The sequence below is a fragment of the Sceloporus occidentalis genome, unplaced genomic scaffold (genome assembly GCF_023333645.1).
Source record: "Sceloporus occidentalis isolate IW3139 unplaced genomic scaffold, rSceOcc1.0.p SCAF_90, whole genome shotgun sequence".
In the NCBI taxonomy this organism is placed as follows: Eukaryota; Metazoa; Chordata; class Lepidosauria; order Squamata; family Phrynosomatidae; genus Sceloporus; species Sceloporus occidentalis.
The window spans coordinates 2,267,690-2,375,866 of record NW_028317070.1 but is presented as its reverse complement, the minus strand read 5'-3'; the positions used below and the strand labels follow the sequence as shown (position 1 = coordinate 2,375,866).

Here is a 108,177-nt window from a genome sequence, read left to right as displayed (position 1 = left end):
AATGTAGACACAAACACACAGAGAGACAGCTAAATTGTAGACACAGGCACGCAGAGTGACCGCTACAATGTAGAAAGAAACACACAGAGACAGCTACAATTTAGACACAGGCACGCAGAGTGACCGCTAAAATGCAGACACAACCACACAGAGAGACAGCTACAGTGTAGACAAAATCACACAGAGTGACAGCCACAATTTAAGACACAATCACACAGTGACAGCTACAATGGGGGTCAGAGTCAGTTGGGTGTTCTGATTGCCGAAAATGAACTTTCTTAGAACTTTCATTCAAAATGAGAACTCCTGCACCCAGTGACAGGCACACAAATCCAGAGTGTATTAGATTATATACCAATGTGATCGCTTATTGGAGGTGTGACGTCATATGGTAGCACAATGAGATGCAGTGCTTTCTACATGATGAGCACTGGGTTTGTGATGCTTCTCTGAAGCAATCCCTTCCTGAATTCACATTGAGATGAGAGCAGGGCAGGTTTAGGAGTCCATGCTGTCTCCTCCACCTCCTCCTATCCCCAGCTCTGTGCCTGACAGCTGGATAGAGAGGTGGGAGTGATGGGGATACGTGCCTGGCATATCAAGTGCTCCTGGTCACACACTGCCACTGGTGAGCATGATGAAGCAGTGTCAGTGTTACTGCTTATGTTAGAGGCAGGGGGATGGGGCAGATAATAAACCTGTATGTGTCAGCGCAGACCCAACTACAGTCAGTGAGAACTATAGCCATTCATTTAATTTCCACTATTCCAGTGGTGTATTTAAATTAAAATTAGATTAATGGAGGTATATTTAATTTCACAAAAGAAATCTATTATATTTACCAGGTGGGTGATCAAATGGTCCAATATGCCTGATACCAGTGTAATTAGTCATTTTTCATTGACTAATTCAATGAAAAGAGCTGAAAATATTTTGGGAAAAATATAATTAAACATTACATTTTATTTGACATTTTTGCGTTTTATTTGACATTTTAGGGAACTTTCATTTTTAATGTCTGGAACAATATAAATAACAATTATCTGTCAAATCAATGAAACTGGTGATTTATTTGGTAAGTTATTGTACCTCCTTTCAAAGGTCATATGAATCATTCACAATCTTTCAACAGATTTCACAATTTGTTAGATTAGATTTGTTTAAATGATTAATTTTATATATTTACTATCGCTTATTTTATTATTTTTAATTTTCGTTATTTATTATTTTTGAAGTTTTTCTTTTAAGTGATAGGCTTCATGGAAATTATTAAAAAGTGAGAAGAATATAATTGTATCACAAGCATACCATGAGTTCCATCGTGTAAATATACCTTTCTGCACAGTCTGGATGAAATTGTATTCGGTGGCCACTGATTTCACAAGCCAGGTTTCTGTTATTAACTATAAAACTTGGCACATAACAAACAACTGCCTGGTCCATTCCCTAAATAAGGAACAATTAATCTCAGACAATCCTTACAAAAGCTTGTACTCTAACATTTCAGTTTTTACCTGGGATAACTTTCAGGTACAACCTGAAATCAAGTTTGGTTATTCATTAACTCATTTACTTTCGCAAACCCGAGGCCCGGCTGTGATCAAGTCATCATACACTGACAGCTCCCCTAAGCAGTTCAACTTGGGTTGCCCTAAAAATAATGTCCAAAGAGATTAACTCTTTCTCTGATATTACTAAAAAAATGCAATTCAATGACATAAAATGATGGCAGCCCAGGTGCCCTTTTGGGCAGTAGGACCAACCACCCATCAGTAAAGTAAATCTTCTTTACAGTACATCTAAGCCTCTGACCCTCTATTTCTGGATCATGACTTCTTGTTCTAGGATATCCCTTCTGTACTTTGTTAAATGGTGTTATGTATTTAAATGTTTCTATCACATATCCCCTCTTTCTTCTTTCCTTCAAGCCATACATATTGTAGTACCATAGTCTTACCTGCTATTTTTTTTATCCTGCAAACCATTTGAGCTTAAAGAACAAATATTGAAATATATGCCAATTGATTAAATGAGAAACATGCCATACTCCGTAATGCAATTTGCTGCTCAGAGCTATGATACATAAAGGGCTAAGTACATGATCCCAATAATATATCGGTGTTGCAAGCGCCTTCGCAATCACCAGTTTTTAATAGCAGTTAAAAAAGAAATTAGTAAAATACAGATAAAGTTGCTATTAAATGGCTTTTTACATGATGTGTGGCTCTAGTGACTGCAGCTTCATGCACGGATTGATCAATAAAGCAATATTTTCATTATTCTCTATTAGTGTTTGGTAAACTTATGCTGCCTGATGACATATTAGTCATCTATGAAATTCACAACTGTGGATTTTGCCCCAATTAAGCCAATTTCTATTCTTGAACTGACTAATTTCTGCTCATTGATGTGAAAACAGGAACAGAGCCAACACACATAAAATATCTTTTCTCTCTTAACCAATCCATTAGCCTAAAATATAAGTGCTGAACGCGCCTACAATTTACCTTCTTCAACTAAACAACCAAAATATTATGGTAAATTAAACACTTTCAACAACAAAAATAATCAATAACCAAATAAATAGACCATATAATCTGCTCCATACTCTGCTCCAAAAAAAAAATCAGAATTAACCCCTTAAGGACTAAGGGTTGAATTGTGAGCCCGTGCATGTACGGGCTTTTTCATGAAGGGGTTAAAATTGATTATTATAGAGTAGATGAAACACCTTGCTTCATCTATCACCCCTCAAACATTATCTGGCTCAGTCATACTGAGATTTGATTGAATCATTCTTTGTGTCAATCTTTACATTTACTTTGTTAGTGTTTTCATGGATTTTATCTCGCAGGTGGTTATTGTTAGGGTTGTGGTCATTTATTCTTCATAAAAAAATTGGATTGCATAGCCACTGAGACACAAATACTACATAAAAATAATATAGAAAAATGTATGTCATTTATCTAATCTCTTTGGTTTTATATATATATATATATATATATATATATATATCTGTCCAACAAAGTGTTTCGCCTATTATTATTATTATTATTATCCTTTATTTATATAGCGCCAACAGTTTACGCAGCGCTTAATACAAAACATAAATTCAAGGGATATGACAAGACAAGAATTGACAGACTAAGACAAACCGATACATTTGGTGGAGAGAGCCCTGCAACCATCTTCCTCGGGATTAACTTCCTGGCCAAGTGACCTTGGCCTTCTAAAGCACTAGTGGACTTCTGTAGTCCTTCCTTAAGTTAGCTATTAATCAATTTATATATACATTGAATATATTAGTAGATGTATATGTATATGTATATTACTTTTTATCAGTAAATGGCATGTAGATAGTAGTTTGTTCTTAATGATACAAGTTACATTTTACTAGGGGTCACCACATGTTGGGATGGGGATAATTACAAATGTTCCCGAATATGTAATGTTTTGGTCTTAGATCCCGGCAAGGTTGTTACATCTGTAATTGCTTAGTTCCCACTATTTCAGAAGTGTAAATGGGTTGGTGAACTATTGTTTTTAGCACTATGTTTTATTACACTTTTTTCAGATACCAAATTAAAAACGGAACAGTAACCGTTAAGAAACCCTTAAAAGGATTTTTCAGTATTGAGAGCAATAGCTGGCTATTGCGTCATGTCATAATTAAGTATTCCCGGAAAGAATATTAATTAGCAAATTTTAGTGTGATTGACAATTATTTCTGGGAAGGTTTGGGGCAGCCAACAGTGCATGGATTGATCTGTCTAATGGAGCATTTAGTTTGAAAAGCGTTAAATTCAGCAGAGTAGGGGAACACATCTAAGTGAGAAAGGACAGGAGCAAAGGAAAGGGAAAGGTAGCAGAGGAGCTAATGAATAATCTTTCTAATGTGATCGGGAACAAAAGAAAAACCAGAAAGCAGCCAATGCATTTTAAGGCCACAGATCTATTGATCCTTTGCATAAAGCTGGCTCTCAGCCAGGTGAATCCCAAATGTACTGTCCCAGATCAATTCTACCACAATTTTACAAGTTTACAACAGCATTTCTGCACTCGACCAAGCTACCCAAATAACCCGACTAATTTAAATGATGCTGAGACGAAAGAGGAAATCTAAAGGTTACTAACCTACGCTAGACTAAACTTGTGACTTAATTTGCTAGTCTTGACTATGCTAGCCAGGTATTGACTAAACACTATTTATTTTAGACCGTATACTCATGTTTAAGCATAAATTCTGTTTGTTGGATTTGGATTCTGACCTTTGGTTGGTCTATGGTTGAGCCTCAGCGGTCTGTTAAACCATTATTAGACCATTTCTGGCACATCTTGAGCTTCAGCAAACATCCTGATGGACGGTCTGCACTTTCCTAGCGTTGTGCTTATCTATGACCTGTCCATGGTACTGACAGGGCATTTGGGACACACAATAGAGACACCCTTTGTCCCTAACTTTGGGACTGTAATTGTTTAAGTGAATATGGTGCTTTTGTGTTTGTATAATTAATTAGTAGTGGTGTTCCATATATTCAATTTCTATAGTATTGTTGTTATCAAATGTTGATTAGTTCACTTGCCTACAGCTTCAATCTTGATTTAGGTGTAAAATTAATCACACCTTGAGGCTGACAATTAATGGGCTAGGAGAGCGATTTGTTTTTTTGGCCTCAGGGCAGTGCTTCAGGCATTTCATGCTCATCAGTTTTCCATGGTATTGTCTCAAAATATTTTTTTCTTAGGTTCTAAGAGTTCAAATCTATGAATGCAATGTGATGAATTTTGGACCGGGAAACTATTTTTAATAAGAAGCAGGCATTAAGCATAGAACATTGTTCTGATCAGCAAAATCCTATTTTAGTTCAGTAAAAAGAAATGTTTGATACCAACGAAAGAAAGAGTTTCAAGTTAGCAAATGTCAGCATGTAACTAAGCCAGCATATAACTCCTGGAGTTATAATGGAAGTAGAATGTGATAAATCTGATCCCATAATACCAACTACGTGTTGTCTTTTTTAATTTAGCAATTTAAATCTTCTCAACCTTTTTAAATATCCAAAGAGGGACACTATTGTTTTGTGAGTGGGGTTAGAGACATGGTTTTTATTCAGGAAGGCATTAGAGTAGGTGAGATGAAATATGAAGAGGCAACCCTGGTGAAGTTCTCCTGGGAGAAGAATAAAGTTGTTACTGTCACATTAACCCCCTGAGGCTGAGGACACATGGGGGTAGGTTTGAGTCTGGAAGGAGGGTCATGATTCATGGGGAGACTCCTTGACTGCCGGGCGAGTCCCCTCTTATGTATAAGTCACCCTGTGCTCAGTGGGGGGCACAGGCTGACCGGAAAACCCAGTCTGGGACAAACATAGAGACTCGGAACTTTGTCACTAACCGCTGGAACTTTAACTGGTTGGAGCACGTACCCCCTGCGATGGATCACAGCACGTTTTTGGAAGTTAACAGAGGGGGTCCCAAGCTTTCTGGTGACACCTGGCTTGTGGAGGAACCCCAAGAATTGTACCTTTTTTCACTTGGTGGAAAATGAAGCACAGTGTGGTGGGAGTACCCAGCCAGGGTACAGGTTGCCTCGTCACAGTACTAAATAGCATAGTAAAATCTCTAAGATTTCTTGAACGAGTTATCTATGCATTATGCAAAGTGAAGTCAACCCTTATTGCACTGGAAGTTCATTGTTGTTGGCTTTTTAAAATGCAAAGCTATGTCTATGTGCCAAAATGTTTCACCTAACTTTAACTGACCTGCAACTCATTTATGAACTTTTTTGCTCTTATGCAAAGGACTTTGTGTTTATAGTGCTATACATTGGCTTTGTTGGACTTATTTTTTAATAGACTGGCCACTGGTGTAATTGCTGACATGAAATTTGCATCAGGCTTTATGATATAGGTAGTTACTCTAGGGCAAATTAGGGACTCTCATGACGGTATTCTAGCCTGATGAAGAGGTCAGGGAACACGTTCTTTATTCTTATTCATTTGGCTGTTTCCATGTTTAAATCCCATCACAGATTTCCACCAATGAGTCTGCTGACTGGTTTTATGGAAATTTGTTGATTTGTTGGCATGCTGGTCTGTAATAAGAATTTCAAAGTGTATTTTCACTGGATTACATTTTATATTGCAGCACTTATTGCACAGTTGCATCGTGTTTGTGTTTTTACTTTCCAAAGAGTACTTGCACATTTTGATTTTAGAGAAGTTGATCAATGCGAGTGGCGGTGATTCTGCTTGACATCAAAATTTTACTATACACATGTACTATGTTTTTATCCTTTTATAGTGTGCTTCTTGTGCGAGATCCCATTGTTTTCATGGTTTAGTGAATAGACCCCATAGAGGTAATAATAAGAGCATAATTATTCATTTGGCAGTTTTCCACATAGCAGATTATTAAACTTGTGTTGCGAAAAACTGCTGATAATTTTTTACACTTTAGCCTACCAGCTATAACTAAGCGTTAGAAGCAGCACATATTCTGTCAAAAGTGTTTTCTGGCACCGCGAGCCATATTTATAAAGAACAATGCTGAAGTAAATGTGGAGCAGTCACCACAGAAACCAATTGTGTGCTCCAGCTGATATGGTTCTCTGACTGATGTCATATTTATAGAATCAAGGGTTTCTGGGTCCAATGGGTTTTGAGGCATTATGAAGCTTAACTATGAAATGTGTGATGCCGACATTTAGAATCCGCATCATGAATTGAATGAGCAAAATCCCAGTGAGAACATTCCACAAAACATTTTGCTTTACTGTTTTTAGTTGAAGTGAGTGTATGAAATGGTCAATGAGCTTAATGACCTACGCAGACCTATCACAAGTGAGCTATGCAACGAACCACCACAACACACTCAGAGGTCGTTTTACCTTGGGCACTCCTTGGCACAAAGGTGAAAATTACTACTGAGATTACATTATCATTTTATAGAGGAACAATGAATGTAATAGATCAGAAGATTACCTCAAGCCGTTCCATATGAGAGGGCATCAGCACACTCCAAGAACCAGATTGCCATGTCAACTAGGAATTGCTTCCTGGCCCTAAGATTTTACCTGTTGGACACACTAACCAGCTCTTTACAGAACGGGATTGTGTGATCAGCAGCGAGGGCCCACTATACTGAGTAGGGTGATGCGATGCACTGTGAGTAACACCTCCTGGCTTTTGCATTTCGTGGCTGCCTCTTACAGGTGCAGGGAATTTTGTTGACTCAATTGACAGTATTTTTATCCTTTCTTTTGTCTCATTTTCCAATATGATTGTTTATAGATATATATATTGATTTAGACGATACAATTCCACAGTGCTGTACGATGGGCAAACGGGATATAACAAGTAGTACATCAGATAACTATAAGGATATATAGTAAGAAAAGTTTCCTGTCATAATTGTTGGCTGAACTGTATTTACCTTGACTGCATCATCTATATTTAAATTTCCAACCCAAGCAAGAATTTTCAAGCAGATTTCGGAGATTACTTTGTATAATAGGCTAATGAAAGCTTGCTTTCATGTGGGAAACAGCCATGTAAATTTGCACATTAAATAATCATTTTTTTCTGTTTTCACTTTCACTCTAATAGCCTATTTTATGTTTATTATTGCCAATTGAATGTCAAAACAAATGTCAAATTTTCTAATAAACGCAGACCAAAACAATTAATAACAATGGAATAAATAGAGAAAAAAGAAGGATTAACCCACTCAAGTACATGTTCTGCACTTCATAAAAAGGTGTAATCAATGACTGTATCAAGCTACAAGTACTGGTCCATGAAAGGAATTGACAGCTGTATGAATGGTAAAGACCTTTGCATGCTCATGACATGGCTAATGTACATCCAACCCCCCCCAGAAATTTACCATTTATGGGGTGTGAAGAGAAAGAATTTTTTTTTCAAGATATCGATGGCTGCCAAATGTTTTCTATGTAGATCTTGTAGTGTCACCAAGGATTTGTACAAACTGTTGCTAATTAGTTGAGGAACGTATCTTGAAACATTCATCGTTCTACACATCATGCATTACCTCTTATTTGTTGGAACAAAAAACATATAAACAGGAAAAAGCTTTAGATGAATATTCTAGCCAGATTTTGTGTTAAACAGAAATTAATTTCCAGAAAATAATAATGTATTAATAATTCATGCTTTGCTTTCAGCATATATTGGTCATTACCTTTGATATGATCTTCAACTAAGTAACAACAATAGACAAATACAGTCTGCTTTAACTAATAACACATTCACTGTGCAGGGTGGAGAAAGTGTGGACCCCTAGGCTAATGACTTTTCAAAGCTAATTGGAGTCAGAAGTCAGCAGGAGTCCAATCAATGAGACTGGAAGTGTTGGTCAGAGGTACCCTGCCCTATAGGTTGCTATCCACACAAGAAACATTAACTGATGTGAACCATGCCTCAACCAAAAAGGCCCTCTGAGTCCAAGAAAAGGAAAACCGTTGATAAATCTAGACAGTTCCACAGTTGTGGCTACTTTCCCTTGGAGTGGGCATATGGCAAAGACGGCTGCAAGAACACAAAGCACAATGCCAAAAAAGGTTAAGAAGAATCCAATAGTATCACGTAAATCACTGGAACATTCTAACATGTCTGTTAATGAGTCGACCATACTTAAAAAACCTAATAAATGGTGTTCATGGGAGGACACAAGAGAAAAATATTCTTAAAATGATGCCATTTATTTATAAGAGTTTAATTTCAAGTTTTCAAGACCAAGTGGGAGAACACCACCGAGGAAGCCACTGCTGCCCAACAAAACTATTGCTGCTCATCAGAAGTTTCCAAAAGGGCACCTGGATTTTCAACAGTGCTACATGGACAGATGAAACCAAACTTGGAAGGAAATTGAAAGTAACACACAATGCTATGTGTGGAGAACAGCACACATCTACACCTCATCCCAACTGTGGCTCCAACAGCTTTACATTTGTATGGTGGTGGGAGGGGGAAATGCCCATGGGTGGTGAGTGAGCATGTCTAAATACTGCTCCAGCTGCCTGAAGATTTTGGGCTGTGGTGCGGGGACCCGGAGAAGTAGCACTTCTCCCGGAGTCTCTGGGAGAAATCCAGAGAGTTTCCATGTATGGGAATAGAAGACCTCATCTATGACTTTTCAGCTTGGGCTTGCGCATAAATATTGTTTCACGATGACCAACTAGAGAGTTTGTAGGGCTTAGTGTTCTTTTCGCTGTTATAACATTGCAGTCACCTCCACCCCGTGTGCAGAGCATACGGGGTGGAGGTGACTGCAATGTTATAACAGCGAAAAGAATCAATAATGACTGGCCGGCCAACTCTTCGTGTTTTAAAAAATCTTCGTATTCCACGAATATTCGCCTGTTCCTGTACATTCTTCGTGTTGATTCTCCACTGCCATCAATCAATAAAGTGCACCTGCTTTTCATTGGTTGATGGCAGACAAGCCCCCTGCTGGCGACCAATAGTGTCTCACGTACAGACTTTTAAAATCCTAGTGCCGAAACTTGGCCAGGGGGGACCACCACTCCAGGAGTTAAAGGTCCGTATGAGCGATCAATAGAGTCGCTCTTACGGACCTTTAACTCCTGAAGCCAAAACTAGGCCTGGGGAGACCATTGGTCTCCCCGTTCCAGGAGTTAAAGGTCCTTTAACTCTTGGAGCGGGGAGTCCAATGGTCTCCCCAGGCGGAGTTTCACAGTCAGGAGTTAAAGGTCCATAAGAGCGACTCTATTGGTCGCCGGCAGGGGCCTCCTCTAGCATTGGTTGATGCTAGAACCTACGGATTTCCGATCCGTTAACCTCTGCGATGCTGCGTAGATAAGGTAGGCAGGATGGGGAAGGGACCAGGGAGATTAGTAGATTAACGAAGAAAAAGATTCTTTGTGTTGTGTGTCTTCATCTTCGAGTACGTTTTGCCACCGCCATGTTTATTTCTTCAGTATTTGGGCTGAACAACAAAAACGCACCCTTCGTGTTCGTTTTCATGTTCGCCAGAATACGAATGCACAAGTGTATTAATGACTTGTCTATTATCAGTAGGGGTCTAGCATGCTTTTATCATTTCATTTAGTAGCTGATGTATTATACGGAGATCCTTGCAAATGTCACTCAGTAAACTGTGCACCATTGAGATAACACCTTTATTGCTCAAATGATAGCAATTGCCTTTTGATAGGGGAAAAAACGGTTCATGACAGCAGACAGGAGAGCCATCTGATCTTTTAACGTAAGAATCTTCAGTACTGCGGATTAAGGATGCTTTGATAAAACATTTACAGCTTTCTTTCCAAATCCTTTTATATTCATGCTTGGCTTTTGCTCTTGGAGGCAATTCTGGAACAGAACATGCTTCACATTTACACTGGATTATTTAAACAGAATGTCACCATAAATATATGCACGATGTATGGTAATAGATCTTATATTTAATCGATATTAAGCAGGATTTCTGGTATTTTTCTGCAAGATATTTTCTCGAAAATATAATTTATTTAAAAAAATGTATTATTGCATAGCCAATGGGAAATGTATCCAGCAAATCATATCCAAGCTTTCTTCCAATCCATCCCCCATTCCCTAGACTCTCTTATTTTCTCAGTCCCCAGCTATACATTGTTTTACTTGAAATATCCCATATGGCTGTAAGGTATACATCAAATCTGTTACACACAAGTCTTGAAAACACATAACAATTACGCTCTTCGATATGGAGGAAGAATTGATGAAATATATAGATTTGTATTGAGATTTTTACTAATCAAAATCGGGACACTCTTATTTGTTTATTGTTATCTAAGTGGACACCCTCTGGCAAATCCAGAATCACAAGGTGAATAACTTTTGCATTTTACTCCTCCAGGGACACTTGTTTAAGGAAGTGACTCGAATGTCAGCTTTACTCTGGAAATCACCAGCTGGTATTCTGCGTTTTGCCACTGGCCGTTTTTGTGTAAGGTCAATAGAAAAGGATTGTTATTTTTTGAATACTCTTTTACAAAAGCCTTTGAGGTGCCACCTTTGTTTAGAATAAGGTCTCCACGATTGCACACTGATGATGCAGGCAATCTAAATCACATGTTCTAAGGCATCAGACTCGGAAACGAGACATTATCAGAACCCTGAGTTTTGACCCGCTTATGCAAATATATATGAACCGCAATTTGTGGCTGGGGAAAACATGACTGTCGGTATGAATATGTTTTTTTTTTTCATTCTCTTTTATCATGCCAATCTTAACTGTTGAAGTTGCTATCTCAAACTCAGAGGCCAGTGACCTTCTTGCAGAACCGCTCTCCCAACACTATATCTCGTTATGCATGTACCTCGCTACTACTGAACGAGGTAAATTAACAGGAGACGGGCTATATCTTCAGGTATATTGAATATTCAGAAATATATCATTTCCTTTCCTGTTCTAATCATGCTTCACATAATCTTTGGGGTACAGCAACTTTCCAAGTTCAATGGCTTGTCTTTCGATTGTAAGCTCTAGAGAAGGGTCTCCCAACCACAGTGCTGTGATGGCTTTGTATAAATAAAACATAATACTACTATTTGTTAATTTTTGAGAACAAAATTATGCCCCACACTCTCTCTCCAGTAAATCAATGCGCGGACAGAAAAGTCACAGTTAAACTGCAAATGAGCAGGTGAGAATCTCAGACGTTCATTAGCCGGTGTATTTGTAAACACGCTGCCGCACACGATGTCGCTTTTAATTATACCTGTTTGCACCGCATACATTTGTCATTAGCGGAAGGAAATGCATGTAATTTACAAACAATTGGTGTTGATTACAGCTAATTGTGTGATATTTTCTTTTGTTGAACGTTATTAAAGAACGAGCGCAGATGTGGTTACAGTACAATTATATTGTTACGTAGCCCTTAACCTTGACAAGAGGCTGACTTGCGTCACTTTGGCAAAGTGTGACATTGATGATGTCACTGGGTTGACATCTCATGTCGGCTTGCAATTACATTAGTTTGTGTTTTACTTACATTATGTGAGAGCGTGGCGATATCACTGCATGCCTGGGTCCCAATTGATTGGTATTGAGCAAGGGCATCCATCAGGCTGCCAGACTTCTGTGATATTGGTTGAGACCGCTGGCCAGTGGGACAGAAGATATTACATTGTCCCAACAGTTGTCAAATATGACTGAAACTTTTGTTTTATACTTTGCTTTGTAGTTCTAGAAACAGTTTGATACCATTTATTGGACCAGCACAGAAAAAGAAAGCATGTTTGATAAAGATGATACCTGATATAATGCAAGCTTTGGAGAGTTTCTAGGTCTCTTCTTCAGGCATATTATTCAGGCATATGATAAAAGCTTGCAAACCATTATACATCAGTTAGCCAATAAAGGCAAATTTGCTTTCCCTTTCCCTATGGCTAACACGGTACAACTCTATGCCTTCACAGACAAACATGTAAAATGATATAAGCTTTCTGGACCCTGGAGAGATGTTGGACCTTGGGACCACTAAAGTCCCCAAAACGTATGTAACTTTACATCTCTTTTCTACATTTGATCAATAAAAGGTATCACAATTTACTAAAGCCTCTACTTTCTCGTGGGCTAATAAGGCTAATAAAAGAATTCTGGCTGGCAGTAGACTTTATAAACTAGTAAATTTATGGATAAGGGCACCAGGATATAGAAGATACCCGGGATGTAGTCTTTATATTATCTCATGATCTCCTGATGAACTTCTTGACCCTTGGACTCCCAGCTGCACCTGCCATGCCAACTGCTCTTCATGCTCATGATCTTATATCTCCTGACTGCTCATGTTCATCCAGTGAACTTGTGATTCCAAAAGAAGACCAGTTGTAGTACCATGACAGTCCCGTCCAACGCAGGGGCCCTCAGCAACTCAAGAGAACGTGAGTTTCTTCCATTCCTTTCTTACCTTGTATGGCATTGGGACAATGGTAGGAATTTACGTAAAAACATTACCTAGAACCCAAAAAGACTTTCATGATCTTCTTTAAAAGTCCTTGGAAAAGATTGACCTTTTCTGCCTAATTTTACATTTTGAGCCATTCATAAATGTATTACCCAGCTATGATTTGCACGTGGACAGAATTGCCTCATCTTTTCATACCATAAAGATATTTCCATGGCATTCATTTTCCTTTACCGTGAGGGTGGTAGATAAGTGGAGCAGCTTCCCAGCAGAAGCATCATTCACATGTGCACGTGAAAGGCATCAAGTGATCATGAATCTAGGACAAGATCAAGGAGTCCTAAACTGAGTCTTTACATCTGGAAAAACAGGCAGACTAGATGTGCCCAATGGTTCTTATCTGTCGTCAAATTCCACAGTTCTATGATACATCTCAAGAAGAGACCTCTTAATGCGACTGTGCCCTACTCTATGAAAGTTGGTCCATCACTAACTTCTTTGTACCACCTTGTGTGGGACCAAAGGCCAATATATGCATTTTTGTCAAAAACCCCACAAACCCCATTGCCTGCTATTTATGAAAAATATATAAAGTCGCATTTCACATGCGCAGGAAGCGTTTAATATATAATATGTAGGTGATTCCTAGTTGTGATAATCATTCACCAGCAGGAATATTGTGAAGGAAGTGCTCTTATTATCAGTCTCATACATTTATCTCGCTTGTACCATTCATCACCGAGTACATCTGTCCTCCGGGTACCTGTTACTCTGTCTCCCACAGGAGGCGCTCCTCCCCCTCCGCCTCTCCGCTCGCTTCGTCACGAGTGGGAGTATTTTGACATCCTTGGGCTTCCGTACAGAACAGTGTGTCACATGCGTGATCGCGAAGAACAGCGGCAGAACCCGGAATTGCCTGAGTGTGCCGGGTGAACCAACGTGTTTGTCCCCGGGATGGACGTGTGACATGCATTGAAGCACTGGAGTCACCGGAAGGAGTGATGAGCACTGACATTACACGTTTATGTGAGTATTCCTTCCATGGAGTACGGTATATATTCTGTACATACACAAGTGTGCACGTGCGTCCAATACAGTATATCAACACTGCCTGTTATTATGAAAATAATGCTTATGATCATTGTAATTCACGTGTGTGCCATACGTTTCGATGTACAATTAGATGCACATGTACCTGCTATATTTATATATATAAAAGATACTACTAATAATAATGATCAGTGTTGTGTGTTAGGCTGTGACCTTGTTTTGCAGCGCATGACACAATGAACACAATCGTTGCTTAGTTACGAATTGCCTTATGTCATGCTAAGGGAATAAGTTAAGCTTGTTGTGCTTTATTACATTGTCTGTTATTGAACCATTGTGACCTTTATTAAGGCCATCCTTGCATTTGAACTCATTGTAGAAAACCAAATGTATTCGTAAGGGCTTGAGAAGTTATTTCAGGAGAGAAATGTATGTTTACCGTAGTAAAAAGTAAAGTCCCGTGACCGTGTTCTCATAGGATGAACATACCCTGTTGTTCTCATACAAACATACAATCTGACGGTAAATAACCATTCGGCCCATCTAGTCTGCCCATATTTCCTGATCTACAGACCCAGACCTTAATCAGTCCTTGATCTTGTCTTAGATTCAGGATAGATCTATGTCTCCCCCATACAGGGTTAATTTAGATTAACCTCTACCACTTCTGCTGTTCCTTTTATCTACCTTTTCTATGTTTTACATATCTTTAGTACTGATCAGCATCTGAACGATTGCAGATTTATCATGAACCGGTAGTATAATAATACCGTCAACAAAATGTATTGTAATATATTCTGTCAGTACTTTAAGGAAACCATTCATTAATGTGTGTCTTGTGTATGCAATTATTTTAAAAGGCATGTCTTATAAATTGAGAAACAGAAAAGACGGTGCTTATAAAAAGAATATATATGCAAAAATATACCTTCAGTGTATTTTTAGTGCTCTTTGTGAAGACATTAGAGAACTACTAAAATATTGTATTTTATTCCCCCCCCCCCAAACAAAAACTTTTTCCAAGGTCAAACATAAAACTAAAATCTGCATAACAGCATGGGAACGCACAATCTTTATATGAGCGTTAGAACTGGGGAGGGAATTTGATACAGTCTGGAGTATGTGCGGTGACAATCGATCCTAGAGATATAAACAACTTAAAATCCAAATTCATGGAGATTAGTTACACCGCATTTATTTGACTATTCTTTTTTCCAATTGTACAAAAATAGAAATTAGCCTCGACCATCTTGCATATCTTCCTTTATAATTGTATTACCGTATTTGCTCGATTATAAGACAAGGTTTTTTCCAGAGCAAATGTCTGACTATGAGACTAAGATCCAGATCCCCGCAGGGGACCTAGATCCTCCCGTCACCCCCCCACACATACACACTTACCCCGTGATCTCTGTCAGCCGGGGAAGGTCTGCGCAATGGACGCAGACAACCCCCGCCACTAGCCGCACCTCCTCCCGGCCACAGCGGAAGTTGTCTACGTAGAGCTCTAAACGCTGGCCGGACTATGCACCGGGACTCAGAAGCTCCGGTAAGTTTGGAGGCGGGAGGGGGAGGGAGTGTTAAATGGGGGGCATAAGGCATTTCTGGAGGCAGAGTGCTCTGTGAAATGCCTTTTAACCCCCTTAATGCCACTCTGTCTCCTGAAATGCCTTTTAACCCTCTATACACCACTCTGCCTCCTGAAATGCCTTATACCTCCCTATATGCCACTCTGCCCCATAATATGCCTTTTAACCCCCTAAATGCCAGAGTGGCATATAGGGGTATAAGGCAATTCTGGAGGCAGAGTGGCACATAGGGGGTCAAAAGGCATATCATGGGGCACAGTGGCATATATAGGGTTAAAAGGCGTATCATGGGGCACAGTGGCATTTAGGGGGTATAAGGCATTTCTGGGGCAGAGTGGCAAGCCTGGGGGCAGATGTGCATAACTGGGGGGGCAGGTTGTAAAAAAAAAAAGGAAATAAAAACAAAATATTTTTCTCAATCATAGCTTTTATTAAAAAAATAGTTTACATGAATTCAAATTTACTGGTAAAACTTTTTTCCTATAGGGTCGTCTTATATTCAGGCTTTTTCTTTTTTTTTTCCTAAATTAATATTCAGATTTTGGGGGGTCGTCTTATAATCAGGATCGTCTTATAATCGAGCACATACGGTATTTGCCTCCAAGTTCTATGTTTCTGACGGGGAAAAAAAGCCGCTTATCACTGGATATACTGGAATAAATCAGTAATGATGGCTGCCTGGCCAAATGGGGTTTATTTATAAAAAAGTAAGCTTGACTTGGCTGATCCTTCCTTTGGACCCAACGGTCCCTGCAAGTCCTACTTGAAATCAAGGGGATTTTTATTTGCTGGCTATTTAAAGGGTAAATGTATGGGAATGAAATGAATGCATGATATATATGGAAATACATTATCAATTGAACCTAGTTTCAGCATTAGTGCCTGAGTGATGGTTTAGTTTCCTGTTGAATATGGTCAGAATTGAATGATTACAAGATAAATGTCCTTTTAAATACCGTATTGGCTCGGATATAGGCCGCCCCCGTATATAGGCCGCACCCTAAAAGTTTGGTGCTTTTTTAAAGAAAACGTTTTTTTCTTTAAAAAAGCACCAAAAAAACATGCTGCCACTCTGTCTGTCCCCCCCCCCCCCCCCCCCCGAGATATGCTGCCACTCCCGGGTGTCTTGCGGGGCCGAAGGGGGACATCTATGCAAATCGCATATACAACTCCCGGTGCCGGTACTCAGCGGAATGACACTCGGGAGTCTGCTCTGGTAAGTCCGGGGGGGGGGACGTTCACCGGCGATGCGCTTAGACAACCTCTCGTGCCGGTACTTCCCTCGTGGAAAGTGCCGGCAGGGGAGGCTGTCTGAGCGTATCAGAGAGTAGGATACGGGTCCCCTGCACCGCTGCGGGGGATCTGTATCCTAACCCCGCTGCCTGCCCGGCGCCCGGGACTGCATGTCCCGGACGTCGGGCGCTAGACCCTGAATATAGGCCGCACCCCCACTTTAAAGACTGAAAGTGGGGGGAAAAGTGCGGCCTATATTCGAGCCAATACGGTACGTGGTGTACTCTGTCCATTAAAGTTGCACACCAGCCATCGTATGCGCTTTAATGCATATGTTAGGTGGGTGTCATGTCCTACCTTTTTTGCATGCAGATGCATGGAGTGATTTATCAGACTCTGTTCTATGCATTTGTACTGTTTCCCCACTCACATTTCCTTGGACTGCTGGAGATACATGGCTTCTTACTTCAATATGGCTTCATCATTGATTTAGCTGGAGAGCATTCAGATAAATCCGAGAAGAGAAGTTCTAGACCAAAACTGAAATGGTGGTTCTAACAGTCTTTGAATGAGCTATATTTACCCAGCCCTGTTATCCATGAATTGTAACATGTTGTTTTTTGGTTTTCTTTTAGGTTGAACGCTTGTAGCCACCATGACTGCGATCCAACATTGTTTACGCCCTATTGGGATGCTTCGACACAGAGCAAGTAGCTACTATGCCAACAGAAAAATCAGCCTTTTCTCGGGCTCCCCCTCTGCCTCTCAATGGAGCAAAGTTGTTTCAGATGCAGAGAAGATTGTAGGTTATCCAACTTCATTCATGAGCCTACGCTGCTTACTGAGCGATGAGCTGAGCAACATAGCCATGCAAGTCAGGAAGTTGGTGGGAACAAAGCATCCTTTACTAAATACAGCCAGGTACGGTGACATCCCACTATACATGTTGATATGACAGCATGTCTTAAACCCTTTCGGTACAGTAACCCTTTGAATGAAATATGCAAAGTAAACAAAGCTTTGGTGAAGAATCCAAACTTTCTGTTATTATTGGGAGAGGTCATATCTCGGATAAATGGAAAAAAAAGAAATGTGTTGGTTAGTTATATGGGTGATGCATTTAAAACCGATAAGAATAGATTCAACTCGCCTAATATTTGCCCCTTCCTAATTATTTCTATTTTTGCATATTTGTCATAGACACAGCTAACCCGAGTAAACACAAAATGCAGCTTTTTAATGATTGTTTTATTTTATTTAAGGTAAAGAAGAGTTAATCAAAGCCTATATCACCCAAAAAAAGGCAATTACTTTTGGGTGATATAGGTTTTGATTAACTCTTTTTTTTACCTTAAATAAAAAGAAATAATTTAAAAGCTGCATTGTGTGTTTACTCATGCAGTTTGGCAGGATCTCTTTAAGTAAAATAATGACAATCTGTCAGTGGCCAGCATTACTTCTTTGCCGTAGGGAACGTTAACATCCAAGTGTAAATGTGACGCATCTGTCTGGAATGGAGATCCCTCCTGTATACTTAAACACGCAGGACTTCTGCTGGGGAAGGCCATCGATCAGCTTAGCAGCTCTTCTAGTCTTCAGAAACATTTTGAGTGCAGCAGTAAAACATGTTTATGCCAATATGGACATGTCTAGTATGTATCGGTATGTGTGTGTGTGTGTGTGTGTGTGTGTATATATATATATATATATTATACACATGTATGTAATCTTTTCCCTCTCATTTGTAGCGATCACTATGCACATGCATACTAGGTTCAGTTTGCCAACTATATACATAGCTGCCACCCTGGGGGTTAAAGGACAACTGTATGAAATGCTCCCATCTGATTGGGTGGCTGAAGTGCTCCCCATATTGTGACAAGATGAGCCGCTGCATGCACCAGTAGCGTATTTTTGCCCTAGGCAGCCCCTCTGCCGCATAACAGGGAACCAATCACCCTATTGGGGAATCGGGCTGGTCTCCCCAACAGGCCCACTAACACACTAGATGGCTGTGCTGGAATATGACATCATATCCCGATACCTAGTAATCGGGGCATAGGCGCAGAGGGAACAGATTGTGGCGCTGCCCTGTTTTAAGCCTGGGGCAGCTCTGATGAAATGTAAAGCTACATGTTCAAAATCTTTTCAAAAGATTATTGTTTAATACTTTTTGTGTATATTGTATTCTTTTATAGAAAGTAAAATAAAATGTATGGAACACATGTATATATTCTACCTGTTTACAGTTAATTTTATACATCCAGCAACTCACTTTAAGTGCTCAATAAAAGGCACAGCTAGTACAAAGGTAATATTGACTGCACAGCACCGGTCTTGCCTTGTTAATGCCAAAGTGATTCAATGAAATCATTAATAAAAGCGAAGCAGAGTTTCTTGGTGCTACAAATCATTGCTGGGTTTGGAGAACGTGTTTACATTTAATGTAGGCAGCCATGCTGGGCTAGTAATGCACAATGTGGTGACCCGTTGCTTTAGCTCTTCTGTTGTGTTAATGATTTGACTTGACGCGAGACGACAGGTTGTCATGGTGACGGGAATGTGGAATAGCTTTTCTTTTTTTTTCTGTAAATCGGCGCACATTTGGTTCCCGTGCTACTTACACTGTGCGATTTTATGGCTTTCCAGCCAATTAAGCCCTACAGAGACTATGTGCGTGTGCTTCAGGGAGCTCAGATCCCAGGGTCTTTAACGGATGACTCGATACAACCGAATAATATTCCTCAAATCCACACGTTGGCGGAGGTTGTGAGTTCAAACACGGCAATGCAAATTATCGATCTCTCAGTTTGTATCCTACCTACATTGATCCGTAGAGCATATGAAGCCTTTACATGCTGTACTTAGTTGCTTGAATGGGCAATCCGATGTCCCATGCAGCTATGCAAATGAAAAATGCAAGTTAATTTAATATGTGTTCTTCAACCTGTAGAACCTAAAATAAATGGCTCGTCCATAAATAAAAAACAAATGCTCCATCCGTGTTCCCATTTCTTGCACCACTGTTGGCTGCTTGAAGCAAATCAATGGGAAAGAATCTCACCCAGTGGAGTCATTGGTCCTGCTGGTGAGTATAGCATGCAGGAGACTCAACTTCGGCCAAACGCATCTCCAAGCATGCTTGGGCAACAGACAGGAAAGTGGAAAAATAAATGCAGAGGACATCCCAATGTCACGCGGACTTTGTTGGTGTACGGATTACATGCTTTAGCATAAGAATTGTTTATAATGAACCTATTTTGTAAGCCATATATGCTTTTTTATGTATAGCTTGATTTTGCCTACCTGCTGTGCATCGCAAACAACTGCTGTCTACAAAATATTCAGCGGTTGTACTTCTGGTCTCTGAAGGCTAAACAAATCGTGTTGCTGCTCTGATTACGTTATGAAGCGAAGGAAATCACTGAACACTATCCCTTTGTTGTTTTGGATATTTTGGATTATGCATTTATTAAGCAATACACCTAAATTTGATAGCACTATCTATCTTGGTGTTGCCATTGATATGATGGTTCTTAGCTGTGATCATTTGTTTCTGCTACGTGTAAAGTGGTTAAGCGGTGGATAAAAATACAGAAGGATGCATTGGCTGTTAGTGTTTACTGCAATAAGAAGTAATTTTTGGGTTGGCTGTCAAAATGCAGTTACATGCACGTCTGAAATTTTGAGTTCACATCACTAGGTATGTCCGTTTGGTTCTATATACAGCCAATTACTTTGCCTGAGGGCTTTATAACATGCCAGGATTAATTTTGGAAATTAATTTTCTTGTGTCTGAAAGGTCACCGTATCACCATAGCAGCCACCTAAATGGTCCAATTAGCAGGACCAATCCCAGGGGATGGCTGGCAACTTTTTTTTGGGGGGGGGGGGGGGACACAAACGCAAAGCCAAGTGACACACTTGCAAAAAACGTTCATGCTCATGCACACTTCCACTCATGCTAACATTATATATATATATATATATATATATATATATATAAATAGCTATAGCTATTGTGAGAACGACCACATTTATTATAATTATTGATTTATATAGCGCCATCATATTCTGCAGCGCAGAACTTTGTTTCAAAAATCATATCCATCGTAGTTTTTTGCCTGGCCTTACTATCATTTATTACCATTTACACATTGTGTAATCGCTGCACTTTTTCTAATTGTGTTATTTGGTGTTGAATTTGCAACAAAGTTTTTAAAAAGTGATCTTGTCGCAACTGATGGAATGTGTCTGCTGAGTGCACCATTTCTTTGTTGTCAAGACCCCTTTCCAAAGTTTGTAATAATGTTTTAGAAATAACCCCAACGGGGTAATAGCAGGGTTAAATATATCCCCGATATGCCTTTGTAGTAACAACGATGGCATGTATCATTAATATTTACAGATATTTACAGATGCAGGACAGCAGCTCTTGTCCTGTGTACATTGCGTGATGCCAATCATTCCCTTTATAGTAGGACACCAAAGGAACAAAATGTATTTAAAAGTATATACATTTCAATGATTTGATGCTGTCTCGTTAGGCACGTATTGTCCATCGCTAATTAACTTTATGAATTTTGCCTGTAGTGGAAGCTCAGTTGCTGTGTCAGGTTTTTCTGTTTCTCGTACTGAGAGATTTGTATAGTTTTGATATTGTTTTTAAGGTAACCTGGTCTGTATTACCCATCAGATGTGTACATTGTATTAAGTGTCTGCGGCCTTTGCTGCTTCTCGGTTCCATTCATTATTACAGTGAATGTAATAATTTATCGGGATTTGTAAACTGCAGGTGGCTCCCGTTATGGGAGAAGCTTGGACATATTTTTACATTCAGGCTAAGTGCATGTACATGATGTACATGAAGCAGTTCAGTTAGTAATAGTCTTGCAGTGAAATAAATAACGTGAGTATACAACAGAATATTCGTGATAGTCAGAGGAACGCAATACTGGCGCTGCCTACAGATTATGATGATAACAAATGGATAATAAGGTGACCGGTTGTTTGCAGGAAATCTTTCATTGGTTTCCATTCCTGGAAGTATCACCTGGATTCCTTTTAAGCCTGTGAAATTACAGGCTTAAAGTACAGTGCCGATCTGTAGAACTTTCTCTTACCTGCATCTGAAATCTTGTATAGTTTGAATGGATATGCGAAACTCCTGATATACACAGACTGCGTGTACATTGAACCATTGATGTAAAAGAGACATTTCGTGGGTTAAATTTGTGATCTTAGAATAATGTGATAGTACCATTAATGTTTAAAGACCTGCGTGATCAGCTTCAGGTGGGGCATCATAAACCTTCCAGAGCCTCCCTTTTTGGCAGCACGAATACCATAGAAGGGTTCAGGGACTTAAATTATTTATTAATATGTTTCAGTGCCGTTACATTTATTTGATCGGCGATGGTAGACAAAAGCACATCGGTGCGTAAAATAACATCCTATCCTCTTTCTTTATATGGTCATTTTGTACGTTTTTAATCTTAGACCCTGGTTTTAAGGAGCTAAATCACTTAAACAACTGAAGTCTTTGTAAATAAGTCATAGCGTGTGTTTTAATGTTTACATGCAAGGGAGTATGAACCATTTTGTGAAGACAAACTAGCTTTCGTTGGGTCCCTCTTATCTGTATAATCTGTCAGACGGTAAAACCGCAAGTGAAGGTATGCTTTCATAGATCCAAAGCTCACATTCGAGTGAAATCATACTAGCGTTTCCAGTGTAATTCTGTGGTGTAAAAATAGGAGTCAGACATGCCTACTTTGAAGCAGTAGTTATTTGGGATTGAATGTATCCAGTGTGCTTTATCTTGGTTCGCTGAACACATCTATTTATGGATCAAGAGAGTGCGATTTAAGTCACAGGGAATGTGATATTAGCGCCTACTGTCCACAGATTACTATTTGCTCTTCCTCCTCTTGGTGAGACCATCAGGGAGCTCGCATCCTGCTAAGAGTTCCAGTTTTGGGCCAAATATTTCTGCAGCATCCAAGATTTGCATCAGACAGTCTTGGAGTTGGCTCACTTTCTGGAGGAAAGACAGTCATGTTTTAGAACTCAATGTGTTTAGCAAGGCTTAGGACTGATTAAATGTGGTCAGGGCGTTTGATTTTCACATATTAGACTAGGCTCGTCAAGGTAAAAACTATGCTGAGCTTTGCCTTTTAGAAGAGCCTGGATAGTTTATCAACATGCTGATATAAATGACAAATAAAAATGTATACTGCATGCATGATCATATGGGAATAGATATGGAGTGATCATTAGTATGATACTGCATTGGGCATTTTTTTTGTATTCTGTAAGGTGGAATTGGGGCACTCAGAGGGAGAGTGTCAGCCCATGCACAGTATACGTTGTTACCGTGTCCCAGACAACAGGGAACGAATCCTGCTGGGATAGAATGGCAAAATCAGAAATGTTGGGTGTCATGATCTATGGATATATATATGTGTATGTGTATATGTGTTTGTGTAGTTTTAGTTTCTTTTGTATACAACTGCTACCTTCCTTGCCTGGGGAGCTTCTGTAACGTTAATCACGAGTGTCCAGGAAGAGGAAGTCATTTTGCTGGTTCCACTTCCTGGCTTGCCGGCCATGTGAACATGTGCTGGTGTGACCAACATGTTACATAGAATTTGACGACAGAGAAGAACAATTGATGCCTGATGCCTATCCCATGCATGTTTAAATTCCCCTACTCTATACTCGCCGACTTTTGCTCCAGGTGTCCCAGGACACAAAGGGGGTGGAGTCTAAAGTAGACCGTCACATGGCACTGTGTGACTCCGCCTACTTGAGGCCCCACCCCCTTCTGCTTTAAGGGAGTGCTGCCTGTGCAAAGTGTAATGCTTTGTGCATAGGCAGTATTTTCAAATTTGATAAAACACTGTTCTGCCTACAGAATGCCCCATCACCATATTTTCACTATGTGCTGTGTGCAGATTGGGCCTTGAACATACGGAGTTGTTGATGCTTCTGAAAATCACAATTTTGGGAGATCAGCCAGCCATGACATAAAGTTTATCAGAACTCTCCTGACAAATGTGGTATTGTTGGCACCTATCATCACATGTGCTTAAGGCACCGGACCTTACAAAAAGTGTTTTTATTCAATAAAAATAACCTGAAATGGTGTATCTCTACAAAGAACTGCACACCTATGAAAACCCCCAGCAACGGTTGCCTAATAACCATGAATGCAACAGACTTTTTGAAAAAAGCACTTTCATGCTACCGACTTTCCAAAACTGTGCCATTTTAACACTACAAGTAGACTTCTTCACACCTCCTTTACATTTCTGTCCAGTTGGCATGGGTTGTATTCCCCACATGCCGGTCTGCTTCCAGGCAAAACATCTAGTGGAGAAAAGCTGTGGCCAGAGAAAAATAACCGATGGATATTTCTGGCTTGGTAGGAAAGTCACTTTTATTTTTACCAAATGAATACATTTATTTTTACCCTGGCACGTCATACATGGGAGAGAATGGGGTTAATTCACTTAACCATGAGTTGTCATTTACAATGAATAGGCACCGTTTAGCTCCTTGAATTTACTACGTACTATAGTTGGCCTACCTCGTTGACTTTCTCTCGCAAGAAGGGCTTATGCGCTTATACAATGCTTAGTTAATTTTCCGAGTTCTCAAATATACCCTTACTGGTTTATTGGTGCGTTATGCTGGCACCTTGTAGGGTGCATAGTAATTTTGTTTTCAAGAGTTTTAGCTTATTGTAACTTCATACGGCAGACCATTGGTAGCCCTTGGTAGCTTAAAAATAAATCTCACATGTCCACTTCCAAAGTACCAGGGACTGTTCTGTATAATTCTATATTATAATTATTAGCCCTCGATTGCTGTCAAAATATTATCTGCACAGAAGACATTTTTACATGAATACAATCTTCTGGATGCACCAGAAACACAGAGCCTTGTCATCTATGTGGTCGTAAAGGGAGCCAAACTTTGTGTTCTGTTCTACAAGGAAACGCATTTTTCCATTATACGGATATAAACAACAAATTACACTGCAATCTGAGTTTGTGGTCTTTTTTTGTAATGAAATACCCATGAACACAACTGTGACCCTTGCAGGAAAGTTTATTAGTAGTATTGTAACTGACTGGTTTAATATGTGCCGACAGGTGTTTGGAGCCATTGTTTCTCATGATGCATGAGGTAAGATGGTTGGCACAGACGTTAACCCCATCCAAATTGATGAAGCAAAATTTGCTGGTGGAAGAATGCTAAATAGCGATTACTCTCTTTCTGAAGATAGTGAAGCAAGACTGAAGCAAGTTGGTATTTGTATGCGCAACAGCATGACAGAAACACTCTTTTACCAATCATTCATGTGAATGCAAAACAGGTTCAGTGATTTATTTTGACAAATTGCCTGCATTTGGAAATCTAAATCTCATTGGTTGCAGCCATTTTACGGTGAACCATCAAGAAAAGTTTGTGGATGCGGTGACAGGATTAGTTTGAACGGTCAACGGTTGGATGCCAAAATATGCATTTTGAAGAAATGAGCCATTGAGCCGTTTTAATCACACCTTGATCACATTTGCTGGAAAGTGCTAAGAAAGGATGCAGAAGATTTGTTTCTGGCGTTTCTGAAGGACGTAGGGCAAGGCTAACGTAGCGCCTTGTGATCTTCATATCCAAAGGTGGCTCTAATTATTTAGGGGGCCCTTAACAAGACATTCACATCAGGCACCTCTAGTAGTACAGGCTTACCCAAGAACTTGTTCTTCGTCCTCACCAGCTGCCTATCTCAGCTGTATCAGAAGTACAGCGGACACTTTTGCAGTAGCTGTGAGCTCTGTGGAGGAACACCACATATTGTATATGGTGACAAGCTTGATATTTTGGTGACCAAGGAAGACCCTTAAAATTACATATGTATTACAGCATAGGGTTTCCTTCCAAGGCTGTCAGACCAGGAGCCATGTTTCCAGTGTACTTCTGTTTTCATTCAGGAGTCGCTCTGTTGCTAAACTCAAGTCTATATTTTTTCCTCTCTCTCTCTATGTAAACCTCTGTATGGTTGTTTATGCAAACCTGGTAATACAATTCATGATAAATGACACCCTTTTTGTTAGTTTTATTTAATTTCACCACATCAAGAAAAAACTTTGAATAAGTGTTTACAGCAGATCTTAATAATTCTGTGAGAGCATTGGCAGGGGCTTGTTAATCATGTGATGGGCAGCTTAACCAAACTTATTTATTAAAAATTTAATTTCTTGGTGCTTCTTAAACGGTAATGACGTATTCCTGAATTACCCAGCAAAGCAAACTTGGTTCCAATCTCCTGTTAGATTGGATGAATATTCAGATACCTAGCCAGTGCACCAAGTGACATCATGTTATTCTATCTCTTTATTGTTAGGATAATTTACATTTAGCATGGAGTATGTATTAAAAATTAATTTTTTTAAAATAATCCATTGGTTTGTACAAGTGATTCATTTAGATTGCCAAAAGCGCTTGGCTTTCACTGGGTGCTTTTACTTTTGGCTGCTTTCACTCTCATTATGTTCTACCTTCTATTCCTTTTTATGTGCATTGGCTCTGTAGATGACAAGGAGATTGCAAACACTTGTGATTATTTCCTATCCGAAACATTAATACCAAAGTGTAGCATTTCTTTCTGTCTATCCTGATCATTGCCAATCCAGAATAGTATTGCTTTATAGTCATGGAGAGTTGATCCTCTATTATTATAGTGATCACCTCTAAAGCACATAGAACCCCCTATGTGTGTGAATCGAGAAGGGGTTAATACTCTGATTTTAAATCTAGATTACCCTGTGGTTATATACAATTACATATTACTATTATTTTGAACAGTGCATTTTATCAGCTGGTGGAAAGAAACAAACAGACCCTCTTCTTAATAAATGTATTGTTTGTTTTTTTTAAATTTGATTTGTTTCAACGCGTATATTAAAATAGCTGTGCTGTTTGGTTACATAGGCAAAAATATTTTTTGAATGGTTGCTGGCATCAGAGACTGGGAACGGATCAGACCGAAGGGTAGGAAGGAGTTTATTTAATTTGCAGACCATTTGCGAGATGGGAACTCGGGACTAGGGCTGCAACTAACTATTATTTTAATAATCGATTAGTTGGCCAATTATTTTTTGGATTAATCGGATAAAAAAAAAATTCTATTTTTTTCCAATTTAAAATAATGTAATAAAAAACGTACAATTTACACTTTAATCTCTTTATTGCAATGGCCTCTCTCTCTATTCACCTTCTTATTTTACTGACATAATAAAAGCTACAAGAACCCAAACACAGGTTTTAATGCAAAGTTATTAGTAAATATTAATTCATATGTTAACTATTTTTCATATTTAATAAAAACTATGAGAAGAAAGCCTTGTTTAAATTTTTTTTTATTTACCAAACTGCCCCCGGTTATGCACATCTGGCCCCCAGCTTGCCACTCTGCCCCCATATATGCCTTATACCTCTTATATGCCAGATTCCACTGTGCCCCTGATATGCCTTATACTCCTTATATGCCAGTGATATGCAACTGAGCCCCCTGATATACCTTTTACCCCAGATATGTTTTATGTCCCCCCTAATATGCCTAATATCGATATGCCTTATACCCCCTATATGCCCTGAAATTCATAATACCCCCCATACACCACTATAACTCACCCATACACCACTCTGCCTCCTCCCCCCCTCCCATACTCCACTCTGCCTCCTCCCCCCTCCCATAATCCACTCTGCCTCCTTCACCCTCCCATACACCACTCTGGCTCCTCCCACTCCCATACACCACTTTAGCTCCTCCCCCTCCAATACACCACTTTGGCTCCTCCCCCCTCACATACTCCACTCTGGCTCCTCCCCCCTCCCATACTCCACTCTGCCTCCTGTCAGCAACGGAGGTTCACAAGACACCAGGGAGCTGGGTAGAGAGACAGAGTGGCGTATGGGAGGGGGAGGAGCCAGAGTGGTGTGTGGGAGGGTGGTTCCCATACACCCCTCTGACTCCTCCCCCTCCCATACACCGCTCTGCCTCTCTACCTGGCTCCGTTACTGACAGGCACTTTCACTGCAGCTTCGTAGAAGCCTCAGCGTAAGTGAAGGTGAGTAACGGAGGCTGTCTGTGCGATGCAGACCCCCACCGGCTGACAGGATGATTCTCTGTCAGCCGGTGGGGGACTGCACGATGCGCACAGCCAGCCTCCGTTACTGCCCTTCACTTACGCTGAGGCTGCAAAGTGCCTGTCAGTAACGAGTCGGGAGAGAGGCAGAGTGATGTAAGGGAGGGGGGAGAGAGATGGAAGTGAGAGACCGGCCGACAGTGAGGGGAATCCAGGTCCCCTGCAGCGTTGCGGGGGATCTGGATTCTAGTGTTATAATCCGATCTCTGTTTGAGGTCGGATTATATAAGGAGAGGAGTTTTTCAGAGCATTTGCTCTGAAAAAAACCTCTCTTTATAATCGATAAAAATCGATTCGATTAATTGATAATGAAAATCGTTGACAACGATTTTCATTATCGATTATTATCGATTTTATCGATTCATTGTTTCAGCCCTACTCGGGACCGAATCAGACCGAAGAGTGGGAGGGAGGATATTTTATGTGCAGACTGGAGGGTATTAGGGGGGGGAGTTGATGGAAAAAAGATAGACCGGGGACCGGATCAAACCGAAGGGTGGGAGTTAATACATACCCTACAGCAGTCTGACACATCTTCTCCACTCAGCTCCAAAGTAGCATCTGTCTGTTTAACTTTAAAACAATAGTGAGCGCTGTACCCAGACAAACTAATCGAACGGCAAACTATTCGATAATGAAAATCGTTGGCAACTATTTTTATTATATGTTATCGATTTAGCCGATTAGTTGTTTTAGCCCTACACACAATGCAATGTTACCTGGGCTAGCCCTGCCCCTCACACAGTAAGCCATGCAGTCTTATATGGCTAGCCACACCCCTCCAAATCCACTCTCTTTGAAGAGGGAGCGCTCCAGGTAGCCGGCCCTGGGAAATTCCCAGGTATGCTGGTACTGAGGTGCTGATGCCCGTCTCAATTATAAGGAGCAGGAGAGAGAGCTCTAGCATTGGGCAGGGCAGCCTGGGAAGTTCCCAGGTGTGGGCATTAGGGATTAGGAAAACACACTCTGATTAATAAACATACAAACCCCAAAAAATGCAGTGTCCCTATAAAATTATCAGTTCACTGAAATTTGGGTAGATCATTATATAGTAAATAAATCAAATGAACCTGTATCAATATGATTTAATCACAGTTGGTATATTTGGGCTTTCCTAAGCCAAGTGCTTAGGTTATTTCTGCATATTTCTTGTCACCTTACCAGGCATATTCATATTTGTGGTGACGTGCTCTGCATGACAAGCACTATGAAAACATTTGTAGGGAGCCTGGCCAAGTTTGTGGACTCTGTAGACAGCATAGAATTAACTATTCAATCTCTCATTCTAGTACTTGCAAAAGGTATAATAATCTATCTTTACATTTGTCTGATAGTAGGTCTTGTTGCTAGTATACTTAAGTTATTTAATAAACACACAGAACTACTGCCGCTTTATTGATATGCTGGCAGGCCAAACTAACATGACCACTTTTTACCATCTGTTTATGATGCTATATAAAGAATGCCTTGCTGGTTACCATGGGAACTAGCATTTCCCAAACCATGAGTGTTTGCTTAAATTCTGAAACCTTTTCGTGCCTGATATCACTCCTGTTCTCTCTAATTTTTGATACTCTCCCCTCTTTTGGATGAATAGAAAAGTGCATCTGTCAACCTGTACATCTGTAAAGCTCATTTTAATTTTTTTATGCTTTAAAATTACTGTAATTTAAGTTCTATTGTAAATTTATATTTAATGTCCATTGGCTGTGTGCAAATTATATTGTTTCCATGCTTACATTTTTATGTTTAGAATTTTTTTTTATTTATTTTTAAATAGATGAGTTTTCTTGTATATATACTCACTGGCCACTTTAGCTACACTTGTTCAATTACTTGTTAACACAAATAGTTAATCAGCCAATCACATGTCAGCAACTCAATGCATTTAGGCATGTAGATGTGGTCAAGACAACTTGCTGAAGGTCAAACCGAGCATCCGAATGAGTAAGAAAAGGGGATTTAAGTGACTTTGAACATGGTTGTTCGTGCTAGACAGGCTGGTCTGAGTATTTCAGAAACTGCTGACCTACTGGGATTTTCATGCACAACCATCTCTAGGGTTTACAGAGAATGGTACCAAAAAGAGAAAATATCCAGTGAGCAGCGGTTGTGTGGGCGAAAATGCCTTGTTAGAGGTCAGAGGAGAATGGGCAGACTGGTTCGAGGTGGCAGAAAGGGAACAGTAACTCAAATAACCACTCTTTACAACCAAGGTATACTCTGAACGCACAACACGTCAAACCTTGAAGCAGATTGGCTACAGCAGCAGAAGACCACACCAGGTGCCACTCCTGTCAGCTAAGAACAGGAAACCGAGGCTACAATTCGCTCAGACTGGAAGAATGTTGCCTGGTCTAATGAGTCTCGATTCCAGCTGCCGCATTCAGATGGCAGGGTCATGAAACATGAAAGCATGGATCCATCCTGCCTTGTATCAACGGTTCAATCTGGTGGTGTGATGGTGTGGGGGACACTTTCTTGGCACACTTTGGGCCCCTAGTTTAAACGTGACAGTCTACATGAGTATTGCTGCTGACCATGTCCATCCCTTTATGACCACGCTGTACCCATCTTCTGATGGCTACTTCCAGCAGGATAATGCACCATGTCACAAAGCTCACATCATCTCAAACTGCTTTTTTGGACATGACAATGAGTTCACTGTACTTCAATGGCCTCCACAGTCACCAGATCTCAATCCAGCAGAGCACTGATAAATCTGCACCAACTGCGTGATGCCATCATGTTCCTTTTAGACCAAGATCTCTGAGGAATGTTTCCAGCACCTTGTAGAAAATATGCCACGAAGAATGAAGGCAGTTATGAAAGGCGGTCCAACCCGGTACTGGCAAGGTATACCTAATAAAGTGGCCAGTGATTGTACGTAATATAAGATTAGTTTTTTTTGTGTTTTATTTTTTTTTTTTAAGAGCAAATAGAGGTCTGACTACTAAACTAAGATCCAGATCCCCTGCAGATGACCCCCAAAATGTGATATGCTTAAATCCAATAAGCATTCAAGTTTATACAGCTTGGAGTTGGAAAATGTGCGTAAAAATGATGATATGGTCCTGTTGGGACACCTAATTGTTTTTGGAAAAAAATCAGATCACTTTCAGTGTGTGAAGGTACGCACCAAAATGATTTCTCCAGTTCAAAGCAACACAGTGCAATTTAAAGTATGATAGGTAATTGTAAATTATTATAAAAAATGTATAATATATCTCTAAGTAGAAAAAAGTTTTCCTTTTCTTATTAAGACAGCCGGTATTTATTTGCATTTTCTCTTTAATTACAAGGATACTTTGTTATGCTTTTACTGATTTGCTCTAATTATAGCTGTTTAATTGAAGAAATACAATAAATTATACATACATCCTGTAAGATCAGTAACTTGGCAGTATTAGTGTTTTGCTAATTCAGTGCAGCTGGTAACTTTTTAAAGTCATAATAAAATATTTTGAAATAAAATATGCAAATGAGCATTTTAAGCAAACATTGTAAAAACAAAAACCAAAAAAACTACCACTTTATTTATATTGAGCGTCTAGTAGAAGGTGTAAACGGTCGTGTGAAAAAGTACACACACTTTGAATTCTATGGTTTACTTCACAGGACATAACAATCATCTGTTCCTTAGCAGATCTAAAAATTAAGTAAATAGAACATAAGATGAACAACTACACATGACATATTACACAGTGTAATGATTTATTCAACCAAAATAAAGCCAAAATGGAGAAGCTATGCGTGAAAAACTAAGTACACCTTTTCTGCTTCCATAGGAACTAAGATGCAAAGTGGCAGACAGGAGCTGCTGATCAAATGCCTTGATAAACTGATCATCAGCAAGTGTGCAGTTTGCTGGTCTAGAGCATTCAGGTGTGTGTTAACACAATGCTAAGGAGGAAAGACATCAGTAGTGATCTTAAAGAAGCAATTGTTGCTGCCCATGAATCTGGAAAGAGTTATAAGGCCATTTCCAAACAAGTCCATTATTCTACAGCGAGAAAGATTACTGAAAGAAAAATACTGAACAAGTATGGTTTGTTTAGAAGGGTTGCCAGGAGAAAGCATCTTCTCTCTCTCAAAGAAAACAAACAACACGGTTTAGGTTTGCAAAGCTGCATCTGAACACAGCAGCCGCAGGACCTGGGAACCTTGCAGTCACCGAGTCGGCCTAAAGCTAATCCAAAATCGGGTCATGTAACAGAACAATGATCACAAGCAACTCTACAACATAATGGCTGAAAAAGAAAAGAATTAAGGTTGCAATGGTTCAGTCAAAGTCCAGACCCAATTGAAAGGCTGTAGTAGGACCTTGAAAAACCTGTCCTTAAACAAAAGCCCACAAACCTCAACTAACTGAAGCAACATTTTAATCCCTTAAGGACAATAGGGGTTCTTACTCGTAGTATATTTTGGGACAATGGCTCTTAACATTTTTCAGTGTTGCTATCAACCTGCTAAGAAACAGATGATTGTTTATAATGTTCTGATATGTAAACTATATAAAGTATACTGTGTAAACTTTAGAAAATTTAATTGAAACAACGTGCTCGGAGGCTATAATATATATATATATATATATATATATATAATATATATATATAATGTGTGTTTTATATAGCGCTATCAAATTCCATAGCGCTGTATAATGGGTCTGTATGAAGACTATGAAGTATTTTCTACCAATAAAAAAGGACATTGTTTAAGGCTCATAGTTACACAGTGGAGGTGGACATTTACTGTGTTGTGACTGATGTTTATATTTTAACAGGATATGGATTTAATTTACTAAAAAAAAGTGGCTAGCTGATGGTTGTGGAAGCGTTATATCAGAAACACTATGCCCAAATACTATATTGGGGGGAAAAAACAAAGAATGCAGATGGCAGCAAATTATATTATTGAGACAATCTATGTCACAGGATTTCGGAAGGGAATAACATATCAACTGTTATATTGTGTGTCCTTACCAATAGAATGGTTAAAAGCTCCAGATTTGCAGGATGCGCATCAAGACTTCTAGTAGTAAGGTAGCATGCAGCCATCACGATCTTATGAGCTAAAGCAAATGATTTGATGCCTAGGGAAAGATCAGTGGCCGCGTCCCACTTATGTTATATCTGCTTCTGGAAGGGAGAGGAAAGCACAAGGAAGAGCAGGGCATAGCCAGCAAGCCACTCAAGCGCTCCCCTCACTTTGGAGCACTGGGGACAGCTCCTCTTTGTTATTTTAATCCTGGCCCTGACGATTGGCCTTCCAGAAATCTCACTTTTTTCCCAATAGAGTCCAGGCAAAATGCATTTTTCAACATTATGGAACACATGACTGTAGAAGCATAATACGTCTGCCAGGTGGCTCCTACTTCTGATGTATTTCCGTTCTTACTTATCCCTTGGTATGTAAATTAACGCACATATAAAATCAGCTTCAGTACGGTAATAGCAGTCCATTCAGGTGCTTCTGTCATGTTGAATGTACAGTTCAGTTGTAAGATAGTGCTCTACTTCTCCCCAGGCTTCAATAAGGGTAACAACTCCCTTACGCGCACACATTTAAAAAAAAAAAAAAAAAAAAAAAGTTATTCTGTATGCATGTTGTTGTCAGTGCTAACTTCTCTGGTGATTTTAAGTATAGTATCCAACAGCAGTGATAAGTACATTTACCTCTTTTTTTTATATGGCATGGCCTTTATCGTCTCTGGCAGAATGGTCTCAAATGGTCTCTGGCAGAACACTTGGCCATCTGCTGTCCAGGGTGCTCGGTTCAAATACCGTGATGCACTTTTGGTAAAAATAATCCTTTTTTTCCCCTCTCTCTCCTCATTCTCTGTCTTTTGTTCCAGTTTTTGCTTATGTTGCTCTCTTTTCACTTCTCTCTGGGCATCTGACTGCTGCCACACACTCATCAAATATAATTGCTGCGTCTGGAATTTTTTTCTTTAATGTAATAGTTGATGTGGATCCCTTGGAGGTCTCACATATATTCATTTGACTCCTAAAGCAATGTCCGGAAACCAATGAAGTCCTTTAAAAAAAAAAAAAAAAGTGTCTTGACTCTTACCTGGTTCATTTACGCGTTATATCTATTTAAACTGGTTATTCTGTATTTTGAACAAGCTTTATTATAAACAAAACACTGCTGTACCCTACCGTTACAGGATCATCTAGACATTTAGATGTGAGGTATTAATCTCTGGAGCAGAGGGCTAGATACTGTCAGATAATGCCTTTAGGTTAAGACTTGAACACCTCAAGTGAAGCCGTAGGTGCGAAAGTCATTGGGGGCTGTCTGACAGGCTATGATGGCTCAGTGACTTTTTACTATAAATAACTATGGAAATTTGCATTTCACTTTTTCCAGCCGTTTTTATTTATTTATTTAAGTGGTTTCCATAGCAGCTAACCAGTGGGTAAAGGTGCTGTGCCACTCTCTAGTGTGCTCAGCAAATTACCGTATTTGCCCGATTATAAGACAAGGTTTTTTCCAATACCCCTCGTCTTATAATCGGGGTCGTCTTATAATCAGACCTCAAATAGGTCTGACTATGAGACTAAGATCCAGATCCCCCGCAGCGATGCAGTGTGTTATGCCCCCACCCCCCAACTTACCGGTGCTTCTTAGTCCCGGGTGCTTAGTCCGGGCAGCGCGTAGACCTCTACATGCTGCCTGGACTAAGCACCGGGGACTCAGAAGCACCGGTAAATTTGGAGGAGGGAGAGGGAGGGAGTGTTAAATGGGGGGGCATAAGGCATTTCTGGAGGCAGAGTGCTCTGTGAAAGGCCTTTTAACCCCCTTAATGCCACTCTGCCTCCAGAAATGCCTTTTAACCCTCTAAGCGCCACTCTGCCTCCTGAAATGCCTTATACCTCCCTATATGCCACTCTGCCCCATAATATGCCTTTTAACCCCCTAAATGCCAGAGTGGCATATAGGGTATAAGGCAATTCTGGAGGCAGAGTGGCACATAGGGGGGTCAAAAGGCATATCATGGGGCACAGTGGCATTTAGAGGGTATAAGGCATTTCTGGGGCAGAGTGGCAAGCCTGGGGGCAGATGTGCATAACTGGGGGGGCAGGTTGAAAAAAAGGAAATAAAAACAAAAACAACATATTCTCAATCATAGCTTTTATTAACAAACAATTGTTCACATAGTTTACATGAATTAACATTTACTGATAAAACTTTTTTCCCTATAGGGTCGTCTTATATTCAGGCTTTTTCTTTTTTTTCATGAATTAATATTCAGATTTTGGGGGATCGTCTTATAATCGAGCAAATACGGTAATCTTTTATTCTTTCCCCTGAAGGTTTAATCACATAAAATCAACATACTTTTTAGAAAGCTTTTTTTGTTCTGGTTTTTATGGCAACATTGGCTGCTTTGTGTCACTTAAAGGGACAGTCTGCCCCATGCAGCCTCGCCAAAAAAGCATACATATCAAAATACTTTGTGAGCGCTTTGCAAGTAGGCGGCGGCTACACAGAAATGTAAAGTGGCCACTCGGCTATCATATACATTATGATGGCTGTGATGACCATACCTGGGAACTTCCTGGTTTAGACTAACTGGAGCTCTCTCGTTTCAGGGTTGGGTTGCTTAGTGGGGCAAAGCTACTGGCATAGGTTGGCAGGGTCAGCAGCATGAAAGGTGGGGCTAGTTCCAGAATGCTTAAAACTGTATAGAAGTGGGAGGGAAATAGGGCAGACCCATAGACACACCACAGTGACCTGGGGAATCGAGAGAAGGAACACTCTACCCTTACCTTTAACCCCTTAACAACCAATGATGTGCCTCCATGGCATTAAATAACCTTAGAAAGCGATCTAAGAGATATACTGTATGTATGTATATATATATATATATATATATATATATATTTGTTTGGAGATCTCTGTCCAGTGTCCACCCCACTGCTTTTTAAAAAGTTTGCCTGAGCCAAATAACAATCTTTAATGATCGGAAAGCGATAACACAAAGGATGAATAATCATGTAGCCCTTGAGAACCCAAAGTCAAGATGGCTGCTCACATGAGGGATTTCTACTATGTATATATTGCTTAATTTTATCTGTAAATTCAGTTATTTAGACTTATTGTACAGAACTGTAAAATGTGTTGATCCATGTTCATACCTGGGAAGTTTCTGCAATCCGGCTTCCCGGAGCCTCCCTTGTGGGTATGAGGTCCTGGTGACGCCCATGGGGAAGTGTGCGGGGAGTGGGACGTGCTGTGACGCCCCTCCCATGACTTGGGGTTCCCCCACAGAGACCCCATGAGTGCCTAGGTATGCCTACGTTCTACTATACACTGCAACATTCAGGTGGCAGCCACAAACCTAGATTGTACATTGAAAGTTTAGGACCTTGGATACCTCAGCTGGGCAAAGGCATACACCTCTCCTAATGCTTTCTTCTTGTTCTTCCGCTGCTGTCGAACAGCACTGCAATGTGACAATGTATACTGGTCCTCAATCCAAGGAGGAGGAGTTGGTTGAGAAGTCAGATGTATCCACCTCCACACAGGTACAATTGGGCTGTAGGGGGAAAGCACTGGACCTCATATTTAAAGACTTCCTAAATGCATCTATAGGGTCACTTTTACTGGTTTCTATGTTGTGTTGCTTGTATGAGAAGTTTAGTCTTTCATGGGCTTTTCGTGATTGAAATAGCATTTCTTATTGTACAAAACAAATTAACGAAAAAAGAAAAATCTCATGTAGGTGTCCATTGAATTCTTTGGCAGTAAAATCTCATTATTGGCTGCCTGAGGTTATGGAAGTACATTCCAAATACTATCGCACTCACTTATGTGACTGTCACAATGTGCCTCACTATGAAAGATGATAGGTGATACTTAATTCTTTAACTATGTTATTTTGGCTGAACCTTGCATTGCCATAATGTGACATTTAAGAACAGTGTGGATGAACACATCTGATGTTTGTCACCTATTTAATTGTTTTCCTTCAATATGATTTCCCTTGCTGTTCAGCTGCGTGCTTGTACAAATTTATAGTCTGAAGTGACTTGACGTTTAGCTAACAATAAGATAATGCAACTGTATTGTAATTTGTAAAGGTGTGTATGTTCGTATGCATTAAGAGCTTTAAAAAGTTATGAGTAGTACTCAAGGCCTGAAATTGCTGTCATTGATTATTTTTTGATATATCTCTATAATAAGATAGACTAGGGTAACTTAGAGAGTAATGCAGTATATCATCTCATTGGTTTTGAACAGAAGAAGGGGGATAAATGATCATCCTGTCCACTGTGTCTGCCGTACCACAGGCTTTCTTATCTAGTAACATATACTGTATGGTGCAGCTGCTTGGCAGAACTGCAGATATTTGAGGATCATACCAGTCCATATCATTTTGGAACAGAAATGCACATCATATGTATTACAGTTCATTTACATATGCGGCCAATGTGTCACATTTGTCAAATGATCTATACGCATTCATCCTTTTGTTTTCTGTTTTCTATTCTTTACACCTGGGAATAGGTTTATCAGTTTGTGTTTTTTAAAAAAATCTTAAAACGGTATTATGTTTCCTAACTTATAGCCGAAGGTAAAAAAAAAAAAGTATAAAAAATGAACTTTCGATTTATTTTAATTTGATCTTTTTTTCTTTCTAATTCCAGCAATTCTTATGATATATGCTCTCTCCTTTCAACCCAAATACCATCTTAATCCCCTATTCTTGAAACCACTTACCTCTTTGTTTAGTACATTTTTGTTTGTTTAGTAGATTTCATATAACTGTATTATATAATGTATTCTAATTAATAGGTGAAGAACAGTGTTTATAATCATGTAGAAATACAAAAGATATATTTATGGCATTTAATAAGCCTCTCTTTTATGACAGAACTACAGTAAGTAGTCAGAATAAGCAAACTTGATACCTGCATTTGTTGATTAGTTTTGACATGAAAATAATCAATTTGTTTTGGATGGAAATAATGGGTTTTAATTATGTAAATTTTGTCATTAAAACACACAGAATATTTCAGTGGATTGTAATTGAATTAACTGTGTACACATGTACAATAATATTTTTTACACAAGCTTATCTGATTTAAAGCATTACTTTCTTCCATGGCAGGGCCTTTGTCTATGACAGTCGTAACAATCTACAGATGCGAGGTCTGGTGGTGCTTCTCATCTCTAAAGCAGCAGGACCTAGTAAGGCAGCCGACCACTCCTTCCAGCATGACATGGTTAGCGGAATTTATTCCAGGTGAGTTACAAGAGCATGTGTTGTCCACGTCTTCACAACTATTATAGTTTGATAAGTATGTGTATACATGTAAGCTCAACAAATAACTCCTCAGCCATCAGGAACAGGAAGAACTCTAGCATGCCGCTCGTGGAAATATGTTGATTGGGCCGACATATTTTCATGCCAGCTCATCAGATCTCAGACATACCTCCTGCGAGTGCCACTGTGCATTCTCTCTCATATTCTTTCTCAACGTCTCCTTATCTTCTCCACTTTGTGTCCCTGTTCTTCTCTTGTCTCTCTTTGTTCTCCTGTCTTCTTTCTTCATCTGCTTCTCCCCGGTATTTGCTCTGTTGAACAGAGTTTGCGGAGTACTTCCTCTTTTTCAGCAAATCCAGATGCCTCCAACTCCAGGGTGTGCACAGAGGCTCTGTCCCACAAAAGCACTATGGAAGGCATGGAGGGAAAGATCTGTTTCTGCCTCCTTGCTGGGAGAGTTGTCTTATTTCAGCTTTTAGCCAAGGTTAAAATACATGATGACAGAGATGTGTATCTGTTGACAGAAACACATATTCCATAGCTCTAGTCATTTAGAACATAGGTCTTTTAAATCCATCCTGTGAAGAACAGAGTTGGGGAAACTGGTTTGCAGACATTTTAGTCCCTTCTTGCCACAAGCAGAATATATAATGCAGTTTCAGGATACAGTGTTGAAAAGCCACTGATTTAGTTGTAGATAATGACTTTACAGATGGCGGTAGAAACCTCACATAGAATGTTGTGTATGCTACTGGGGACCCCATCTATTAAATGATAAACATCAAGTTTGCAGAAAAGATGACAGAAAGGGATATGAAACATATGTCTGTGTATATATGTATATTTGTGTAAGTACAGAAGGGAAGCACATTCAAATTGTGTATTTTTAAAAGAGAAATACTGAGATAAGAGATCATAGTCTAAAAGAAACCCCATTTTAAACTTGCACGTTTGTGCCATAATTCCATCCAGAAGCCAAGGCCAACAATCAAATAACATTTGAGTTCATACAGTATAAAAATAGGTAGACCAGGTGGGCTGGTGGTTCTTCACTATACATATATCTAGATTAAGCTAGATATAATATTAGCACTGTTCACAGTATCAACAGATTATACAGTGCTAAATGCGTAGAGAAATACCAGGCAAATATCAATAGATGTAAGAAATTACAGCCGACAAGCTGACACTCTAAAGGGAATGGAGGATAATTTTATATATACACACCATATAGTACGTTATTATATTGAACGATTAAAAAATACTTAGAGAAAAATTGATCTATGATCTCCACATCAAGTTGCTGACCTGTTACAATTACTTGCTATGAAAGTCTGAGAAAAAGGAACCCAGTAGGAATACATACAATAATGATATTGTGAGATCATTAGCAGTTATTGTTTTTAATTTTTTTTTTTTATTTGACTTCCTCTGTGACAATGTATATGTAAAAATTTGAAAGAAATTCTATTAACATTTTGTAGATGATGGCACATATATAACTGTGTTGTATTCATAATTATCTATAACATGCTGGTGAGTTTTAAGGAGCGATATCTGCGCATTAACATTTTGCATGTTTTAAACTAATACAATACGTGCTTCTGTTTTTCATTTTTGAAACACCTACAGTTGGTCTCTCATTAAAATTCAATGGTTGAACATTAACTCTGCATCCTTATTTATCTGAAACCTGTAAAAAAAAAAAAAAAAAAAGTGGTTATCCCTCACAATGAACATTGAACAGGTTATACTGTTAATGGCAGTGTTCATGCACAGATGAATTTTTAGATATATTGAAAAGCAGGATGGGAAATATTAATAGTGAATCAAGTGATTGATGACACACTCTTTACACCGAGGGTTATTTAAAAAAATAAATAAAAAGGAACTGTGCAAAAGTTTGAAAAGTGTGATCACCATAGTCTTTTTAGTGCAGTGACTGCAACTTTTTTTTTGATGATTGTAAAAAGCTTAGTTTTAAAATCTGGCCCATGATGAGTGGGTTTGATTGCCAGATCATTAACATCTTATTAAACAAAGCCACATGCTGAGAGTGGCTGCGTTTTACTAAGAACTGTGAGGAGGGTGTTATGGGTTAGCGCCAATATATAGTAAATACTTTAAAGGACTTGTATAATTAGTGATTTTGTGCTTTGCAAGTAGACTAACGATTATGAGAGCCAGGATATACTGACTCACTGCATGTAGATGGAGTTTGGCTTAGCGGCATGCTTGGAGCATGCTGCGTTTTAGTCTGTCGAGAGAGCTGTCTTCATGGTGAGTATTTTACTTAACTGGTGTATATATACAAGGCCGGTATGGTGGCCAGCACTCGGGATTATAATAGTGTGTTTATGTATGTATGTATGTGTGTTGAGTTATTTTAAGGGGACAGCAAATTTACACTGTTATACAGGCTGTACACCATAACACTGGCAAGAGTATAGGACTGCCTTAATGCCCCTGACACCCATGCTATAGAAGAATTAACATTTAAGTAGTCTGCGAGTAATATGTATCTTGCCATGACCTCATACTAGTGCTTAAGTCATAGTCATGCACGTGAATGTTACTGGCCCAGGCTTATACTGGTGCAGGCATGTTCCTACCTACAAATGTAAACAAACTTTTCCATCTTACCATTTAAATCTTTGGAAACATTTGTGAATTGAGATGACGTCCTCGCCCTTATGTTTCAATCGTTGGAGAGGACATCACCGAAAGTGCCGCAACATTGCCCAGAGTTCAAGAATGTGGGACCACAATTTGCATGTTTTTGCTTCTATTCCTCTGATTTGTGTTGTGTGTGTGTGTGTGGGGGGGGTGTCTGTAAATTTGCCATTCGTACGAATCCGAATGCACAAGTCTATAATATAGACATGGTTTCATTTATACACATTTTCTGTTAATATACAAAATATTTTGAGTATTACTGCTGTAGAACACTATGACAAACTCATGTGCAGTTTGCCCATGTCAAGTTTTTGAGCTTCCAAAAGAGGAAACTAACTCAAGGGTTTGGGTCCAAATGAGGCATACAATGAAGGTATTTCATGCAAATTTGATCTTATTTCCTGCGATCCCTCAGTTGTTTTGAAATCTTACGATCAGGCAAAATAGAAAGTTCTCACAGGCTTCCTGTGCGCTTTATAGTTGTTTACCCAACTGTCATAGAGTAGAGCATCAACATGAAATGAGATGCTTCAGGTCTTTTGTACAACACAGCCAGGGATGTATTTCATGTAGCCTCCTTAGTTTGTAATAAAACAAATTCTTTATTTTCTTTTGGGAAAAAAAACTTGTAGTTTATATGAAGGAATTGAAGGTGTTAGCAATTTGCCTGATAGCATAATGATTTTTACCCTAGGCTGGTAATGGAATTGATTGAGCGCATGTTATTTTGAGCTGGTGACTCTTTTTAATTCAGCATTTCCTGGAATACAGGAAACCAATTAATCACCTGTAGATTTGTGCTGAACCCTGACAGACACAATTCCAATTCACTTTTTTTTTTTCTTGTCTTGATTGCTTCATGAAAATGGCCTTTACTACTGTATTTACTTATTTTTCTCCGAAGCAGAACATGCAGCCAGCTGTTAACATTTGATACATGGGTGTGTAATATAAACCCAGACATTCCAAGAGGAAATGGAAAAGACTTTGGGATTAAGTAGCAGAGACAAATTTTCCTTTTGTGGATTGGACAGGAGATACATTTACACGTGAGCATTCTGCAGCCCTGAGGCAAATCATCCAATAAAACTCTGGCTTTCTTTACCTCCCACTGTAGTTTATACAGTGCTTGGCTTAGCCATGTACAGTGTTATGACCCCATGGTAACTGAATGTTGTAGCAGTCTATAAAACTGTTCAACAGAGGCCGAAATATGCTGTGGAATGGCATTCATTTATTAGTCCTATGGATATCTTGCATTAATCCAAATTGTTAAACCCCCACAAAAATGGAAATTTTTTACTCACCGTAAATTCCTTTTTCCTTAATACAGTGGCAGTACGAACAGGTAAAGCCTCTTCCTGGACAAGAAGACGCTACGGCACAACAAAGGGTTAACAGAGAGGAACCCTACCCATAAAGCCAGACTCACCATGCAAAAAAATAATTTATTTAGGGACGGAAATAAATACGGAGGGAAATCCGTACTGCCACTGTATTAAGGAAAAAGGAATTTACGGTGAGTAAAAAATTTCCATTTTTCCTGCCATACAGTGGCAGTACGAACGGGATGTACCAAGATCCCTAAAGAATGGGAGGGAACCAACTCCTAGGTAACAACCGCCTGGAGCACCTTACGCCCGAAATCCGCTGCAGAGGATGAGAAGACGTCTAGCCGGTAGTGACGAACAAAGGTATTGAATGATGACCACTTAGCCGCTTTGCAAATATCTTCTGGTGAAGCAGAAGCCTTCTCAGCCCATGAAGCAGACACAGCCCTGGTGGAGTGGGCCGTGACAGGAGACAAAAGAGGAACGTCAGAGACTTGATAGCCCATACGAATAGTTCCCGTGATCCATCTTGCTAGGGAAGCTTTTGAGGCAGCTTTCCCTGCCGAACGACCAGACCAAGAAATGAACAATTGGTCAGTGGAACGGATGGAGGCAGTCCTAGAAATATACAACTCAAGGGCTCTCTTGACATTATGACATGTGCCATTTGACTTATTCCGGAGAGGAGGGAGATGGAAAAAATGATGGAAGAACCAGAGGTTGATTTATAGCAGATTTGGATAAGACCTTCGGCAGAAAGGAAGGCTGAAGGTGGAGAACAACTTTATCCTGATGGAAGATGGTAAACTTCTCTGAGGAAAAAAGGGCTTGGATTTCTACCACATGTTTGGCAGAAGTAATGGCCACCATAAACACCGTCTTAAACGATAAGATCTTCAACGGAACTTCCTCCAAGGGTTCAAATGGAGGCGAGCAGAGAGCGTGAAGAACCACCGTAAGATCCCAAGCTGGAAAGTGAGCCCTCCTTGGCGGACGCTGAATGGTGATGTCCTTAAAAAATCGTCTGACCAGCAAATGAGAAGCTAGGTCTTCCAGAAAAAAATGACTAAGGGCCGAAACCTGACCTTTAAGGGTAGAGACACTGAGGCCCGCGGAAAATCCATCCTTCAAAAACAGCAAAATGGAGTTGACTGTAGGAGGAAAAACCGAAAGGTCCCTAGAGGCATACCAGAGAAGGAACTTCTTCCAGATCTGAAAATAAATCTTTGAAGTAGAGCCTCTAACTGATTTTAACAGCAAGTTAGATAGATCATCCTCAACACCTTGACCCCGCAGAATCATCCTTGCAGTAGCCAGGCCATCAACTTGAACATCTGGAGCTGATCCAGATGCAGAGCCCCATCGTCCAGCAAGTGATCTGAAGGAGGCAGTTCCCAACACGTTAGACTTAGTTGTTTTAGGAGGGAGAACCAGCTGCGGTTTGGCCAATATGGGATGACGGCTAAGACCCGCGCTCTGTCTGAACGGATCTTCTGGAGGACGCGGGGAATCAATGCGACAGGAGGAAAAACATAAGCCAGATGGAAATCCCACTTCATGGACAGACCATCCAGGAAATCTGGAGAATCTTGCCTGTTGAGAGAGGCAAAAATTGGAACTTTCCTGTTGCTTCTGGACGCCATCAGATCTATCTCCGGGAGGCCAAATCTTGACACCAGGGAGGCGAAGGTCCCCTTGGTTAAAGACCACTCTGCTTGTGACCATCTTAGCCTGCTGAGATCGTCCGCAATGGTATTGTCGCATCCTCTTATGTGTGTAGCTGATATGTCTTCCAGATGCTGCTGGGCCAAACTCATCAGAACAGAGCAAAGGACCTGAAGGCTCCTTACCTGAGTACCCCCTTGCCTGTTTATGTATGCAACCGTCGTGGCGTTGTCCGACTGTATCCTCACTGCACGACCCTCCAACAGGGTTCTGAAGGCTACCAGGGCAAGAAGAACCGCTTTTAATTCCTGAAAATTGGATGAACGACGCAAATCTGCTGGAGACCATACGCCTTGTCGGAAGAGACAATTTAAATGGGCGCCCCATCCGATGCCGGAAGCATCCGTGGTAAGTATTACCCATTCGGGGGAACGAAAAGAAAGGCCTCTGGAAAGATTCGAAGGCGTCCTCCACCAGGTAAGGTGGGATAAGACTTGACTTGCGATCGTAACATCTAGATCCAGGTCTTCCTCTCGTCTTGACCAATTCCGTAGAATATCCCATTGAAGGGGCCGCAGTTGAGCTCTTGCCCACTTGACCGCCGGGATGGATGCCGTAAGGAGACCAAAAAATTGTTGAGATATTGAATCCACTCCTAAGCCAAAGAACTGGATCCTGGTGGAAGGGATGAGGTTGGACTTCTTGCGGTTGATAATCCAGCCGTGATTTTCCAGAAACTGCATCGTGGTGGCCAGGTCTGCCCGGAGTTACCTTGGAGACTCGGCCTTGATGAGCCAGTAGTCGAGGTTGCCATGACGTCTCCTTGCTGAAGCAACTGGGCGACCGAAGATAAATTCTCCATCCGGAAGTGGCGATACGGTATGCAGCTGTTCACTTTCTAGATCCAAAACGGGGCGAAAGGATCCGTCCGGTTTTGGGACTAGGAAGAGTCTGGAATACACTCCTTGGAAGTGTAGTGAAGCCTGAACCCTCTCTATGACTCATTTTGAAAGAAGAGACAGGCAAGCCGAATGAAGTGCCACATTTTTTAATTGGGATGGGTATGAGGAAATCAGGAACTGACTTCTGGGAAGTGACGAAAAACTGATCTTGTATCCCTCTGAAATGAGATTCCGAATCCACTTGCTGCGCGTAGTCTGTTCCCAAACATGAGTGAACTGCTGCAGCCTTCCCCCTACTTTGTCAGAATTTTCTTGTTTCTTGGGACGATCCTGGAACTTTCGGTCTCCAAAGGAACTGCGAAAATTCTGCAATCTGGAAGATGACTGGAAGGGCCTGGAGGTTTTAAATGGATACCTTCTATTCCATCTGGAAGTTTATCCTGAGGAAGAGCCCTCTTAGTGTCAGACATTTGTTTAATCAAGTCGTCCAACGGAGCTCCGAACAATTTATTCCTTTCAAAGGGTAAATCACAGAGTGATGCCTTAGAGGCCGTATCCGCCGACCAGGATCGTAACCATAAAGCTCTGCGGGCCACCGAGGATAAGCCCATATTGCGAGCTGAAATCTTCACCATTTCCTGAGATGAATCCGTAAGAAGACTATTGGACAATCTCAAATTCTTTAGTAGTTGAGAAATTTCGGAGTCTTGATCGTCCGGTAAGCACTCTTCCAAGGCCTGTAACCAATAGCTTTGAGCCCTGGAGACCGCTGCACTGACTACAGCAGCTTTGCATTGGGCACCTGATGCTTGGAATATACGTCTGCAGGAAGTTTCAATCCTCCTATCCATTGAGTCTTTAAGGCCGGAGACTCCTCCAATGGGAATGGTTGTTTTTTTTGACAATTGAACTATTTGGACGTCAACCTTGGGGGGCTCATCCCAACGCTCATCACTCTGGAGCCTGAAAAGGTGTTTAAAATGCCTGGATAGAAAAACCCTCTTCCCCGGGTATTTCCATTCTCTTTCCATAAGTTGCTTCAGCTTGGGAAGAACAGGAAAGCCCTTAATTTTATTAACCTCTTCGTCCGATACAATACGAGTCACCTCTTTGGTGAATTGCCGAAGTGCTTGGCCTCCTCCTCTGAACTGAACGAAGTTGTAGAGCTTGAGGACTGAGAGATTTCACCAGATGATAGCTCTGATCTGGAAGATGACCGAGATCTTTTGCGTTTGTGGGAGGACCTACTCGAAACCTTTGACTGGGCTTGAGCTGCAGAAACCTGAAAAGCCTCAAAGGTCTGCGCTAGGTTTTCCTGGAACCATCCCAGGAAGGATTGCAAGTCTTTCTGCTTTTCTTAGAAAGTTGCTCTGCCGCGCAGGCATTACACATCTTTTTCCTGCATCTGTCAGGAAGAGGGGTAGCACACTCGGAGCAAGCTGCATGCTTTGACTTAAAAGTGGCCTTCCTCGGAGTGGGAGCAGGTTTCTTGTCTTTATCCCCCGAAGAAACCAGACTAGACATCTGGTAAAAGACAACAAATAGTGAGTGTAGAAACAAACCCACATTTTTATTTTTATATATATATATATAAATATATATATATAATATAATGTAAAAGGGTGAAGACTCTGCAATACTCTATTTTTTGACATCGTGTATATGTATATATATATATATATATATATATATATATATGTGTATGTATATATATATATATATACATACATATATAAACCAAAATCTTCTGGAGGCAGAGAAAAAATGAAGGAAAAGATAAATAATCTTACCTCCAAATCCTCTGAACCGTGTGGGGGGGCTGGTGACATGGTATTCTGTGCAGAACAATGCCCATGCAGACAGACAGGATGATTTCAAACCTTTTAAAGGTTTGAATTTGGCGCCCTCCAGAAGATCCGATACGCGCATGCGCAGTAGCGTGATCGGATCTTCAGTGGAACGCAATGCCACCCGGGCGTGCGTTCCACTCACTGCGCACAGCCGGAAGAATAAAGCTGATCCGTCCGAACCCCTCCGTAACTCAAACGCTATGGAGGGGACCTTGCTCTGCTCACCACCCGGGGAGCAATCGGAGGATGAAGACCCCCAGGCAGCAACCCGTGCGCCTCACCAGACTGAAGATCTTCGGGGAATCATCCCCAGCCGTAGGAACCGTCCGTCCCTGTAACGGGACAAGAAGAAACTGATTCGTTCAGGGTGAGCCTGGCTTTATGGGTAGGGTTCCTCTCTGTTAACCCTTTGTTGTGCCGTAGCGTCTTCTTGTCCAGGAAGAGGCTTTACCCGTTCGTACTGCCACTGTATGGCAGGAAAAATTACTTTAGTAGTCAAGATCTGCCACAGTGGCAAAACCAGGATGCCTTCAATACAAATTCCCAACATATCTGCCTACACAGTGAAATTAATCTATAGATAATCCCCAAAATCTATAGCTCTACCTCTAACACCCATAACTTTTGTTTGTGTAGCACCTGGGGGGCATTTGCACATTAGAGACATTGGTAGAACATTGTCTGCTTCTTGTCGCTTCCAGCCCACTTTATTATATGGCATGTGATTAGGTTAGTGATGCAGAAAGAGTCTAATTAGAACATTAGACCCCAAGAACTCTTGCAGAAGCCAGCATTGGATCTTGCTTGGTGTGAATAGAGAATCAATGCGCAATAGCGAGAAGTAGATGCATTCTGTTGACCAAGCCTCCTACCTGCTTAGGGGGCATAGAGGAAAATTCATATGTAGGATTCTGCAGAATCCCACCATGCGTTTACAAAGGGGAGGGGCAAATGCATTAAAGTGCATATGATGGCTGCAGTATCCCTTAAGATTACATGATTATACACAGATCAGCCATAACATTATTACCAGGAAAGCAGGAAAACGGGCAAGTGTAAGGATCTGAACAACTTTGACAAGGGACAAATTGTGATGGCTAGACAACTGGGCCAGAGCATCTCCAAACCTGCAGTGGGTTGTTCCCGGTCTGCAGTGGTCAGTGCCATTCCAAAGTGGTCCAAGGAAGGAAGCAAGCGGTCAACCAGCCACATGGTCATGGGCAGCAAGGTTAATTGATGCACATGGGGGTGAAGGCTGGCCTGTGTGGTCAAATCCAAAAGAAAAGCTACTTTAGCTCAAATTGCTGAAAAAGTTAAGGCTGGTCCTGATAGAAAAGAGTCAGAACACACAGTGCATCTCAGTTTGTTGCTTATGGGGCTGCATTGCTGCAGACCGGTCTGGGTGCCCATGCTGACCCCTGTCCACTGCTGAAAGTGCCTACAATGGGCATATGAGCATAAGAACTGGACCACAGAGCAATGAAAGAAGGTGGCTTGGTCTGATAAATCAGGTTTTCTTTTATATCACGTGGGTGGCCGAGTGCGTGTGCATCGCTTACCTGGAGGACACGGCACCAGGATGCATCCATGGAGGCCCCACCTCTCAAATTACAGGATCTGCTCCTAACGTCTTGGTGCCAGATACGAGTCAGGGCTGTTTTGGCAGCAGAAGGGGGACCTACACATTAGGCAGGTGGTCATAATGTAATGTCTGATTGTTGTAGGTCTGTAGTTATCTGGGGAAGCTGGAGCTTCATTGACATGACTGTGCAAACATTTCCATGAGGGCATAAACCTGACAGAGTTTAGTACCGTATTTGCTCGATTATAAGACGAGGTTTTTTCCAGAGCAAATGCTCTGAAAAATACCCCTTGTCTTATAATCGGGGTCGTCTTATAATCAGACCTCAAATAGGTCTGACTATGAGACTAAGATCCAGATCCCCCGCAGCGATGCAGGGGACCTGGATCCTCCTGTGTTATGCCCCCCCCCAACTTACCAGTGCTGCTTAGTCCGAGCAGCGTGTAGAGCTCTACACGATTCGCCTAGACAACTTCCGTTTAAGCGCGTAGAGCTCTACACGCTGCCCGGACTAAGCACCGGGGACCCAGAAGCACCGGTAAGTTTGGAGGAGGAGGGAGTGTTAAATGGGGGGCATAAGGCATTTCTGGAGGCAGAGTGCTCTATGAAATGCCTTTTAACCCCTTTAATGCCACTCTGCCTCCAGAAATGCCTTTTAACACTCTATACGCCACTCTGCCTCCTGAAATGCCTTATACCTCCCTATATGCCACTCTGCCCCATAATATGCCTGAGTGGCATATAGGGATATAAGACAATTCTGGAGGCAGGGTGGCACATAGGGGGTTAAAAGGCGTATCATGGGGCACAGTGGCATATAGGGGGTATAAGGCATTTCTGGGGCAGAGTGGCAAGCCTGGGGGGGCAGGTTGAAAAAAAAAAAAGGAAATAAAAACTAAATATTTTTCTCAATCATAGCTTTTATTAACAAACAATAGTTCACATAGTTTACATGAATTAACATTTACTGGTAAAACTTTTTTCCTATAGGGTCGTCTTATATTCAGGCTTTCTTTTTTTTCATAAATTAATATTCAGATTTTGGGGGGTCGTCTTATAATCAGGGTCGTCTTATAATTGAGCAAATACGGTATTTTATGTAATTACAGTAGCCGATTGTGCATCACTGTGTTTTATGTTGTGCTGGCAGACCTTGAGAGCTGTATTTATTCTATGCTACCGGTCTTACCCTACTTAAATATTCATTACTTCTTAACAATAATTACTAATCTTATTATTTATGCTTTTACTTGGTGTCGTGCTAATGTTAAGAAGACCCAAGTCGTCAGTACAGTACAGATCTATAAGTTCATTTATTATAATGTCTGTTTTGTTTTCCATTGCAGCAGTAATTAAATGAAAGTAGAAAATCTGCTTATTCTACAAATCTTGTCCTGTACCCCATGGGGAACAAACATAAAATTAATATTTAGTTTAGCTCTCACAATGCAAGCAATTAAAGGGAAATTATACATGCTATCTTAAAATGCAGCTATTGCTCAGAAGTCCCCCCCCCCCTCTTAATCACTGCCACATAGAATGCATCCTTAAGCAGGAAAACAGACCTTTTGTGGCCCAAGTCATTTGCTTAATTTATCTCAGTCACAGTTCAGAGCAGGGAATGTGAATCCTGGATAAAGGGTTTGAGGTAGCACACACACAGTACCATACTTTTTCTTTTTAGATCTAGATATATTAGATATAATACTGCCAGGTACAATGGTAACAAAAATGTTAGGTTTTTAATGTTGTGAATCTGGGTTACTAGTTTATATGACCTTTGGGTCTCCCCAAGTTACTGCGGACCCCTGCTTTTTTCCCCCCCACTGTTCTTCTAGAGATAAAGGTCCTATGGGCAGATCCAGATGGGGACAGTCTGTAAGCATGTTTTGGTTGGGGTACTGAACTTTCAATAGGCAGACCTGTCCTTCAATTTCATGTGGATGCCCAAAGTGTGATCCTTGTCTGATTCATTACTCCTTTTTAGAGCATTCATGATAAGTGAACCCTAAATAGTCAGCATCTCAGGAGCTGGTAAAACTAAAAACTCTATTTCCGTCCAGGGCCTTACTGGGAATGAAAGCCAGGCCTGAAAATATTTGGACACCAGCCACATGTATTGTATCGCGTGGTTGTGCTCTTGTGCCCTCACTTCACACCCCTTACATGTGCCTGTCTGAGCCACACTATTTACATCCACATAGCTATAAATCTTTTCAAAATTACCATATTTGCTCGATTTACAAGACAAGTTTTTTTCCGAGCAAATGCTCTGAAAAATACCCTTCGTCTTATGTTCAAGGTTGTCTTATAGTCGGACCTCAAATACAGGTTTGACTATAAGACATAAGATCCAGATTCCCCACAGCGCTGCAGGTGACCTGGATTCTCCTCTCTGGCAGCCGTGGGCATGCATACAACCTCCGCTGCTACCCGACACTTCCACCAGGGGCTTCTATGACGGAGGACCGTCTTGACGTGACCTTCCGGTGCTTAGTCATAGAAGTCCCAGGTAGCAACAGAGGTTGTCTGCGTGCATTGCGCAGATGTCCACCGGCGGCCCACCACTTGACACCACGGAGTCTGAAGCACGGGGGACAATCTAGGGGGATACATTGGGGGGGAGCATATAGGGAGGAATAAGGCATATATGGGGGGTAGAGTGGGAAATATAAGGCAAATCAGGAAGGCAGAATGGCATATAGGGAGTATAAGGCATATCTGGGGGGCTGTCGGGATCCCCATCTTAACCTTCCACGGAGTAACTCACCTGAGTACCCGTGGGTACCAGATCCAGCGCTGCTTCCCCCGCTTCTTCTTCGTTCGCGTCCCGCATGGCTGCCCCACTCCACTTTATCCGTCCCCGAATGGAGACCGTGGAGAACACGCATCAATGACATCACTCACAGAGGCGGTTGACCTCTAGTGGCAAGTTTAAAAACTGGCATGGGTATCACTCAGTGCTTAGTTATTGTGCTGTATTTAGCTCTTGTTATCGTGATTTATTCCTGTTGCTGACCTCTGATTTACTTGAAGACTGGATTTGCTGTCTTCTCCTACCCTGACCCCGGCTAACGTATACTGGACAATGCTGTTTTCTGTGACCCTGACCCCGGCTAAGCGTATACTAAACTACGCTGATTTCTGTGACCCTGACCACGGCTATTGTTTTCTGGACTACGCTGTATTTCGTGAGCCTGACCCTGCCTATTACTTCCTTGTCTGGGGTTTATCCTGCGTACCGGACTCCTCCATTCCCCACACCTCACAGGGGCAGAGTGGCATATAGGTGGTATAAGACATATCATGGGAGCAGAGTGGCAAATAGGGGGTATAAGGCACAACTGGGGGGGGCAGAGAAGCAAGCCAGGGGCAGATGTGCATAACTAGGGGGCAGGTTGGCAAATAAAAGTAAATAAAAACAAAAAAATGCATTTTTCTCAATCATAGTTTTCATTAAATATGAAAACATAGTTTACATGTGAATTAATGTTTACTAGTAAAACCTTTCCTATAGGGTAGTTTTATATTCAGGCCTTTTCTTTTTTCTAAATTATTGGTCAAATTTTGGGGAGTCGTATTATAATCGAGCAACTACGGTATATTAACCCCTTCAATCCCAGGGTTTTTTTGTACCTCAAGTCCTGAAGCAATTTTGCCATTTTTGCGCTATGTCGGTTCAGCGATTATTCTCCTTTCCCTGTGAATAGTGTACCCATGTAAACTATATATTGTTTTATCAAGGAGAGATAGAGCTTTCTTTTGACACCATAATCATTACTTTTTTCCTGACTTTCCTGCCTTCCCTGACTTTCCTGCCTGCTCTGTGCTCTGCTCCATGGGACTGACTGCCACACGAGGAACTCCAGTGACTGTGTGATCCTGCCCCCTCCAGCATCATGCCACGTCTTCAAGGGGGCGGGATGAAGGGCCTCACGGAAGCATTAGGCGGCATGGCACGCACAAGCTGCCCATTTAAACAATTTCTCACAGTCCAGCCCTATTAAATGAGGGAGGTTCCCTGATAGGGATGTCTGTGTGTGTATATATATAATATATATATATATATATATATATATATATATATATTAGGGCTGCAACTAACGATTATTTTCATAATCGATTAGTTGGCCGATAATTTTTTCGATTAATCGGATAAAAAAAATGAATGTACATTTTTCATTTATTTAAAATAATTTAATAAACAAATGATTTTAAATACAAACAGCAGAATAAAAAAATATTTCTTGTCTTTATTTCCCAACCAGCCCCCCCCCAATTTATGCACATTTGAGCCCAGGCTTGCCACGCTGCCTCCCACATATGCCACGCTGCCTCCCACATATGCCACGCTGCCTCCCACATATGCCACGCTGCCTCCCACATATGCCACGCTGCCTCCCACATATGCCACGCTGCCTCCCACATATGCCACTCCACGCTGCCTCCCACATATACCACTCCACGCTGCCTCCCACATATACCACTCCACGCTGCCTCCCACATATGCCACGCTGCCTCCCACATATGTCACTCCACTCTACCCCCACATATGCCACTGTGCCTGATACGCCTTATACCCCCTGATACACCACTCCATCCTCCCCAGACATGCCACGCTGCCTCCCAGACATGCCACGCTGCCCTCCCCACATATGCCTTATATACCGTATATGCCTTATACCCCCAGATATGTCACTCCATCCTCCCCAGATATGCCTTATACCCCCCAGATATCTCATAGTCCCCTCATAGAGTCACAGACCCGTTCACAGCACACTGACACCATACTTTTATAAATAAGTGCTGGGTTAATCTTCACTGCCCCCAGGATTTAGATTCCCCTTAGTCTCCCCCCCCCTTTACCTCTAACTGCACCTTAAGTTAACTTTATTAAATTAATTAAATAAACCCTCAGTCCTCATCATTAAATTAACCCTAAACACCCCATTAACCATAACTACCCCTAAATTAACCCTAAAGACCCCATCAACCACAACAGCCCTTAAATTAACCCTAAACACCCCAGTAACCACAACTGCCTCAAATTAACCCCAAACACCCCATTAACCACATCCGCTCCTATATTAACCCTAAACACCCCATTAACCATAACAGCCCCTAAATTAACCCCCACCTCCCCTAACTTTCAGCTGCCCAAATATTAATTTTATACTTACAGTTAGATGAGTGTCACAGCCATGTGGTTCTGGCCTTCTGGGAGAAGGAAGGGGGCGGGGCCAGTTGTCACAGTGATTACAGCGAGGGACTGGTAAGTAGGAGCTGCTGCTGTGAGTCAGACTATTATTATTATTATTATTATCTTTTATTTATATAGCGCCAACAGTTTACGCAGCGCTTAATACAATACATAAATTCAAGGGATATGACAAGACAAGAATTGACAGACTAAGACAAACCGATACATTTGGTGGAGAGAGCCCTGCTCGCAAGCTTACAATCTAGAGGACTAAACGGATTATATAACGAGGGGTGTTTTTCAGAGCGTTTGCTCTGAAAAAACCCTCATTTTATAATCGATAAAAATCGATTCAACTAATCGATAATGAAATTCGTTGGCAGCGATTTTTCATTATCGATTATTAGTTGTTGCAGCCCTAATATATATATATATATATATATATATATATATAATATATATAAATATATGTATAAAAATCAAATAACAGATGGAATAAGTATCTTGTGATGATACCTTTTTTATTGGACTAACAGAATTTTGGAATGACAAGCTTTCGGGAGCTCTTCTCCCTTTCTCAAGTCAAAAACATTTCTGAGCAAAACGACACATAGAATTCAATGTTGTGTGGCAGGGGAGGGGGGCTTACTACCCAGATCTGTGTCGTTTTGCTCAGAAATGAGCAAAGCTTGTCATTCCAAAATTCTGTTAGTCCAATAAAAAAGGTATTATCACAAGATACTTATTCCATCTGTTATTTGATATTGACACCACTGGACTAATACGGCTACAACCTCTACTCTACTATATATATATATATATATATATATATATATATATATATATATATATATATATATGAATATGAAACTTTTTGTGATCGTTGTCTGATCATTCTGTGAAAGTGCAGAGAGTATCATGAGGTTGCCCAAACATATTATTTGTAGTGCTCTACAAAGTGATGCTTTTGAACGACAGGAGCATAGAGCTCGGTAGAGGTGAAAATGTTTTTCTCTTACAAAGAAACAAAAGGCATGGACCACCGCTCAGCACTCTGCTTACCTAACTTTAACTTACTGATATTGTGCTTGAATTCTGGCAAGAGGACACACATAGGTTTTTAATGGAAAACATAATTGTCTAATTGATGTGTTTGTGTGTATACATATTTATATATTCTGATATTTCTGAGCAACTGCGTTATTCATCCAATATGTTTAGTAGCGGCTTCTATATTTCTTCAGCCCGTTAATCTATTTCACATATCCTGTAAGCATATTTATTGTATACATATTGTTATTGAACATTTAAGTGTTAAAACACCAGTATCTCTACTCTTGTTACATCCACTCATTAGGTAATATGTTTCAGGGAAACACTTGGCTGAGTGGGCATCCGTACAGAGATTTGCTGGTGTCTGGAGGTAACCGACACCGCTGGGTAATTGAAATCTGTGTTACTCTTTTGCAACGTGTTTGAAAATATTCATTGCAAATCAAATTTTACATTGATGGCTGTGCTAGACCATGAAGCCGAGCAAATAGAATAAAAGCGTTGGCAGCCCACTGCTCTTAGGTCCCATGGGATATACACTATATGGGCAAAAGTATTGGGACACTTGACCATTACACCAACAGTAATGACCTCACATTCTAAATACATAGACATTAATATGTAGTTGGTCCTCCTTAGCAGCTTTAACAGCTTCCACTCTTCTGGGAAGGCTTTCCACAAGATTTTGGAGTATTTCTGTTGGAATTTTTTCCTTGTTCATTAGCACATCTGTGATAATAGGCACTGATGCTGGATAAGATGGCCTTGCTCACAATCTCCATTCCAGTTCATCGCAAACTGTTCAGTGGAGTTAAGGTCAAGGCTTTTTGTCGGCCAGTCAAGTTCTTCCACACCAAACACATCCAACCTTGTCTTTATGGACCTAGCTGGAACAAAAAAGGGCCTTCCCACAAAGTTGGAAGCATTGTCCAAAAGGTCATGGTATGTCCCCTTTAACATACCAAAACATTTTGGACCGTAAACTGACTGAATGGGCACAGAATAGCACAAACACATTGCAAAATCTCATGGGAAGCCTTCTGAGAGCAGTGGAGTCTGTTATAGTCGCAAGTAAGGGGCAACTCCAGATTAATGCTCATGTTTTTGGAATGGAATGTCTAACAAGCTCATATAGGTATGATGGTCAGGTGTCCACATACTTTTAATTGTATAGTGGGCCAGTGACGTGTTCTGGACTAGGCTTTGTTGCAAACACTGTTTAATGGACTGTTAAAATGGAAAATCACTGATCTCCCCAATCAGCACATTAGCACTATGAATGGCTTTCCTGAGTTTGCACAATCCTTCATAATTTCCTTCCAGGTCACGCTTCTTTTAAAAATTGGAGCTCTGCAATAAGACGGCATGTCCTGATGTACAACTTTTAGCTGTCAAATTGTTCGATAACAAAATTTACCATTACGGTGTCAAGATGGCAGGGATTCCTTATCTTTCAGTGTCTTTCATATATATGGATATGAGATGTACAATCAAACTAGGGAAGTCAAGGATAAAGCATAGGCTTCTTTAAAATATGTTTCACATATGTTCAAACACTTCACCTAATCAACAGGTATTATAGGTGAACAAAGACATGAAGATCTGTATTTCTTGTGTTTCTTACATAATTGTATTCACTTCTGCTATGATTAATAAAAGAAGGCTCCCGACTGAAAGTCTTCATACTGCACATGCTATTACACAACAAAACTAATGAAAATACTTGTATAATAAGGTTTAGTTTATGGGTATGCTACAGTTAGAAATGTAATAGAAATCCAACAAAATAATAAAATTAGCTGGCAAGTTGTCAAGGCATTGTTTTGTTCTTTGTAGGAGATAATTATGATGGAGAAATTCATTTGTTGGAGATTGATTTCTCTAAAATGTTCCTTTATAAGTAACCATGTTTTTATGGTTTCAGAGTCAATGTAAAATAAAAATAAATAGTGAAAATGTTTAGCTTAGTATATGAAAATAAGACACCAATCTCATGTCAGGGGGAGAATGGCCAAAGGCAAATCAGAGATACATTTTACACACACACACACACACACACACACGGACCCCTTTAAGCTAATGATTTTGCAAATCAAGGATTTGAATACCACCTAGCTCAAAATAATTTTTAAGTGTCTGATGGAGGGCAATCACCATAGGAACGGTTTTCTTTCTAACCATTTGAGTCCTATGGCTTGTACATTATTCAGTAGTGATTTACGCAGAATTCTGGGAGACAGTTGGTTAATATTGACTTATAATACTAGCTAAACTGAATGCCTGGACATCAATTAATATTAATTGTCACAGGGTCCCCTTTGCAGATTCTCATTTTTTTCTTTTTTTGTAGCAACTTTTGCTTTTAATCAGCCAGACAAAAACACTTTTTTTATTTTTATTTCTGCAGTTGCAATAACTTTAACCTTGCGTGCTGGCCTGATGGAGCTTGTGAAGTGAAAGCCTTAAATGAAACCGAATGAAGGAAAAACTGCTAATGCTGCCTTTGTATATCTAATGAGTACTGTGTAATAAACCATAACCTCTTCTGCATTTCGGAGGAAAATGGCATGATTATTTTGGATGGCTGGCCCTTTGTGTATGGCTCATTACCATCTGGCATAATGTGTATTGATATAACCAGTAATTGTCAACTTCTATTTGACATGCTGCTTCTAATAAATGCGATGTGCTTGACTACAGCCTTCTAACAGTTATTTGGCAAAGTATAATTAAAAATATAGATTGTTTTGTATATGAATAGACATGTTACTGTGACTTGCAGAGATTCAGCGTGTGTGAGCACAATTAAGGCTTCATCATTCTCCAAAAATTGGCACAATATAGCAGCCTGTGTAGGTGGTGTGTGTGTGTGTATACACTACTGTTCAAAAGTTTGGGGTCACTTAGTTCCTTGTTTTTGAAAGAAAATCAAATTTTGTCCATTAAAATAAAATCAAGTGAATCAGAAATACAATGTAGACGTTGTTAATGTGACTATTGTAGCTGGAAATGGCTAATTTTAATGAAATATCTTTATAGGTGTACAGAGGCGCTTTATCAGTAACCATCCCTCCTGTGTTCCAATGGCACGGTGTGTTTGCTAATCCAAGAAGTTTAAAAGACTTATTGCTCATTAGAAAACTCTTTGGAATTATGTTAGCACAGCTAGAAATTCTCTTGTCTTCAGTGAAACCAGCTAAGTGACCCAAGTTTTTGAACAGTAGTGTCTACATAGAGAGAGGGAATGTGTGTGTGTGTGTGTGTGTGAGAGAGAGATTTTACAGATTTGCAAGAATTATCATAGTTGTTTTTGTAATCGCTGAAAAAATGCAGTACTTGGCATATTAGAAAGGATGAAAAAAGATTTCATCTGGTACTTTACCACCTGGTTTCGAAGCTGCTGGCAAACCCCCAGAGACAGAGCAGCATATTATGCCAGCAGCACGCATATTCAGTATCTGGAATGTTCAAGTGGTCCATGGTACAGTTTGTTGTGCTTGTAAGTGAAATGTGTTTTCTAATTTAGGGCACTTGGCCAGCGTGTATTATAAATGTCCCGTCATGGTTTGGCCCTGAGTGTCTTTTTATTGGGGTGAATGGTCAAATTCTCAGGGTCTCGCAGCCTGGAGTTGGCTCCTTCATATTATACTGATTTAATGATAACTGACCCATTGGGTGCATTTCTTGCTGTTATATCAATGTTAAAAAAAAACCCTGTTGAACACTTCAGACTCAATTATATTATATCAATTAAATATATATTAGAATATATTTAGTTTCAGAGAGGCTTTTGTTTTAGTGATGACTGGCAGTAGAACCATTTGGTAGCCACCATTGGCTCATCACTGCAAAATAATATTGTGATGGGTTATTGGAAAGGTCACAGGCTCTGCTTGTTTAGCTACGTATCTGGATTGATTATAAACAAATACAGAAGACAAAACTCAAAATTATCACACAAACATGGATGTAGCTTGTGAACAAGTTAGCTTAGTATAATGAGAATATTACAGTAGGGCTGCAACTAACGATTATTTTAATAATCGATTAGTTGGCTGATTATTTTTTCGATTTAAAATAATGTAATAAAAAACGTACAGTTTACACTTTCATCTCTTTATTGCAATGGCCTCTCTCTATTCACCTTCTTATTTTACTGACATAATAATAAAAGCTACAAGAACCCAAACACTGTTTCTCAAACTAGGTTTTAATACAAAGCTATTAGTAAATATTAATTCATGTTAACTATTTTTCATATTTAATAAAAACTATGAGAAAAAAGCCTTGTTTAAATTTTTTTTATTTACCAAACTGCCCCCGGTTATGCACATCTGACCCCCAGCTTGCCCCCATATATGCCTTATACCTCTTATATGCCAGATTCCACTGTGCCACTGTGAGCCTGATATGCCTTATACTCCTTATATGCCAGTGATATGCAACTGAGCCCCCTGATATACCTTTTACCCCCAGATATGTTTTATGCCCCCCTGATATGTTTTATGCCCCCCTGATATGCCTAATATCTATATGCCTTATATCCCCTATATACCCTGAAATTCATAATACCCCCCATACACCACTATAACTCACCCATACACCACTCTGGCTCCTCCCCCTCCCATACACCACTCTGGCTCCTCCCCCTCCCATACTCCACTCTGGATCCTCCCCCTCCCATACTCCACTCTGGCTCCTCCCCCCTCCCATACACCACTTTGGCTCCTCCCCCTCCCATACTCCACTCTGCCTCCTCCCCCCTCCCATACACCACTCTGCCTCCTCCCCTCCCATACACCACTTTGGCTCCTCCCCCTCCCATACACCACTTTGGCTCCTCCCCCTCCCATACATCACTTTGCCTCCTCCCCCTCCCATACTCCACTCTGCCTCCTCCCCCCTCCCATACTCCACTCTGCTTCCTGTCAGCAACGGAGGTTCACAAGACACCAGGGAGCCGGGTAGAGAGGCAGAGTGGCGTATGGGAGGGGGAGGAGCCAGAGTGGTGTATGGGAGGGTGGCTCCCATGCACCCCTCTGACTCCTCCCCCTCCCATACACCGCTCTGCCTCTCTACCCGGCTCCGTTACTGACAGGCACTTTCACTCCAGCTTCATAGAAGCCTCTCATAGAAGCCTCAGCGTAAGTGAAGGTGAAAGTGCCTGTCAGTAACGGAGTCGGGAGGCAGAGTTATGTATGGGAGGGGGAGGAGTCAGAGGGGTGTATGGGAGGGGGGAGAGAGACGGAAGTGAGAGACCGGCCGACAGTGAGGGGAATTCAGGTCCCCTGCAGCGTTGCGGGGGATCTGGATTCTAGTGTTATTATCCGATCTGTGTTTGAGGTCGGATTATATAAAGAGAGGAGTTTTTCAGAGCATTTGCTCTGAAAAAAACCTCTTTTTATAATCTACAAAATCGATTAATCGAATCGATTTTTATCGATTAGTTGTTTCAGCCCTATATTACAGTAAAGATGTAACACTTAGTAAAAGAATAAAAGTATTTAAAAAAAACAACAAAAAAACCCACATTGGAGATACTTCTGATTGTGTAGTCCAGTGACTGTCACTGTCCCTTTATGGGTAATCAAAGTTTCTGATGGGACCTGCAACTTATCTGGTTGTCTTCTTAACTTATTATCCTGTAGCAACCACTGGTAAGTTATAGCGTGTGACTTCTCAGTATTAGGGAAAAGACTTGGTCAAATTGTACAGCGCTACAGAACTTGATGGCGCTATATAAAACAATAAATAATAATTATAATAAAAATCATCTTTCCTAGTCATTAGAACCCAGGCATGCAGGGTACTATGATGCATGAGTCTCCAAAGGTACACACCTTGCCTGGTAGAAATATCTATTTTAACAAACTCTAGGAAAGAAACACAATTAAAACAATCTGCTTAAAATGTGACTATAAATATCCTGCCACCTTTAAATGTATTTTTCTAGTAGCTTTTGAGATGTATAGGTCATTACTTTCACTACACCATTACCATACTCTAAAGTCTTTTTAAGATGTCTCCTCCTTTTGTTTGTGTGTTATCCTTTACAAGCCCAATTTGTTTTTGAGATACGCAATGATACACTGATTCGCCTAAACTGACCTATTATTAATCACTGACTAAGGGGCTAACCATTTTTAAAAGGCCTTTTCTAATAATTGAAATTAGTGTTTTGTGAAATATCACATTCTGGCCAGATTTTACATACTAAGTAAGAACTATGAAAGAAAATAAAATCAAAACAGCAATAGGATATGACTCAATTTCACGGACTATTGAAGCCTCATTAAAGTTTTTGTACTTTCCCATTAAAAAGGAGGCCAGATATATCTAATGGCTTTACTGGCGCACACACTGGGCATGGATAATATGGCTACAAATTAGAATTCACTTGCAATATTAAAGGGATAGTAAGACCCATTTTCCTCCCAGTGGTAAAGAACCCCTTTTTGCATGGAAATGTTTGGCTACTGATGCATTTATATGGGGTGGTCCCCAACCTAGGGATGAAATTATGAGCCCCTGCTTGTATATGTGATAGATGCAGTTCTACTAAAGGTGTAGAGCTTTTGGCCGTATTATCAAATTATTAATCTTTTCTGTAAATAAGGGATAGCTCACAGAGATAAATTCTCAATTGAAATTTAAAGAGAAAATTTTAACATAAAGGTTTGCATAAATCTAAATTTGGACTTATCAATATTTGCTGATAAGTCTTCATTTATTATGCATTATCTGTTTTGCACAATGTAATATGTGTGTGCTAGCAGAACTAAGTAAATAGGAATTAAGTAAATACTTAATTCCTATTTCTGACATTACCTTGTGGCTCCATATGCAAATGAATTGCTTTGGCAGAAGGTAGTTATTTGCATAATGGGTTTGTTGTGAAGTCACTTGCTGTTCATGTTCTAGCAAAGCATCTACATTTATTATCATCATGCTGGTCCCAAACATGGTCAAACAATTTTAGTAAAGATTACTCTATTCCCACATTGTGTACAATGTATCGGGCCCAGGCTGGCCATCTTGCAAACCGAGCAAATGCAGCTCGATATGCAGCCTCTGGCCCTAAAGAGCCATGGCCGCCTCATCAGCACCAGTCCAGGCCTGGAGGGGGCACCGGCAGCCCTGAAGTTGCCTAAAGTTATCGGAGTTCTTGTGTACTTCACATGGATTTATTTTGGAACTAGCTATATTTTTATGCCTATACAGAACTAATGTGTTTCATTAGACAGTTTTCCAAGCACTGTTCCTTTTTATTTGGTGCTATTCTTTGGTATGAAGATGTGTAAGTGTTTTAGATCCCCATTCAAGGATTCCAATAATGTTTCGTTACTGAACATCACTATTACTATAACAGCTCCCATTGTCTACTTACTTTGAGAGCCAAAAGATTCCTGTGCAAATGTTAGCGTAAAGATCTCAAAATACATTTATCTTTTTGCCTTTTTCTGCGGCGATGCAGTGTCAATGATGGAATTTTCTTCGCGTTCGTTAAAAGCTTATTAAGGCAAGTAACGGTATAGTCACAGTTCTGCCTGAATAGTCGGGTCACGAAGGTGGAGCTGATCTTCTGTGGATATTGATGCTTCCTTCAAACGGGGAAATGAGCCGTTGCTTGAATTAGCTCCTCTTTTCAAAGCTTAGCACCAGGGATTCCCATTTGTACTGGTATCTGCGCCACAAAGAGATGAACGCTGGGCCTAATGCTAACACGTAGAGTGCTCTCATTTGTATTCATGTCTGGTAGCCTGGCTTTGCCCACAGCAAGTCTTTTTAATGTCTGTCATCTGTGCATCCGATGCGCCAGATTGATACAGACATTCTTTCTGCGTACCGACATGCCTTATCATGATGGTATTTTTATTCTCCCTGGGCACTTGAAATTTGTTTTTGGACAAAGGGCTCGTAAACCACTGAAGGGTAAACAGCCTTAAAATGAGCAATTACTTTTATCATTTACAAGTAATTTTTTTGCTTCCTTGCTTTGTATAATTCTATTCAGCTATCTCTTGACTTTTAGGGTACCTTTTTGAAAAACAAAACGTTGCCACACTTTAGAATTTTGTTGGTTTAGAAAGTAAAGAAACCGCCCAGTCAATAATGTAATAACCAGGATGAATCGTGGGTAGTTGGGGGTCTCGGAGCATTGTTACTTTTTCCACCTCTGCAGATCTATTTTTTCCTTAGTTTGCTGGGATATTCTCTTTAGTGATCCAGAAAATTCTGACAGGCTGGTATAGGGCCCTCCTGGTGCAGGACCTGGGGCAACTGCCCTAAAATGAGGGCAGCTAGTAAGTACAAAGTTACAACCTTAAGTTACGAAGATGTGTGCTCACAGGCAAGAAGCACTGGCCATGTCATTTTATCTATGCCAAGAGGGAGTGCAGAAAAATATGAACTATGATCATAATCATTTGGGAGTACATATAAAGATTGCAATTACTGAAGTGGCAGTTTGCATTACAAGACGTTGACTTTGAAGTCGCTGGCTTAACTCTGCATTTTGATTGCCATGCATTGTGCTTAGCATAATAGATGAAGTCACTTCTAAGCAACCTCCCAGATGTAACTATGCGTTATAAAGGGCTAGCTCAACCCATTTTGCAGAAGCAGCTCACACGGTTTGGCCCCTCATAATGCTTAGAAAACTCACCTGTCCGTGCCCACTTGAGTAAATAAACTCATGTGAATCATAGATATCTTCAGTTCTTCAGAAAATAATTTTTTCAGGGTTTCTTCATTGCATTGGTGGACCTTTCAGTATCCCAGAAGACTCTTAAATACCAAGGGGCTAAGCATGGCATTTGTTCTCATGGGCTGCAAAAGCCGCACTATTGGGAGCATTTGATGACCACCATTCCAAAAATCAGCTTAAGCCATCATCAGCTCTGGGTTCCTAATTCTGAACTCTAAAATGTATTTTGATGACCTTGCTGCAGTCTTTCTGACTTTGTAGCTGATGTCAGTATTGAGCAAATAGTTGGTAGTGAGTAATTAAAACTAATTAAGTAATCCTGCAAATGCAGTACTTTACTGATTAATTGCTCTATTAAACGATAGGCATGTATATTAAGAATTCACGACCACCTATAACTCATCACTTACAAATTAGGTGCCCCTTGTTATTCATAAGACAACTGCTTGGTATTTTTCTTGTGTTAAATGTGCTTTCTCTGCTGATGTGTAACTTGTTAAGTTGCTAGATTTAGTTTGCTATATTCACAGTGGAATCTATTCAGCAGAAATTCTTTACTAGACCAGCTTTTAGAATCATGCCGTTAACTCTTCTCGGCCCTCATGATTCAAACCAAAATACTGTACAGTGTTCTCTTTAGTGCTTAAGCTGTTTAGCAAAATACGACTTGCCCTGTATAAGCAGCTGATAATTTGTGTACCTAGGGACATTATAAATGAGCTGAGACTATGAGATGACGAACGTAAACCCTTTAACATCCCATAAAAAACATTTTGAATGGCAACCTGGCATTTACTGTGGGCACAAGGCATTGTGGGAGCTCCTGTAGGGGATGTTTGCAGGACCTGGGAAATGATGGAAACCTCAAATGACCATAGCATGTATAGAACAAGTACCCATCACGTTGCTAAATTGGTTTCTGCTTTTCAGTTGACTGGTACAGTATTCATATTAGACACGCAGAGTTGTTTTTAATTGATCTAGCCATGAAGGTAATTATGTCTAGCAGAATGTGTTTTTATGTCTGGTTTTGAACCACGTTGGTCCCATATATCTGCCCTTCTGCCTGTGTTACCCGGCTCACTTCAGATCTTAGTTCAGGCTTTCAATTATGCCCTTCTGATCAGCGAGAGCACGTTCCGTGAATGTGTTGGCTGAGCTAGCACTGGAGCTCACTGGCGGTAAGTATATCAGGTGTCTGTTCAGATGAAAGCATCTCTTAAACAGCAAGTAGCTGCAGAATCCCCCCCCCATGTATCTGGGAGGACACCACGTAACTTTAAAGGGATTTCTTAACTATCAAATGCAGCTTAATGCACTGGATGACTGGAGTGTCCATTCAATAGAACATATTCATAAATATATATAAATAAAAGTCCTTTCATAATTTCTAATATTTGGAAATACAAATTTCCAAACTTGGTGTGTTTTTCTAAACATAGTAATCTGGCTGTAAATTTTTTTCCTACGGAAAATCATATTTCAGCTTGCCATGGACGCAAACACAAGAAATGTGACTTACCTCCTTCATGATATGTTAATCATTTTGTATACATGATTAGCTAAACACAAATATCTAATTGTTAAGCTCAAACATTTACAGCTAGTTGAGGTATGAGCAAACCCTTTTAAGCACTAACCACCATAGAACATAAACACAATCCTTGAAGATTTCCAAAAAAACAGTTAACATGTAGTTGCACATAACATTATGGTGCCGGTAGTATTTGCAAAGATTGTGGTTTTTAAATTTGTATGCATAATTCAAGATTTTTATCTTAGCATCTAATAGAGACAAAAGCCTTCTTATGTATGGCTGTCCTATAACTTTTTGTAAATTAATGTAATCTCACAGGTCCCTATATGAGTGCAACTATTGTCTATTCAGGATCATCTTATTGGAAGGGTTTTTTTTTTGTTTTTTTTAGAAATTGTCAGGAGAAACGGTGTGTAATTGCTACACATAGGAAAAAAAACACATTAATGCGTAGATACATTAGTCAAGTATTTAAGTGGTGGAATGAATGGAATATGGGCTTCAGGGATGCACTAAGCATGGAGTGTGTGAGCCATAATTTCTGGTCATCACGCTTAATGACTTGCTAAAAACTACAGGGGAGATACCCGAGAACTTTCTGATTGAGTTGACCCCAGGATCCAAAAGTTGCTTGTTTCTAAGCATTTTTTTCATTAGCGATACACCATGAAGAGAAACACTAACATCAGAGTGTAGTAAAATCAAAGGGAGCTCCAGAATGTGTCCCCCCAGAAAATCTGCCCATTTTCCTTGAGATTGGTATAAAAGCCTTGAGACTTGTAATCGAACTTCGACAGCTCACTGTTTTGGTTGTGAGGAAGATGTAGGTGCTCAAGCACTGGTGGAGCAGACAACGGAAATATTGGTAGGGCTCTAGAAATGGAAAAACTTAAAGCTGTAAGTTCAAGACATGTAAATAGATGTAAATACAATTTGGGGGAGACTGAGAGAGCTAAGTAGTGCGTGCAACTTTTAACTAACTCCTGTGTTCTGCAAGTTATAGTTTATCTCTGGCAGAGGGAGCAGGCAGATCTATTCCTCTGATGACATAGATCTTGCTCATTATTTTATGTTGTGTAGAGGCTTATGGCACTAGGTTTATGCCATCCTGTTTTACTATCCGAGGCGCATTGATTGGAAACACTAGAGGGTGGTGGCAGCAGTCAAGACAGCGTATCTGCACAAAAGCGGCCTGATGCCAAGGTAGGGAAACTTCAAAATATAATGATTATCAAGAATGCAAAACAACAAGGTTGCCCAGAGCTAGTTCTGAAACATCACACAGCTTAACAAGTCCCCAGAAGGATGCATAACACATAGGTGGCTGAGGTTTGACATCCATTTTCAAATCTGCTAGACAAAGTCCAAGGAGGATACCTCTAACTTCCATTAAGTCTATGCAAATCCAAAGGGTGGGTTCTTTATATTTAATTCAAATATAAAGAAATGAACTTTTAGCTATGCCAGCAGTTAGCTGTGAGTTCGTTGAGCATAGCGAGAACTTGCCACTTGTGTACATAACCTTATGGTTCAAAAACAAGCCCTGTGGACAGCTATGATATCATGACAAATCCAGGGTCCCAGGCATTTGTATAATACGTGTTTCTTGTGGAAAAGATGTTTGCAGGTAAGTGCTTGGCTGAGCAAATGGAGAATGTAATGGACTGTGTGAATTTGATTGTACCTGGTGTCGGCGATGGACTTCATGCTCCTAGGCATAAAATATAAAGTATTCAATTTGCATTCTGTGTGTCATTTAATGCATTAAAAAGCTTTACAGGTTTGTGTGCACAAAAGATAGTACACAGTTATGTTGAATTATTTCTATGTTATTGCCCATGGGTCCTTGTATAAGTATTTAGAACACACCGCTTTCGCCCAAACTAATAAATCTCTCTGGACCTTTGAGGTTCTTTTGTGCTGGATGTTTCAGCAATTTGATATACCTTGGGAATATATTAATGGATACGATAGGGGGAAAAAAAGCTGACAGCTCATGCCTAGAGCACTGTACACATTGCTGCATTTTATGTATTGTGGTTGAAAATGGGGTATAAAAAAAATAAACATAGCTACTGGAAAACAGATCTGTATTTTGGAAACAGTGATAAGAAGAAACCAAGTATATTCCCTCGCTTTCTGAAGCCATTTCTGTTGAAGATGGGTTAAAATCCAATTACTTTCTAGAATCTGCCTTATTTTAAATGATGCTTAATGTGATAATTTTGCTTGCTTTATTGTTATTTTCGTTCAAACACTTCTAGAAAAAGAAACATTTATTCTTGAATGTCCTTCCTGAAAACATGTTTTCTTGTTTTTATCTTCAAAGCCAGAGGAACCTGGCTGAAATTACAGAGTTGATCCACACGGCTTTCTTGGTTCATCGTGGGATTGTAAATATCGGGGAGCTGAAGACTTGTGACGGGCCCATTAAAGACATGCAGTTTGGAAATAAAATGGCTATTCTGAGCGGAGACTTCCTATTGGCAAATGCTTGTACTGGATTAGCTCAGCTACAGAACACAAAGGTAAAGTGCCGAATGTACTACGCTGGCTCCCCTATAACATGTCTGGGTACATGCAGCCACCAGGGGACGGCAATCCCACTGGTACACACGCTCAGGCAATTAAGCCCCCCCCCGGTATACACAATGGACCGGTTACAAGGGAGATCTTTGATCTCCCCAACCAACTTATTTACGCTATGGAGTCTGTGCCTGATGTCATAGGTAGATGCATCACTGGTAATATTACTGTACTTAAGGCAATTTACCCCCTCCGGTATGTCCAAGCATCTACGGTATATTAATGAGGCTTTTCTTAACTTTTTTTGGCCCCAGCAAAAAGTGTTTGGGTTTTTTTTTCCTAGGAGTAGTAAGAAAGTGACTTATTGTTAATATATTCAGAGGGAGTATTTCTGTATATGCAGGATCTGCAGTCTGGTTAAGAATATTGTTTCATTTTTTTCCCCCACTAGACTCATCTTCACTGCTGATGCTGCAAGGCAAAAAATAGGCAAAATAATCTGGCTTCTGCCATATTTTAAAAGTTCAGTTCCAGCAGTGTAGGTCTTCTGTTCAAGCTCTTATAATTTGAAGGTTTTTAAACGATTTTGTATAGTGATTACAGAATTGGGTAGATACATGGAATTTATTTTTTTTTATACCTGAAGCAGTATTTGAAACATTTAACTCACTTTGACAAAACATGAATTACTATTTTATTTGTTCTTTGAATGGTTTAATCACACAAAATATTATAGCTTATTATTGCCTACGTTTGTGCCACATGATTATTACCAGCAAACTTTACCAATGAGGCATAACTTTACACGATTAAAACATATTGGAGGACAAACCTTTGTTGGATCCCCCATGCATAAAAGATTACAAGAGCTTCATAGATTCCATGGCCTTCATTCATTTCTTAAGCTATCATTAAGAAATGTTCAACTGGTGTGACATTGTTGGACACATTTCTCCATTATGAATGTAATAAGTTATTAGGGCCTTATGTTGATACATATAGATGTGGTTTTTTTTTTTTTAAACAATCATATTTAGTTTACTGTTACTTAGCTCTTTGCAAGTAAACAGATTAATATGATTCAACTACATAGGTTCTTAGCAAAAGAAGGCTGATTTTGTTTTAATATATATATATATATTTTTTAAATACTGTATAGACTAATGGTTTAATTTAAAGGTGCTGCTTCAATAACAAGATTACCAGGGCATTTTATTGATCTGGGAATGCCTACAATGCATTGTTACCTTCTGGTGAAAATACTGTTGTAACGCAAGTTCTGTTGGACAATAAGCATTAAATTCTCGCTTGCCAGAGATTGAAATATAATTTTGTTAGATCGGCCACACAAGGAGTAAGAAGACAAGATCTAGATGCATCTTTATGGGAAAATTGGAATTGACCAAAAAAAATAGTATGGACTGGTCAGCTTTTTGATTTATTTAACTTAATTTTTCTTTTATGGCAATTTAAAGCTTAAGAATTTGCAGAATTAAAAGATGTGTTCACCATCTTGGGTGCAACTTTGCAGACTTTACGTTACATATACAGTTTTGTTGACTGGCCTTATAGAAGTACATATTCCCAGAAGGAAAAATGCTCGGAAATTAAACTTTGCTAAATACTTTTAAATAGTATTGTTCCTTTTAACTGAAGGTGCAAGTTCAGTTTTCAGTGGGTTTTTTTGGGGGGTAAATCTACAATGTCATTCTATATCTCTGTGCTCATTTATTTTTAGCTTTCATTTGGAGAGCTACATATTACATTTATTGTTTTCTTTTTTTTTTTAGCTTTTGCATGTATGAAGAAAAGACTAATTTCATTAATAGTTTTAGCATTAAAGGGAATGGGTGTGTGAGAAATAGGCACACCTGTAAGCATTCTAGAGCTGGGCCCCTGCAGATCTCCTTTTTATACAAAGCATGATCAGGCCGTGGTTGCAATAAACCGCAGGATTAGCCGCACGTCAAACAGATTTCAAAGATGTGGGGAATGTGCACAACCTGGAAAATGAGTGGGGCTTGTCAAATATGTCTTGCCGCCCGGAGTCTTAATGACCAATGACGTCATGCAAAAAAAAAGTCGGTTAATGACCAATGACATGCCTGCGACCTAAGATCATTTAATGCAATGACAGTGTTTCTGTAATGCCTTGATATTTGCGTCACCATTTTGCTTCTTTTTGTTCTATGTTTAGAACATATATTTTAACAGGGAACACTGTTTATACGTAACTCAATACTTGGAAACTTCCCAGAGTGAGCTACCCAGAGATTTACCTCCTCTGGGGCAGTGGTTTCACATATGGGCAGGGCTAGCTGCACATGAGGTAGGCTTAGCCACGTGTAAAGGCAGGGCTATCCCCAGAAAGCCTTTCATGGGAAGAAACTGGGCGTGGAAAGTGGGCACGCAGTAGGTGGAATGTGGGCGAGTAATGGGCATGGTCATACACTGCCCCACAGCATGGTGAAAGAAGAATCTGGCTCAGAGACCTGGAAAAGCAGAGCTTCACTCTGAGACTCCAGGTGAAACCCCAAGAGTTTCTAGGTATGCTTAACTCACTATGTTACCTTAGTTTCTTTCACGTTCAGCTTTTGATACAAGTCAGTTCATCTTAGGTCTACTAAAACAGAGCCGTTTGTCCTGTAGTTTCTTGCACTTGCACTTGAACTTGAACTTTGCATGACTTATCCAAACCTAATACTTGCACGGTGCAAATCTAGAAGTTTGTTCTAATATAGTAGTGTTAAAGCTATACTTATCACCCTCACCTCACACAAATTGTTTCCTTTAAAATAACATCAGATAGATCAGAAATAGAGTGTAGACATTATTATTGTGGTAAGTGACTATTGTAGCTACATGGGTCTACAGAGGCCCTTTATCAGCAATTATCACTTCTATATACAGCTAAGTGACCCTAAACTTTTGAACTGTAGTGTCATATATAATATATAATCTTGATAAGTTTTTTTTGTTTGTTTTTTTTTTTTAATCTTTAACACTCCTTCTGTGGAGATGGGTGTGTATGCATATATTATTATTTTATTTTGTCTAACACTCAGACCCACCTAAGTGTTATAAGGTATAAGTCCCATTGTGCGTGTTGTGTGTCCTACCTCGATTTCAAAGCTGTGTTTTATCGCTCCTAATAAGGGTATATGTTGTATGAAAGTATTTCATTGAACTCCCAGTGATGTTCCTCACAATCCAACCCTTGGGACCGGCAATTAGCTGTGAATATCCAGAATCATAATGAAATGCAAAGCTATCTAATAATTGCCAGCGGTAAAATTAGCAAAGTCAATTATTTTCCCCGAGGCTTTTTTACTGTAGATATTCAGAGTGTAAAAAATAATTGCCTTAGGTATCACTTTGATTTTTAAATAACACAAATTCTGTGTTCATAATTCTTATAATTAATCTGTTCTCTCTGCACTTCGGCATGCTAAACATTTAGTCTAAAGTTAATTAAAATGGTAGTTTTTTTAAATCTGTGCTAATATCCTTTGAATATTGTAACAGTAAAAGAAAAAAAGGATTGCAGTAATGATGGGATATTTTATATGCTATATCTCTGACTTTCGTTCACATTTATGTAAACCATTATTTCTTAAAATGTATTTATTATGGATGGCGAAATATCTTAATAGACATTAATAGATCTTAATAGATTTCAGTTTATGTGAGTGTAAAAGTGTAAATCGGCTTCAATGGAACCATGGACTGCTTCTCCATAGTTTACTGCAAATTAGTGCTAAAGCCTACCTCTTGGGACATATATGTTTAGTGTGTAATTCAGTAAACAGAGCCTTGTGGCTATGCATTATGAAGGATAAACTAGTGATTCCTTCAAGAAGGACTGCAAGCTGTCAGGTTAGTGAAATTAGTATTTCTTCTCACTTTAAGAAACCAAAACCCAGTAATGTTTTTCGCTAGTGTGACTGTTGCTAGGAGCGTTGTGTTTTTAACCATCTGAATTAATTATGCATTATAAAGGACCATCCCCATACCTCCCAACCATGCTGTTTTCCACTGAAAGGTCCAGTTTTTCATGCACTGTCCTAGCTAGGTTCCTCACTGTCCTGTTTTTGTGGGCTAAAGATTTCCTCTGACCAATCCAAAGATCTGTGAAATTTATTATGGTCTGACCCAGCCCTTGTCAACTTTTAGCCCCACCTGCCTCCAGCTACACCCCTCATTAACATAGTCCCGATTCAGCACATGAAATGTCGAGGGTATGCATCCCTGACAGGTTTCCCCTGCAAGAAGGGCTGAGCTAGACCTGCATAAAGCATGGTTCATTCAGAGAAGTTCTCAAAATTCAGAAGGCATCATACAGGGCTATCCAAGCTATTCTAAGTCTCACTGGGGTTTGCCATTCATAATATATGGTGAAGTATGTGAGTTAAAAACACAACTCTATGCGAAAGTTCCAAATTAACTCCCTGTTTCGTGAATAAATTCAATTTTGTAGCAGACCATACCATATGGTTCACTTGCTAGTGGTCCGTGTCCTATATCTTCAGTGGTGTCCAGAATCATCTTGGCCACTTGTAGACATTTCCATATATCGTTATCCAACTTAGTGTGCAAGTTAACTCATTGATATCTAGTGATAGTATTCCTGAAATTATATTTATTATTGTATGATGCCACAAGACCTACTTTTAAGATTTAGTTCCTTTACATATGAAAGAATAAACAATGAATGTGCTTGGGTGGAATTCACTGGGTTATTTTTTTCCCCATCCTCTTTATTGTCCCTGGCCCATGGAAATTTCCAGTGCACTCTATAATACAATCCCTTGGCGGTGCTCAAATCAGACCTTGTAAACCATCCTGCAAAGAAAGAATATTCCATCTTTTTCAATTAAGTTTGGAACAAAACTTGCAATTCTATCCAATGTTACTTAACAATTTTGAGAGTTCCAAACTTTGCCTCTTAGTTTAAACAGTGTTATAAGTTCTGAAATGTAAGCGGGTATCACCGATTTTAAACTATTTTATATTTCCTATCTATTTATGGTGTTAAATTGTACCTCCCAACATTTTAAATAACCAAAGAGGGACAGTTTCTGCTTTAGGGGATCTGGGTAGAGGTGGGCCAGGGGCCAGGGCTTTACATGATCTTTTATGTGACTTTGTGAACCATTGATAGCTATTTATATAGTTCTTTATTTGGAAGAAGAAGAATACCTTTATCTACATTTTTTTCATCTATGCACAGATTTTCTGCAGTTTCTATACGCTGCTGTAACTTTAAGGGCCCTAGGACACTGTGATCTACTCATTCTTAGCAAGCATTCTGAGCCTCCTAGAAAAGAGTGGCATCTGAAGAAGAAAAGGGACTGTCCTTCCTTAAGAGGAACACTTGGTGGATTATGGTTTATAATATATTTAGAAATATTTATGACTTGGACTTTTAGTCTTTTAAACGCATTAGTGTTCCATTGCTTTGATTCTGACCATGCAGGTTTATGTGGGCTTTTTCTAAGTTTTGCACCATTCAGTTATATTCACATTTAGCTCTTAACAACCACAAAACAATGTTATAAACACTGTCTGAAAGTAAACAAGAACAGTCACGTTTAACAATATTGCACAGTTCATTTTGTTAGTTGTTGTCACATGTGTCTGGAACTGAAAATATACGGTATGTACCAGAACATGTTCCAGAATTGTGTAGTTGATACTACCTAGAAGTGGATGAAGAAAGAAGACAGACGAAGCGGAACTGTGGGAAAGAAGACAGAGGTATGAAAGCAGTCAGTAGAGAAGGGAGGGAGAGAGTAAAAGTGTGTGAAAGAGAGTGAGTTAGAGTGGGAGTATGAGAAAGTGTGAGTGGGAGTGAGTGTGAAAAAGCAATGACATGCAAACAAAAATGATGGGAGATGGTATACACTGCATCACCGTTAATGTCTGGCTCAGTACGTAGTGATGGGAGTTATGCTGTACCACCGTCTGTGGCAATGCACTTGTCAGTAGGTGTCAGGGTCCTACCTCAATCCCCCGGCGGCAGCAAAGGTCTCCACCCAACGGTGGAGTTGCGGGACGTCCGGGACTTCGGTCGCGGCCCACTGCGCCCTACGGTAGGCCGCATCCCCGGACTCCAGTGCGGCGAACGCCGCACAGGAGAAACGCCACACGTGGAGTGCGCCTCCACTGATGAGAAAGTCCTGGTTAGGGGCGGGATGAGTAGTGATTGACAGTCACTATTCCATTTGGACATACTGAGGAGGGATGGGTCTCTGTTATTGGTGGGGAGGAGCTGATTTCTAGAGGACTATTTAAACCCGCAGCTTCTCGGCCTCATTACTCCGCTCCAAACCCTGCGTACCCTACAGTAAGTGTTCCTGACCAGCAGTTTGGAAAAGGGTTCTGCTAGAGCTGCACTCCGGCAGCTGCTGTGTCCTGAGAGAGAGACTGCTCTGAATGAGCGAGCGCCTAGAAAGCCCTGAACGGCAGCTGCCTTATATATAATATATATGCGTCCTCCTGGCTCCAGCTCCTCCGTTTTGTAACCTCAGAATAAAATGTATGCTGTCCCGTTATCTCAGAATAAAATTTATGCTGTCCCCTAATCTCAAAATAAAGTTTATGAAGAACATTGCTAATACTAAAATGCAAGAAAGGCCTTTGTGAAACGATGCTTGAACAGCTCAGAGAACAAAGATTGGCACTTGCATTTTTGCAAGTGCCAATTACATAAAATCTACTATTTTACCATTATGAATTATTTGATCCAAAAGCTTAATTGAGGGGGAGCTGGAAATATCCAAAATTAGCTAGTCTAGTAAAGTGTTGCTTACAATATTGGTTACTGTTACAATGACAATTAGTCCTCTAAATCTACCACAACAAACATCTGTTATAATAATTAACATCTTAAGGACCAGGCTGTTTTTTTATTTTTTGTACCCTTGGTGAACAAGGCTGTTCTAACATTTTTGTGGTGCTTGTGTGTACAGGGCTGGCCTTAGGGGTGTTCGACCTGTGCGGCTGCACAGGGCAGCATGGCAACAGGGGCGCCTGCCCGGGACTTAAATTAAAACATCGGGGGATTTTTTGTTTGTTTGTTTTTTTACTTTATTTAACATCCTCCATGTTAAATAAAGTTTTTAATTTAATTTAATTGAAGGCAGTGAGAAGGGGCAGAGGGGGGAGATTTTTTTCCTTTCTTTTTTTGGGGGGATGGGGGGCGCCAGAGGAGTAGTCCTCACAGGGAGCCAGAACACATAAGGCCGGCTCTGTGTGTAGCTTTTTTTTTTGTTCTCTCTTGTTTAGTGTACCCACACAAGTTATATTTTTTTTTTTTAAACAAGGCAGCCTTTCTTCAGATAACATTTTTTGATCATATCATCAAATTTCCTATATATATATATATATATATATATATATATATTTATTTTATTTTTTTTATTTTTTATTTTTTTTTGAAAACTAGATACTAGATATTTCAAATGCTTTTCCATGCTAAGATTTTTGGGAAGATACAGCGCCAAGTTTAATCACTTGCTCATATCAATACAATTTAATTTTTTTAACATTTTCTTTGAACTGGATTATTTGTCATGGTGAAATCACTGAGGTGTTTATTGTAACTGATCACACAGTGATTAATAGGCTGGGCTCCATTTACCTGCATGGTTGGCAGCAATGCATGTAGTCAATCCCCTGCGGGAGCTCCTGACAGACACTCTAGGAACTCTTTTACTTTGTAGTGGGCGCCAGCATCTTATGAGAGGCAGCATGCCTCTCCCTATCGCGGTTGCGATTACTCTCAGGACCCCGGATTGTTTTGTGTATGTTGCTGAATGCCTTAGTATTGAGTCGCTTCAGAAACACATCTAAGCTTAGGAGGCGATCTTCACTTACGTTCTTTTTAAGCAGCCAGCCGTCAATATGAGGGCATTGCAGCAACACCATTTGAGAGAAGAAAGTGATCATTGTAAGCTTATTTAACCCCATGACGTGCCAGGCACGTCATTGGTGTTAAGTGATTAAAAGAGGTGACGTATAAGTGGGCGAGGCACAAATGGGCGATATACAAGGCGCGGAGCCAATGGGTTGTTCAGAATGTTCTATGGTTGCTCTGACTGGCCTTCTGGTGACTGTGGCAACCGTTAGCCTGCTGCTTCTGTCTATTCATATGGTTAAATTGTTGGCTATGAGTAGTAGGGGACGGGCTCCTTGGCGTCTGCCTACGAATAGGAGCGGTTGCAGGCAGACTTGTTGTCGTCTTCAGCAGTAGAAAGCTTACAAATGTGTGGTATTTAACTGTTTCATTTGCTTGTTAGAATCTCCCTTGTCGCTCGTTGAATAAAGCAGAAATGTAATGATTTGCTCCTGTTTGTGCCGCAGACCTCTTCCACACAGTTTTGTGTATGCCATCTGTCAGCAGTTAAATGGCTGTTATATTGACAAGACAAAACTGCCTGTACGGAATAGTTAACACCACTTAGAAATATCATTGTTGTCACTTTACGCTGTCCGGCATTGACTGATTTCATTCACAAATCAATTTGCTACTGTTTATTGCAGTCAAGAAGCTGAAATGAGGCTCTTTCATAGCAAATGCAATTTGTTTTTCTTCCTGTTTAGACAGTTTACAAGGTCACAGGTACTCCTTTTGGACATGACTAAAATACCCCAAGCCAAGTTTCTTGTGTACCGTTGCAGTATTACATCAAAATTCTCTTTTTCTGTGATATTTAAAATGCCTAGAACATTGAATGTTTCATGGCTCTTTTGCCCATGCTATTAAATGAACACGTTACGATCACAATCTAAATGTAATTTGTCGGAAACATAAAATATTTACTTGTGACTCTCTTTGTGTGATATGTTTTTTAACTCCTACATGACCTTAGATTGCACTATTACATCCTAAAATAAGTTTCTCAACCAACCACTAAATAAACTGAACAGTGATATATAACATGTGAAAGAAATCCTATGTAAAATTGCAGAGATTGATTTTTCAATTATTGTATAGAAATCACATTATACTTAATAATTTCATTTAAAATAGAAGCCATGGCTGTTCTAAAATCTGCTAAATCTTTAAAGGGCCAATTTTTTTTCAAGGCAATTACAGCATATAATACTTCTGTCTCATACCACCCATTTTTTTTTTTTTTTTGAATAACATTTTTTATTCGGATTCGTAGACAAGAGAATGAAAATACATACATCTAGTGTCCGCAGTCAAAAAAGGAAAATGATCCCATAAAATGCTGCAGAATAAGTACAGAGGAATCCATAATAAGATACAATGATACAGAAAGAAACAAGTAAAGATACATTGGATCCGTATCGACAAATAAAAGTGAGTGAGCCTGCAGGCTGGTGCGATATGTTGTCACTAAATCAGTACAGAGTGAAAAATGATGAATCCGAATTAAATCTTTTTTCAGAAAACCAAACAAAAAAAAGGTAATACAAAACATAAGAAAGTCGGGTGGGACTGTAAGCAATAATCACAGTAATGGACATAATGTAAATAAATGCGTGAATCAATCATCAAGGGAAATAGTATCACGATTATTGAGCCAGGGAGACCAAATTTTTTGATATAGTTCACAGGAAAGAGAGGATTGATGTGACATTTTTTCTAAGGAGCAGTGCCTATCCAAGACAGTCAAAACCTCAGATAAAAGTGGAGGGGCGGCAGATTTCCACGAGCGTGCAATACATAGCTTTACAGCTATAAAAAAATGGACAACCAATTTACGGACAGGACCGGGGGGGGGGCTCCGGGAACATATGTAGTAGTGCAGTTTCCGGGAGAGGGTCTAGTCTAATGTGAAGTAGGGAACCGATTATGGAGAATAACTTCCTCCACAATGGAATTAATACAGGACAAGACCACCACATGTGTAACATTGTGCCATCATGGCCACACCCTCTCCAACAAGATCTGGAGTAACCAGTGACCATAAAGGAAAGGCGGACTGGCGTCAGGTACCAACGACAGCTAAGTTTTTTTTGTGGAGTTCCAGATCATACCACCCATTTTTAACTCAAAATGTTGATCTATTAAATCAACGGAAGTTGTAAAAAAAATTTTGATGGAATATCTAGCTCTGGGTTACACGCGGGCTTCCCTTATGTCTGTTCTCTTTGGGGTGGACCAAGGTTTGTTTATACAATGACATTGGACACAAACTATGAAAGTTTAGCAAGCAAAATAGGTGTATTGGAACTGACATCTTGTATTCATTAAAAAATTGTTTCTGGACAAAATGGCCAATTAATGCAATATAACCAGAAAATGTGTTGTTTTTTTTCATCTCGGATTACAGCTTTGATATCGCACAGATTTAAACAATATGATATACAGATAATACAGATAGACAATATGGCTTGGTAGCGTAGGGTCAACTGTTTTAGAGCTTGATTGAGTTTAAGCAACTGTCTATTACATTAACATTTTTAACATACAGTTCGTAAGATTTTTGTAGTATTTTTTACTGAGATTACCTCTCTCCTTACCAGCATGCATCAACAAATCTTTGCAACTCATTCTCAAACTGATGCAGAAGATGCAGTAAACTAGGTATAGATGAAGGCCCACACTGCTCCAAGCATAGAGACGGGAGGTTACCGAGTGACCTTCAATCAGACTTAGGTCACTGGGAAGCGGAGCAGTGTTTGGTCACACCTGTAACCTACCATTCTTCGGCCAACTCTCCGCTCTTTCAAAGTCTAAATAGTGCTAGCCCTGCTCCTATCCATGGTTGGCCCTGCTACTTTATTGTGGCCACATACCATTTCTGTCTCCTATAAGAAACAGGAGAGTGGGAGCACCGGGGAAGGCCAACACTGGGTGATTCCCAGATACACCCAGGCATAATCAGCTTGACAACAGGTACGTTGGTACTTTTGCCAGCATGCAGCCAGTGGCTTAGTGTTGCTACCCAGGGGCCCTGTCAAAAACACAAATCAGGAAAAAAACAGTGATTTGCATAACGGTGTCAGTGTAAAGAAAAATGATAAATATGTAAATAAGGCCATTCATAAAAAGGTAAGGATATCTGACCTGTGGTTGCCAAGTGACGATCGGTTCCATTCAGTTCCTTGATACCGTTGCATCAGAAAAAGACATCTGAGGTCCTGAAAGCTTATGTAACTTTACATCTTCTTTTATGTTGGCCAAATAAAAGGTATCAGCTTTGATTAAGTATCCATTTTCTCTTCAGCTCATATAACACTATCCATTTTTCTCATAAAGGAATTTAACATTCTAGTAGTAATTTTGATTAAAACAGGGAATCGGTGCTCATATTTCAGGTGATGGAGAAAAAGCTAAGTATTCAGCATTGACGTTCATTCTATCACTTTGACATTTCGAGTGTACTTTGTGTCTTTCTACATTCCTCCTCTTCTTACCAGTACCAGACTCAAGACAGTCATCCGCACAAACCATAGGAATTATTAGTGATTGATTGATCTATGCTCTGTGTCTCAGCCATCAGAATAGTCTCAAGATGTTTCCAGTGTATTCTGTAATTCAATATGTTGTTTGGCATTTGGTTTCACCCTGTTGTAGACATATTGGCGATATCCAATCCTGTAGGATTTGGGAGTAGGGCTTATCTGATACCTTTTTGGGAAAAATAGAGGGGTGGAAAGCCCCTTATTTTACTTGCGTTCCTCAGTTAAATAACTCAACACATGTGGCCATTCTTTAGGTACATTGTCCTTTTCTGGCTGAATCCTGTTTCTGCAATATTTCCATTGTATCTAATTACAAGTCTTTAGGGTAGAATAGGTTACAAACATGGCAAATAATCATGGGTAAGAAAAGGGCTACTGTATTTCATCTGCGTATTTGTAATAAACACACAGGTATAAAAAAACTTGTTCAGTGCAGTAGTGTCTTTGAGTTTTCTTTTTTTTGCCTGTAAATGGGTTAATATGGGTTGGGGGGGTTAAAAAAAAAAAAAAAAAAGCTGAAACACAATAGGTCTTTAGGAAGTTTTATTATCAAATAAAGGTGGATTGTGATACCGAGAGGTATAGGGTTATTTAGGGCTACATCCTTCAGCTTGATGTCTTCAATTACAAGAATGATAAAGACTGAAACAAAATCCCTTAATTCAATCAGAACTAGGCAGAGTTATAGGAAGCAGAGGCTGAGGATTGGATTTCCTCTGAAGTGCACGCATAGGAAATTAAACATTCAAGAACCGAAAACTTTGAAAGCAGCTGAAGGGGTAGCCTGGAGCTATACTGGTTTGAAATTGGTACATTGGATTTGCAGTCAACCACAGCTTCTATATACTTTTCTTTCAACATTTTTTATTTTTATTTATCTTCAAGTTCAAGACATGTTGTTATAGCAAACTGACAATGACATAAATTATATTCTAAATGAAAGTGCCTTCATTAGCTTTTTAAAAAAAAAAAAAAAAATCATTTGTGATGCTTGTTAAAGTGTTTGCAGTTGCTTTCACCGATGTTCACATAGTCACCAGAGTAAGACTGCAGTTATCTTGCATAAAGGGAAAGGCTGTCAAGAGCACCAAGGGAGCCATCACACTCTGGTCTGCTTTGACTTATTGTATGGGGACTACAAAGAACTTGTTTTGTTGATGTACTTCTCAAAACAGCCACTAGGGGGTTAAGAGTAACTAGGGAAGCATTTGTCTGATAACTAGATCCATTGTTTGCTTCCTTTCTGTATTCTAGGCATTCGCTTTCAGTAAATATGTTTTGCGTATGTTTGGATAATCTAGTTCTGTTAGCTAAATGTGTTTATAAGCTCCCTTCAGGATGAGTATTAATGCTCTGTGTATGGGGCAGATTTTATTACATTATTGACATTGCTTAGAGAGCAAAATAGATACTTTTTTTCATTTGTATATTTGTGTGCTTAAAACATATAATTTAATCTAAAGTTACTTAAGGTTAAACTGTATTATTTCCAACTGCTGTACCTTTCAGAAATTGCAGTAATTAGGTACACGTAAACTCCTCTTGCCCCTATAAATACTTCCTGATGAGGAAGCAAAGAGTATGACAAATTCCATCAAAATATGGAAATATTTGCATGCTTGTTCCGGGATGCGTTAAAACATTGATTTCATAAAGAAAACCCCTGTATCGCAGATGAAGTTTCCCTTCACCACGTTAATGTTTGCAATGTGCTACTATGAATACATGTTTGTTGGACGTGGATCAGCTGTGACAGGTCAGCTCTGTAGAACAGCAAAGGGATATGCGGTGTTAGCATTGAGGGAGATGACATAAGGCAGCAAATGATCTTCAGATGGCTGACTTCTCCCTGCAGCAAGGTGTGTCCCTTGTCTTCATATTAAAACAGATGGAGTAGCCTAGAGGAATTTTTATTATTGCATTTGGCACGTATTTATAATGGCCGCACTGCTTCCACTTGAACTGGAAGCATTTGTGCTTTCATCTAGGTCTTCTTTTTCAGATAAGATATCTTTGCAATATAACTGCTCACATATAAAAATTAGACCAATATTTGGCGCCATACTTGGATTACAAGAGGACGTTGTTCATGTTTTAGTGTAAAATGAGTTTGCCTCTGTAAACATCAAATACGTTTGCTTAGAACAGTGGTTCTCAACCTGTGGGTGGCGATCCCTTTGGGGGTCGAACGACCCTTTCACAGGGGTCGCCTAAGACCATCGGAAAACACATTTCACAATATATATAATTACATAATTTTATGGTTGGGGGTCACCACAACATGAGGAACTGTATTAAAGGGTCGCGGCATTAGGAAGGTTGAGAACCACTGGCTTAGAAGAAGTATTTAATGCAACATCATTGGATATTGTTAATTCTAACAATATGGAAGGTAAAATTCAACATTGAATCAGCAGTAACCCTAAAGTTTTAGCCATCATATGCACTTTAATATAACACGGTATGTCAGTGTCACATTAAAGTGTGCCTATTTTTACATGTAGATTCCTTGAGGGATTCATCAGAATCAATCCGCTGCCAGCTTATTGCCTTACTGGAGAGATCCATCCATGTGTACACCACCAGCCAACTCTAGGGCTGGATTGAATGACATTTTTAGGGGGGTCTTTTAGACTGTCCTTTAATTATACAATATTCTACATGCATGCATACAATGATTCCCACGAGCCCTTTAACCTACAAAAAAAATCACCTTAAAAGGGTCAGGGTCGTCATTAAACTAGGAAGAAAAAGAAATATTTATGACTTACCATTAGTTGACGCTGCAGATCCATGGCTGCAGAGCCCTGTCTCCTCTGTAGTTGAGTTTTTATACCATTGATTGGCTGGTTGAAGCTGCCAATCAGTGGCAAAAAAGTGCTCTCACTGCAGTCAGTGGCAACGCTTTCCACGCATTGTCGAATACTCCATGCACTCATAAGGAAGACTTAAATGGACCACTTAGCTATGATTTGCATTAATGTGCATAGGATAGCTGAAGTGTGTCCCTTTCAAACGAACAGTCCTGGCTTATGATTTATTGTTAGCTGTTTAGGCGAATGGTAATAGCTTGTTGAATATGTTTTTATTGGAATTAGATTTGATAAGTTACAGGCGACGATACTTATCATTGTATTACGTTATGTTACCATACAGCTGTGTTATATTACAATTCATATGTTTTTGTTTTAGGTTGTGGAACTTGTTTCTAGCGCCATTGGGGACCTGGTGCAAGGAATATATTATGAAAATTCCTACTTGCCAGAGGTAAGGTTGCTGAACTGTTTTTATTTTGTCCCTGGAATTCACCCTGTTCTGTGGCATCAAATGATAGTGGCACAATCAAGTGGTACATTACCTTACTCCAACTAAACAAACCCTCTAATGGTTTTAAAGTCACTGTTACATATCCTAGTTTAGTGCTGCACTAAGAGGGAAGCTAAGAAGAAAAAACACAACAATACTTTCTTGTATATATATTAGTGAGTGAAGCAGATTACTATTGATTAGAAAAAAATAAAACAGGCAGGCCACGCTCAAGCTTCCAATGACCCTAAACAACTGCAAAAGTCTGTTATCAAGATTTTTGTAAGTATTTACAATAATCCGTAAATAAGATACAGAATAAGCATCAAATAGCAGGTGTTTTTTTTTACTTCAAATGTCTGCATGCATATTTGTAGACTTACAATCTTGAGTATGGTCACTATTGGACCGTTCTGAACTTCATGTGAACACAGTTACTCGAAAATCAAGTTGCATGGTAATCTTATTGCGTGTCTTAGCTACATCCAAAAAACACACAAGTCTCTGACATGCTGTGCAAAAGTAATTGGCCCCTTCCCGATTTCTTCTACCTTTTATTATTTGTCGCATTTAAATGTTTTAGACCATACAACTAATTTTAATATAAGACTGACAAAATCCACCTTTAAATTATAATTTCATTTATTGAATGTAAAGAGTTAATCGAAACCTATATCACCTATATGAAAAAGTAATTGCCCCCCTAAACCTGATAACTGCTTGTGCCACCCTTGGGGGCAACAACTGTAATCAAACATTTGTGATGACTGGCAATGAGTCTCTTACATGGCTGTGGAGGAATGTTGGTGGACTCTTCATGGTAGAATTGTTTTAATGCAGCCACATTGGAGGGTTTTCTAGGATAAACTGCCTTTTTAAGGTCATGTTACAGCATCTCAATCGGATGCAAGTCAGGACTTTCACTATGCCACTATTTTTGAGCCATTCAGAGGAAGACTTGCTTGTGTGCTTCAGATCATGATCCTGCTACATAAACAAACTGCCGTTGAGCTGTTGACTGGAAATTCTCTTTTATTATTTTCTGATAGAACCATGAATTCAATAATCTATCAATTATAGAAAGTTGCCCAGGTCCTGAAGCCGCAAAGCAGCGATGCACTCTTTGTGGGATTTAGGTAGGCCGACCATGGTTTTCACAGTGGTTTGCTGGGGTCCTAGGCTTTGTAACCATTTCCAGAGTCAATGAATGATAGATGTCGGTGACTGACTGCCATCTGTTCTTGAATTTCTTTAGATGGCGGCCTCATGGGTTTCTTTTCGAGACCTTTTAGCCTACTTAACTTTGCAAGACAGGTTCTATTTAATCTAATGTTTAGATTCAACAGGGCTGGCAATAATCATGCCTGGGTGTGTCTAGTAAAATTAAACCCAATTATCAATTAACTTGGGTTACTTGGTTTATTTAGTAGCTAAGGGGATAGTTACTTTTTCACATAGGGACGACAGGCTTTTTTCCTTCTGTACGTGAAATCATTTACTCCGGTTTACTTTGTCTGTTATAATTCGTTTCATGATCTGTAACATTTAAGTGTGACAAGTATGCAATAATAGAACAAAACGGATATGTGTAAGTACTTTTTTATAGCACTGTAGATGTACAGGCCATTACATGCTGTCAAACTGGGGCCCCATCTTTGATCACAGAATGTCATACAAGGTCATGCCTGGTATCCAGACTTTGATGAGGCTGGTTATCTCCCTCCCCTGCACCTAGTGATAATAACAAAACTGTAATTGGAACGATAAAATGGATCCTGAGGATTAACAAGAAATCAACAAGAAGATTTAGAGATTAATATTACAAAAAAACTTCCCTGGTTATTTTCCACTAAATGCCCTTTGTAAAATAGCTATGATTTGCCTGGCTTCCTTTTTATGATTTGATTATTTTATTGCTTAGTTGTCAAGTGGAATCTGTACTACATTTACAGAATATTTTCAGTTCACCTTCTCTTTATAAAAAAATTTCATTTTTCAAATTCTTTATTAACTAGTTACGAATTTGAGTCCAAAGAAACCTTTTCTTCAAACAAATGAAATGATTCTGTAATCAGCTTTATCTACTCATATTATGAACAATGCGATAGGCATAAATGTAACTAGTTATGCAGTTAAGCTACTGGATGTTTTTATCAGAGATGTGATATGTGAATCATTTGCCCATATTTCAAAATGTTATTTCCCACCAGTTGCTAAAGTTATCTTAATAATAATGTCAGAATACCGTATGAAGTAAAAATTGCTTCATTTGCCACAATCATCATCTTGCCTTGTGCATAATAGAGGGTGAAATTCAGTAATGAGGTCTTGTTATAGCTGTGTGCGATGAGATGGTATAATTCATGTAGGTCCACGGGGCCTCCAGGAATCTGATCTTTTTTTTTTCTTTTCAGTGTGAAAGTAGGGGTAATTTTGAGAATAAATTTGCAGTTAAAAAACGCAACAAAAATAAAATCAGTAGTATGGCTGTGTATGGTATGTTTTATGCATAACTGCATAGAAACATAGAATTTGACAGCAGATGAAAACCATTTCCCTCATCTAATCTGTTTTCCAGCGGTATTATTTCACTTCGCTAACAATGACAAACCTATTTTCTGTCGAGGAACTTTGATCAAATATATACTGTTGATATGCATTGAGGGTATTGGTGTATCGCACAGACAGCCTCCGTTACTCACCTTCACTTACGCCGAGGCTTCTATGAAGCTGCAGTGAAAGTGCCTGTCAGCAACGGACCCGGGTAGAGAGGCAGACCGGTGTATGGGAGGGGGGGAGGAGTCAGAGGGGTTTATGGGAGCCACCCTCCCATACACCACTCTGGCTCCTCCCCCTCCCATACGCCACTGCCTCTCTACCCGGCTCCCTGGTGTCTTGTGAACCTCCGTTGCTGACAGGAGGCAGAGTGGAGTATGGGAGGGGGGAGGAGGCAGAGTGGAGTATGGGAGGGGGGAGGAGGCAGAGTGGAGTATGGGAGGTGGGAGGAGGCAGAGTGGAGTATGGGAGGGGGGAGGAGGCAAAGTGGTGTATGGGAGGGGGGAGGAGGCAAAGTGGTGTATGGGAGGTGGGAGGAGGCAGAGTGGAGTATGGGAGGTGGGAGGAGGCAGAGTGGAGTATGGGAGGGGGGAGGAGGCAAAGTGGTGTATGGGAGGGGGGAGGAGGCAAAGTGGTGTATGGGAGGGGGGAGGAGGCAAAGTGGTGTATGGGAGGGAGGAGGAGGCATAGTGATGTATGGGAGGGGGAGGAGGCAATGTGATGTATGGGAGGGGGGGAGGCAAAGTGATGTATGGGAGGGGGAGGGGCCAGAGTGATGTATGGGAGGGGAGGAGCCAGAGTGGAGTGTGGAAGGGGGAGGAGCCAGAGTGGTGTATGGGAGGGGGAGCCAGTGTGGTGTCTAGGAGGGGGAGGAGCCAGAGTGGTGTCTGGGAGGGGGAGGAGCCAGAGTGGTGTATGGGTGAGTTATAGTGGTACAGTGGCATATCAGGGGGCACAGTGGAATCTGGCATATAAGAGGTATAAGGCATATATGGGGGCAGAGTGGCAAGCTGGGGGCCAGATGTGCATAACTGGGGGCAGTTTGGTAAATAAAAGAAAATATAAACTTTTTTCTCAGTTTTTATTAAATAGGAAAAATAGTTAACATATGAATTAATATTTACTAATAACTTTGTTTTAAGACCTAGTTTGAGAAACACAGTGTTTGGGTTCTTGTAGCTCTTATTATTATGTCAGTAAAATAAGAAGGTGAATAGAGAAATGCCATTGCAATAAAGAGATGAAAGTGTAAATTGTACCTTTTTTATTACATTTTTTAAAATTGAAAAAAAATAGCATTTTTTTATTCGATTAATCGAAAAAATAATCGGCCAACGAATCGATTATTAAAATAATCGTTAGTTGCAGCCCTAGTTATTACTAAATATATTTTGACATTAGTTATATTGTCATTCTGCTTGCTTAGAAAATAGAAATCATTTTAAAGAATGCAAGATGTCTTGAATCCCTCCTCACAGTGTAAATTCTTACACTAACATTATTTCAGTATCAAAATTATTTTCATCAAGTTTCAGTGGAGAGACAACATATTCATGTGGCAGTGCCCAATAAGGCACTGGATTTTTCTTCACTAAAGTTGTCTTGTATGAGAGTTGTGGTCAGGGCTGGATTAATGGCAGAGCACATGAAGCGATTGCTCCTGGGCCCCAGCGTTCTGACTGGTCAAGGTGAGAGGTATGAAGCCCCACGAATCAGCGATCCAATCAGGTCCCGCAGCGTGCACCCATCATGCTCCCTCGCTGACACTGTGCGCCCAGAAATTACATGAATTCTTGGCGCACAGTGTCAGTGAGGAAGGATGAGAGCCGTGCACTGCGGGACCCAATCAGATCGCTGCTCAGTGAGGAAGCTGCAGGAGGGAAGTGGAGGATGTGGTAAGTACTGTTTGTGTGCATGTTTATATATAGATCATATATATATATATATGTGTGTATGTCTATATGTATGCGCATGTATGTATGTGTGTATATATATATATATATATTATATATATGTATTGAGTTAGAAGAACTCAAGTCTGTAGGAAGCTTATTTAGACAGTTCATTCTTACAGGGCTAAAGATAGAAGAGGAGGGATGGTCTCTTGTAGAATGACATAATATTTAAGGAAAAAGTCAATTTAAGTATGCTTCCAACACTTCCTACAAATTATGCCAATGTCTTTAACTTATAGAAACTTTCCCAACTAATTCAAAATACTTACCCACATGCTTTACACATATGCCATCTCAACCACATGTTAAGGGATCACAGTTTAAAGAAGAATGCATATTAAGGCAAAATCACTTTAAGTAGAAGCTGCAGCTACCTACTTCCTCCATGGTCTGTGTATTCTCACCAATGAAAGGCTACTTAAACAACCAGTCAGTGGCAGGGAAGTGCTTCTTTTGACTTTCCACACATGCTCATGGGGGTCTCAATAGACTCCCACCTGCAAAAGTCGCCGAACCAGCTCTCGAACTGGCTGGCGGTAAGTATGTCATGTGCAAGGAGAGAGATGTTTGGCGGAACACATCTGCGGAATGGAAAATAGCTAGGCTCCAGTCGAAGGCATATGAGGGGATTCTTGCAGTGCATTTGCAGGGGGGACCTTTCAGATATCATATGCCATAACATGCATGGGTGGAGTTTCCTCCAGCCTCCTCTTGCTCGGTTTCTGTGTGATATATTCTGTAAAGGAGTACATGTGCACACAGTGACCTAGGCGCGAGATTGGCTATGAAATGGCATGGGGCTGTTTCTCCTGTTATCAGAAGTGTGTCCAGGAAGTCCACGGAATATGGTGTTGCACCCCACATTTTCATGCTTTGCCATGGAAGGGAACTTGATAATATGCATATTAATTCATTTAATGTGTTATAATAGAAGTCTGTTTCCTCTAACCCCTTCAAGACCGGGACGTACCTGGTACTTCCTGGTCATAGGTCACCGCCAGACCAGTGATCCATAGCAGCCACCCCCCCTCAATTCCGTGCACGTGATCACTTTCAAGCGAATCATGAGCACGGAATTAAAATATTTAGAAAAAACGCGGTCTTCAAGGGAAGACGCAGTACGCGAACGCCGGTCCTGAAGGGTTAAACTTTTCTGAGCTCAACAGAATTTTCATCAACTCTATTGCATTCTGTTGTGCTTATTGTAACAGAGGCAAAGCTCAGACCAGACATTCCATTCGTGTTCTCTGCAATTCCAAACTTTCTATTCTTAAGAGTATTCCTCTTTCCCAAATAAATGGTCTGTCTGCGAATGGTGAATTTTGAGAGGATGCCTGCTCTCTTCTAAAGATATTGTTTCTTTTCAAATCAGGCTCATATTTAGTGAGCCCTCCTCTCTTTCTCTGTAACGGAGAACCATTTGGCATGTGCCCAAGTCAGTAAGATTAGAGTCTGCTGAAGGAATTTGATTTAGTTTCTGGTTCTGATTTCTGGAAAGATGATACCTCATAAGAATAAGATGAGCTTAAATTTCATTCTTTTCTAAGCATATCATATGTTGCCTTTTCTATATTGGGCAACAGTTCAACATGATATTTTTTTCTGCCCGGTCTAATAAGAACATGCACATATGATCTGTTTGTTATTATACCACACTTTTCGGGGAAAGAAATCAATGTAGGTAGTGAAATCTCAAGACACTAGCTCTGATTACTGACTTTGATAATTTTTGTGTACCTTAATGTCCAAGTTATCAGGAAAAAAGATGGGGGCATATTCAATGCACTTTTGAATATAAATTGGTAAAATATTAATAAATATACGCAATATTGTTAGCTATTGTATGTGTACGTTTATAGATATCTGTTTGTAATGTATAGACTTAAGCATGTGAGTAACCTGTAATTAAGGCTGAAAAAATGCTTTATTATGTATCCAGAGAAATGTCCCCCTGGAATGCTCTGATTTAAAGATCATGGTCCAGTACCTATGCATCTTTTTCACATATCCTTTTAATTCCACAAATAGCCACCAGGGTGTTTACATAAATTTACTCTGCATCAAAATATTTTCACTATATTTAGTATATAAATCAACTGATGCTAATAATCATGAGTTTGGACAGACACGTAACAAAAATGCACCCCAGATGTAAATAATTTTATTTATTTTTGCTTGCACACAGACACTTACACCTCCGTGCTTGCACGCAGACACTTAACCCTCAACGCTTGCACGCAGACTCTTACACCTCCGTGCTTGCACGCAGACACTTAACCCTCCACGCTTGCACACAGACACTTACACCTCCGTGCTTGCACGCAGACACTTAACCCTCAACGCTTGCACGCAGACTCTTACACCTCCGTGCTTGCACGCAGACACTTAACCCTCCACGCTTGCACGCAGACTCTTACACCTCCATGCTTGCACAGATGAGACTGTGCAGGTGGACTTATCCAGCTATCATGTATTGCTGATTTTAGGGCTGCAACTAACGATTATTTTCATAATCGATTAGTTGGCCGATTATTTTTTCGATTAATCGATTAATCGGATAAAAAAATGAATGTACATTTTTCATTTATTTAAAATAATTTAATAAACAAATGATGTTAAATACAAACGCAGAATAAAAAAAAAAACTGATAAAATGCATTTCTTGTCTTTATTTCCCAACCAGCCCCCCCAATTTATGCACATTTGAGCCCAGGCTTGCCACACTGCCTCCCAGATATGCCACGCTGCCTCCCACATATGTCACTCCACGCTGCCTCCCACATATACCACTCCACGCTGCCTCCCACATATGCCACGCTGCCTCCCACATTTGCCACTCCACGCTGCGTCCCACATATGCCACTCCACGCTGCCTCCCACATATGCCACGCTGCCTCCCACATATGCCACGCTGCCTCCCACATGCACATTTGAGCCCAGGCTTGCCACGCTGCCTCCCAGACATGCCACGCTGCCTCCCACATATGCCACGCTGCCTCCCACATATACCACTCCACGCTGCCTCCCACATATACCACTCCACGCTGCCTCCCACATATACCACTCCATGCTGCCTCTCACATATTCCACTCCACTCTACCCCCACATATGTCACTGTGCCTGATACGCCTTATACCCCCTGATACACCACTCCATCCTCCCCAGACATGCCACACTGCCTCCCAGACATGCCACACTGCCTCCCAGACATGCCACGCTGCCCTCCCCACATATGCCTTATATACCGTATATGCCTTATACCCCCAGATATGTCACTCCATCCTCCCCAGATATGCCTTATACCCCCAGATATCTCATAGTCCCCTCAGAGTCACAGACCATACTTTTATAAATAAGTACTGGGTTAATCTTCACTGCCCCCAGGATTTAGATTCCCCTTAGTCTGCCCCCCTTTACCTCTAACTGCACCTTAAGTTAACTTTATTAAATTAACCCTCAGTCCTCATCATTAAATTAACACTAAACACCCCATTAACCATAACTACCCCTAAATTAACTCTAAATACCCCATCAAACACAACTACCCTAAATTAACCCTAAACACCCCATTAACCACAGCATCCCCTAAATTAACCCTAAAGACCCCCATCAACCACAACAGCCCCTTAATTAACCCTAAACACCCCATTAACCACAACTGCCTCAAATTAACCCCAAACACCCCATTAACCACAGCTGCTCCTATATTAACCATAACTGCCCCTAAATTAACCCTAAACACCCCATTAACCATAGCTGCCCCTAAACACCCCATTAACCATAGCTGCCCCTAAACACCCCATTAACCATAACTTCCCCTAAATTAACCCTAAACACCCCATTAACCATAACTGCCCCTAAATTAACCCCCACCTCCCCTAACTTTCAGCAGCCCAAATATTAATTTTATACTTACAGTTAGATGAGTGTCACAGCCATGTGGTTCTGGCCTTCTGGGAGAAGGAAGGGGCGGGGCCAGTTGTCACAGTGATTACAGGGAGGGACTGGTAAGTAGGAGCTGCTGCTGTGAGTCACTAAAACGGATTATATAATGAGGGGGATTTTTCAGAGCGTTTGCTCTGAAAAAACCCTCATTTTATAATCGATAAAAATCGATTCAACTAATCGATAATGAAATTCGTTGGCAACGATTTTCATTATCGATTATTATCGATTTTATCGATTAGTTGTTGCAGCCCTAGCTGATTTGATACTGCAAGTGAGAGCTGGCAATTTCAGTTTCTCAAACGTCATACCTAATAAAAATAAAAAATAAAACTGTGGTGTCCCTGGTTCTAGACCAACCACACAAGGTACATGGTTTTATGAAGTCACAATACTTCTACTTTTAGTCAATTAATTTGGACAATATTAGTGGAATGGTTTGAGTAAGTTGTTTTACTTGCCTATTGGGAGACTTATTTAAGGAAAAAATAAAGAAGCCATATTGATCTAAAAGATCAAAGGTGGTAACCATACCTGGGAATTCTCTGGGTTGGACCCAGAGTTTCCAGGTAAAGCCCTCCTTCTCCGGGTCCTCAGGTAACTTTTTGGTAGGGAAGCAGTGTTTGGTTTATTCTACACCCACATCTGTCCTACCCCCCCCCCCTTCCCACTAAACCTGCCTGGGCAGCTAGCCTGGCCCAACACTTGACTAGCCCCACATCCATGCATGGTTGGACCTGCCCCTTCATGAAGACATTCCCCCAGAAGCAGAGCTTTTATTGAGGCAACATAGAAAAATCTATAGAGTTACATACATTTTAGGAGGTTATGGTCTTTTTGTTAGATGAAACTAAACTATTAGATCAACCAGTCAGGGTCTGTTGAGCATGAAATAAAGGAGAAATGATAGGTGAGGGGGTCTAAAATGAAAGAGTCCATTAAAAGAACACAGAGGAATGAGAAGTATGAGCAGAAAGTAAGAGTGAAACCAAAAATTGGGAGGGAAATCCAACTTTACGTATATCTGGGGTTGATCTTCCTGTCTGGTGGAAGACAGGAGGCCACCACTGTACAAGAGTTATCATGAAAGTAATGTGAATAACGATTACAAATGAAGAATTAAAATTCTTGTGGTATTGAACATTCGTACAATCCCATGGTGGCTTCTTTTCAGCATGACATGAGGCAATGTAACAGTTCCCTGTTTATTGTATTTCTGAAATTCAGCCAAATTATGGGAAAAATAAATTTTATATAAATGTTATCCTCGGCAACCAAGAAGGACAAAATAGAACAATACGCATTTCCGATTACATTAAATGCCGGGCCCCATAAATTGGCGGTCAAGTGAACTTACATAATGGAGACAGATACCTAGTGTTAAGGTCACAACAACCAAAAACGGAATCCCTTGCCATTTATCTGTTTCAACGTTTCATCCCATTCACTGTTTGATCGCTTGGTATAAGATCCTGTATATTTCCTGCATGTTTAAGCTGATAGCCTCTGCCCTCTCTGTTGGCAGTAGGCACACCGGAATTCAGCGCTTTTGTTCCACACTGTTTTATAGTCAGCTCAGATAATCCTCACATGGAGCCAATGTAATAAGAATCGTTCCCCTTGAATAAAGACAAAGTCCGCGAGAAGTGGCTTATGTATTATCTGTTTGGCAGAACAATTGGCTTTTGTCTCTACGTTAATATAATTCTGTATTTTAGATACAAATTTTACTTTTTGCATTATCTGTTAGTATTCTTCATATTATTTCCATTATGGCCATCAGGTATTTGCTAAAGATTTTAATAAGGTTTAGTTTGCTAAATTATTGTCTGCAAAATCCTAATAAAAAATCCCACGTAACGCAAAGTTGTGGGGTTTTTTTCTACATTGTTCAAGCATGTATCTGTGGTCGTGTAGATGCATCTATTTAATTTTTACCCATGAAAGTAGATGAGTAGAATTCTAGTCCCAAAACAGCAAATGCGATGCGGATGGACCAACCTGCTTTGGGCAATGACTTTGTGTTCTCGCTAAAGCTGAATAAACTTATATAACGAGGGTACAGACTTTGAGTTTGGGGTGTAATGTCAAAGTTTAAAATAGAAAACATTGGAATAGTGATTAGTGAGAGAGCAATATTTTGCAAACAAAACATTGGAAGTGATGTGGATTATTTAGGGATGTATGAGCTCACTTTCTCTTTCATTGGGCATAAAACTATTCTTGAACAAGCGCGCACAATATACACGCATCTACTATATTCTGCAACATCAAGTTCAATGTGTCTGCCCTTGAGTGGGCTTGCGGCCAGAAAAGGTATCTGCTTTCCAGTAAATGATGCTTGTACTGTATGTTGTCTGTAAGGTTTGTGATCATTGTTTAACATTGTTTCTGTAGCTTGAAGGGGTAGTAGAAGTATTATTAAACACTCATCTACAGACACCAGACAAGCCAGAAGGCTTGTTTTTCCCTCAGAAATCTCATGTAGCTTGAAGAGAATTCATAAAAAGCAATGTTTTCAAAGTTATGATAAATACAACTCAAGAGTGAGTTCACAACCTGTTCCTCAACCGTTCCACCAACCGTACGGGTTTTATGAACCTCCCATTGGAACACAATGTGGTAATTAAATCCTGCCCCATTAGTGTGCCTTTAGGACTTGGTTGGAGGGTGCTGCTTTAGAGATCCAAGACCCACAGGAGTCATTAGTTTATCTCCACATTATGGTGCCAAGTTTCCATGGTTAAAGGTGCCATCTGATCATCCCATATATGTATGTTGTCAACCAACCTTTGTTCAATGAGTTCACTATGTAACAGCTGTATTTTTTGTTTGTCAATTTTGTACAAAATGCTTTAGCGCTTTCCAATTCTATTTCAGAAAAACACCTTTACAGATGACATTGGAATAGCCAACTGGATGGAACATATTTTCTTATCACATGGTGCACTTCTGGCCAAAAGCTGTAAAGCATCCATGGAATTGGCAAAGCACGATTCAGAGGTGCAGTCTATGGCTTTCCAATACGGGAAGCACATGTCTCTGAGTTACAAGGTAAGATTTCAGTGTTATGTCATTATTATGTCATCACCATTATGTACCGTATTTGCCCGATTATAAGACGAGTTTTTCCCCAGAGCAAATGCTCTTAAAAATACCCCTCGTCTTATAATCGGGGTCGTCTTATAATCAGACCTCAAATAGGTCTGACTATGAGCAGGGGCGTAACTAGACGCCTCAGGGCCCGGGTGCGAGAATCTGTTAAGGGCCCCCTCACCCCCCCCCAAAAAACATGATTTTTACCCAACAATTATTTTTCAACTAATTCAACAAATTCAATTTACATATTGAATCATATCTGTAAAAAAATCAAAGAAAAAGGGGCGCATGTACAAAGGGCATAATCCAGGGGTGTCCAAGTTTTTTCTGCAGTGGGCCACTTCATCAGAATTGTATACGTGCGCAGGCCGCACTCATTTTTCACTGTGACAAAAAATATGGCCTTTAATAAAATATGCAGATTAAAATAAAGTAAAATGACACAAAACCTTTACTCTTCCTCTCACTGATTTCTGGGCCTTGAAAGTTTTGCGACTACAAATTCAGGATTCCCTAGATTTATTCTAGGGATGAACTAAAATGAAAATTCTGGACCAAAACATTCAGGGTTCACTTAGCCAAAACTGAAAATGACCCCCACCTTTAAAAATAATAATAAAAACTCACATGTTTAATAAAAGTAGGTAACAGCAATCACACTCCTATCATACCCAGGCAACCAGTAAATGCTGGTACCTAGGCATGATGGGACTGCTCGCTGTGATTGCTGTTAGCAATCACACTCCTATCATGCCAAGTCAGCCAGTACATGCTGGTACAGGGTGGCTGTAAGTGATGTGCAGACCCCATACTGCTGGCAGCATCACTACACAAGGGGGGCAGCTAGCTAGGTTTCAGCATGTACTGGCTGACTTGGCATGATAGGAGTGTGATTGCTAACAGTAGTCACAGTCCCATCATGCCTAGGTTCCAGCACTTACACATCCATCCAGTAAATGCTGGAACCTAGGCATGATGGGACTCTGATTGCTATTAGCAATCACACTCCTATCATGCCAAGTCAGCCAATACACGCTGGTACAGGATGGCTGTAAGTGATGTGCAGACCCCATACTGCTGGCAGCATCAATACACAAGGGGGGCAGCTAGCCAGGTTTCAGCATGTACTGGCTGACTTGGCATGATAGGAGTGTGATTGCTAACAGCAATCACAGTCCCATCATGCCTAGGTTCCAGCACTTACACATCCATCCAGTAAATGCTGGAACCCAGCGATGCAGGGGACCTGGATCCTCCTGTGTTATCCCCCCCCCAACTTACCGGTGCTTTTGAGTCCCCAGTGCTTAGTCCGGGCAGCGTGTAGAGCTCTACGCGATTCACGTAGACAACCTCCGCTCAAGCGCGTAGAGCTCTACACGCTGCCCGGACTAAGCACCGGGGACTCAGAAGCACCGGTAAGTTTGGAGGAGGTAGGGGGAGGGAGTGTGCTCTGTGAAATGCCTTTTAACCCCCTTAATGCCACTCTGCCTCCAGAAATGCCTTTTAACCCTCTATGCGCCACTCTGCCTCCTGAAATGCCTTATACCTCCTTATATGCCACTCTGCCCCATAATATGCCTTTTAACCCCCTAAATGCCAGAGTGGCATATAGGGGTATAAGGCAATTCTGGAGGCAGAGTGGCACAAAGGGGGTCAAAAGGCATATCATGGGGCACAGTGGCATATAGAGGGTTAAAAGGCGTATCATGGGGCACAGTGGCATTTAGGGGGTATAAGGCATTTCTGGGGCAGAGTGGCAAGCCTGGGGGCAGATCTGCATAACAGGTTGAAAAAAAGGAAACAAACAAAATATTTTTCTCAATCATAGCTTTTATTAACAAACAATTGTTCACGTAGTTTACATGAATTAATATTTACTGGTAAAACTTTTTTCCTATAGGGTCGTCTTATATTCAGGCTTTTTCTTTTTTTTCATAAATTAATATTCAGATTTTGGGGGGTCGTCTTATAATCGAGCAAATACGGTATATGTTTATTGTGTAAGTTCTGGAATCTTGTCATTGCGTTTACATTTAGAAAGATTCAATTTTTAAGAGATAATTGTCCACAAATCAATGCAACATCAAAGGGTATTGTTTTTTTAAGTGCAGGAATATGTGGGAATGAATATGCTGAATCTGTGAATGATACCATCATTTATGAGGATGAATAAATGTTTATTGATACAGAAATCACAATGTTAAGACTTTAGCCATAATACATTAGGAATGCATCAGGCAATATGTTGTACAGCAAACTAATTGAGGTGTGACCCATCTGTAAATAAAAAAAAAAATACAGGCTTGCGTTTTGGACGTTTCTCTTCTGATTTATAGGGACCTAAAAACTGCAGAGAAATCCTTAGGTTCAGAGATATTTTATGGCTCCATTGTTTCAACAGTAGATGTTATAGTACAACATTTTTCCGAAACAAAAACAAATTTCTGGATGTTCTAAGGCATAACTGAAAATCACTCTAAAACAAATGGGAATTACTGGAGAACATATACAAGACACATATTTTGTAGAACAAATAATGTGGAGTTTTAACTGGCTTAGTATGTTCTGGACATAATGTGTAACCCAAACCATCCCCTTTCTTTTCGAGAACATGATGGATTTGTTTTAGCTAATGATCTTTTTATTCAGTAAAGGAAAGTATGGTGGTGTAGGTAGAGAAGTAGTACCAGGAGTTCATGTTTTAACCTAGAAATAGTATCTCTTCCTTGCCAGTATGCAAAGGCAATAAACTCAACCCCAGCTAGGTCCAGCATTGGCACACGCTGGAGTTCCATGAGGTCTAACAAGACCCTGTATATACATGCATGGATTTCGGCAATAAAGCTTTTCTGCCATTGCTTCAGTCAAAAGAAGCACAGAAACTGGACCACTGAGGGCCCTATTGGAGGCCTCCTCTTCACATTTATATCAGTCTTTGGAGGCAGGGCTAACCACTCTATGGGTGTGGCTGTCTGCAAAGAGGGCAGAAATGAGCTGGGCGTTGGGTGGAGCTAAATGCTACTCCAGATGCTACTCAATGCTACTGGACCAATTTTTAACATATTTATAATAAAGATTTGCAGCTACAAAGACTTGCAGCAACATTTCATTTCATGTCTCTTTTGACGCTTCTCCGATGAATACCCCCCTCCCATTGAACGTTTGTAATTATTTATTTCTTTTTAATTAGTGGTGATGTAAATAAATACCAAGATAGGACGGCTTTTATTACAACTAACTCAAAACTGCCATGTGGTGTGTTAAAAACTGTTTACACAACATATAGGCATTTGTTATCCTCTATTGATTAATGTCAAGTTTATTCTTGGTGACAAGCCTGCTTTAAGCAGTTATTCAAGGGAAACTAATGCAGATGATTTTACAGGCTGTCTTTTTCATCACAGTGATCTAAAACTAAAGTGAATATGTTTTGTCTCTTTCCTGTTGTTTAAGGTAATGGAACAGAACAGATTTTCATTTCATAATTCATAAGCAGTTTTCCTGTACAGGAGCACTCTAGTGATGTATTCCCTGAGGTTTTCAGATTCTGCCCACAAGCAAACCAAGGCTCCTCTATGTACATCAGCTACAAGTTTTTGAGTTAGGCTGCAGCTTGGTGCATCCGTTGCTTAAGAACGCAGTGCCAAGGTGACACTGAGGATATCATTTTTGCCCCTTGAGAAGGTTACTGGCCACAGCACAAATAATTATCTTTTATAAAATTTAACTAATAATATTTATGAAATGGATCAAAATTTGAATGCTTTTTTAAAAGTGAAGACTGGTTCAATAAGACAATAGTTCTCAGATTTACCCAATCACTTAATATTTTAATTTAAAAAACATATGGATGCTTGTGTGGTCTTCACTTTAACCTGGCAGATTGCCATCGATTACTATAAAGGAGTGGTCATGTATTTGTTTTAAATATTGTATTTCATATATCCTATTTCATATTCCCAACCCCCAAATTGGGTAATACAGGCATGGGGGTCCGCAAGAGGGGACAATTGCGCTCTGAAGATGGCACTCTATGCTGTCTATTCCCTGACTCATGGACACCCATGAGTAGAGCATATGCAAAACAACTTTTTGTGGGCTAGCTGATGTTTGTATGGCTTGTATTGCAAGCTCTTTAAAAAATAAAAATAATTTTGATTCAAATTATTTCCCTTCAAAAGTATGTACGGTATGTGAGGAATGGTAGCACGCCATAAAGCAGAGAAAACAGAACATATAAGCTCCAAAAGTGTAACATTTCTTCAGAACAAAACAAAATGTAAAAATACTAACAAAAACAACTAATAAAAACAATCAAATTACCTCAACAGTTCAGTGGTATTTGCTTTATATATAAAATATGTTTAAATAGGCTATCAGTCATATGTATAAACAGACCTTGGTTATGCCCACTTGTTATTATCTTTCAGCTTTACTCGGATATCCAGCCCTTTGTAAATGGCAAATTCAGCGGGACATCCTTTAGCCTTAACTCTGCTCCAGTGGTTCTTCATCAGGATTCTGTGGGACGAGAGGAATGGATGCAGCAGATTAAACAGGTAATTTTCTTTATTATTGTAAATTCTACATTTTAACGTTTTTTTCTTTAACTCTTGTGAAGTTAGATTGGAGTGACATCAGTTTGTCAAGATGAATATACGCCAATCTACAAATGAAACAAGGAAATTAACTGTCATGTCCAATATACCATTCTTTTGGAAGAGATGCACCTCTTATGACCTGCACCTTCTGCATTAGCCATCTTTGAGCCATTACTGCTCAGGACAACCCAGCATAGCATGTAGGAAGATCATTATTATAACTAGAAGGTACCTCCTGATGGTGTCATGATAAGGTCACAGTGGTACCTCTAAATATTTTTTAGAGGGAGACATTCTAGTTTCCCTCACCATGATCTCCTTGCCTACTTATATGTTGGTTCCTACTTTTAGAGGACGAAAAGATTCTCATTTGGGGAGTTCATCCTGATATCATCAGGAGGTACTCTCAGGAGATGCCAATGGGACCTCTAGTGGGAAAAACAGTATGAAAAAAGTGTTGTGTGTAAGGGAGCACTTTGACCTTCTCATGTTTTGCTGAGGATTAAAAGATTAACGTGCTCTGTCATAAACGGGTTTGGTTGGTGAGTTTTCTACTTTAAAGTTTTTGGGGACTTTTCTGTTTGTATACATATTTTTCAAAACAAGTAAATTTTTTGGACTAGAATTCCCTTTGGTAGCTCTGTCGACCCCTAGATCCGGTTCATTACTGTACCCCAGTGCCAGACAGAGGGAATGAAAATGACGTATTCTACGCCACTTGCATTGTGTGGCAGCCTGTATGCAGCTGGTAGCCACACACTAAAGAAGCAAAGGTACATGAGACGCATCATCAGACACCGGCCTACCGGGCATTTGCCTGATGGTCAGTCTGGGCCTTTTTGTTACCAGTTGTTAACCATATATTTTTCTGTGCAATGTTTTGCAATATATGAGGTTACAGACCCAGCATATTAAAGCTGAGCAAAGATAAAAGCTTATAGAAAGTGACTTATCAGTAAATGTCAATAGTAGATGAAAATCCTAGGCAAATGAGATGTCTGCCAACACAAGTTAAGTAAATTAATATTTTATGGTTTTTTCCCATGTGTATTAGCTGTGTATAATTTATACTGCGTAAATTGTAAGAAAAAAAAGAAGGGAGCATTTCTGCCTTTTCAGTTTAAAGTCCCTGCCAAAGGTCAGCGGTTATTTTTCCAATGTGTATGTATGTCTGTTGTCACAAATGGGTTAAAGAAAAGAAAGGAGGATTAGGACACAGATGGAGAAAAGTATATAGATGGACTAAGAGGCAAAGGAGAAAAGAAGGAGTTAAATAAACACTAGCACCAGTCTTAAGACCTTCTATACACGGAGTGAGCTGCTGCTCTACTGTTGCAGGGTCGCGTAATTTTGCCTTGTGACGCCACTGAGCTCCCGTCTCCCATACTGGGCTGCCCCAGGTCAGATTGACCCCGTTTTTAAAAATGTGGAGAAGAGGAAAAACACTGAAGAGAAACATTAAGAAAGAAATAGATTTCAGTGTAAATTTTGAAGAATTATAAACAGCCTTATATACACAGGTACAAAATAATATGATGGGGAGGAAAATAAATTGATGTATCCATGTATGTATTTATCTTTTAATCTCATATCTTTGGACTCATTCAATTGTCATCCACAATCTTAACTGTCCTCAAGATTGTAAGCTTGCGAGCAGGGCTCTCTCCACCTAATGTATCAGTTTGTCTTGGTCTGTCAATTCTCGTCTTGTCATACCCCATGAATATATATACTGTATTAAGCGCTGCGTAAATTGTTGGCGCTATATAAATACAAGATAATAATTATAACATAAAAGTTTAAAGAAGATTAAAAACTAATATTAGAAGAAACGTTTAAAAAACAAAATCTAATACTCAGAAACACAGAATTTTGAATGCCCATCTAGTTTGGAAAATTTGTTTACCAAAAATACCCCTATATGAACCTCTTAAATAAGAAGTATTTAACATAGGGGTGAAAAAAATTGGGTTAACTCATTGGAAACAACCATTTAATGTTTAAACCGTTTGTTTAAAAAAAAAAAAGCAATTTCTTTGGTTGTAATAACAATTGAATGCATAATTTTTATGGAGGGAAGGGGCTGCAGTGACATTTCTTTTGCTCGTCAGGAATATCTAGAAAAATAATAGGTTTTCATAATTACAGAAACAAGCTTTTTAAAGGAAGTTTAAAGGGCTGTAACCCTGGGTTATTACCGTGGAAACCAGCCTTCCACTTTACATTTAATGACATTGAGTTCAGCGTCTGGTGCCTTCATACTCGTTAGCTGTCACCGTTCAGGGAAAGTTCATAGTGTTAAGCATCAGGCAAGTTTTGTGACAATAAAAATCCTTCTGGACGCTGTTCCATTTTTCAGTGCATCGCCCTCACATCCAGGGCTACTCACGTGTTAGAGCTCTTGGGATCTCATTAGTAAGTACGTTTAAAAGATAGAAATAGTTTCATACCATAATATCAAGAGCTTGATTTAGGTGATGATGAACAAGGGACATTCTTGTCTATCGGCGTCTAAAAGAGACATTACCGCATCTAACCCTTTTTCTTTTTTTTTTCTGCAGACGGATATATAGGAGAGGTATTTCTTTAATTTATAACCTCTGCGAGGTGTATAGAAAGCTAAAGTCCTTAATTCATTGAAATTTATGCAATAACGTATCTATTGTACAGTGGTGAGAAGATGGTTGCAGTGCTCAGCCTCCTCATGAGAATTTGGTAAAGAAAGCAAAGTGTTGCTTGATGCCGATTATAGACCAGTCACAGTGCTGCCGCTCTTACCTATGATGTCATACAGGTAGTAGTCTGTTAAAAGGGTAGCATTGTACCATGCTATCCATGGAAACAAAATGTGCACATTTTGTACTTACCTAGGTCTGTTCTTCAGGCTTATTGTATCTACGGTATGGTGTAGTAGTCAGTAGTTTAGCCAGTAACGGTGCAATCTTTACCAAATTTGCTGTAGTAATGTGTTGTGATATTTATTGGAGATTTTTTATTGGCAGGATGCGTGTAGTAGTGTGTTGTATGTAGGCTATAGCATGCACATAGTTTGCGTTTATTGGATAACATTTAATATATCACTTAAAGTTTGGTTCATGTCAGATGCTTAGTATGCAAGATATTAATCAAGTTACAAAGTGATGGGTCATTTGAAGACCTTTTCTGTGGACACAACACACATATATTTATGCACAGGGAGATTTAAGGAAAACATTTAAATTATTTTATAAATGCATAGTAAATGAAAAGTGTATAATAATGCATGTCCAGTTTTGACACCTTACAAATAATTATTTATCTTTAAGCATATGTCAAAGTAGGTTAATTTCCAACTAAAGGATGGACTACCAAAACCCTCTCTTCTTATTAATACTTATTGTTCCATGTTACAATTGTCTGTTTTTATAGGTGCTAACAGCAATCACAGTCCTATCATGCCCAGGTTCCTGCATTTACTGGTTGTCTGGGCATGATAGGAGTGTGACTGTTAACAGCAATCACAGTCCTATCGTGCCCAGGCAACCAGTAAATGCAGGAACCTGGGCATGATAGGACTGTGATTGCTGTTAGCAATTATATATATATTAATATTGTATTTTATTGTCCAATTTTGGTGTGATACACGTCTATTAAAAGTAAGTAACACATCAAATTTGGACAAAAAATACAATAACAATATCAATGTATATATGATTAACAGCAATCACACTCCTATCATGTCTAGGCAACCAGTACATGTTGGAATTTGTGTGTGCGTTAACAATCATATATTTATATATATTAATATTGTTATTTAATATGTTTGTACAATTTTGATGTGTTACTTTTATTAAAAAGATGGGGGGTCATTTTCTGTTTCGGTTTCGATCCAGAATTTTCATTTTGGTGCATCCCTAGAATACATAGGAACTATTTAATTTGTATGTATCCAGAGATAAAATGCCCTCCTGAATTTGTAGTTGCGTTAGAGGACAAACTTTCTAGGCCCAGAAATCAGTGAGAGGCATTGTAAAGGATTTTGTGTAATTTACTTTATTTCAATCTGCATGTCTTATTAAAGGCCGTTTTTTCAGCCCCCGAACATATACATTTCTGATGAAATGGCCCGCTGCAGGAAAAACTTGGACACCCCTGTACTACATGTTATGTCCTCTCTACAGCACCACGGAATTTCATGGCGCTATATAAAACAATAAATAATAATGCAAAACTGAGAGTTCATGTAACAGTGGGTAATGAATCAATGAATCTTAGTGTCATTATCTACATAAGTACTTTTGAAACTTGGCATTTTTGTATGTTAGACCTGCCTATGTTGGCATATGTAACTTGTATAATTCATAGATGCAGTAATTCAGCAATGTTTTTATGGCATTACACATTTTCTTATGTATAACCGATTACACATATGCAGTGATCATTGCCATGTAAAGCACAAGCATGCATCCTACAGTTTGAAATGTCATGGATTGTGGAAATGTAACATACCTAAGTAATGTAAGCACTTATTGTGTCACGTTTTCATACATGGTTGCTTGTATGAGAGATTATCCTGGGTGTTTCTTTACTTAATGAACGTGTTTTGCTTACTAGGCTCAACTGAAAGGCAACTTGGTTGATCTGGCAAAGGTAAGGGGTTGTTTCTTATTTTGACTTATGTGTTACATGTTCCGCTGTTGTTATTGAGTAATAATCACATATGATTATGGAAATTACTATAACTACATTTTTCAATTCTTTAAACTAAATAAACTTTTTTAAAATTAAAATACGCAATATACCGTTGTGTGAAAAAGTATTTTTCACTATGGCAATGAAGATTATTACACCTTTAACCAAAAGATAATTATTAGATAAAAGGGAACAACAGCTTTCATACTTATGATACATATGTCAATATCCAATGCCCTCTTACACTCAAAACCTCTTATGTACCTTCTTACACTCAAAACCTCTTACATACCTTCTTAACCTCAAAACCTTGTTGGTATTAACTGGGATCGATGGCTCTCAGCACTTTGGAGGAGTCTGGGTCAGTCGCCCATGCCAAGTCACTTTAAGCTATCAACAGTTGTAGGTTTTCGAACATGCTTGTTAGGTCTGGAGTTTGACCAGGCTATTGCAAATCTGTAAATGGCTTGTTCTTCAACCATTCTGATGTATTTTTTCTGATAATTACCTTGCTGCATGCTGCTTATTAAGTAATACTGGTGCTTTCTACCTCTTTTAGGCTAGGTTTCCACTTGGTTTTTTTTAGCTAAAAACGCCCATAAAAACGCCAATAGCACCACCTGGCGTTTTTTTAGTGAAAAAACGCAGCAGCCAGATGTTAGCTGTTCTTCAATAGGAAATCGCAGAATGCCATATCCACTTGGCGTTTTTTCAGTCCTCTTTGGCGTTTTTCTGCTTTTTTGGGCTCTGTGGCAGTTTTTCAAAATCGCAGCATGTTGACACTCTGGCGTTTTTTGCAAGGAAATCTTGGCGTTTTTCTCCAATAGAAGTCTATGGGAGAGAAAAAACGCCATGAAAAAGCCATGTGGGTTTATTGCCTTGGCGTTTTTTATGGCGTTTTTTCCACAGTTACAATGCAGAGGATGGACCCAGTATCTGTGTGTCCTACGAGAAATAGGCTGGAAACAAACAGTTTCACACAAAACAAAGTTCATATTGAATTCTACACCATTTGGAACAAACATGCCATTACAAACAAACATACGCGACACATCAACTGGATCCTGCGTGCCAAAAGCAACAGCAAACAATTTGCACCATCATTTGGGGCCAATCTTCCTAGAGGAGCAGACATTCAGAATAAAGCATGCCTTACAAACCACAGAAAAGTGACAAAAGGGTCCGCCGGGGCGTTTAAGTAGAACTCTACCAAGTAAATGACATCAGGGGGCAGATACTCGCCATTTATCCGAATCCCTTTTAGCTGGGTGAAACTTCTAACTTGTAAAGGCTGGAAAAACTGCCTAAGGTCAAAAAAAGCAATTTCCACAGAAAGGCTAAAACGGCAGAAAAAACTCCAGAAAAAAACGCCAAAACGCAGAAAAATGCAGTGGCGGTTTTCTTGGCGTTTTTCATCAAGAAAAAAAACGCAGGACAAAAACCCAAGTGGAAACCTAGCCTTAAACTTAATATCTCAAAAACAATTACACTGATTGTCATAGAGCGCCAGTTTTATGTATATATATTTTCAAAATCAATTTAAAAATCAATAAATATATTCATAGTTCCTACGTTTATTAAGAGACAATTCATCTTGAAACTTAAATAGCGTAAAAGTTGCGTTTTTGCTTTTCAGAACTTTTTTATGTTTTAATATATTGAAAATATATCCAATTATGTGCACCTCCAAAAAAAAAAACAAAACACATCATTGTGAAGTCAGTGAGTGAAAAAGGTAACTCCTGCAGACTCACCTGCCAGCTCTTGCTTTAATACATAAACCCCAGTGTGTCTTGTTGGTGTGTTGTCATAAAAAAAGCCATGCTTTTCATGCTTTTTTTTTTTTTTTTTTTTTAAACACCATCTTAAGTTTCAAAACATGCTTAACCGTAGCTTAAACATCCCTCTTAAAGTTGTTTTAATTGCATTTTAATTGCGAGTCTCTTAAGGACGAATCTAAAAATGATGCTTACAAAATTTCAACAAGAAGGAAAAACATTAATGGAAGAAACCGGTTTTAGAGAGCTACTACAGGCCTGGTCATCAGCTGTGTTTCCTGTGTTATCTTCTGTTGTGCAGGGTGTGTTTTGTCCTTAAATGATGCTCCGGCATAGTTTGCTAAAACAGGACAAGTAGAGTCCCGGAAGTGTTTTGGCCGATATTTGGCTGCCAACAAAGTCTTCCCATGAGGGATCCTGAGAAACGAAGGAAAGTGTGAATGAAGAAGCCTGGCTTGCCTTTAATAGAGGCAGATATGTCCAAGTTAAAAAAAAACATGACATAAAATGAATGAAACAAGTATAAGTGCTAGTTTTCAATGTTGGCAACTGTTACATTTTAACTTTGTATATAGCTTATGATGTTAAATTGTGACATTACATTGTGCTACACAAACCTGGGATCAGTGACAGCACTAGAAAAAATATACGTTAGGAAGCAACGAATGACATGTTCTAAAGGTAGCACTAAATCGTATTTTATAATGGCCTTTTTTAATTAAATAGCAATGGCCTTACAAAGCAGCTGTCTCTGGAAAAGAAAAAGTATCCACCATACTATGCGGACTGTAACATTCCTAATTAGTTAGCCAAAAAAAAAGCTGTCTCATGTTCTTCATGTGGGTGAGCTCTGCATTTTATTAGAGGTGCCACTTCCCTTTGTCTGCAAACAATAGAGGGATAACTGTTTATTGGGTTATATTTGGAATATGTGAGCCACATGGCATCTCCATCACTGATTTTCAGCCGTGTGTGTGTTTTCTGACAGGTGCAGGAGATCATCAAGGCAGGCAAAGGTGTATCTTCAGCTATTGACCTGTGCCATTACCATGGAAACAAAGCTCTGGAGACCCTACAGTGCTTCCCTCCCTCTGAGGCCCGAACCGCCTTGGAAAACATTGTCTACGCTGTGACCAGATTTTAATGATGCTGAACAGAATTGGACGCCGCTGCTTACATTTTAAGCAAATCATCTGGAAGTCCAGAGCTGAAAAGCTGAGAACTGTCATCCCTTCCCCTGCCTGCCTGCTTTCATTCTTGTCTAAGTCTCTGCATTGCACAAGGGGGTGGGGGACTTTGTTTTTTTTTATATATATATATATATATATATATATATATACTTCTTCTAAAGCTAAAAATAGAAAAAGGAAAAAAAAAAAGGTCAAGCCGTTTTCTCTTGTCATGCCAGAAGCACACTTGAGGCTGAACCAGTAGAAATAATTAATGAGGTTTGCTTCTGTGACCTCATCAAATGGCTAGGAAATAAGCCCTTATTGATTGGACATAGCCGGGGATGGCGCCAGTGTGGTGGCCTGTGGTTTTCCTGCTCCTGGAGGACAGAGAGGGTGTGATTCTGCAGGTGTCAATAGGAAATCTCTACATCAAGAAACACACACACACACACATATATATATATATATATATCAAGGACACTTAGTCATTAAATGCGAGACTAAATATATGCATATGTGTTTTTTTCTGTTAAACTAAAAGGATTATGTATTTAAAACATTCATCATGTCATCACAGGATTCTATTCTCTCCGCTGCTATACACAGTTACACTAATAGTTAACAAGTGTTTTTTTATGTATAGTAATGAATGCTTGTATATGACATCTCTATTTATCCATTACTAATTCATTTTGGACTTGCAGCTCATTGTTATTAAAGGACAATTTGTGTTACTGCAAGTCCAACATATGCAAAAAAAAATGCTCAGTTATCATTCACAAATATGTAGAAATTCTACGTTGTCTTGGAAACACATGATGAAATAGAATATGATGGTGAGCAAAAAAGGAAAATCCCCAAGTTTTTAATTACTAGTATCAGATAAAAAATGTTTTATCGTTTATTTTTAAAACAGTTCTAGTTTTTGTGTAATGCTTCAGCTGCAACGTAGTCATTTATATGTGTCATTTATATGTGTTCTAGCTCTGTTATCTTAGCCCAGAGTTATTTTATTCAATCACCCTGACTTATGGTAAACAACAGAATGTTTTAGTCGGAATCACCCAGGCAGACACACTGACTAATGAAAGTCTATGGAGGAATGGACTTAATCCGCAGTGCCATAAATGAATTGGCTCAGTGGGGTGTTTGAGCAGGGAAAGTCACCCAAAATATCACATAAATGACAACAATGGCAGCATCCAGGTCTACAGATAAAGCACGTTTATCGAAAGAAAATGAGATAATACCATTTTTATCATAGTTAACCTACATTACTTTATAGAACACTTTATTTCTTTATAGAATGCATTTTTTTCCATCGGAATTCCCCTTTAAGAGGGACCGCAACAGAAAATTGCTTCCCCGCACAGCCAGTGAACCATGCGTTGAATCTAAAGTGCCATCAGGTTATAGAAACTTTTTATACATTTTTTCTTTTACATAAAAGAGCCACTTGCTCTTTAGCTTATGTTTTCCTTGAATCTGCCATTCAGCTGTACATACCATTTCTGCTGTATATTTACCACTGTATCGCTCACACTTTTTACTGTGTTAGGACATCTGAAGACTAGATAGATTACATTTGTACCTTTTATATGCACTGTTTTGGACTGAGCCATTTTTGAGTAATATGCTGAGAGGTTGATTGTGTGCATTGCTGCAGTAAATGACAAAGGAATAGGAGCTTATAATTAAAGAGGAAAAATGTCCTGAAAATTTATTTATAAATAGCCTCTAGCAGATGTTTATTATGTGATGTGACAATTGTAAATCATAATACAAAATCAAATACAAAAAAGTAATACTTTTTTATGAAATGTGTGTGTATATGTATAAATATATATATATATCTTAACTATAAGTAACATTTGTATTGATAGTGGTTATTATGTATTTTAGAGTTTGAAGCCAGTTTCTTCTGAATCTAAGGAGTTATGATGAGTAGAGTACAAAGTTTAGGAGTTAAGCAATCAGTTTTCCGTAAGGACTTTTCTTAAAACTTATACAGTATCTGAGAACTGTGTTCTAACCTTAGTTTGTCAGATTAAAGAACTCTCAAAACTCCAATGACAGATAGAATATAAGGTAATCACGAGGCAGGAACCCGAGCCTGTCTCTGTTTTGTTCATCGGAGATGATTTTTGTGGTTTGCATGCATGCAACGTGAGAACATCGTTGACAAGACGGCTGAGTTTACACAAATGATCTAGATTGAAACTCAGCTACCTTTCTTCCTTCTGTGGTGTAATTACAGCCCAATCCGGAGACAGCTAGCACAGCAAACAGATTTCATTACATCGCTCACTTAGACACTTAAAGTTA

General features: G+C 39.7%; 1 protein-coding gene across 1 annotated transcript; it reads left to right on the top strand.

Annotated features, from left to right (window-relative positions):
• Window positions 1-17,464: 17,464 nt before the first annotated feature.
• LOC149284597 (all trans-polyprenyl-diphosphate synthase PDSS2-like) lies at window positions 17,465-105,824 on the top strand. The gene is made up of 8 exons (XM_089496458.1): window positions 17,465-17,730; window positions 38,143-38,277; window positions 67,131-67,329; window positions 81,962-82,036; window positions 93,412-93,585; window positions 98,061-98,189; window positions 102,825-102,860; window positions 105,669-105,824. The coding sequence occupies exons 1-8, from the start codon at window positions 17,465-17,467 to the stop codon at window positions 105,822-105,824; spliced, it is 1,170 nt and encodes a 389-aa protein (XP_089352584.1).
• Window positions 105,825-108,177: the final 2,353 nt, after the last annotated feature.

Bases quoted from the DNA above. Each gene is read 5' to 3' on its own strand.
- LOC149284597 (XM_089496458.1), top strand. From the start codon at position 17,465: ATGACTGCGATCCAACATTGTTTACGCCCTATTGGGATGCTTCGACAC. The intron at 38,278-67,130 runs GTGAGTTACAAG...TTATCTTCAAAG, and splicing joins GTTAGCGGAATTTATTCCAG to CCAGAGGAACCTGGCTGAAA. The intron at 102,861-105,668 runs GTAAGGGGTTGT...GTTTTCTGACAG, and splicing joins ACTTGGTTGATCTGGCAAAG to GTGCAGGAGATCATCAAGGC.